The 144,179-nt window shown below is 38.6% G+C and overlaps 4 protein-coding genes and 1 long non-coding RNA gene across 5 annotated transcripts; 3 read left to right on the forward strand and 2 right to left on the reverse strand.

Moving 5' to 3' along the window:
• Window positions 1-6,593: 6,593 nt before the first annotated feature.
• LOC139443457 (uncharacterized) lies at window positions 6,594-20,272 on the forward strand. Its single transcript, XR_011651732.1, has 3 exons — window positions 6,594-6,643; window positions 16,676-16,795; window positions 20,226-20,272. It is a non-coding gene; the product is annotated as an uncharacterized lncRNA (long non-coding RNA).
• Window positions 20,273-24,962: 4,690 nt separating this feature from the next.
• Window positions 24,963-28,651, forward strand: LOC139442114 (glutamate receptor ionotropic, delta-1-like). The gene is made up of 4 exons (XM_071222914.1): window positions 24,963-25,230; window positions 26,474-26,691; window positions 27,061-27,326; window positions 28,420-28,651. The coding sequence occupies exons 1-4, from the start codon at window positions 24,963-24,965 to the stop codon at window positions 28,649-28,651; spliced, it is 984 nt and encodes a 327-aa protein (XP_071079015.1).
• A 12,127-nt stretch (window positions 28,652-40,778) lies between these two features.
• On the reverse strand, window positions 40,779-74,502 carry LOC139443969 (glutamate receptor ionotropic, delta-1-like). The gene is made up of 15 exons (XM_071224858.1): window positions 74,429-74,502; window positions 59,071-59,178; window positions 54,605-54,756; window positions 53,748-53,882; window positions 51,934-52,245; window positions 50,623-50,816; window positions 49,628-49,792; window positions 47,216-47,260; window positions 45,823-46,002; window positions 45,321-45,421; window positions 43,971-44,058; window positions 43,240-43,555; window positions 42,618-42,835; window positions 41,715-41,980; window positions 40,779-40,998 (listed from the first exon to the last, which is right to left on the reverse strand). The coding sequence occupies exons 3-15, from the start codon at window positions 54,711-54,713 to the stop codon at window positions 40,779-40,781; spliced, it is 2,349 nt and encodes a 782-aa protein (XP_071080959.1). The 5' UTR covers window positions 54,714-54,756; window positions 59,071-59,178; window positions 74,429-74,502.
• On the forward strand, window positions 70,293-90,244 carry LOC139443970 (glutamate receptor ionotropic, delta-1-like). Its single transcript, XM_071224859.1, has 12 exons — window positions 70,293-70,348; window positions 74,407-74,585; window positions 77,868-78,029; window positions 78,869-78,937; window positions 80,612-80,791; window positions 81,265-81,365; window positions 83,933-84,020; window positions 85,014-85,332; window positions 86,761-86,978; window positions 88,018-88,157; window positions 88,833-88,958; window positions 89,977-90,244. The coding sequence occupies exons 2-12, from the start codon at window positions 74,457-74,459 to the stop codon at window positions 90,242-90,244; spliced, it is 1,800 nt and encodes a 599-aa protein (XP_071080960.1). The 5' UTR covers window positions 70,293-70,348; window positions 74,407-74,456.
• Window positions 90,245-92,962: 2,718 nt separating this feature from the next.
• On the reverse strand, window positions 92,963-113,963 carry LOC139444406 (glutamate receptor ionotropic, kainate glr-3-like). The gene is made up of 12 exons (XM_071225378.1): window positions 113,870-113,963; window positions 108,924-109,061; window positions 108,206-108,460; window positions 104,613-104,806; window positions 104,007-104,177; window positions 102,616-102,807; window positions 101,613-101,713; window positions 99,551-99,638; window positions 98,322-98,625; window positions 94,836-95,053; window positions 93,714-93,979; window positions 92,963-93,188 (listed from the first exon to the last, which is right to left on the reverse strand). The coding sequence occupies exons 1-12, from the start codon at window positions 113,961-113,963 to the stop codon at window positions 92,963-92,965; spliced, it is 2,247 nt and encodes a 748-aa protein (XP_071081479.1).
• Window positions 113,964-144,179: the final 30,216 nt, after the last annotated feature.

The following is a 144,179-nucleotide window of genomic DNA, read 5'->3' on the forward strand; positions in this document are numbered from 1 at the left end:
ATGATGTCAGAAGAGTATCTGAATGTATATAAAAATATATATTTACCTTTCTTTAATTCTATAACATTTTAAACCAGGCATGTATGTTGTAATAAAGTTCAAGTTGTTGACAACCACCAGACCAAATATGACCATGGAAATTACTGTAACGCCCAGATAAATAATAGTACACACACAAGCACATATAATTCTCAACAATCATAAAGAAAGAAAACGCACCCATTACCGAAGCACAAGCAGCAATTTTGCAATAAAAACTGACACTGATCTGACAATGTTCTGTCACAAGATAAATTATACCACCCAGTTGTAACAAATCTGCCCAAGGTTATTGCTGGGATATTGCTAAAAGCGACGTAACATCAAACTTGAAGTTGAAGGACAGGAAGGTCAGTACTACTATTATTAAAAATCTTGAGGTAACCGGTATAATGGACGACAAAGAACAGGTACATACTATAAACTTCGTATTCATAACGACGCAACGAATTACATATCCTTGAAAGCTGACCGAAAAATATAGTTGACACACCCTCAAGTATTTTTAAACAGATACCTTCTATTCTCTATGGCAATGAATACCAGAAGTGGTCTGGCTACGAGAAAGCCAGGTGGAGTCATGTTGTTTTTTCTTCATTTTTAGGGCAGAATTTTTTTCTTCTTAAAAAGAGAGCTGTGATGTTTATACGGCACATTTCAATTTCAAACTGTGGGAAGAATGTTAAAATTATCTTACTATTTACTGAAACAAAATAACTGTACAGATGTAGGTGATTTTAAAACTGAACAATGAAAGGTATAATGAAGCATTTTATTAAAAAAAACATGTGTTGCAAAACCTAGTGTAAAGTTTTCTTCAAAATGACAGAAAAATGGTCAACTAGACATGTACTCACAACTACTGGAGGAATGTACTTTTCAATTAAACAGATTGTGGATAATGGACATAAATAACATACCTTTTGATGTAAACTCACGAACAAAAGAAACCAAACTGAAAGTTGAGTCCAAACCACGAACAGTGTTACAAATTGGCAGAGAATCAATTGCCCAAACACAACCAAAACAGTTTGCTGAGATGTGCGCATACTACAGTACCATCATCAGATGGTACTTGAGTTTGAAGTGAAACGTTTGGTGTACTTGCAGCATGCCAACCTACGAAGAGATGGGTATAAAGGAATAATGTACTGTTCATTCACACCCAAACCGTTGGACAGTGACAAATAACACACCAAGAATAACGGCAAAACTGAGAGAACAAGCCGATGGCATGATACACCAAGCAACCAATGACAAGGCCACCATCCAGATACAAAACACAAGTTGGCCTTTATTACACCCGATGATGTTTTTATATGGAATCGCTTCCCTTTTGGCCTAAAACATGCTCCTATGGCATTTAAGCAAACCTTTTCAGGCGCATTATAAGAAATGAATTGGCGTTACATGTATTCAGATGACATCATTATACTTTCTGATAACGTTTGAACATTTGAATCACCTCAAGGCAGTATTCCCAAAGATCAAAGAAGCATGACACTCTAAAACCAAGCAAATGTAAATTTGCGACAAAACAAGTCACCCACCATGTCGATCCTTCAAACATAGATCCCATGGTCCCCAGTATGGTGGTCTGCCTTCAGTTACTGTCGATCTAAAGCCCGTTTTTATATTGTGTCGTCTGTTATACTCTGATTATTTTATTGTTCTAAAACTAGTTTTACAATTAGAATCTGTGATATTTTGCTAGTTGTTATACTGTCCTTCGACGAAAGGTCTTAAGATATTATACAAATGCATAACTTGCTCAAGTCACGATATGGCTGAAACAATGCCGATGTGACTTTAAATATTAACTCACTCACTCAAACATAGATGCAGTCAGACAGATCCCATCCGTTAAAAAATGTCTATGACGTGAGTCATTTCTTAAGTTTGGCCTCATAATATCGCAAATTTGTATCAAACGTTTCTTGCATCGAGTCCCCACTATACAACCTTCGGAAAAAAGACGCATCTTTCAAATGGTCCAACAATTGTCAACGCGCATTCGAAAAGCTAAAGCAAACCCTTACAAAAGCCCCCATCCTTGGATATCCCGACCAAACCAACCCTTCACCCTCACAACTGATGCATCAAACTACAACAGGATACATTTTACGCCAACTTGATTCTCATGGCATATTTTGTCATAAATGCTTGTCGTTTGACAATACAAGTACCTTCCTTGACATTGGTCCTGTTTTGGGGAACAAACAATGCTGGTTGGTAACGTTTCTTTTGCTCGCCAGTTTAAGTTATTGCAATAAACTAATCTTATTTGTATATTTGTTTATATTGTCATTTTTGTTCAAATTAGGGTTAATGATGCTTAATGTCGTTTCACATCACAGTCAACAACTGTTTCAGTCATATCACAGCGTGGCAAGTGGAGTCAATAACAAAATAAGGGTTACAGGCATACTGTCTCTCATGGTCATGTCTCCCTGTCAAAAGAGTATGGCTTTGCTCACTCTGTGTTGATGAGGATGGCCACATTGCGGTCGAGACTTGATATGGAGGTTAAATTATGTTTTTTCAAGCAGATGGGGGCTGATTTAAAAAAAATATATGCTGTGTTTTTTCCGTGCCCCCCCGACAAATATGATGAAATTAATGTTACTTACTATTAATTCAATGCTGTTATTATTACGTGCCATATATTAATGTTAAACCAACAGTACTTCATTCGTCCCCTTTTTGTGAATTCCCATAGAGGTCTTAAAAAGGAATGATGATACCTACTAGGTATAGACGAAGAAAATGTAAGATACTCTTGACTGATGCCACGGCAATATATAAATTTAGCGGTTTCATTTTCAGTATCATGTATTTAAACCATATTTTGATTTGTGTAGCATACCAGCAATGTTAACACCAGCAGGCGTCGGTTTTTATAACCATACTGTGTGTTTGAAACAACCTGGTCAATAACGATGCACTACATGCCACTATCAGGCAGGCGAACTGGAGTGAAAACTAGATTTCTAGTAGCCCATTGAAGCGTGTATATTTGTCCGACATTTGCTGATTCAGTCTGAAAGAAAAGACTCTTGTGTTGTACTGAAACGTGTCATTATTGAATATCAGACATGAAAGTTTGAACAGTCATCCCCTTATAAATCACCTGACATTTGGCTATGGTCGGCCTGGTTAAGTCTTTCAAGAATTGTTTGGTAGAGTTTTCACACATCATTCACTGACACTCGTCTAAGGCGTCTCAATTCGATGGCAGAGTGGCGTCCCTTGGGCTGGCCAGAAATCTATGTACGTTCGAATCCCTGTTTTCCCTGATTATGTTTCTAGGTTTGCCAGCACCAAACTCGTTCTCGCGGTGAACGTCTAAGACCTGCATCACTCCGGGCTTTCCTTCCTCATCAAGCGTTGAGCTGTATGTTTGTGTATGGAACAGTAATCTCTGAATGTTCTGTGCGGGGCAACTATTCATGCCATTAATGCTATGTACTTGTTGCTTTATATAGGGTAAGATAATCCTGCCTCTTAGAGTTAAACATTTGATCTTTGTCTTGCACTGTCGCGAACGATCACCATTGGAGTTGATCAATAATCTATAAATATTCCACGTTGTGGGTAAACTGTTATCAGATTTCTCTGAAACAAAGTACCACATCATTCTACAAAGCTATTCATTTAATGTCTGTTTATAATGCGCCAAATCCACATCCTAAAGCATGCTCAAACCGTTGCAATACCACTCTGTCAATGGATAAGTATGCACAAAATGTTAGTATACAAACCAAGCTGCATGTCGTCGCTAGTAGGTTAACAGTCAGTTACCATATCAACCTACCGGGTACCCATTCACTGCTGGATGAACAGAGGCATATTTCGAACAAAGTCACTTGCCTAAGGAGACACCACATGTGCTACTTGTTCTTTAATGTGGGCCATGACCGAAGCCCTAAACGTTCTCAGGAGTCAAGCTGCCGTTATTGAGTAATATCTACTTTAGGTAAACTGTAATTTGATAATTTGTTAATTGATTATACGTTCTTAATTCATGTGGTTCTTCAACTTTTTCTGATCGACATATTGTCATAGAACATAGACAATACATTACAGTTTAACTCACTCACACACATTGAAAACATGTCTACCCTTTCTCTTTCACAATGTCACATACACACAAAGTAATAAGATGTGAATGTTAAGTTGGCCTCCCTTTTGCAAAGACACCTGGTGCTGTGCACAACAGATGTGAACCAAGACAATGGCGGTAACGTGTAGGAACATATGGTACATGACAAAGCAGGGAATTGCATCGGACATCATTTTTGTCACTGATGCGTCAAATGTGGAAATGTTCTCTTCCGACAATGCTACGTGTCCTTATTACGATGTTTTCTGCAATTCATGAGTGTTTATTTGGATTTACCCTCGTCAATTTTAGCAAGGTCCCTACTGTGGATAATGAAGCAATTAGAGTAGTAATAGACTAGTGTGTCAATAACAATGGACAACTGTATATGATGATCGTCATTAGTATGAGCCGTTTTGAACAGTATTTCAGTTTAATCACTGCATTTGAAACAAAGCCTTCATTCGAACTAGTAAGATGATACAATTTGACGTTTCTGTATCTGCATGGCAAAGCTGACGGTCGCCAAAATATTGCACGAAAAAAATGACACAAGTCTATATTATCAAATATAAATTTTTTAATTTGAACATATTATCCAGGGACTGCTCATCTGTTACAGGGAACGGAGATGGGTCATGACAAAACGTAACATAGAATTCGGGTGCGTTGTCAAATTTTGATAGAGTCCAAGGCCAATCTCACCACCCCTACCCCCACCCCTCCCATACTAATACAAGTCCTTTTGTCCTCTATTGTGACAAGTAAGTAGCACCCAGTTCATGCCACGGGAACAATAAATATATATTACATATAGGTCTACCAGTGTGTTTGAGCACATGTTCAGGTGTTTGCAAGAGTTGCCTACCTTTACCTGAATACAACACATCACATTACCTGCCATGTGCCACGCGAACGGATATTGATCGCGCAACGTTATCGTCAAGCAAAAAAACATCAATATCGTATTTTGCCCGACACCATACAGCGAAATCAGCTGTCATGTGAAGGGATCGCCGTTCTGATATTAGCGGTCGCATTTACTCATGAACATATAAATCACTGTTCTAGAAACCTTTCCAATCAAACAAAACGATTCGCAAGTATCTAGAGTATCCACAGGCCATTATATAATGAAAAGGTTTCATATAGTTTATGTGTTAACACTATTATACTTGACAGGCTGTTGTCACGTATGATGTCGGCCCAATTGTCCTACTTCAGAAGTCTTAATGAGATGGTCATGCAGAGTAGGAGGCAACTCGTTCAATTTTCAAATCATCAAATTGGAATTGTTGCAAAATTTTCATTTCATACCTTTCGGTATTAGAAAATCCTACCTGCTCATCTTGGTCATGTAACATGTTGTTACATATTGTTGATTTGTATGAAAGGGATTCATTTCATGGAATCAGATGCTCGCATAATGTTCATAGAGTCAAAGGGGAAGTACACTTGATCATCATGCATGAAAGTTGCTACCAGTAGGACAGGACAGTCATGCTCTCCCGTTTCCAGTAAGTATGTCGATAAGTGTTACTGTAGGCCTTTATTTAGGAATTCGCCACTCGTTTAGAGTATGTGTCAGTGATATAACTGGAGTACTGTTAAAATCGGCGTTAAACCAGCTCACTCACACGAGTATGTGTCAACGATGGGAATATGACACCCTATTGATATGACCTATGAAGTGGTTTCGTTTGCATCGATTTTTGACTATTGATACATAGTTAAGCAAGTGCTCATTATATTCTGTGTCCGAGTGAAACATGTACCACAGCGGTTAAAGCTTGCAAAGTATGCCTTTATATTTTGGTCGAAATCTTTATCAAAATGTGTCCATTTAGAATATAGATGTGTCCAGTAATCACTGGATATCCAAGAGTATCCCTTTAGGTCGCCGTTGACAAAGTTTCACCCATAAGACCATCATGATGTATGAAATATTAAGGAGAGTTATGACGTCCCAAACACATACTGATCTGCTATGACAGTAATGTTTATACATTGTATTCTATCAATATTCAGAGGTCTTAAACGCTTATTAAATCTTCGTTCTCAGTGCTGCATATGTGTCCTATTACGCAACCCTGTTCATGGAAGATCTAAGTAGGAATCTTACATATGGATCAGAGACAGCACTGTCAACATCCCCACATTCATAATTGCCCCTAATATTTGTTGTGTCAACTTCGACATGTGTTGCCAATATATCACTTCTCACGAAATTTTTGAGGTCGACATGACTAAACATTCAATTAGTTTTCTGTTTTCAGATCTGATAGGAAACCAAACATAGGAAGTTAATGGTTTGCAATCTATATATTGATTGTTAGCATCCGGAACTTCCAGGACAACATTGGCGTCTTAAGCAATAGAGAAGAAACCTTGCAGGGATAAATTTGATCAAGATGGTTGTAATGCTGTATTCTATCATGTTCGCAACGCTCAACTCGTTTTTTGGAGACGCGCTACCTTCAGAAAACTACACATTGAAGATTGGTGAGTTCAATTTGCTATACTTCCATATACACAAGTATTAATTAAGAGAGGCACGTTTATTACTTAAAGAACGGATGATGGAAAAAAATCCATGTATAACTTTGCATGGTTCGTGCAGAGTTTTGTTACTGGCACGTAGAACTTTCGATCATGAAAATGAATAAAAAAATTAAAAACGAATAAGTATTGAAACGTGACAAACACTAATTTGGTTAATTGCATTTGTAAAACCCAGGCTGTATTGATTGATATAGAGTCGTAGAGTTCAATGTTTTTGTTTGTAATTGAATTTTTTAAAATAGAGACCATATTGATGAATATAGAGACGTAGAGTGCAGATGTAAGTAGTATCATCCACGCATTTGATGCTCAATTAGTGGACACACTTTTATCCCCGTAAAATGCGAATGAAATATGTATATTTGTGTCACTTGCATTGAATGTTGAAATCTTGACCACTGTCGCTTTGACTTTAGCCTGATCACTGTACAGCAACATGAGCTTTTAACCGTTGGAATTCTCGATTAGGCTAGGTCCCTTGTCACCTTTAGACAGACAGACATACAGAATAGTTTATTTGCTTCATACTCTCAAATGATATAACATACAAAACAGGATAAAACAGGTTCTGCTTAAGTGAGTGAGTTTGGTTTTACGCCACTTTTAGCAATATTCCAGCAATATCACGGCGGGGGACACCAGGTTCTGCTTAAGACTAGCCACCAAGCGGCGTAAGACAGACGATATAATAAGTTCCAATATATGTGCACGTGGAATATATAATTAACGTATTAACATGTATATACATGTAGAAGACTGCGCCTGTATTCTAAAATATTAAGGCGGGTCCTGGCAACATAAAAGGGTAAATCAGTCGATGTAGATATGAAATACCATTGTTCAACTTCAGATAAATAATGTTTTCATTTGCTGTTAAACACATTAATACAACCCTCCCTTATACTTGTACAATTAAAACAAAATCGTAGATGCGCTGCAAATCTACCTGTTTCAATACGAAGATCGTCGCGAACAGCCGTAAAATTGCTGATGCGGCGTAAAGTAATATTCATTAAATTTATTCAATTCAAAGAGGAGTCTCACCTCATCTAAAGTTTGCTAATGCACTAATTGTTAAGTTGACATATAAGTCAGTACATTAATTTGTTTGGTGTTAGATGTTTGACTAAATGTATTCCTACGTGTAATCGTACCGAAGCAGTGTGGGACATTGCTTTATAATACCATCAGTCAGACTGGTTCAGAATGGCTGAATTATTTACATACCGCCGTTAAATAACTCGCCTATTGCGGCGTAATCACAAAAACAAAGATATCTCAATTTAACGTAACTCACTGGCTGCCCAGTTATTTTTCTGGCGCACGGGTTTGTAATTATAAGTTCTCACAAGTGAAAATTGTGAGAGAATTGCGTTTAAGGGAGGCCTTGGGCCCATTTACCCCTGAGTACACTAGGATGGAGAATATTACACTTCCTTTGTTCGGGTAGAACATTACTTGCAAATGTGTTACGAATTTGTAATGCTTAAACACTCTGCAAATGTCGACACGTTCAGTCGTACTCCGATCAAAGTACGATCCACGAACATTGTAGTTTGACAGTTGTCGTAAACTATGGGTGAACAAAATACTGCCCATTATGTGGGCGACAGAATGATATATATTGATGCAATGGATGTGTATGCTCATGTACAACGTAACACATTCGACACGAAAACTAACTTGTTGTAAATGGCGAAAATCGTTTTTCTTCTTTAACGTCAAAAGACAGATAGCTGTCTTGGTGAGAAAGTGATGTGTATGACGACAATATATTTTCGTATTGTTTTGTTCATTAAGAAGCAATACTTTTCAATACATACATCGATATTGCAACCATGTGTTTTGAGTCAACACAAAGTCATAAGACATTGTGATACCGTAATATATAGCAAATAAAATAACAGCGAAAATGTATCCAACATGAACATTTGTGCATAGATTCCCAAATTCACCTGATTGTGTGAGCGTAAATGATGTCCCCTTATTAATGGAGTATTACTCTTTCAATCAACTGTAATGAGTTACAGAAAATTGGGCATGTCCTGTTTTTGTTTTGACCATATTACTATAATGATAAATATATACCTCCCTGATTTCCCTTCATAATATAAAAAAACCAAATCGATAGTAAAATCAGTATTTATTTTTCAAGCCTGTTCGACACAACATACAGATCCTTTGATCCAAACATGAGATTGTTACTTTATTTGGACATGATGCGTACCTGTATCAATTTCATATGAATGATCTCTTGTATGGTGATCTTCCTTTGGTTGCTGAAGATCTTTAGTCAGTTTCTGTTGTGTAATGTCTCATAATTGTTTTGAACTTACAATGCTCTGATACTAGTTATATATAAACTGTGTGATATTCTAGCTATTGTACTCTCCATTGTCGACAGGTTCTTTTTATATGTTACAACTTTATAAGTGTTCTTGTCACGATATGGTTGACATACTACAGATGTGACTATAAATTTTAACTCATTCATATGCATGAGATGCAAAACAAACACATTTCTTAAAAAAGGAAACAACTATATATTATAATATATAAATAAATATATTCATCAGAAAGTAAAACCAAAAACAACAGTTTGGTGGAAATAAATGGGCGCAGTTTATTTCAAATTTGACTGTAGCTGGGAGCCTAGGGACCCAAAACCTATAGTGGGTGCCTACCCGAAGGTACCTGGGCAGCCCAAGCAAAGCAAAGGAAGCACACACCTACGAGGATATCAACATTCACATCGATAGGGCCTCCTTAAGCACAGCATCAAAAACCTAGAACACAAGCAGTGTACGCACATACAAATCAAAGTATTACCAGTAGGAGTGTCACACTGACTGGCGATACTGAGAGTAGTTAACAGGTAGGGTATCACATAGCCTGCTATTACTTCAGCGAAGCAAACTCAATGCAATTAACAAGCAGCAAAAAGCATTTGGCCCCCAGAGTCCCCGCCGACACTTCTCGTCTATACAAGAATGTCCCACCAAATGCACCATTGCTAGCAAACCACCAGATTTTTGGTATTAATAAGCTAGAAAGCCAACATATGAATGGTATTAAAAACATTTTCAAGGCTGTCATGCAAAATTGTTAAAAAAATGTCATTAGCCAAATCAGAGGTGGGTGCTATCATACACTGGGTCTCGGTACATGCCAGATATTTGACTTGTTATGTCATGTTTTACTAAAGTACCCCCTCGGCTACAAACAGCCACAGCAGCAAACCGATTGACCCTTTTGCGCTTATGCTCAATAGCAGCATTATTCTTGGCCCCACGCCAGTGTAGTCTAGGTAGCATCTCTGACCACATTAAGTTGTTTGGGGCAAAAGCTTAGCGATAGCTTCAATATCCGCCTCTATAACAAACCATAACTGTTTACCACTTCTATCGACAAGGTCATTGGACCCCAACTGTATAACAAGTATTTTCAGGGGTGGTGACCTCTGGATCTTTCGTTTGAGATATGGGATTAGTTGGTGCCACTTCATCCCCCTTTTCCCCAAGCCAAGTTATCTCTCCTCCAAGTTTCTCCAAAGACAGATGTAAACCTATCGGTCGTCCAACTGCACTTCTGAGTCCAGTACACCATCGATGAGCCGACTATCCAAATTTCTGTAAGCATTTAAAGCATTTAATGACAATATACTATATATAAGTCAAGTTGATTCTAATATATGATTTAGAGGCATTTGACTTCCAGTGGCCCCACTCCTTGATTGTTTGCTCTGGGATGCCTTGAATCGCAGCTGTTGTGGCTGCACCAATATGAAATGAGTGTGATTTTTATCATGGTGTACTGCAGCCAATAAATCTAAGAGCCTTAGCAAGTACAGCCCTGAATTGAAACTGAGTCACTGGACTAGTACTGTAGTGAAGAAACAGCTGAGGACCTCAAATTGTAAACAGCACACAATGAAGTGCTATGTTTGGCTATTTGCAGAGTTGAGCCATGACCAGTCTGATCAGTTTTAGAAAATCTTATTTTTAGAGAAATATCGTAATGTAGGACTGTGACATCACCAAACAGTAATCCGCCCTCATGTTTTGATCCAGCTGGTGTGACCTTGCTTATCCGAAGAAATCCAAAACATGTACGCGAGAACATGGCCTTGAACAAGCATGCTTCATAGCGTGATGAGCAGGCATGCTGCAAGCCATGCATCAGTTTATCAAGCAAACAAAGGGTAATTGGGGCCTTGCTATCATCCTTGGAAGACATGTTCCTCATACCTTTCAGCATTTTTCTCAATAGGAAGTCATCAGCTGGGTCAGGAAAGCCAAGTAATTTATATTGTCTGCCCAATCCTGACAAGTGTTGTGCAGCTGTAGCTAGATATGCCTGTTTTAGTGACAAGTAACCCAAGTATCTAACTAAATGCTGTAAGGGGGCTGGCCATGTGACTGGAAGACCTACTTGTGATCTGAACATCTCAAATTGATTTACTGCAGATTTATATGCTCTTCCTAGTATTTTCTGCGATCGAATGCTCTCGTAGCCTTTCAGCTTCAGTATCCAGTGATTCCAGATTGACGTTGGTATCTGTGTTGACTCTGAGTCCGCACCTGGTGTCAAAAGACGAAACCTCTGAAATTCAGATCGAGACAACGAGTCTGCTATTGTTTTGAGCTTACTTGGAATGTATTTGCCTCTTACCATTAGAAAAACTTCCAAACAGCTGAGAACTAATGTCCTTACGAGTACCATAACCCGCGGTGACTTTGCAGATAATTTGTTCAATATGGTCACAACCGCTTGATTGCCAGGGTTGAAAACAACTTTCTGGTGTCGGAGGTAATGACCCCACAGGATTACTGCAATGATTATTGGAAATAATTCTAAAAATGTGATGTCAGAAAGGAAACCAGCCTCTATCCATTCGTTTGGCCACTTTTCTGAGACCCATCTTTCGTTGAAATATATCCCAAATCCCTTGTCTTCTGCACCTGCACTATCTGTGTACAATTGAATCTGATCATTATCCATCCATAACCTATTATGAAATACAGATATGCCATTGTGGTTTCTAAAAAAAAGAAAAACCATGTTAATAAATCCAATTTTATCTCTTTAGTAATGCAAATCCTGTGATGTGGTTTGTGAACAGACTTCGTCAATCATTCTTCTAGAGAAAGGACGTCCCATAGGGATAGCTCTGCATAGAAAATTCAAGGTTCCAATGAGAGACTGCATCCTTTTCAAAGTGACTTTGCGTTTTCCCATTAATTCAGTAGATCCAGATACTTGGCAATTTTATCTGCAGGAATCACGACTAACATCTCTGTGTCAATTTCTAGGCCCAAAAAGGTGATCTCTGTACAAGGTTGTACTGTTTTTTCATGTGCTACATGGACCCCCAACTCTCCACAAAGATTCATAAAAGTACAGTAAACTACGGTTATAACGAACTCAAAGGGACTACTAATTTTAGTTCGTTATAACCGTAATTCGTTATAAGTATATATACAGCATAACTACAGCATATAGTCGGGACTAAAAAGTTTGTTCGTTATATCCGTTAGTTCGCTATAAGCGTGTTCGTTATAACCGTAGTTTACTGTATCTAGTGCTATGCTGCATTCATTTGTATTCATCTCACCTCCAAAAAGAAAGTCATCCAGGTAATGTAAAACATCTCCAGCTTGTATTGATTGTTGGACAGCCCATTGAGGAAAAGATGCAAACTTTTCAAAGAGAGCACAACTTGCCTTGCATCCCATGGGTAGACACATATCCACATAATACTGTTGCTTGAATTTTATTCCTAACAGATTAAAGTCTGAATGATTAATAGGACAAAGTCTAAAAGCGCTCTTTATGTAAGACTTTGCTAACTTGGCAGCCTTTACCTTAAGTTTGAACTATTTCAACTGCACTGTCAAAACTAGTATATTTCACTGATGCTGACTTATCCTCAATGTGATCATTAACTGATGAGCCTATCGGATAGGATAAATGGTGTATCATTCGAAACTGACCTGGTTCTTTTTTAGGTACAATACCTATCGGTGATATCCTGAGATTAGGTATTGGTCGATACTGGTATGGACCTAACATTCTCCCTGCTTTTATTTCTTTATTAAGTTTATCATGAGTGACCTCAGTGTTTTCTTCTGCAGATTTTAGGTTAGGAGATTCTTTTTCCTTACGAGGACCACCGTAGTTCAAAACAAAACCCTGTGTAAAACCTTCTATTAATTCTGCTGCCGCTACCTGATCCGGATACCTTTCGAGCAAACTTCTCAATACATAAGTCTTAACGGATGAGAAACCTTTACTGGGAAGCTGAAACTTTTGGCTTATTTTGGTTTGTTCGAAATCTGCAGGATTCCATGGGGTGAAGTTTGGTACACTGAATACAAGAATGGGAATACTTGCAATTTTATCTGTTACAGCTCCGGTAGTTGTAATTATAAAATGGCGATTGGCGACGGCCCTGTATGTTGGACTGGGGTGATCTAGTCTGGACACTCTGTTTGGAGTGGGTGTTCATGAACATCAGCCAATAATCTGGATAGATTCTTGCCCATGAATTGCTGGGATCACGTGCCTGTCTAATTCTAAAATGTTGATCATATGATCTCCAACCCATCCCATCATATTTTTGAGCTGCCCACCTAATGGTATGCACATACTTAATCAACTGTTGGTGCTTTTCTTGGAATCTTTCCAGATAAACGCTCATGTAAATAAGGAAGCATGTAGACCATTCCTCAATAGTGCCAATGCTGGCTGAAGGTTTTTTCATAACCTCAATACCACCCCTACTATTCATTGTCACCATCCCAATATGCTGTGATTCAACAAATCCTGATTGGGTTGTCTTCAGAATATTACTGTAATCAATGTAATCTGAATTCCAGGTTTTTTCTTTCAGTGATTATGTCAATGGGTCGCTTATCCCTTATTTCAAAACACCAAACAATGGGGGTATCGTTCATATCTTCAGCAATTTCTGAACTAGTCTGGCTACTCGACTGACCACCCTGTTCATGGTTAAAGTTGATTGATGGAAAAGTTGAAACAGAAACCGCCTCACCTGATTTTGGCGCCTTTTTGGTCTTGTCAGCCGCCATTTTCAATCGTTTGTAGCCGCCTGTGGTCCCTGTCCCCTCAGTGTTCTGCGTCGTCCGTGTTGCGTCGTCTGTCCCCTCTGTCTCATCTCGTTGACGTTTTCGGCCGTCTTCCTTCGCTTTCCTTTTCGGTAACTTCTTGCCTCGTGGCATACTTGTTGATTGGCGAGCCGTTGGTTAAATTTAACTGCACTTAACTGCAACATTGGCAAGAAGAGACAAAAACGCGACTTGAATCTGTATATATAGTCAATGTTACCAAGTGGGGGTAACTCTCACGGCCCATCAATATTCCAGGCCGCTAATAAATGAATTTATCCTGGAATTTCCTGAGCGGATAAATTTAAATATATATTTATAAATTGTATACAAGTAACAAGCAGCTGAGACTGGAAAAAGAACAAATGTTTATCCAATTGATGAAACCCAAATTGAACTCGAGAAGGTATTAATAGATTTGTCATTTCAATCGTAAATGTTACACTGTTACTTTACAAATACTGAATATTTTAATTCAAATGTCTCCCTACAATAATTGTTAAATTACTTGGTGTCGTCGCTGGAGTGTGTAAATACATTATAACGTCACAGTTGTAATTTATGACGTCATCATAAGTATGACGTCATATTATATGTCATTGTCAGTTACACTGAAGAGCGCTGTCATGAGACAGCGAAAGTACTATGTCTGAAACTGACATAAAGTACATGATGGACTAACGTGGACTTTATTATTTTATTATATATATATATTATTCACATATATACTATATATTTGTTTTACAACTATTATTACAGAAACGTAAACCGCTTAGTAACACCTGAATTCAAAATTAAACAAAATTGACAAACAAATGACTAAATCATGCAAAAAGTAAAAAGTAGAGCAATTTATAATTTAATAATTTTTGTTTTAACGCACATCGGTGCATGGTTAGGTATCAGTGATCTGTCAATCAAATGAACAAAAACAATTATAAAAATAAACAATTATTATTTTCTGAAATTATGTTTATATATTTAATAAAACTAATCATATATACAGTTTGAGTGCAAAGGTAAAACAACATTAAATATTGACCTTTCTTTAACCTACTGATATGAAATTATCACAATGAATAAAAGCTCACACTGCAAAGACAAAACGTAAACATCGATATTTCAAGCATTAATGTTGCATTCATGTTAAAGTAAGAAAACAGTACACCACACCTTATTTGTCAATTTTGAATATACACAATGTTCAAACAAAGTTAATAAACGGTAATAAACGGTTGATTATCAAATATGTATATGTCAACTTGGCAATCAGAATCTACCCTACAATCAACGTAGTGTTATGTAGTTTTATGCATTTCATTCTAACCTAGAGAATATGATGGAATCTTAGATAAATACTGTGATACTTGCGATGTCAGGCGGAACTAAAAACTGTTGAATTTACCAACTCATTGTAAAGTATCTGTTTTGAATTCCGTCATTCTAGCTACATATATCTTGCATGCACATTATAAATATATTACGCGAATACATCCAGCTGATACAGTGGAGTTCTCAGTACAGAGTGAGTGAGTATGGTTTTACGCCGCTATTAGCAATATTGCAGCAATATCACGGCGGAGGACACCAGAAATGGGCTTCACACATTGTACCCATGTCGGGAATCAAACCCGGGTCTTCGGCGTGACGAGCGAACGCTTTAACCACTAGGCTACCCGACCGCCCCTCTCAGTATAGAAGAAAATCTGAATTTTGATTTCTTTATGAGTATGAGCTGACGTTTTCACACTTGATTTAATTCGCTTGATTTCGTCTGGACCATTTGTATTGATGACAAAGAAATTATAAGATTTGCCGATAAAATATATGATTAATTCAGTTATGGATATATATATATATCTTAGTGCGAAATATATGTTGTGCAATAGGCGTCTGAACATCGGCGTGCGCGAAACGTAATTTTGCAACACTTTCAAATGTAGCGGAAAGCTTACGTCGGCGTTCGTGTTTACGTTTCTTCTACAACATACTAAATTGGCGTGGTAAAAATGAGTGACCAGGCCGATAGTGACATTGCAGATAATGCTCACGATATATAGGGGATCTTATATGAGTTTTACATGTCATACTTTGTTACGCCACGAGTGTCGTCACTTTTAGTGATCTGGTCGTGCAATCGTGTATTTTCATTCATGAACAAACACCTTCGGAAGCAAAGTCACGAAATACGCTTCGAATGGCGACACTGATGGCACAACCGGAGTATCAAACGTAAGTCTATATATCTGTCCAGATAGTTTAAACTGACTTCATTTCACCACGCTTAACCTTTTATGTTAAATCAAATTGAAAGTCGCGAAAGTGACGCTCATTGGGACCCTCGATCCATCGGTAGACATTGCATATGGATATGGCTCGATTATATGATGCCTGCAGCAGCTCTAAGCATAACTAATATAGAATGCAAAGCAAATTTAAGGCATGTGACTATCTTGTTTGGTTTTGTGGTAATGTCTCTCGCTTTCGTGAGATTCCTTGTAGTTGTAACAGCGAAAGACGTTTCACAATTTTTCATGAATGAAAAAGTAGTCCCGCTGTGACAGAGGTCACGGTTATCCAATCAAAACGAAAAGAACGAGGTCAACCTTGTACGGCACACGTATGACGTACGGATTTATTAACTATCTTACCACCTGTATCTTCCCCACGTGGGTAATAAATGATCTTTATGAACCCCGATACGTCTGCACTCGTAGGTAATAAATGAACGTATGGTGCGGATTGCCTGCAGACTCAAGTATTGACTAACCGTTGTCAAAAAGGGGAATATTAATGACTGTGGAGTAAAATAACGTTCACTAAATCATAAACTTTGTTCTTTCAGTGTTTTTAAGTCACTATGTCAGCGATGTGGATATGGTAACTATTAATTCTACAAACACCAGCTTGGAGATCACAGAGAAGGCGGTTTCATATGAAACCCCTTTCATGTTCGCCCGTTCATGTAAGTATAACTGATGTGTTTGATGGTTGAATGGGTCATAGTTTATTCTGGTTCCGTATTACATGAATGATTCATGTGTTAATGTGTTTCACAACAAACAAGCTTGACATCCATTGCGCCAATGACAGGCTGTATAATTATACAGACGCAACGTTTCAGGGATACGTCATGCATTTTATCAGACGACTCCTAAATATCTTTGAAGACTCATCCTTGGTGTCCTGTTTATAAGTTCGACTATCACAAGGTCATCACGAATTCTATTTTTTATGCAGCACTTTCACGTATTTCCTTTAAGTAATACGTTTCTTTATTTTAGGCCATTATTTACTTTTTCCAAGCTTTATTTTTTGTACACATCCATCATCTGGTACAATCACCATAGCAACTTCATTGGTAACATCACAGTAATCAACACCAACACCTTGTTTCAATACAGTATAAAGCATGAGCTTAAGCATACTATTTTCCATTAAGGCGTGTTGTATTCTGCAGTTATATTTCTGGCACTTATTTAGATGTAATTAGTAAAACGTAAACATTTCATCCAGGACCGTTTACAAATGACACTGTTAAAGCCAGATGTGGTGGTATGTGCATAGAAAGTTATTCAAAGCTGGCGGCGGCGATTAGGCGGATAGATGACATTTGACCGTTTTTGACCTCTCTAGTAACAATCCGGTTCCACAAAACAGACTATAAGCATCCTAAGGGGTCTCCTTAGAATTTGCCTCTGTTCAACCAGCTGCAGCAAATGGGTTCCTGGCAGGTTGAGATGGCAATTAACAGAGACTGTACCTCCCAGGTAGCTGAGAATACAATTTGAATGCACAATGATGCGTTGACTGGTGGAATACATTATGTAGTTTGTCCACACGCTGTATAGATTATCATTTCAAGAACAGTTTGGCATTATCCACGAGCAACTGTTAACAGGCCGTCGTTATGGCGCTGGAATATTGCTAACTACGAGGTAAAAAATATTCACTTTTAAACAGACAGTATATTAAATCGTTGAACGGAATAATACAGAAGGTCCATAAAGAATGTTTTTGAGAAATGAATATAAGTGTACATTTGTTGCAACGAATTACACAATTTGTTGTCTCAAGTGTTGTTACTGTGACGACTGCCTTCGTGGTCTAGTAGTAGTGGAGGTAGAGCGTACGCCCGGAGAGCGGAAGGGCCGGAGTTCGATCCCCGGCCGCGTCATACCAAAAGACGTTTAAAGATGGTACTTGTTGTTACCCTGTATGACGCTCGGCATTAAGGTGCTAAAACAAGGACTGGTCGGCTCGGAGTCAGTACACTGTGTCTGAGTGGGGTATTCATGTTAAACTGCGGCATGATATCTCAGTGGGCTAGGACTATAAATCAGCATCGGTCTGGACTAGTACAAGCAGCAACACACACACGTGCATGCACGTCGCTATATAAGTGCAATAATCTTCGACGCGTCGTTAAACCCCATTTCACCTCACCTCACGTGTTACTTGTCACAAATTCTTGCTGATGAAGCAGTTATTAAACTAAGATTTTGTGTAAAGCTTCGTTACCTTGACGAATAGAATTGACGATGACGAATTCGTAACTGAACGCGCAACAGAGGACTGTAACCGCATTTTAAGCTATCACCACTCTAACGCGCTCTGAATATCGTTTTTAAAAAAGTTTTTTTTCTTGGCCCGAATAAACTGACGGCCAAAAGAAACGTTATCAACGATATTTCTAGGATAAAATATGACCAACACAATTTGAAGCAGCAGTATTGTAGAAATTCATCATTCAGAACAGTAAAATGCGAATTTACTAATTCAACAACAAAGTCCTTGACCTCCAACAGGGACATTTCTTGACACGGGGTCATTCCTCCAGTATTCGATCAACAACATTGGTTACAACTTTAAGGTGACGACGGCCCAGACCGTTCAATACGGGATATGACCTCCATGAGCGGCAATGCATCTTCGAATGCGGCGTCGAACTGAGTAGACAAGCGTCCTCACATCGACTGCAGACATCGAAGACGACGCACCAGCTGGCCCCAGAGATGTTCTATGGGTGACAGATCTGGTGATCGAGCTGGCCACGACAGGACAGTCACGTTGTTGGCGTTGAGGAAGTCTCTAGAAATATGGGCTTTATGGGGTGTCGCGTTATCTTGTTGGAACACCGTCCGTTGTTGACGCTGGATGACAGGAAGAACCACTGGCCGTAAGATATTGTCAAAGTAGCGTTGTGCTGTCAGATTGCCTTCGATGCTGACAAGTTCCGTCTTCTCGTCCCCGCAAATGCCGCCCCAGACCATCACACTTACGCCCCCGTAAGGTTCCACCTCCTGGACACAACAAGAAGCCAGGACTCTAAGTGGACACAAGTACGTTCACCACGTCGTCGATAAGCTCGCGTCCGCCCATCAGGTTTAAAGAGTTGGAACCTACTCTCGTCACTAAACAGTACCATTCCCTTTGTTGCCATCGCTGAGTTTGCCTGCACCACGTCAGTCTGGCACGTCGATATTGACGGGTCAAGGTCATGCCCTTGAATGGGCGATAAGCCCGGAGACCATAATGTCGTAGTCGTCTGGCCATTGTTTGCCTGGTGACCGGATGTCCTAAGCTGTTGGCAGCTGATGACGTCAGAGTAAGAAATCTGTTCCTCAGATGAAGTGCCCGTAAAAAGCGGTCATCCTGCGGGGTCATGACCTTTGGTCTGCCACTCCGTGGTCTGTCTGCGGTTCTGCCAGTCTGTCGGAGACGTGCGACCAGTCTTGTAATGGTCATCTTGCAGCAGTTCATGTTAATGGCAACCTCTCTCTGTGTCGCTCCCATCTGCAGCATACCTATGGCTCTCTCCCTCTGGACAGCGGTCAGTCTTGGCATGTTCGTTTGTGTTAATCATCCCAACCAATGATAGGGAACAGATCCGTGTGTAATATATCCCCGGAATGTGCACGATAATTTAGGAAAGAATTTTTTTTTAAATTGCTGACAACATCTCCCAAAATCCGCAAAGCACGTGCAAAGAACGACAGAACATGAAGGCTGTATTCGTGAGATGTTTTCGCTACTGTTTTTGAACAGGTTGGCATCTTTTTTTCAAAGTGGCAAATCAGTTAATGTTGGTAACGTTTCTTTTGGCCCTCAGTTTATATTGTCATCCGCATGATAGGAACCACAACCCTTCATTTTGTTACCAATAATTGTTAATATCACTTTATGAACTGTATATCAGCCATTATTGAAAAAAAGGTCCGTTCCTTAGAATAATACCCTCTGTGGAGATCGGTCGTCAAATCATCTGATTCATTCCGAGCTCGTCATAGCGATTTGAAACCTCTAATTGACTAATCGGAATCGATCATTTTACCATAACCATGTCACATGAGAACATATTCTCTGTATTTTAAGACGTTTTAAACTTGATTCAGTGCGAACACTGCTTCTACCCGCCGCCGACGAAGTCATCATAATGAACAGAGAGTTGTGTGACAGTATGATCACTGACATGATACCGGAATTGGTTGACATGGCCTTAACCTGCCATGGTGCCTACACTCCAGCACTTCCAATGTCAGTGTGTAATGATAATACGGACTTGGGGCAAGAACCTGATGGCGCAATTGATATATTTGGACACAACAATGTCAACCCAGTCATTAAGATGCTTCCCAAACTGATCAGCAGGCTGGAATGGAACATAGTGTCTATATTTCACGACTATGGAATGGGTGAGTACAAGAAAGGTATTCCGTTGCTCTGAGGAGACTAAAAGAAGGCACCTTCTGGAAACAAAAGTATATAACTGGGAATTCACGATGAGGCAGTCCAAATAATTACTCTTGTCGTACAGATTGGTAAGAAAGGCTGTTATCACAAGGAGGAGCAGATGTAGAGAAGACACTGAATAAGATTTCTAAGTTGTTTCTTTGATTTCAAACCCTAATGGACAGATGAGGTGTTGAAGCAAAATGAGGCCATCTAGGTATGATAACGATGATCAATACTAAACAAAGCCAATGTACCTTATTTAATTATTCTGCTCAGAACTACAAAATATAAACAATGTTCGCAGCACATGCAGTTACAACTCTCTCTGACACGCTGTCTTCGAAAGGGATACAGGCTGTCACGTACATTATCGATGGTGACGTGACATCGGATGCCTCATACAGACAGCTGTTGTCACTCTATAACAACACCACGGCTACGAACAGGAACCTCCTCATTATGTGCCAAGTGGACTGTTTCAACAAACTGCTCAAACAGGTATCCGAAACTAAACTATTTACAATGCACTTCTTGTGTGGATTCCGTGTTAAGAGGTCCCATGATGTTCGTGGACCACCCGATCCCGTTAGTCGCCTCTTACGACAAGTATAGTCGCCTTTTACGGCAAGCATGGATTACTAAAGAGCTATTCTTTCCCGGCTCTTCACGGGTGGGTCAGGCTAGGTGACTTGGTTGATTGGGCGTAATCGTACCTCAACAGCGTGGATCGTCCTTCTCAATATCAATCACTGTATGGTCTGGTCCTAGCTTATTTACAGGCTATGAAACAGACAAACCTTAACTCGACATCGACTGGCTCTATTTAAAATCTATTTATCGTTAAGGGCCGACCATTTGAATATTCTGGGGTTTGGTTGGGCCGAAAAGGCTGGGAATTTTAATTGAGACAAGATATATTTTTTAGCCACAGCTTCAAAACCAGATATTTGTAATTAAATGGTTATTATATAAAAAACCCATTCATCTTGAAACAATCTTTTTGTTTTTTGTGGCAGACATTTTCTTTTTTTTCAACACTCTGAAGCATAATCATTTTTTAAAGATTTTTCTGATTATTTTTTTAAATTGAACTGCGGATAACTGGATAAACATATTTGAGATTTGATGACTTCGCGTTAACGATCTTCCGCTATATCCTGTACAAGATAATAAGACAATACGAAAACTATTATAAGCTTTGTTAAGTGTATTAAATTAACAAAACAAGATGCATGGCTATATGCATACGATTTCCTTTATCGATTGGTGAAATAATAGCGCATATTGTTTTCAGGCGAACGTGTTTGACAAAAGGAATCAGAACAGGACAGCGATCTGGAAGTTTTCAAAATGGCTCATCTATCAAGAAAATGTCTCAGAAGTGTGTCTTACCCATGACCTTGGAATAGACAATCTTGCTTTGGTCACGGTGCCGCTGCCGAAGTCAAGTGGATCCTTTAGTGTAATATGCATGTACTCTCTCGACACATATGTGACAAAAGTGTGCACAATGAACCCGGCCTATATTACAGAAAATAAGAAAATACAAAGAATACTACTAAAAAGAAGATTCTTTCATAATACTACTAAAAAGAAAATTCTTTCATATTACAATAGTTAATCTCTCATGCCATGACAGATTAACATTACCAATATGAAAGAATCGGGTGATCCTTAACTTCTTTTGAGTAGTATATTAAATAGCAAGTTTCCCACAAATACATTTTTTTTAAATGACTTCATTGAACATTTGAACCGACTACATGTAATCATGACGCAAATATCACATACCCCAACTAATTGCTTAAATGCACTTTATTGACGTGTCGTGCTGAATATAACAAACTGTATAACGTGTCTCCAATTAAGCATGCAACATTTTGTAAACTGATGGAAATGGAAATATGTATTGTCAATTACGAACGTGGCGAGTTCATGTTTGTTTTGGGGGCACGGATGTGCATACTTGCGTTCCTTGAGAACCCCACACATCTCACGATTGTGGGTTCGAATCCCGGTTCGTCCGATTCCATTTCCAGGTCTGTCAGCACCATTACCCGTGCTCGTTGATTACACTAAAGTTGTAAAGATGTAGATCTGAGACCTGCATCACATAAAACATTAAACTGATTCGCCCTATAATAATTGGAATACTGTACAAAACGGCTTTAAACTCAACACACTCACTCACGGTTATTTTGATATGTAGATATCACTTATGCTTCGACTACTTTCAGCTTGATCTCCATCAACATTTACACAATGTCTACAGCCAATGTGTCGATAATACCACGAGTCGAGGCTATGTCACAACCAGACACGACATGGTCCAGGTAATGTCAGTAACAGGTTGAATTTTGTGGATGAAGACATACTAAAGTATGCCGCTTAACGTCAGTTGAACGTCACTTTAAAATTCATACATATCTAAAATAGTTTGTAATGATTATTTTATTAAGATGTTTTATTGCACTAATTACAAACATTGCGATAATTGCGACATTGGCCTTAAGGAGATAAAACAAATACTGGTCGGCTCTGTATACACCAACGTTATTTCGCTCGTCCACAATATTTATTCAAGCTATGTACTACACATTCAGATGCTGGAGAAAAACACGGAGAGTTGGCAAGGACGGATAGATACCTTATTATACAGACAGGAAGGTCGAGAGTTTAGCCCGGTTGGATTCTTCGATCTGGAAGGACATCTAACTCTGAACGTAGAGGTCTTTCCCAACACCGACTTTGGGTTTAATAGGCGCACACTACATGTTGGAACAAATATAGTTAGTTGCTTTGTTACATGAATAGCTAATGCGATGTTAAATCATTACATAAGCTTAAAATTTGAGAGTCGCGTGATTATCTTATGCTCACTTCACTATACTATCATATCGAGTGCTTGCATTTCATAATTAACAGTGCGCGAATTGCAATACGGTAGCAGATAGCTTATTCTGACAGTGATTTGAATGTGCGTTGAACAAGCTTTTATTGGCTGAAACATTTTGTTACCTGTGTCAAAGGTTCTTGAAATTTATGTTCCCTCTTTTATGCTTAACACAATCCATAAGTAAGATTAAACTGTTGTAATGTTGTAATTAATAGTTCATTCTTTATAGTGGGATCCATTTGTGAAACTATCGGACACAACGAGTTCTGGCTTTGATGGGCTATGCTTCGACCTTCTTGAAGAAATCTCAACTTTGCTTAACTTCACGTACGTATAACAATCGAAACTGATAAGTCTATGACACTATACAAACACTGACACGGCTGTGTCCATAATTACGACTACAGACTACAACACTGACGGGGTGGTCGGGTAGCCTAGTGGTTAAAGCGTTCGCTCGTCACACCGAAGACCCAGGTTCGATTCCCGACATGGGTACAATGTGTGAAGCCCATTTCTGGTGTCCCCCGCCGTGATATTGCTGGAATATTGCTAAAAGCGGCGTAACATCACACTCACAACAACACTGACAATAGACTCAAATATGAATTTCTGTACGATGTATTGAAACTTTCTGTAAAGTTTGTTTAATGTGAATGTTGTTTTATGTCGCACAGGACGAAGACATATAATAATCGAATCTGTCCCAGACAAACATACGGAATACGTCAGCATCACAAATACCTACTCCTCCTTTTATGGTTCTTTTATTACTTGATGTAAAATTTCAAAAGTGGCATTTCTCGGGAGGTGACTTGTGACCATCTAAATTTCAAACGTATTTGTCCATGTGATTAAATTCATACAGAGACCGTGTGCCAAACGTATAGTTGACTGACTATGTTCGGGAAGCATGGAACACTCGCGATCAAGTTTATTAGGAAATGCAAGCTATGGTAGTACATTACTCTTGTTAGGGTGTATGTTGTCCTTACTTGTATCCTCTCGTGATCGAACAGTTGCACGATTGTAACAAATATTATTCGTTATTATCCCATATAATTGCAGTTACACTGCCACTATTCCGGCGGACAAAGAATTCGGACGGGTTCTAAATGGGTCATGGACAGGGCTCATTCTCGGACTTGAGAAGAGAGTAATGCTATATCATATCATATAGATGTGTGATTATTTCATATAATTATTTCGAGAGGAAAGAGTGCCCAATGGATAAATCTCACACCATGGAGATCTCTCATTTTCATAATCTGTAACATACATCTCATTATACACTTTGCTTGTCATTTCACAAACATGTTATAGATAGTGTCACACACATGAAATGAATAAACCGAATCCGAACAATTTTACAAATTAACGCCATTCTTGTCAACAGTACAACGGTCATGTTGGCAATGCAATGCTGACACCTACCTATATCTTTCAGGAACTTGATCTGGCGGTAGGACCATTGACTGTTACTGTGGAACGAGAAACAGTGATGGACTTCACATTCCCTTTTTACTATGACCATGCTGTGGGCATCTACAAGCTGCCAGACCCGAATGGAACAAAGTGGTTGAAGTTGATAAGACCGTTTAAAGGCACGGTTCTCGTGTGCTTAGCAATTTCCTTGGTTGCTGTTGCAGCCTTGTTGTGTGTTATGGAAATGGTTGGGTCTTCCTTGAAAAGTAATAGCACCACATCAACAGGAAACAAATACTTCCAGGAGAGCCTCTGGTACTTGTATGGCGCTATGCTATCACATGGTAAGGCCATACATATCGCCTCGGATAACAATTTCCATGTAATGGGTAATCATGTTCGTACACAGCATGTACGACTCCTACTTCCACAAATGAGGAAAACGTGTTCATATTCCTGGCTTTTTTACAATGTTTACTTTTTCACATCCGACTTTCAAATCACGTTTCATGAATACTGAAAGAAATTACTCTTTCAAGGGTTTACGCAACTTAACATCATTCCCATTGACGAATGGTGTGAAATGTGTCCATGGTTACCAGTGGTCATATAAAAAGCGTTAAACCTCCTTCCATTATCTTAAAAAATCCCATCTGGACGATTCCGTCGCTTACAGACATCTGAAACAAATCAACTGCAATATCAACAAAAGAATAATCAGTTAAGAAGCGGCTATGCCGTTTGATCCAGAACCACATCTTCAGGATTACCAGATGATAGTTTCATTTTAACAGCTCTAAATATATTCCTAAACAGTATAAATAATAACCTTGCAAAATGTCCTGGTTCTCGCTCGTGTCTTCAGGCTATTAAAAATACTAGTTGCAATCATCCAATTTTACTTATAATTAGTTTATGTGCTTGCTGCTGGCCAATGCATCGGTTTTTGGGGTTTTTTACTTTCATTTTGGGGGAGGGGGGTGGGGTTAGTTGGGGGTGGGGTTAGGTGATGTTGGGGGACCCAGCCATATTGGAATCACTGGTACCATGATTGTTGATGCTGCAGTTAACCAGCACCAATTCTGATCCCATACAGTGATTATAAACCTGTGATTAGATGATACATCAGAGATCTTATGCTAAAAAAGTGGGACACCAAAGTAGGTAGAAATATATTACATCCTATAAAACCAGCTATCGGTTGAAAACTACTTTGGTTTAACGTAGTATATTTGTCATTTTATATTTTTGGCTAGACTTGCAAACTTTCGCCAGTGTCTAAAGGGAGGACCATGCAGCTTGAAGAGTATGGTGATCTACCTTTGGTTGCTGGCGATATATAACCTGTTTCTACATGTACATTATGTGGTTATGTATTGTCATATCCTTTTTCGTTTACATACTCGTTTTCAATAATCTGGTTGTTTTTTGTCCTTTTTTCGACACATATACTATGTTCTAAATTTACATATCATGTTTATTACTATTGTATCGCCAATGCGATGTGAAACATTAACTCACTCACTCACACAACCAGTGCATACATCATTGGGTTCCATCTCATGTAAATGCATACAAATGTTTCAGGTGGCAGCGAGCAACCCAAATCTGAGTCTGGGCGTATTCTGGTTGGGTTTTGGTGGTTGTTCTGCATTGTAATCGCTGCTTCTTACAGTGGAACTCTCATTGCCTCCCTCACTGTGAACAAAGAGATACTGCCATTCGACAACATAGCAGATATAGCATCGCAGACTGAATACAGCTGGGGCACCGTGGGAGGCAGTTCCTATGTTACATACTTTGAAGTAAGTGTTTAAACACTTGGCCGCATTATGCATAAGTTTGTCTATTTCTGAAAAATTAGTTTCTTTTCAGTAAAAACTGTAGGAACTAGATTTAGGTTTGTAAATTTAATGTTTTGTGTAAATAAGACACAACATACTTGGCACGTTCTCTGTCATATATTAGTTATTAGTTTATATATATAAAGTGTATTTTGTTTGACCATGTATGTATGTATGTATGTATGTATGTATGTATGTGTGTGTGTATGTGTGTGTATGTTCGTGTGTGTGTGTGTGTGTGTGTGTGTGTGTGTGTGTGTGTGTGTGTGTGTGTGTGTGTGTGTGTGTGTGTGTGTGTGATTTGTTTGACCATGTGTTATATTAACTTAGAATGACCCGAGTGAATCGAACAGAAAGATCTGGCAAGGGATACAAGGATTCCAGGGTTATGATAATGATGTTCTGTCTCAATCTGCGGATGTCCACATGAAGAAGGTACTGGAAGGATCCTATGTTTTCTTCAACGACAATGAAGCTTTGACTCCATGGAAGTCACAGCATTGCGACTTGGCATTCACCAAGGAAACATTTCTTCCCTTCACGTATGCTCTTGGACTTCCCAAAGAATCACCTTATGCGGATATTTTTTCTAACGTGTATGTTGCTATCTGTAGTTGTAACTTTTATGAATTTGTGAGCGAGATTGGTTTAAAGCTGCTCTGAACAGTATTTCGGTTATATCAAGAGCGAAAGCTTGATGTTCGACTTGAGATCGTTGACGTTTACTGTTTCCTGAAACCAATGAGAACGGTTATGTGACTGACAAACTAACAATTATTATCAGGTCAAATCTTCGATTCCAGCATATCTAAGGGGCGCAACATTGTACAGCGATACTACTGGGCCATAAATGCCCCCTTTCTAACATACATGTAAATATATCAGTACCTTTTATGTATCATAACAGACGGTTTCGTGAATATTTGAAATTTCCATAAAAAGGACCAAAACAATTTATAATAAAAATAGATAAAGATCCAACGGTCTTCAAAAATAACTCCTGCTTAATTGACCCTCGGCTTGAGGGATAAAATCATTTTCGCAGACATCACATGGTTGTGTGGGGAGATATTTTGTGAAGCTCACGAGGAAGGATAACATTGTTTAACATCTTCATTCCAAGAAGGGGTTCATCAAATGCAGAAAGAATGATCGACAGAATGTCATCTCTCAATAATAATGTGAACATTCCGATTCCCGTTCCACAAAGCGATCTCATCGGTGCGATTGTATATGTTAAAGTATAGGAATTACGTTCGTATTTTGTGAAACGGCGAGCTGTTGTATCAAGTCTGGAACACTGCACATACACGTGCGGGCTAGGGTATTTTTTATAATCTTGTCATCACTCTTGTTTGTGTGTTCATTTATATGTGAATATTGACATAACAACGATAAAACCATTTGCAGAGTAATAAAAAAAATATCAAAGAGGCCACTGCAATATTCCGACTATGTAATACTCATGTGCTGCTACCATTTGTTCGTAACGGTGTTCTGCCCCACCGATGACATACGTCATAACCACATGCCAAGTCAAGTCAAGTGTTTACCTGAACAAGATCCGGAATATATTATTATATACAAATTCAAGAACACCTTTTTCTTGGCACAATGAACCCGAAATGTGATGACGTTCGAGATTCGAAAAAGTACTGACACCATTTAAGCTTTGTTTTTTTTATTCAGGATGTTGAAAATTGACCAGAGCGGACTGTTCATTAACTGGAGAAGAAAATGGTGGCCACAAGAGAATTTATGTCTTGAAGAGGGCAAAGCCAGTGCTCGAGCTATAGCACTTATGGACATACAGAGTGCATTTTATCTGATTGCAATCGGTATTTTCCTGGCTGTCTTAGCCTTAGGAATCGAGAAACTCGCAAAATATTATGTCCCCAAAAACGCCAAGTTAAATGTGTAGCTGGAAATGCTGGAAATGTATTTTCTGGGGCTCCAGATGACATCCTGCTATAAAACATTTCAATCCTTACACTCTATTTTAACGTTTGTTTAGATTGTTCATGTTTGGAACGCCTGCGTGCAATTAAAGGGAATTGAATGATTTGGAAAGTTGTTAATCCGGGCTTTTTCACTGTTTACGGACCCGTGCAGATAAACCGGAGTTAACTGAATTTACTTTCTCTTATATATGAATCGTTAAGCCCACAATGTGGTGGGCAATAACTTATTTGCTTTCACTGAATGGCCATGGGCAACACATTTCAATAGATGTAGTTAAAATACATGATTTACATACTTTATGAGTGATCTGTTCTGTCTAACATTGCATGATTGACACACATACATGTAGATCACTTGCGTAGAAAAAGAATTTGTCTTAAGACGTTAATGTAATGTATTTACATATTTTGACATGAAGTATAGCTCGATACATTTACGACGGGTAGTATCGTATTTGGACCAAATGAGAAGGGAACTATATTCGTCTTCTATTATCTGAACTTTCATCACATATACCATAACGCTTGCAGCATTTGGTCTTACCCCAAGAAATCATTGACATGCTTATAAATGAACCAATTCAACAGCACTATTCCGAAAAATGTTCCATGGAATATATCCTTGATAGGAGTCAGGTTCTCCATCCTACCAAAAGGAACTAAGCAGATGACGACGCTTTGGTTACATGGGCAGCGCAATTTAAACGATTTTTGAAATACCTCCTGCAGGTATATATCAGTATGTGACCACCTCAATTTGGTATCCTTGGTACATCCATTTCTCCTTCCCTGATAATTTGTTTACATACTGAATAAGATTTAATGCAAAGTTATGTTTCTTTACCAAATCTGAAACTATTTCGGTTTGCAACAGATTAATGACTCCTGTATGTGTTCAAATGGTTTAATTGACATACTGACTTCAGAAAATGCGTGATTTCATAAAAAAAAACCAACATGAACATGCTAAACATGAACAACATGGCTGATGATCTCTTCGCGGTAGCGCTGTCCATTGAGATTTCCCTCTACCACTATCAAACGGGTCCTCTGTCTTGCTGTAATCCCACTCCATACCATAACGCTGCCGCCCCCAAACCGATCTTCTTCCATGACACAATGATTGACGTAACGTTCACCTCGACGTCGGTACACTCGAATCGCTGTGGCTGAGGTGAAAACGAGACTCGTCAGTGAAAAGAACTTGTCCCCACTGCATGGCCGTCCAGCGTAGACGCTGTCTGCACCACTGTAGACGTGCTTGACGGTGGTTTCCTGTCAAAATGGTACGTCTGGCGGGTCTTCTGGCGACAATCCCTGCACATCTGAGGCAACGACGTACGGTTTGTGAAGATATTCGTCGAAGGCCAGGGATACTTCTTGCAGTCACTGTTGCTGGCTGGAATCGATTTCGTAGGTGTGTTGTTCGATTCCAGTTGTCGTGTCGATTATTGGTTACACGTGGCCTGCCACTCCGAGGATGGTCTCTGACTGCCAAATGGTGTTTCTGTGGACGTTAAATTGTCTTGCAACATCACGTTGACTCGATCCTGCCTCAAGCATACCAATGGCTCGCAGACGCTCATTTTCGGACAGGCATGGCATTTGGTAATGTTGAATAATTGCGTAATTGTGTTGTTTTTCTGAGTGGTTGTTGTCAGCACGATGCTAAACAATGCATATGGAATCCCGTTGAGGCACATGTGTTTATACCCATTACTGGGCAGTGAAATGCATAGGGCTTGCATAAAAGTCAACTTTTGCATGGAATGCATGCTTTTCTGTAGCAGTTGCGTTTTTGTAACTTGATTCCATACATGTACTACAATACTGAAACCGAACTTTACTTGTTTGAAAAATACACTAAAATATTGGTGTCATAGGAACTTTTGTTGTGGGGTATATTTTATTTAAACATCTTTCGAATGAGTAGTGTTCACAGTATATTATCTGGTTCGTCGTGTTATTGTACTTGACACCATAAAGACATCCTCAGAAAAACCAAGATTAAATAACTGGATGCTGTTTACACAATTCTGTATCTGCATAGCTAATCCATTAATGAAGCAATGTAGTAACCTCAAATACATCCTTGTACACCAGATTTACAGGAAAACGTGTCGGACATAATGTCATAGTTTCGAATGCATGTTTTTACAAAGTAACAATGTCACTTGACATTTCACCCATTTACAACTCGAATCATTTGACATTAATAATGACAATATTGTGTTCCTATCAACAGCTTTAGAAAAGTTGCATAGAATTTATCACCTTTGTTTCCTATAAACCTATATATATGATAGTTATTCCTATGACTATATGATAAAACATGTTCCATACTGTAGACAGATCCTATTGAGACTCCAAAATATTTTCGAAATACCGACCTTTGTTGATAATAGAAATGTATATTTTACTAAATATACGCAAGAGAAAGATGTTCTGATGTTGTTTGTTGCACCTTGTTTGTGTAGTGGAATAATAATCCACACTGATCTGTTTTCGTGCAGATATATAGTTCTAGCTACATGTAACGTACTAATATGTCGTGTGTACCTTTAAAGAATTCTGATATTACACAATCCAAACCTGGGGATTTATTGCGATTTAGCACTTGTATACCATCAATATTGCACTGCCATGTTATTGGGGAATCCAGGATAGAATCGTGTCCTCTCCATCTTCTGTGTGAGTGAGGCGTTAAACAACCAACCAACCATCTTCTGTGTCTACCACAAAGTGTTCTTCTACTTCATGCATATTGTTAGCTGGAAACGATTACGCTGAGATAGTTGAACCACGCCTGTTATTTAGTAATGTGGTAGCAAGACAACAAACATTTTATTGAAGGTTGATGAGAACAATGTGTATTGTGAAATAGTTGCAATTGAATGAGTACCGCTTTCATGAATAAACAGTTGTATAAGTTCACTGTAAACTTATCTATTTACTTATATACAACTTAATCTTATATAACTTAATCATTTTGTACATATTGGATCATAAGGACAAAACAGCGACACAACCCTTTCCTTATCCAATAGAAATCTCTGCATAAAGCAGAGTCGATTGTACGATTCCGACTATATCATGGGCATGTGCTTATGAATCTCTATCAAATATTAACGCTACCAGGTGTTCGCGAAAGGTGAGCGTATCATGCCCCACCATTGACACCCGTCGCAAACACACGAAGACAAGTCAAAATGAAGGGAAGGGAAAGTTGACTATTGAAAAGTAGAAGTCATCCCTTTTATCATACTGTCTTGAGGAGAGTGTTGTGTCACTCTGAATCTTTAGAATCTAAGAAATCTGTACGAAAAGCATGCGTGTATGAATCACTATGATGATACTAGGTGTTCGCGAAATGGTGAATGCGCCTTGTCTCACCGGTTGCACCCGTTTCAAGCACATGCACACAAAGGAACATAAAATTAAAAAAGGGAAATGCATCAGACATTAGGTTGGTCACTGATACCCCACATGTATAAAACTTCTCCACATGTCTACAATGAGATTAGTTCATTAGCTCTTAAAGTAAAATATGATAATTGTTCTTAATAAAGTACGATATACATGGCGGTAACTGCTGACGGAAAGGACGTCGATAATAAATGAGTAGCCTTGTTCAAGCTCACACATAAATGTCTGTATAAATAATGTCCACTGTCAAGTGTTGGTTTTACCCTCTGTGCGGTTATAAGGATAACAATCTCAAAGTGTCAGCCACAAAGGATCAATTACTGTTGTTTTAAAGGAAATTGAATTTTTGATGCATTTTGTTTGATATGTTTTGTAAACAAATTAATAAATAACGTTTTACAATTGGTAGAACAAATTAGTAACTGATATTGTTAGTGGGTGTAAATGTGTTAAAAACATTGTTCCCCTGAGAGGGTATTGTAAGTATTTAAATGCATGTCGTCGTATATATTTCTCATTTTGATTTTGTGGCTAAAACTATCGCCAGCGACTAAAGGGAAGATGTAAATCCTGCTTGGGGATCATGCGGGTAGCAGAGTTACCGTAAGTCTCTTTGCTCCCTAGTATGGTGATCTTCCTTTGGTCCCCGGCCGCGTCATACCAAAATTCGTTAAAATATGGTAGTTATTGGTACCCTGTCTGGCGCTCGGCATTAAGGTGCTAAAACATGGACTGGTCGGCTCGAAGTCAGTATACGGTGTCTGAGTGGGGTATTCATGTTAAACTGCGGCATGGTATCTCAGTGGGCAAGGACTATAAATCGGCATCAGTCCGGACTAGTACAAGCACACACACACACACACACACACACACACACACACACACACACACACACACACACACACACACATCGCTATTTTAGTGCAATAATCTTGGACGCGACATTAAGCCCCATCTCACCTCACCTCACCACTTCTTTGGTTGAACAAGGGATGTAGTTCTATTGAAATGCAACTTCTTTATTACAATGACTGCGACATTTCGGAAAAGATACAGCGTTATCTGACAAGAATTGAACATAAATGTGAAATAGGGAGGTTATATACATATGGATAATTGATGTTTATACAAGATAACGTTTTCATAACAGAAAAGGTTAAAGTAAAAAGCCAGAATGATGTACATAAATAGGATGGGTAACACAATACCGTGACTGATATGGACAAGTTGATTGGAAGCCAGTATAAGAGAGGGATATATATAAGCATAATGAACACGGAAATGAGATTAAGATTGTTTAGTGATGAGCTCATTGTAGGCCTTTGGAAGTAATAACCCTGATCTTTATTGATGGCTGATTGGAGTCTTTTGATGTGGAAGGATTCTATGTTTCCTCATCTTGTAGTTTGCATCATTTCTGGTGAGTACGTTGATGTTGTTCCAATGGATGCTGGGGTCTTGATGGGCTTGGATATGGTCAGAGATGGCGGATTTCATTTAAACAAGAGACAAATAGACTTACAAACAATCAACATGACGGTCGAGAAAAACATATATGGTTAATTAATATCAGTAGCAACAAACTAGTTTCACGTTATAAATACTATATATAAAAAACCAGTGAAATGTGGACATACCCTGGAGGAGCTCCTCTACGTAATCCAAAACAGGAAAAAGGGCACAGCCCCAGGATTAGACCTAACCTCTTACCAAATAATTAAAAAACTCCCCCTAAAACTGCTCCAGGCACTACTCAAACTATACAATCTCATCTACCTAAACGGACAGGTTCCTACTCCCTGGAAACAGGCCCTAGTCATACCAATCCCTAAACCTAATAAACCAGCTAATCAAGCTAACTCATATAGACCAATATCCCTAACTTCAAACTTATGTAAAGTAATGGAATCAATGGCTAAAAATAGATTACAACATTACTTAACCCAAAATAACACCATAAACCCAGATCAAAGCGGTTTCACTCCTGGCCGCTCAACCCTAGATAACCTCGCCCGACTAGAACAAGATATTAAGACAGGACAACTAAATAAACAATATACCACAGGCATCTTCTTAGACTTCTCTAAAGCTTTCGACATGGTATGGCACGATGGGCTAATACAAAAACTTAAAAAAATAGGACTCAAAGGTCAGATAATAAACTACATCCAGGACTTCCTAAACAATCGTAAAATAACCGTGTGTATAGACCAAGCTCTATCGGACCAATGTCCCCTAGAAAATGGCACTCCACAGGGCAGTATCCTCAGCCCCACCCTCTTCAATATAATGATAAACGATCTATTCGAGGGTCTATCCCCTAAAGTAAACACATCAAAATTCGCGGATGATGGAGCCATCTGGATCCGCACTAAAAGCATGAAAATGGCCAAAAATCTACTCCAAAAATCTCTTAATAAAATACAACAATGGGCTGTCAAATGGGGCTTCTCCCTTAACTCAGAAAAAACAACAGGAATAGTATTCAAACATAAAAACATGAAACCCGCCTCCCCAATCCTCCAGCTAAACAATCAAACAATCAAATTTCAAAAACAAACCAAATTCTTAGGACTTATTTTCGATGAACATCTCACCTGGGATGCTCACATCCAAAACCTAACAACTAAATGCAGTAAAGACCTAAACACCCTAAGATGCCTAACTGGCTCTAACTGGGGAGCCTCCAAAGATACTCTCCTCTCTCTCTACATATCCCTAATTAGATCAAAACTAGACTACGGCTGCGCCATATACAACACCCTAAACAACTCTCTATCTAAAAAACTTGACTCAATACAATATCAGGCTCTCAAACTCATTACACGCACCCAACATGGCACCTCCTACACCTCACTTCAGGCCTTAACAGGAGAAATGCCACTAAGTCTACGCAGGGAACAGCTAAGCTTAAATTTCTGGGCCGCGTCCCAATCAAACCCTCTCATCCAAAACTTAATAAACCAAAACATCAGCCCTAAAAACCAAGCTCTAGCTCGTAAACACCCCTTACTTACCCCAATATCCCAAAGAATAACAAACTACCTAAATGAACACCAAATTAAAAATCTTAAACAAAACTGCAAACAATCAAATATCTTCACCCCTAAACTTAAAATACCCAAAATAGACACAACACTAGCTAGCCAAATAAATAAACAAACCGACCCAAACATAGCTAAAACTACCACACTAGCATACATACACAAAAATTGGCCAAATTGGTGTCACATTTACACGGACGGATCCTCAGATCCGACCTCCAAACACACGGGTTTCGGAGTCCATACCACACAACCAACTAAAACCACACAATCCTTCCGACTCCCAAATAACCAATCAATATTCACGGCCGAACTAATGGGCATGGCCTCAGCCCTCCACAATCAAGAATCCAAAAACAACCAAAAAATCCTAATACTTACTGACTCCCTAAGTGGACTACAAGCCCTCCAAAACAAAAATACCAAAAACCGACATAAATTAATAAATCAAATACTTAAAAGCTCCAACGACCTAACAAAAGCAGGCAAACAAATAACCTTCTTGTGGATACCCGCCCACGTAGGAATATACGGTAATGAAAACGCCGATAAAGCAGCTAAACTATCCCTCAAAATCCCAGAAATAAGCTTAAACTTACCCATCTCAAAATCAGAAATTAAAAGTGTAAACAAACAAAAAATCACAAAAAAATGGCATAACCTATATCTAAACTCAAATAGCCAAATCAAAAGAGTGCTCAGCAAACCACTAACCAAACCAAAAATTCTCCATCCATCCAAAAAAATCGACAGAGTAATCACTAAACTCCAAACAGGACACACCAACCTAAATAACCACCTAAAAAAATTTAAAAAACACACTACAGGTAACTGCCCACACTGCAAACAACCAGAAACCCCAGAACACGCACTCATCCACTGCACACACTACCTAACACATCGAACCGCATTACAAACCACCCTCAATCTAAACAAGGCTCTCACTCTAGAAGCAATACTAAACCCACAAAATAAACTAGAAAACTTCAAGGCCTTAGGCGTATTCTTAATAAAAACGGAACTAATAAAACGCATCTAAAACCATAATAACCTACCAAATCAAAATCACAAAAACAAACAATCATCCACCATACCCAGCTCCCTTAGTTCTCCTCCCCAACCCCATCGGCATCTATTCCAAATCTCAAAATTCCCAAATTCTATATAAGCAACCCCTAAAGCCCCCTCTTGGGTTGCACAGACCACCCTCGCCCCTTTCGGAAACACATTAAATGGCCTGGCCGGGCCCGTGTGCGAAATACGCATCAGTCGGAAAGCGCACGTTAAATCTCCAAAGTAAGTAAGTAAGTATGGACATACCCCAACCCCATCGGCATCTATTCCAAATCTCAAAATTCCCAAATTCTATATAAGCAACCCCTAAAGCCCCCTCTTGGGTTGCACAGACCACCTTCGCCCCTTTCGGAAACACATTAAATGGCCTGGCCGGGCCCGTGTGCGAAATACGCATCAGTCGGAAAGCGCACGTTAAATCTCCAAAGTAAGTAAGTAAGAAAGTGGACATACTGTTAGTCAGTAAAAGCGGAACGATGGTGTTATCCTCATATCACCTATAACTATATACCAAGTCCAGGCAAATCACATTTTTTCCTATTTGGATATTTGAGTGAGTTGGGTTCAACACAGCTTTGAACAGTTTTCCAGTTATATCACGGCGTGTCAGCTTTAAGTGGGAGAAAAGCTCGAAGTGAATGAAGTCTTAGACGTTTACGGGGCGGTCGAGTAGCCTGGTGGTTAAAGCGTTCGCTCGTCAGAACCGAAGACCTGGGTTCCATTCCGGACATGGGTACAATGTGATAAGCCCATTTCTGGTGATATTGCTGGAATATTGCTAAAAGCGGCATAAAGCTATACTCACTCATTCAGTTAGACGTTTACCACTTTGTTGAAACCCACGAAAACGAGTATGACGCAGACAAATCTCGAAATATTATCGGGTTTACCTCGGATTTGAACCCACAATTATAGACTTCTAGCGTGCCAAAGGGACTCTCTTCTTCGGCGCGCGTGACGTTTGGGCCATCCGTGCCCCTTTAGAATTTGCAAAGACGTCTGATATTATATGGACGTTTCATACAGACGCTTTTGCTGAATCTTATACCATATTCACAGATTCACAGTTCTAACACAAGACAGGCGTGAGTGAATGTTTGAGTTTCAAAGACTGCCTATTATAAATCAACCCTGTTCCCGGTACTCAAACAATACCGAAACATATTGAACGAGCGATAAGGGATCAACAACATTGCCCGTGTTCCAAATTACATAAATAATTCACACATTGACTACTGACCCCCACACAGACTCGGTTATTGACAATCGAATCTGAATCAAAGGAAGACATTTTCCTCGGCAATAGCGGCATATATTGTTCAATTGATTATATGAATATGTACATACTGTGTTCTCCCTTCTAAGGCTATGGGATATTAATATCTATGAATGTCGTTAGTGGTTCTCCGATACACACATCTGGCAATGTTCCAATCTATCAAGCAGTTAGCAAACAATTTAGACTGATATGATATCAGTTGGTCTTGTAGATATCAGTAATATGTTGGTAGATAAAAAGAGACATTGTTGACAGTATTATTATAATGTTGAATAGATCCGTAAAAGACATATGATTAAATATAGGTCGTAATTTGATCAATCAGTTTTTTTACCTTTGAATGTGATACAAGTAGTTGACTGAGATATTAGTGATGTTCAACATCACTTTAATTGTGTTTGTTAATATACAGTATCACTAAAGACTTTTCTCGCCGCGAATAGTTGCATGCTGATGTGGCGCTTTTCTAATACATATGTGGGGATAAGGGTGGTCCAGTCGTCTAAGGCGCCGCAACTCAACGTTCAGAGTTGTGTCTCTTGGGCATGCCAGAAACTTTGATCGAGGGTTCGAATTCCGGCTCGCGCCCATTATGGTTCTAGGTCTGTCAACAACATACCCGTGCTGGTGGGATTCACCAAAGTTGTAGGCGTCTGAGCACTGCATCACTTCGTGCTTTCCTCCCACAGTAATATTACTGGATATAACAGGAATACTGATCAAAAGCGGCGTTGAGCCCAACTCATTCACTCACATATATAAGGAGTGACTGATATATTCTATGGCCAAGCTAGTCGGTTGGTTGGTTTGTTGTTTTACGCCGCACTCAGCAATATTCCAGCAATATGACGGCGGTCTGTAAATAATCGAGTCTGGACCAGACAATCCAGTGATTAATATCATGAGCATCGATCCAAGGAATTGGGATCGATGACATGCATCAACCAAGTCAGCGAGCCTGACCACCCGATCCCGTTAGTCGCCTTTTACGACAAGCATAGTCGCCTTTTACGGCAAGCATGGGTTGCTGAAGACCTATTCTACCCCGGATCTTCACGGGTCCTATGCCCAAGATAGAAAGACATGACCTAAAGACATTAAAATGATTAATACTTTTAGCATTCAACTAATTATGTACGGTAAAACAAAAGTGTTGTCATGAGCACCTGGTTACTTAACAATTATTATGGTGCTGTTCACATTAAAAAAGCTCGCTAACATCCAAATTGTGTGCTGTGCATTAACATCCACGTGCAAATTGTGTATCATGACCTTAAAGTTGAGGAGGTGTCTTCATGAATATGTTTTATGAAAGGTGCTTATTTAATTTCAGAATACATCTATATTTGTGACCAACCATGAGATGAGGCACCTTATGGGTGATAAAATCACATTTTGGCTTTTCTTTATAACTACAGCATCTTCCTAACACAAAAATACAATTCACAAGCTTCAATATATATATTGGTTGTAGTAAGTTGACGTCAAACATCTTCACGACGTCATAGCACAATTATTGTGTCCTTGCACCAAAATGGTCCAATTTCTCCTGGTGGGTCACAAGTATTGAATTTTATAGGATGCGCATATTCAATTAGCATAATGTACAGTGAAACTTATTTAACTCGAACACTTGACACTTAAATTTGACATATCGTAAAAGACGAGGTTTTAAGCTTATGATCTCGAATAGGCACTTTGGGTGTTCCGAACTTAGGATAACTCGACATGCTCCTGAGCTGAGGAGATTTCATGTTATACTAATGATGTAGAAACAATACTATGACTAATCAATGTTACATAGGTATGTCACACCGTTTTTCAGGAGAATAATTGTATGAAAGGATTTGATTAGAAACTGTAGGAGTTCCATTCACACATCTCTTACTTTACCGTTTGCTATGCCATCTTCTATATTATATTGTCTTGCAAACATTACGTAAATTACAATATGCTTTCTGTCATATCTTTCTATTATCACAAAAACTCACAGCCCAGCCGATGTAAAGTTATTCTCTATTATGATTTATTTTATTAGGAAATCAGTTTTGTCTTCTTATTGACCAATATGTGTGCTGGGAATATGGAGATTATTGATCAGACAGGTGGGCAAATCTCATGAAGGTCACCTTGTTGGTTTTCAAGCACAGGTAAACATATGATTTCTCCGAATTGTTTATACAACAGAAGGTGCAGTCTGGTATCCTCATTACCGCCAATCTGATCAATGGTGAAATCATTTTTAGTAAACAGTTCAATAGTTCGTTAACAATCACCAATTCATTGATCGTATGTCAACTGTCGAAAGTATCTATGAAAATGGAATAAAAAAGAATGAAGTATTTTGCCTCCAATTTGTCTTATGTATGGTAAAAGCAGCTTTACACATGGTGGTCATTAACTTACGTCTCCTGGTGTGTATGTATATTCTTCATTGGATTGTCATTGCCACGTTCAACCCTGGATTAGCCATATATCAGTACACGAATCAACCTTACACGTGCAATATACACTTTCACCTTGTTGTTTGTAACGTGAAGTGTGTATTCATTTATCAACTATTTCAGTAGTGACGGGTGATCCAGTGGTTTAACCAATATGCCTCGCATGTCCAATGTTCATCCAAGGGTCCGATGATCGTTGGTTCCACAATAATCACTGATACTGATCCACACATTGTTCGTAGACATTTACAACATTCGTTACTTTCATGGAAGCTGACACTGATATAATGTTCAGCTGGCATCAAACCAGTCACTCACTCACTCACACATAGACTCCATTTCAACGGGGAGAGTAACTAATGACTTAGGCAAGACATAAAAGCATATATAACAAAACATGGAACAGAACACATGGAAATCCAGTAGATCAGGACCTGATTCATTAATCCTGTTATTTGTTACTAGATCATGATTGAGCACACATAGCAAAATAAAACATGGCAACCTGTACAACATGTCGTAGTCGTGACATAAGATAAAAATGTGACACAGTATATCAGTTCTTATCCAATATTTTATCTTTCACAAACGCCATTATGTGTAGCAGAAGCTCAAATAACACGAGGCAAACGATTTTAACAATCTCACAAATTGACCATGGGTGTCTCTATCATGGAACACCAGTATTCACCAACACTAAGTACCAAGATGATATACCCCCATATACAAGTAAACACAACATTAATTGTTAACAAGCAATCATTAATAAGTATTCCAGCCCTAATTACTGGATTTCGCACCAAAATCACTAAGGCACTAGTTACATACTTCGCTTTGTGCAGCAATGTCGTATACGCTCTCCCATCAACACCAGAAGAGCTGTACCAAGGCCAACTCCCAAAAAGTAGAATGCGCTCTGTAAGTCAATAAGTTCTATTACTTTGGCCTGTACTTGCGTCTGGCCAGCACATCCGCTCCCCTTTGGCCACCACCTACTTCTCCATATCTGGAGTAACCCGCTTTGTTCAATTTTCAACATCCTGAAAGATGAAATATTTTTATGTCATTTTTGTTGTCATTGGCATTTTACTTCCGATATGTCAGAAGTGAATGTTTAGTGTAATGTTTGTATTGACAAGAACTTTAATACAAATTAGGACAGTCTGGTCATATAAATGTTCAAACTGAATAACGGAACAGAACCTCACTTAGCGGATTGTTCTACATATAGAATTCTAATGTACATGGTAGAATGTTACTACAATGAGCATAAGTAAGGATAAGATTTATGAACTAAAAACTTCTTTATTACAATTATCAGGGACGAATCGTTGTAGGTTCTAACACCGTTATCAAGCCTGATGTACAGGTAGGAGGCAGTGTTAATACAGTAGAGTAGATATCAGATGTAGTTACACTGGAGTGGAGTGGAGAAGCCTGTAATGTACACAAAGAGGGTTGTAAACATATTGACCGGCGAAGTCAGTAATATAAATAAAAGAGTGAAGCCAGTAATATTAACAAAAGGATTATGACTGATTGGGGTCTTTGATGAGTTGAATCAACCATCCTCTGTAAATCACTTGCTTGATAACGGTGTTAGAACCTACACCGAAACGTCGCTCCTAATTGTAATAAAGAAGTTGTTTATCCATAAATCATATCCTTACTTAGTACTCCAACTTCTAAATGACTCTCAAAGAAGTTACAATGTGCATGTTGATTTTTTGAACGGAGTGACGGAACTGAAACTCACTTTTCCGATATCATTCTTCCATAGGGAGAATTCTGAGGCAACCCTACGGCATACGTTATCTGGTAGAATGTTTCTTCAAGTAATATCAAATCACAGTTGTCAAGGGACCATATGTCTATCACGTCCCGGTCGAACATGAAGATATAGGATCCAGCCTCAACGTGGCTCCTATGAAGACCTTGATCCAGACTGAGAACGTCAGAATTACTTCTGTTTTGGTTCACTATTCCTTTCCATATTTTCTTGTAATCACTTCTGTTGGATGTCTGAAAAAAATGAATGTCATTTCAACCCATTTTGCGTTTGCGCTGTATGGTGGATTTGTCATTGGCACTGCCGATTTGAAATAGAGGCGGTTTTCAGGTGAGCCTTCAATTTGTGTTTACGATTACCGCGTAAACAATTGATGGAAGATAAGACCATTGCCTTTAACCGTATAATGATCGGTACACCAATGAAACAAACATATATTTCAACGGTATTGTCCTGACAGTGGCATTCTTGTGTCCATTCTTGATCAACGAACATAATGATGACAAGCGTTTTAGAATGTTGGGTGTCTTGTATCTTTGTTTAATGTAGGCTAGAATAATTTACAGCCACCGGTGACCAAAGTGATGGCATAAATCCTCCTGGGCAATGATACAGGTACTGTAAGTCCCGAGTAAGGTGGTCTAACTTTGGTTATTGGTAGTCTATAGCCTGGTATTCATTGATAAGACTTAATCGGACTGTTTAACTGTCTTTTGTTGACACAAATGTTTAAATGAATGCCTTGTTTTCATAGCTTTATGGCTGAATATTGCAGAAGCGATGTAAAATGATGACTCACTCACTATATATATACCAATAATAATCCGGTTATTCAAATAATAGTGTGTAGATGACTGATATTTCGTATACCTGAAAGAGAGTAGTCCACATGCTCCCGCCATCAGTTCCCCAGGTGTAGTCAGTCTGTTCAGTAACTTCCGCCAGTGTTTTAAAGGGAGGATAGTTTTTGGACACGGTAAGGAAAGCGATGAGGTTCCCACTGTACGCAGCCACCACGATGATGCAGAATAACCATACAAAACTGATGAGGATGCGCCCTGGTTGGGATTTAGGAAGGCTATCGCTACCTAAACAGTAAATGCAACATGCTGTTTGAAACAATCATTAGATGTGTTTAGTATTAAATAAGTCTTAAATGTAATGGCTTGGCGATTTGTTTTAACCTCTCAATCTTAAGTTACTTTGAAATCAACAAGACGTTCCAAGCGGTGTTTGAATGAAAACCACTTAAACCTTTTTATTCCCGACTATGCTGTTACGATTACATAATATGCAAGACAATGTTCGGCTGAGGAAAGTCCACAGTAACCAATGCCTGTTTTAATAGCATGAGGCATGGGTGGCCAAACTAACATTATCATTACGTTCGGGTCAGCGTGACGAAATACCGAAATGTCACTGTATTTTATATACATTCACCACTATATTCATATATGATTTCATGTGTATCCTAAAAGAGATAAATACGTACCGTGTTTGAAAAAGGTGCCGGATATATGCCACATACTACTGCTCAAAACTTCCGCCATGCTGATAGACAGTTTCTTTTTACGAATGTTTAAGAATTCCATTCCACTAAGAAAGAAAGTCATACTGACGAAGACAATTCCTAAACACAGAAACACTTCCCACTTAAATGGTTTGATCAGCGTTAGCCATTTCGTGGACATTTCATCAGGTAGTTTATAGAGAGCGCCCCCAGCGTCATAGTAGTAGGGGTAGACGAAGTCCATGACCTTCTCACGTTCTTGCGTCACTGTTAGTGGGGCCACAGCCATGTCGACCTCCTGATCATGATAAATATATATCAAAATGTATATCTTCAAATGTATATCTTAGAACTGAAATAAATATATAATCAGGGCAACATAAATTAACTAAGATTTAAAAACTGAAGGCGTTAGGAAATGAAGGAAAATGGATATTTATTATGGGTGATTTTGGTTAAGTGCTGTTTTCAACGTCAGTTAAATTGATTGTGAAGCGACACATGAATAAATACCTATAGCCCAGAGCACAGAGATGGTGCTGAACGACACATCAGGGATTGTAAATTGGGCCAAACAGTATTAGTGAAAGAACAAGCTACCAAATACGTTCCTGTATAGATAGTGTATTGTAGTAGATATGTTCCTATAGCACACTTACATCTTATTTTTTAAATGACGTTGACAAGAAATTATTTAAATTGTTTTGTCTCACCTGTCTTTCCAACATTCCGACTACACCCGTCCAGGAACCATTAAGTATTCTTCCATACTCGCCGTCGGGTGGTTCTAGTACTTCATATCTGTGTGATAGAAAACTAACATAAGTGTTGCTTCCACACTCGCATTCAACAATATAGGTTAATGTTCTATCGTGTGATTGTCTGGTTTGTTGATGTGCCGCCGTTGCATGGTAGGAGTACTGCTGTGCGGCGTCAGGCAACAAACACATATTTTTTCACGAAATTGCATTTCCGGTAGGGCAGGACATACTTTCCCTTTTCGCGAACCCTTGGTGTCATCAGTCAATTTCAGTAATCCACCCATATACTTTTCACCGCTATTTTGCCGGAATCTGTTTCTTTGTATAATCGTGACGGGTCATTCCCTGACGTTGACGTTTTACATTTAATGGTTTGATTGCTTTGTAGTTACCTATTACCCTTGCATATGTATGTATTGTATTACTGGACCAGTGGAGACAGAAGATAGAGATAGAATAGGTCTTCAGCAACCCATGCTTGCCTCAAAATGCGACTATGCTTGTCGAAAGAGGCGACTAACGGGATCTGGTGGTCAGTTTCGCTGACTTGGTTGATATATGTCATCGTATCCCAATTGCGTGGATCGATGCTCATGATGTCAATCACTGGATTGTCTGATCCAGACTCGTTTATTTACAGACCGCCGCTATATAGCTGGAATATTGCTGAATGTGGCGTGAACCAAGAATTAAATTAAATTAAATTTTTGGATTACTGAATATGAACTAAACATAAGATAGTAAGTTAAGTATGACGATATATAAAAGTGAAGTTCATCATCGGCTGTGAAATAGCATGTTCAGCATCCTATATTTAAACTTGTTCATGTACTCAAAAAGTGAATAAGGGATACGTTATCGCTGCAATGACCAATCTAGCAATCCCACAGTGGCCTGTAAATAACCGAAAAAGGTCTTCATAAAGTAGTGGTTAAGAACGACCCATGGCGTCGGGTCACGATGATACACAATCATTGTGGCGACTATGCTTGTCGTAAGAGGTGACTAACGGGATCGGGTGGTCAGGCTCGCTGACTTGGTTGATGCATGTCATCGATCCCAATTGCGTGGATCGATGCTCATGATGTCAATCACTGGATTGTCCAGTCCAGACTCGATTATTTACAGACCGCCGTCATATAGCTGAAATATTGCTGAGAGCGGCGCTAAAAACAACAAATAAAACAAACATCATTGTGGCATATGGTAACCACGGAATCCTCAACGGTCGGCTTTTAAGAGGAACTTTGGACCTGTTCTACATATGTGTGGTGACAACCTATGATCAGTCATCCTACTTACGTGAAATTAAATGTTGACGCCAACTCCTGAAGAAGATCCAGACAAATTCCTGTGTAAATGTCCTTCCCAAGTGTGCTGTTCTTCATAGCAAATGGATACAGCTGAAACCATACACTGACATGTACATTCCAAACCCAACTATGAACACTCTAAAGGCGTTACTCGTTGCAGGTTTTGCGGCAAAGCTACAAACATGTTACATAAAATGAATCGTAGGTTTGTGCTTTATACGGCTAAGATATTGACTTGATGTGTGGGAAGTTTACATGCGCGGATATTAAATGATATGTTTGCATTCAATGAAGTTATTTTTAAGCTGGGTTTTGGAAGCTGAAGTATTATTGAACACATAGTGACCTTTTGGTTTCGATGTCGTTTTTTCAATGTAACGCTTTCGAACATGTGTGATTACATTTTCAAACAAGTTGGATAGCACACTTTCTAAATCAACCTTGTCTTTACTAATAAATTTGTTATATCAAATGATTGTTGGGCTACCTACAAGAATAGTTACTACTTGAAGTTTCCTCTTGTTGAAACCAAAATGCTTGTTTGGAAATATGACATCAGGCACTATCATTTCTCCTGATTTGCTCACATAACCTGCAGGGCTCCACTGCCGAAATGTTGGTTTATGCAGCAATGTTATCAGGTGACCGTCCAAACAGCTATTTGTTGCTTGCTGGAACAAATGAATACATTAATAACGTCACGCTGTTTAAGTGCCTCAATCAATAAATTAATATACATGCCCTTTTGTCATTCTGAATATAGTCGAAAAAACTGTATTGATAAATATTACATTTTTATTAAAAAAACATGATCCATTTTTAGATCGATAGTATTCCAACACAAAGTGGTACGCGATTATTTACGTAGGTATAACTTTATGTTTTGAAAAACAGAAATACATCTAATTCGTTGCTTTTTTAAATACGTACTTCTGCAGTACATTACACAATATGTTGTTAAATTGTATAATAATACAGGCATCATTAAACTAAACTTCATCCACCACTTCATCCACTACCGCTTACTTTCCGCGACAATCCAAAACGCTATACTGCAACTTCAGTACTATTCATTTTATTTTCATCGTTTAGTTTTCATATACATTGCGAAATGTTTGTGACTTATATAGGTTCAATCCGCGTGACGATCCGGGGTAGAATTGGTCTTCAGCAGCCCATGTTGTAAGAGGCGACCAATCGGATCGGGTGGTCAGACTCGCTGACTTGGTTGTTACATGTCATTGTATCCCAATTGCGTAGATCTATCATCTTGATGTCAATCCCTCGATTGCCTGGCCCAGACTCGATTATTTACAGACTGCCGTCATATAGCTGTGCTATTACTGCATGCTGTGTTAAGCAACGACAACAACAACAACCACAACAACAACAACAACAACAAACTAGCAACAAACATATATATGTTCGAATACAATAAGCGTCCCGATTACAACCTATGACTAATCAAAGAGGAAGATATCGCCGACCTGTGTCACTTTGGACTTCATCCCACTTCAAGCTGACACGCCGTAATACAACTGAGATACTAAGAGTCTGACAACCCTCCTCACTCCCTCGATCCGTGAAGATCCATGCTTGCAGTAAGAGGCGATTATGTTTTTTCTGAAGAGGCGACTAAAGGGATCGGGTTGTCAGACTCGCTGACTTGGTTGTTGCATGCCATCGTATCCCAATTGCTGCTCATGATGTCAATCACTGGATTGTCTGGTCCAGACTCGATTATTTACAGAGCGCCGTGATTTAGCTGTTATATTGCTGACTGCGACTATAAACAACAACATAAACACTCATGATCACTCACTTACTAACTGATACAATGACTTGTGCAACAGTAAGAACTAACACACGCATGCAGTAGGTTACCCTCCAATCTGCTGCAAGTTCAATACATGTCCGGTTGACACTCGGCTGGTGAAATAAAAATTCAGTAGAGCATGGATATAAAGAACTACAAGGGGTCGAAGAATCAGTTTGTTATATACGTTGTATGTTATTTCAGTCAAACTGTATGTTAAGCGAATTCTTTAATGGAGTTGCAAAAGGACCTGGAAGTTGATAAACATATACTGAACAACAAACGTTCCTGTGACATTGTATAAGATTTAATGCAAAGTTATGTTTTTTACCAAATCTGAAACAATTTCGGTTTGCAACAGATGAAAGACTCCTGTAAGTGTTCAAATGGTTTGATTTGCCATACTGACTTCAGAACATGCATGATTTCATAAAAGCACATGAAAATGGCAAAATGTCAATTTATAAATCAATAGCGTGTGTGTCCACCTCTGGTTGTGATGCAAGCAACACATCTTCGTCTCATGGAATGAGGGATATCTGTCCATATCTGCTGGAGCATGTTTCGAAGTTCCTGGAGTGTTTGTGGAACACGTGGTTGACGTCGAAGCGTCGAACCATCTCATCCCACATGTGCTCGATTGTTGAGAGATCAGGGGAGCGAGACGGCCAGGGAATGACATTCACGTTGTTTTGTTGAAGATAATCCTGAACAAGTCGAGCAATATGAAGCCGGGCGTTGTTATTGTTGAACGGTAATCTTGGCCATGACGACGCTAAAACGGTAGAACAACAGGGCTTATGATCTCGTCGCGGTAGCGCTGTCCATTGAGATTTTCCTCTACCGCTATCAAACGGGTCCTCTGTCTTGCTGTAATCCCACCCCATACCATAACGCTGACGCCCACGAACCGATCTTCTTCCATGACACAATGATTTACGTAACGTTCACCTCGACGTCGGTACACTCGAATCCGTCCATCGCTGTGGCTGAGGTGAAAACGAGACTCGTCAGTGAATAGAACTTGTCCCCACTGCATGGCCGTCCAGCGTAGATACTGTCTGCACCACTGTAGACGTGCTTGGCGGTGGTTTCCTGTCTAAAATGGGACGTCTGGCGGGTCTTCTGGCGACAATCCCTGCACATCTGAGGTGGCGACGTACGGTTTGTGAAGATATTCGTCGAAGGATAGGGATGCTTCTTGCAGTCACTGTTGCTGGGTGGAATCCAGGTGTGTTGTTCGAATCCAGTTGTCTTGTCGATTATTGGTTACGCGTGGCCTGCCTCTCCGAGGATGGTCTCTGACTGCATTCGTTTGTTGCCAACGCTGCCATAAACACCGTTAATGCACATGTTCTTTTACCCGTTCTTGGGTAGTGAAATGCATGGGGCTTGCATAAAAGACTTGTGAATTGATTCCATACATGTACTACAATATAGAAAACCAAACTCTACTTGTTTGCAAAATACACTAAACTATTGGTGTCACAGGAACTTATGTTGTTGAGTTGTTATGATTCCTATTGTATGTAATTTTCTAGTATAATGATTTGAGGGATCTCGAACTATCTAAATTTATAAAATTATATTATTAGGAAATATGACAAAAATACTGAAATATGCTGCTGGAATATTTCGTTTAAAAAGAAAACGAAATAATGTGGATAAAACCAGTATTCATAGACACCCGTTTCACTGTATCGAATTAAACTTATAACCCAGGTTGAAATATTTACGTTTTCTCTTTTGCACGTCAGTAGTAGTATTAGTAGTATTAGTAGTAGTAGTAGTAGTAGTAGTAGTAGTAGATGATGCTGATGCTGATGCTGATGCTGATGCAGATGTGTTACTTGCCATTAATACTTGTTAATACGAAATTTGTAATGTCCGGTCGAGGAACGACAGAGAGAAACATAAATGGTGATGCCACAGATCTGACACCGGTTCGGAAACGCCTTGTATATTAAAGATGCACATCCTTCATTATGTATCGTAACACACGAGGCTGTTTTTGAGACTGGACACTCGATTTTTGATTGGAAACTGGAGCAGAATGAGCCAGAAAATACTAATGAAGAAAGCTTTGTACACCATCCACGGACTGTTTCAACAAAGCAGAGTCTAGCGAGCAAACAATTGTCTACGTTTGCATTAGCAGAGGAATGGAGATCTTGTAATAGATTCACATGTTCAGAATAGGATCGACTGCTTCCGTGGTCTAGCGGACAGCGTATCATACCAAAAGACGTTAAAAGATAGTACTTGTTGTTACCCTGCCTAGCTCTCGGCATTGGGGGGATAACACAAGGACTCGTCGAAAGTGTAGTGTGTCTGAGTGGGGTATTCACGTGAAACTGCTTCATGGTATCTCGGTGGGCTGGCACTAAGAAGCGGCAGTAGTCCGGACTTCTACAAGCAGACACTTACACAGAGGACACATCTCATAATAGGATCACATTATCATACATGCAAATACTTACCTTTACCGTCCCGTATGGAAGAATGAGCGATGGTAGCAGAAGTGCAGCTACGTTGTCTAGTTCATATTGAACATCCTCTATGACATCGTAATCCTCCATTGACACCAACAACAACCACGCTGACATCATTTTTATTGCTGTCTCGCGGTCGTCCATTTTGTCAGCCTGCCAAGCACATATTTTCGGAATTTTACACATATGCTTGCTAAGATTGATTGTTGATGAACGTTTAGTAACAGGGCATTTGAACTTCAGTAAATGTGTTACTTGTTAGACTATGGTGCCAATTTCATATACTTTCAGTAAGATATAAACTGCCGAGCAAAAGAAAATACCTGCTTCACCCTGTTGTACCTCATGTTCCTTGAAACGTCATGTGCACGTCACCTGTTGTGAAATGCTCATTGATATGATGCATTAAACATCGCCTATGATACATTACTATCAAATACATCACCATCGAATAACCATGTCTTGTCTGTTTCATGTTTAACCACCATCAAACATGTGTATATACTTTCTTTTGCCCGACAGTTTACGTTTTGAATAATAAGCATAGTAGAAGATATATATGTGTCGTTTCCAGATTAGGATTAGCGTTCCCAAGCAACTTAAGCTTGTTGCAAGACGCTGGATGGGGTGGTCAAGCTCGGTGACTATAGGTTTTTTACGATATAACTGGACATCATTTTCCATGACGATAGTATGACGACCACGCAAACTGTGTAGAGGGAGTGGGTGGGGTTGGTGCAGGGCGGGGTTGGGTTGCTTTATCGAAGTATACTGAACATTTGGTGAGTATCCTAAGTGCAAATATATTAGAACACCACATAACAGGCTCCTTTTGGGATACGTTGTAACAAATGTGATACTACAAAATTCCTTCGTGGATTACAAAATGCATCCCACCCAAAAGCGGTACCCGAGCTTGATCATTATTTCTATCACAACGTTAGGTTATGGTTAATATGGAATACAGGCAGAAAACCGAATACCTGATCTAAAACTCTCCTTCCGCAAGTGCCATCACACAAAATAAAAAAGTTCCTCTCAGATACCGGGAGAAGTGAAATTGCTCGCTTGATAAGATCATTAATCTCTTCATCTGTGTAATTGCCATTCACCTTGTACATCAAGCACTGAACATTGAGTTGCGACAGTTGTGCCGAAACTGATTTGACGATTGCATCTGAAGGAAAACAGTGTGATAAATCGTACATTAAACATTGTGTCAGTGAAATATTTAAAGGAACAAAATGAAGATTTTGCCATTTGCAGCTTAACAATTAGTTAAAGGTGATATACCACAGGTTAAGCTATCTTTAACAAGTGAGTAGAATGGGATCTATGAAATTGTTCTGTCTGAAATAGAATTGACTGTTGTCTTGGTATCGATCGTCACTTGAATATGTCAAATATTGTTGTTCAAACAGGGCCCTCAAGAATCTTTAGGAGTTCAATAATGCATTCAGCAGACAACTAACCTAAGACAGTGGTGGTTTCACATCTCCAATGGTGTCCCATAAACGACACAGAAGGTAATATTTACGCTCACACCGCCGGAAATAACGGACATTGATTTCCTATTACAATCTGATGATAAAATGAACGTTAAACCTTTCGTTCCTTAAAATGCTAGGTATTGAGTATCCAGTATTGTTTTTTCATTCAGTCTAATAACTTATAAATATATCAAATCTCTATATTTCACACAGATTAACTCAAGCAAACCATCCACTAAATATAAATGTTGTCGACGTTTCAGACATTTTGGAAGCAATATGGGTCTCTGGTGAATATACATGTATCAGGTATGTGAATGTTGTCGGCCCTTATGTTTGTTTCATGTCCAGAATTTACGTTTAGGTGTTAGGTTTATTATTTTTCATTCACGTAAAAAACCATTAGGATGTGTGTTTAGATGATTAATGTGACGGATCGATACAGGTGAAACATCACACTCAATGTTGTATCCGTTTAGAAAGATAGAATTTTGTATGTGCATAAACAGGTAGATACCCGTATGTACGTTAATGTAATTATCTTCAGGGATATGGGACCAGATTGAAGCAATAAAGTGTCATACAGAAGTAGTTTAAATCTAACCTAGATTTAACTCATTGAGTGTGATTGGGAAATTATGTTTCAATTAACTTAGCAAACAAATCTACATGAATGAGTCATGGCCCTCGTTGTATTCAGATCTTGAAATGGAATAGTGCACTTTTGATTAATTCATATCTATTTCCACAAATCATTTTATTCCATGAAATAACCAACAGTTAATATCTAATAAAAAGTAGTACCCATTCTGTCCTCATAGAATATGGTAATGAAGGACCACTTAAGGCTGGACACCAGAGAGCCTAGAAGCATGTCTGTCTCAGGCTGCAATTTCAAAGACTCAAGACATTGTGTCGTTGATGAGGTGTCAGGTCCCGAGTTTTGAAGGCATTTCTTTGTAAACATGTCGATAAGAAAGCTCGTCTTGTCCACAGAGCCATCGTGATAACATATGTGAGGAAGATTGAGACCATCCAGCCAGGACGCCGCTGCTAGGGAACCACATGCCTGGGATGACATTAACAATAGGTCGGGGCTGACCAATTGCGTGGTAACTGCAATAACAATACATTTATATCTAATTTCAAGCTGTTCAGCATTTTTCATTTTCCGAAGATCGACCCTGTATTAAGATCAACGCGATGGAAACACTATTGATTTAACTCGGCCTTGCTGGGTGTATTGTTGTAGAAATGAGAAAATGACGTGCAGCACAGACATAATTATATATTTAAATAAACGTGCGTGGAATAATTTTCCACTTTACATCATTTCTAATGATAAAACATGTGAGTAATGAATGCAATTATTATAAATACATTCCCTGTCGGAGTTGAAACATATTGTCACGATTAAAATTTTATGTTCTAATTTATAGCAGTTCTGAAGAAATGTTCGCCATTTCGCTTTGGAATTAGAAAGATCAATGCAATGGTTACAAAATTGATTTCTTATATTTCTGAAATATATACGACGAACATAAACATTCATCCTTGACAGTCTATCATCACGTTTTGCACCGATGCAGAAGTTTCAAAGCTACGGTATACATTTTGTCATAATTACAATCAGTCTGCATTCAGTTGTCATACTTTTCTCGTGACGATAAGGTCATTTCTATCTAACCAGTATATGCCCTCCACGTAGACATCACAATTAACAACATGCTGCTAATAAAATAATGACGTTTTGAACTTGAAAGAGTTCACTTGTGTTTTTTCTGGATTATATACAGTTGGCCTCGACATGCGGAAGTACCATTGTATTTCCAAATAATATCGGCCAAGAGTTACCGAAGATAAATGACATAAATAAACGCGAGGGAGCGTATTACCTTCTGTGCTGCCCCAAGCTTATTTGAACAATTAATATAAGTTATTACCTGGGCATTAGTGAGAACGGGCGTTTGAGATGTCAGAATTCAGTATCGATTTTTAGACACCGATTTGTCTGAACACTTTATAAGTAGACATAGTGCAGTTTCGATCAACTGCTTGGAAGCGCATAATGTGCCATCGACTTGATGCATTTTTGGGGAAATGGCAATGTCTACACTTTTAGAACTATCAAATGGTATATATCGATAGTAGTCTTAATAACACGTCCCGCTGTGACAGGAAACATCTTAGAAACGTTATTCAAAATTGAAAATACTTTTACGGCTATGGTTTTCTATCCAAAGCAAACCAATATACTAACTACTGATTTAAATGCAAATGTACATATACAAACAAATATTGTTTAAGGGCAGTACGTACGGTTACAAATCTTCCCAAAAGGTTATTGATTGTTAGAAACTTGTGTTAACACAGTTCCTGAAAATATTGCACTCATTTACATAAGTAAACGAATTGATTTTGCTAGCTTTTACGATGTGAATTGTATTACGTAGTATTTTTAGATTTGTTGGGACAACCTCCCCTACGAAACAGTTTAGTACATGATGTTTAAGTTAGATACCTTCCCAAAATATCAGTGATATTGAAAAATAATTTGTCTAATAAGGTGTCAATACACCAGCTAATTTCGATCCTATTGATTTAAAAAAATGACTTACGTTTAGATACCGATGCAAATGGTTGGGACAAGTCCAACAACATGGGGGAAGTGTTGAGGAAGATTCCACGAAGCAGCAAGGTTTCACGCAACGAATGAAACGCTGAGAATTCTGTGTTATTCTTCACTAAATATACTGAAATGAAATAAGAGTGTGTTTTCTTCACTAAATATACTAAAATGAAATTAGAGTGTTTTCTTCACTAAATATACTGAAATGAAATTAGAGTGTGTTTTCTTCACTAAATATACTGAAATGAAGTAAAAGTGTGTTTTTCTTCACTAAATATACTGAAATGAAATAATAGTGTGTTTTCTTCACTAAATATACTGAAATGAAGTAATAGTGTGTTTTCTTCACTAAATATACTGACATGAACTGATAGCGGTGCGTCCAAAACAGTTATTTTAAAGGTACAGTTTATGTGGTAACTTCACATAATGTGATAACATACTTCGAGTGCTATCTTTTTATGAGCAAACCAAACGAATTAGAATTGCTCATCGGTATATTGCAAGTTTGCAGCCAAACTAAAGGGCAACATTTACCATGTACGATGTCACACGAAAACAAATAATATATTCGACTTTTCGAAGCTGCCTTAAAGGTCAGTTGTACTGTAAAACGAATGACACTAATTCGACTTTTCATTATAAAGCTTGACAAAAACAATAATCAGGTAAATAAGCCTTCAGCATCTTACATGAATTAAAGCGACTCGATTGACAACAGTAATCCATGATGGAAGCAAATACATTGGTGTCCGTCGGTGATGAATTTGGATTCTCTATGTGAATAGTTTCATATTGATATTCACTACTAAAAGAATATATATCCAAAACATAAGCAGTACTTACATATATCCAAAGGAATATTTTGAGCACATCCGGTTTCAAGGATCAGTAGAAAAAAGCAATATCTGGAGAGTTCCGTCATCGTGAGCGAGGTTCCAGCACGTGAATACATTCAGCTCAGCCGCCAATCCTGACACGTTAGCTGAATATAGGAGCTGAGAGAGAACGAATAATCCTATTATGGATCAAAATCAACACTAAAGATGAGCATAATGCATTGCCCTGGAACAAATGTCACGCTCGGAAACGTGTTCAGATAAAATGTATACTTCAAAATTGCACTTTGTGACTACGACAAGAAATAGCTGTCGATGGGAATAGCCAAGTCGTTCTGGTAATCAATAATGAGACAGCCAAGTATAGTGGCAGTTATATACTATATATTCCCCAATTAGGGCAACATATAGCATATGAAACAATGGACACAATGGTCTCAGAATGTTGAACCATGGTGATTAAGGGTACGTGACTCGTACTGACCTGTAACTACCTAATGGTAGAATGGTCCACGTCCCATATGCCATATAAACATCAGGGGTGATTACCACTAATGAAATGATTTCTAAAGAGTAGGTTCTGGACACTTAGGAATCGACCAATTTATCAGTCATTTCTTTCCCATTCGATCGTATTTGATAAACATCTTTCATTCTTTAATCCCAAAATTCGCCCTTGTGGATACGATGCCTGCGTCAACATTGATGTCTGTAGCATTTGAAAACGGCAGGAAGCATACTGAATGAATGGCACCTTTGGAAAAAGGGTTTGTTTGAAATGTGCCTCTGTTTGCTTAGCAGTGCGTTAGTCCCCGGTAGGATAAAATGGCAACGAGCGCCTCACGAGCAGTTTGGGTTGTGTACTACCCAGGGAGCTGAGAATGAAAACCGAGTGCATTCTGTTCCACTGACCGGGATAATACATGTAACGCTTTGAACATGCTTTTGGGTGTGGAATTGGTGCATTATTAGTATGTACAAATTAAATACAAAATGCAGCAAAGAGAGTATGGATGATCCTGCCTGGCTGGTTAGGCTCATCATCAGCTCAGGGCCCTTGTCCACTATACACGCAGCCCAGACAGCGAATGGAAGACTTCTCCCAGGACGCGCTGCCTAGTGAAACCCACCCAGAACTTTTCGGAGAATCTGAAGACTCCCCAACACTGCAGCCTTCTGCATTACCCAGATTGTCAGAAGGACTGTATTCCTGGTAGCAAACCCGGGTACTCTCCCAATGTCTGTCAACAGATTGGGAGGTACCAAACCTAAGGCACCGAGAACAATGGGGAGTCGGACAACTTTGCACATGGGATGCAAGCGTGACATTTCGAATGCGAGGTCCGCATATTTGCCATGTTTTCCCTCAATCTTGTCAATCACATTGGTGTCAAAAGGGACAGAAAATTCAAAGTTTTTATTGGATTTATCAAAAAGGACAAGATCAGGTCTGTTGGCCTGGATACGTCTGAGGCTGTTAATGGGCCTATTCCAAAGAATTTTGTATTTATCATTTTCCATGACGCTCTCTACATATTCCGGATCGTACCATTGGTGGATATTATTATTATTATTATTATTATTATTATTATTATTATTAAACACAAAGACATGTTCTTTGAAATTATCTTACATATTGATGTATTGCGGACTACTGCATTTTGTTACGTGGGTGTTTGATAACAGAAAGCAATGAGGGGGCTTGTGAAAACACGGACGTTATATGCTTATCAAATATGAGACTCAATGTTCGTTTTACTAAAAGTCACGTGTTCATGATCAAGTGCTATTGCACTATATTTGTGTCTCCCTGTAAATGTTGCCAAACTAGAGGACGTCTTCGCCAATATGAGAAGTGGTATTTCAAGGGCGAAATAATTGATGTAGTCAATGTCTATAGATATTTGGGTGTTTTGTTTACTCCTACACTTTCTTGGACTAAGAAGTGAGTGAGTGAGTGAGTTGGGTTTAACGCCGCTTTTAACAGTATTCCAGTTATATCACGGCGTGTCAGCTTAATGTGGGAGGAAAGCCCGAAGTGATGCATGTCTTAGACGTTTACCACTTCGGTGAAACACACGAGCATGTGTATGGTGCTGACAAACCTAGAAACATAATCGGGGCGAACCCACAATCATAGGTTTCTGGCGTGCCCAAGGGACGCAACTCTGCGCAGCGAATCGCAGCGCCTTAGACGACTGGGCCATCCGTGCCCCCTCTTGGACTAAAGTTCAATGTTGTTTTACTGCTCAAATTACTGTATTGAGGTGAGAACACCAACAAAGTGATAGGATTTCACGAATGTATTGGAGAGTCATTGCATTATATGTGTCAAATACTTGTTTAGCTTCCTCCGCTTAGATACTTGTAGATTACCCTTACCACAGGTGACTGTTCTATACATGATCAAATCTCAGATATACTGATTTCTTTCACTATATATTCGGCGTGGTATGACAGGAGTATTTAGGATGCAAAAGTCTTTTAAACAAAGTTATATAATTGTCTTTGGCTCCACTGGGATCATGCTGTGAACTTTTCTCACAAATCAAAATTATATGGGAAATTTAAATCAGTAATGAATATTGAGAGATATTTCGTCAGTCCTCTCGTTATATAATATACATGTATCGTCTCGGTTTAAATGTAATATTTGTAGATTGGCTGTGTTAGGAATTCATGATCTTGTCAACATGTCCAATGTTCAGAATGAAATCACTAAATTATAGCGGTATGAAGCTGTACAGCAAGGATGTATCTGTCTTATGTAACAAAAGGTTTTACATTAGAAACGTTCTTTCATCTCATGTCCTGGGCCCACTTGCACAAAGCGATCTTAGTGCCAAGATGATCGTAACTCCCATACTTTAACATAGGCTTACAATAGTTGTAGCACTTGGATCTCTTTGTGCAAGTTGGCACTGTTTTTATGTTGATATTGTGTTGCGTTTTGGACGTTTTCTTTGTTAGGTACAAACGATGAGAAATTTCACGTTATCTCTTTAAATGACGACAGCTTGTAATTAATGGAGACTGGGCCAGATAATCCAGTGGTTGATACTATGAGCAACGATCCAAGTCACCCAAGGTCTCGGTCCGTTTAGTCGCTGGGGTTGCTGGGGATCTATTCTATCTATACGTTTTTACTAGCCAAAAGATTTGAGAATCCATGAAAAATCTGGTAACAGAGAGAAAACAAATGTTACAGTGATTCATGAAATCAGAAATCAGACATTTATAATCTACTGACACCTTTAGCGGGAAATCCAGTTTCGAAATATCATATTTGAGAGCTTAATAACAATTTTATGCATCATGAGATGGCCAATTAAGCTCGCTATTTGGGGTTCCTAGGTTTTATTTTCAGTAGCTTGCAAGAAAAGACAGGTACCTTTTATGGACACTGATGTTAATTCATGATTAAATTCTTTCTGAGACAATAAACAAACTATTAATAGCAATAGAGGGATAGCACAGATGATAACAAACCTAGGAAATGAAATATAAAAACCGTGTGTTTTAAATTACATTCAAGAGAAAGAATCAGAATCTCAGTGAGTAAGTATGGTTTTACGCCGCTTTTAACAATATTCCAACAATACCTGGGCTTTAACCATTGGGCTTGGCCACCGCTCCAATCAGAATGAAACCAAATGTCCAATTCCATATCCACGTAAGATACATGGCACTATAGTCCGTCCCCGAGACGGTAATTAGTACTGGAGAGCGTGTGCTAGCTTAGATATAGTGACAATCTATGCTATAGAAACATTAATGTCGGTTCATCATACGCCTGAACAAAGATAGCAATTGAGTTTGCTTCTGGACTACAGGCAGTTAATCTAACTGAGGTGTATTAATTGCCTCTTTCTGAAATGAATAGGTCTGTCAATGCACGGGAAATTAGTGTTTCTATATCATGGCGAATATTGGTTTCATCAATTCATTATTTTGACGTTAGGGGATTTAACCCTCTGGATGCCGAGTTAATTTTACAAAGCACATTTCAATAAGATAAGATAAGAAAAACATCACAAATATGCGGACCTCGCTGTCGAAATGTCACCCTTGCATCCCAAGTACCAAGTTGTCCGACTCCCCATTGCTTTCGATGCCTTAGGTTTGGTACCTCCCAAATCCGCTAACTGACATTGGGAGAGTACCCGGGTTTGCTACCAGGTATACATTCCTTCTGACAATCTAGGTAATGCAAGAGGCTGCAGTGTTTGGGTGTTTTGCGCATAACCCTGATTTTCAGTGATCCATACATATAATTTTGACTGTGATTTTTCCTTTTACGCCCAATGGAATCTGTCGTCGGATAATCGGGCCTTATTATTTTCTGGCGTTTAAGTCTTATATTTTTAACAGCCTCACGGAAACTGTGAAGCTCGCAAAATATTGCCCAAGATTTGAGCAACAAAAATATATTTCAAATTGATTTGTAAGCTTATAATATAAAATACGGCTTACCATAAATGACGACCATCGACTTCCTCTATGACGTCTAAAGAAGCCAGAGATGTGTACACTCGCACACACGCTTGTCCATTCTAACTCGGCTCATTTGGTGACAATTTGCTGTGGAGTACGACAATATATTTCCGTATTATTATCATCACCATTAACCAATCTATTGAAACACAAATATCGACACTAAACTTTATACGTTAAGGTACGTCATCCTAAATCATAACCAATGGTGATATTGCACTACATCATAAGGAAGTAATTATCACGAAATGGATGGCGCTGTCTAACTTTGACGTTACTCCCAAGATCACGCATTCACCACAAAGTGCAATTTGGCTCGTATTGCACCATGATAAATGGAGTGGTAGCCTTATCATCAATAATTCTATTTCATTACTGCTTTAACCATGTAAATAATGTCTTTCTAATGATAGAAAATGACACAAACATTTAAGACATCAATATTACATAAATTAAATACTCAAAACGAAAAAAATATTTTCTAAATATCGGACGTGTACATGTGTACGTGTTTCATTAGAATGTGATTGTTCTCTTAAATTTGTCTCAGTATTATACTTCTATTTTCAGGATATAATCGAATAAGATACGTCAAACAGTTTGGGTATATGTCACGTTTGGTTTATGTTAGGTTTTTTATGAACATAAAGTAAACAGATAAATATCCGTTGAATTTAATATTTAAGAAATTGCGGAACGTGATCAAATTACACACGGGGTAACTCCTTCGTGATTAAACACGCACCTGTCATCAATGTTTTGTCAATCGAACGACCAAGAACATTTAAAAAATATGTGTTCCTTCTGATGATGTATGCATATAATAAATGTGAATATGATATTTTTTTGTTAAAATTATAAACTGAGGGGCAAAAGAAACTATACCTCTCATTTGATTTTATCATATGTTTGAGTTTCAATTGAGAATATCTTAAGGTAGCGAAATTATAACCAAAAATTAATTTTACTGGCGCTTTATCAGCACTTCAGCAAACCATGTCTTTGTCGGTGTGGTCAAGGAAATGAAGAGAGCGCTGGTACTCTGAGGTTTACCTGACGACTCCTTTAATGTGTCACAAGATGATACTGGAGCCGAGTACTTCCGTATGTCTTCCGATGAGTCTGATAAAACCCATCCTGGCGTTGACAGGCGTGACAAGGAAACACAGCCACAGATGTATCAGATAAATTGTGACAATTGTCACTGAATTGAATTTAGACGGATCGCCATTAAACACAAGGTTAGTTTCTAATTTGGCGTATTTGGCATGTGTAGTGTATTAGAGTATGTTTTACCCTTAAATAATAAACATCCTAGCAGTTCAGGGCAAAACTATAATTTATTACACATGGGGGTTGAGCATATTATATTTCACAAATATTGAAGTAAGGACAGCCTTGCTGAAAAGTGAATTTTAAGAGTTAAGTATTATCCTAAATTGTCCCCGTTTCAAACACGTCATTGCATACCAAGACGTGGATTGGTAGTGGGCAAAATATTATGGAGTCCGATTTAATGTTCCATTGAATAGTGGTAATGTATCATGGATGAGACGTTTAGTTTCCATAGATTCTGTAAAATATGTTCCATTGAAACATCAACGGTCTTGACATACTTGAATTTGTATCTTCTCTGATAAAGCAAAACATCAAGAAAATATTTTTTAAAGAATCCGCATGGCATTAATTCCACTTCCAAAAAAGTAATGGACATGTCTGAAGTCAAATATGATAATACTGAAGCGTGCAACTTATTTTAGCAGATTTCAGGCTCATTTGCCCTATGAATGGCATAATACGCAAATTATACCAAGTCCATTGATCAAACAAATAATGTTGTGATGCCTACATATACTGTTATTTGAGGCTTTGTCAAATGTTTCAGGTAGGATAGCCAGATTTTGGATGACATTTTGACCGGGACAGAATGGGCTTATTCCATTAGGTTTACTTCTTTTTCAGTTTGTGTATTCTACCACTGACCCACGCTGAAAACTGTTATTTGGATCTGGATGTAATATACTATCAACACTTCGACACACATTCCCCATCAGGTAGGAATCAGATTTGTGTATAGTCCGTATAAAATGAAACTTCATTTGCATGATCTTGAGGATTGCAATGATATGATTTACACACCGGTGTCTACATATGAGTGCATTCTGTACCCGGAAAAAGCAGCTCAACTGTCACTCTATCCAAAGGGTTAGGTTTAGGATTAGGGTTACGTCTTTCCTTACAAATAATTGAAGACGTGTTGTATTGAGCCTTTGAGCTCTCTCTCCCTCACTCTCTGTGTGTAATAGTTCGACTATATCATTATCATGTGTTTATGATTCAATCGCATGTCAAGCCCATATTCAGGATTCGATTTGTTTCATCCCTCTCCAGGTGTCCCGAGTGTGATGCATTAACAAAAGCGGAGTAAAACTATATTCACTCTCAAATCATGGCTGCTATGATATGATAGTGTATGATCAACGAATTCTCTAATGAACATCAAGTATGTTTTCTGGCCTATATTATTTGAGAGTGGAGAGAGACTGTGACAATATATCATTGTTTGTGTTGCTAAAAGAGCAATGCCAGAAAACAGTCAGCCGTTCTAAGCCATGGTAACACATCCTTCTATCACACATCATCCACGATAATCATGAGAAAATCAATTGTGCTCCTAGCGTGAATGATATGAGCAAACAATGCTGTTCACAAGGCGCCTGCAAATACCTCAAACCGCTGTAATGTTTAATTTACGATAAAGCGTCTCTACAGTGGGGATATTACATCGATTCTTGAAATCAACTCATCACCTGCTTGGCTATAGTTGGTACATGTAATTCAAGATTTCAAAAAATAGTGTTTTTATAACCGTTAAGCACCAGTCATTTAGTAAAATACATTTACGTTCTTGTTGGCCATGGGATGAGAAGGGACCGATGAGAACAACGTCACACGTATTTGCCATGTCGATAATCGATTCAGACACCGATGTCGTGCGCAAACCTTTAAGAAACCCAATGTGGTCTACGTTTTGCGGCGTGTATCATCACACGCGGGAGGACACCTCCAATGATTACACAGGGTGGTTTTGAAATACATGATAATGATGGTGAACCTGGTGCTACTAGCGCTAGTGGCAAGTATACAAGCCTTTCCTCCAACACTGGGTGAGTTGCTACTTACACTTCGTTCAACACCTTACATGATATTGTAGGCGTACGATATTAACATTTACTTACGATATCGTAGGCGTACGATACTTACTGAAGATTTCGTAGAAGTACTATTGCTTACATAAGATATTGTAGGCGTACGATACATACGACATTGTTGGAGTACGATGCTAACTTTCAGATATTGTAAAAGTACGATGCTCACTTAAGATATTGTAGAAGTACGCTGCTTACCTACGATATTGTAGGCATAAGATACATGCGATGTTGTACGACACTTACTTATCAAGTTGTGGGCGTAGACTACTTACGATATCGTAGACGTACGATACTTTCTTACGACTTTATTGGCATACAACGTGGCGTTATTCGATACATCAAATCTAGATGATAAATGCTTATGAATGAAGCACTGGACAAAATATCATCCATTCCAAAAAATCCAAAACTTGGAAATACCACCATTCCAATTGGAAATATGACCATTCCAATATTTGGAAAGGTCATATTTCCAAGCTTGGATTTGTTTGGATTTGTTTGGATTAATTTTGTTTGGATTTGTTTGGAAATGTTTGGAAATGTTTGGATATGTTTGGATATGTTTGGATACAACATGTCATAATCATATCTGTTAAAAGTTGTACAACTTTTGACCTTATGTGAGATTAGTAATGACATGAAAGTAAATAATTAAGAGTATTTTGGCACTATGTACCACGAAAAGACCAAATCATGAGCAAATTTAACTAAAAGAAATTCTGTCATTTAAAGTGGCTACTCTTTATATTTAATTTCTTATCTTCCTTGTCTATAATCATATGACATTGACTTTGAACTTTGAACAATTAAACAAATATTTTGTTTTCCCATACCGACTTACGGTTGTCGTAGAACAAAGACCGTTTCCAGAATATAGAGGGCCTCATTATTATAAGTTGAACTAATATACATATGTTCATAATAGTACTAGGTATAAATGAATTTTGATAAGTGTTCGTACAAGAATATGAACTTCGAATTATCTCGGAATTATGCGCAACACATAGGGCTGAAAATTTTATAATTGTTCTGGAACTATCTGACGGTAATTCAAAACAGGGAACAAGATTTCGTCAAATGAATCATTGAGCCAGGAATGCAACGATTTAAATGCTGACAAAATGAATAAACATATCTGGAACAGAGTAGACTGTTCATGTGGACAATTATATGCTACGTCTATTGCCAATGAAGTTTATCACCCCATGTTATAGCATTTGTTTCATATAAAAGATAGAAACCAAATAAATGGTACAATTAGTTGTTATGAATTAGCTTTACCTCTGTGACATATCACACAACTAAATGTGAATATGTTTATCAAATAATCAATTACAGTAATTAACCTAGTGTCCTTATTTATACACAATTTAATTACGTATTGGGGTACAATATATAATACACATATACACGGAATGATTTCTTATTTTGTCAATTTAATCATAACCCAAATCATACAAATCAAAGTGTGAAAGTAGTGACTAACTTTATGATCAAGGGTATAAATACTCAGTTGTATCTATTAATCCTAATAGTATAACAATAAACCCTGTATATATACTGAGCATATTTAAATACATCCGGATCTACGACCGCAGCCAGATAATCAACAAGGAAAGTATATTAGATTGAATTACAAATGTGTTATCACTTAAACAAAATTTTCCCTTATCCACGTAAGCCTAAACCTGGGAGAAATAAAGTTCTGTTCTGTTCTGAAGACGCCGTCATGATTAGTTGGCGCCAGTCTAGACTGTCCAATCAACGTGAATATACACACCGTGATGTTACTTGACCAGTTGATGACACCTGTCAAACTCAAAGTGCCCCTGGTCCTCCACCCACCATGTGCGATACTTTAGCGTACTTGATTGTTTAATTTGCAGTTATATCACTGTTAGGCTGAGTGATGAGAGAATACATTTTGTTATTTTTGTTAACGATCGTTTCCATTTTCAACGTGGTAACCTTATAAGTGACTAACTTTTCTATCATGATGAAATGAAACATATTAAAATAATCAGAGGGACTGACGATCGCATTTTTCGCATAAATGTCAAGCTCGCATTAATTTCATGATTTACTGAAGATAGATTTGAACATTTCTGAGCAACGATCATGTTTGGGTAAGGGAAGTAATCTTGTCTCCGTTTGCAGTTGGATTCAGTTCCGAGATCGCAGCTTGACTGTTCGGTACGGCCGAAAGGCGGCATCCATGTTGTTCACGCTCCGCTGATCACTGTATTCTGCTTATGAACCGGGAATGCGCATGAAACACGGGTGTCAAAACGAATATATTTACCAATTATACGGACGGTCAATTAGCCAGTCCAAGAGACAATACCCTGGTTCTACCACCTTTAGGTGTAATTACATCGCGTGCCCCTGATTCACGGTTCGTCTGATCTCCCGTCATTAAACCACGATGTTTATTTACCTTGAGCCTCCGACAACGCCGACTTCCTGTGTACATGTACGTACATGGCAATAAATGGTTTGACAGTTGTTTGACGGATTCAATCAATAATTATTGAAAAGGTGATGTAATTAAAATTTGTCACTATTCACAACTCCTATATTTATTTTTCTATTGTTGAGCTGTATTTTCGACCAGTGTTATATGTATAAAAAAATCTTCTCTTGTATTTATAAACCAAACCTAAAAACGTTATATAAGAACAATTGTGTTTTTAAACCGTAAGTTTTCTATTTAAACAACCATGCAAGTAAGATTTCAGCCGTAATATTACTTTAGTCACTCCACAGATTACACATCTTATATGCCGCAAACGCAGCGAGTGTAATGCTACTACGTCACAGCTGCCTCGGTAATTAAGGGCTGGAATGTTTTTGTGAAGGCACTTAGAGCAGACGAATTCCCCCCCCCCCCCCCCCCCCCCCCCCCCCCCACACACACACACCCCTCGGTGTACAATGACGGTCGCTAACCATGTATGTGTATTTTTACTGTTTTGGGCTTGATTGATTGTCCTTTGGTGAAAACAAATGTTCAATTGTGAAAGCAAACCCTTTTCCCCTGAACGTTAAAAGACAGCTGACTTTGTTTTTGTCTGAAATATCAACGTTTGGAGTCGTTTATATATTCGGAAATCCATATTATGGTTAATATTTATAATATAATATGGACAATGGTAAAATTCATTATCACAGTTTAAGTGCTATTCACAAATGTATGTAAATCTACTTCGTGATGAATGAAGCATGGCAATAAATGTATGCATCTGATTCTTCATTTGTTCTGTATTCTTTGACGAGAATGAGTTTCGTTAATGATGATCACTCTCAAAGATGTTTTGATAAGAGGATAGGACTTTAACTGGAGAATAGTTATGAAAAATATATATATAAGTATAGGCGGTCTGTGCACATGTGGTGAAACTGATACCTCATTGATTTGCTAATCGGGACTTGGAAATCATAGTCTGTCATTAAATTGATTTTAAAATATATGGTTTTGACTGTAGTACGTCCTGACATCATAATATTATGTTGTAAACAACTTATCTTATCTTATGTTAAGTAAAACAATTATTGATAACTTCCTGAATTCCATTTGTTCAATGAACAGAATTATTCACAGCTCTGGTGTGAGACAACAATAAATTAGATGTTACCAAAGATTGTCCATTTTATGATCTTAGGCACATGTCGGCGCACTTACATGTGAGCCGTCTAGACGACTGTCTGTTTTGTAATTAAATGGCAGCTGTCATCCAGCCGAATACTTAATCTTGAGACCTATTAGTTGTCTCTCCAGAAAACCACTAGCCAAACCTAAAATCCTACACCCCTCAAAAAAAATTGACAGATCAATTACAAAACTCCGAACAGGACACACTAACCTAAATAATCACCTAAAAAAACTTTAAAGGCTCACCACAGGCAACTGCCCCCACTGCAAACAACCCGAAACCACAGAACACGCACTCATCCACTGCACCCACTACAAAACACACTGAACCACACTACAAACCACCCTCAATCTAAATAAGGTTCCTACTCTAGATGAAATACTAAACCCTCAAAATAAACTAGAAAACTTCAAGGCCCTAGGCGTATTCCTAATCAAAACAGACCTAATTAAGCGCATCTAAAAACTAATTAATCTACCAATCAAAAATCCAATAAACATACAAACACCCACCTCACCCGGCTCCCTTAGTTCCCTCCTCCACCCACCTCGGCATTTATTCCAAATTTAAAAATTCTAAAAATTCAATATAATTAAGCAACCCCTAAAATCCCCCTCTTGGGTTGCACACACCACTTTCACCCTTTTCGGAATACACTAAATGGTCTGGCCAGGCCCGTGTGCGAAATACGCTACAGTCGGAAAGCGCAAGTTAAATCTTCTATATCAGTCAGTTGTCTCATAATTAACCAAAACATTAGCCCAAGATACCAAACTCTAGCTCGCAAACACCCCTTACTCACCCCAATATCCCAAAGAATAACTAACTACCTCAATGAACACCAAACTCAAAATCTTAAACAAAACTGCAAAAAATCAAATATCTTCACCCTTAAACTCAAAATACCCAAAATAGATACAACGCTAGCTAACCAAATAAATAAACAAACCGACCCAAACATAGCTAAAACCACCACACTTGCATACATACACGAAAATTGGCCAAATGGATGTCACATATACACTGACGGATCTTCAGACCCGATCTCCAACCACACAGGCTTCGGAGTCCATACCACACAACCAGTTATATCCACACAATCTTACCGACTCCCTAACCACCAATCTATATTCACGGCCGAACTTATGGGCATGGCCTCAGCCCTGCATAACCAACAATCTAAAAACAACAATAACATCCTAATTCTCACCGACTCCCTTAGTGGACTACAAGCCCTCCACAACTAAAATACCCCAAAACGACCTAAATTAATAAACCAAATACTTAAAAGCTCCAACGACCTAGCAAAAGCAGGCAAACAAATAACCTTCTTGTGGACCCCGCCCACGTAGGAATTTACGGCAACGAAAGCGCCGATACAGCAGCTAAATTATCTCTTAAAATACCAGAAATAAGCCTAAACCTACCCATCTCAAAATCAGAAATTAAAAGTGTAAACAAACAAAAAATAACCCCAAAATGGCGTAATCAATATCAAAACTCAAATAGCCAAATCAACAAAGTGCTCAGAAAACCATTAGCCAAACCTAAAATCCTACACCCCTCTAAAAAAAATACTAAAAACCACACCAAACTAATAAATCAAATACTCAATAGCTCAAACAACTTAACTAGGGCAGTTCATTTGGACCCCCGCCCACGTAGGTATCTTTGGAAAGGAAAAGGCAGATAAAACAGCAAAATTATCCCTTTAACTCCCAGAAATAAGCTTAAACTTACCCAGCTCAAAATCAGAAATCAAAAGTCTCACTTAACAAAAAATCAATAAAAAATGGCAAAATATATACCAAAACTTAAATAGCCAAAATCAGGAAAGTACTAAAAAAAACCCCTAAATAAACCAAAAATACTACACCCATCCAAAAAAATCGACAGAATAATTACTAAACTACAAACAGGCCACACCAAACTAAATAATCACCGTAAAATAGCTAATCTACACACAACAGGAAACTGCCCACATTGCAAACAACAAGAAACACCAGAACACGTACTCATTCACTGCACACGCTACCAAACACACCGAACAACACTACCGACCACCCTAAATTTTAAAACCGGAATTACACTAGAATCAATACTAAATCCACAAAATAAATTAGAAAAATTCAAAGCCTTAGGTTTATACCTAATTAAAACAGGACTAATTAGTCGCATTTAAACCCCAAATAAAATCATAAAACCAAAACTACCTTATCTAACAACCACCCAACACACACAGCTCCCTTAGTTCGTCCCCCACCCACTCTTGGCATTCTTTCCAAATCTCAAAATTACTATATAAGCAACCCTAAAGCCCCTAATTCATTGTCTTTTTATTGTTCAAATTACTGATAAAACATATTTTAACTTGTTCCTTCTAACCATATTTCCAAACAATTCCAAACAATTCCAAACCATTCCAAACCATTCCAAGTCATTCCAAACATTTCCAATGTTGGAAATATGTTTGGAAATGTTGCCATTCCAATTTTGGATTTTTTGGAAAGATCGATCTTTCCAAGCTTTGGAAAGTTTGGAATGATCGATCTTTCCAAAGCATTCCAACGTTCATTCCAAATTGGAATGGACGCTATTTGGTCTTGTGAAGTTTCTACTTTCTTGCCATTGTGGATTAATAAATAGTACTGTGATTCTTTTTAAAAATGAGGTAGGTTTTGGAACGATGTATGTGTTGGTCCTATCAAACCAGAAATTAAAGAAATCTTTTATATTATTGGTTCTGATTACAGTCAACAAATAGTACAGGTGCACGTTACCTGTATTCGAAAAAATAGAATGAAACCAACAAATACGACAGGACACATCCTGGTATACATGTCAACTGAATGTCGTATCAGCCCGGAAGACAATTTAAATTGACTATAAGCTACAATTTACACTGTCAGTTAAACCGGATTTATGACAACCAAAACCGTTTGTGTTATATACATCCAATTCATACGACGAAGAGGAAAACGTGTCATATTATTACAATGGTTATGATATCTCTAGAATTAGGAAACCAGTTCCACGTTACCTGATCGAGATGGTCATTGTTGATCCAGGTCATTATAAACTGTTATCGAATTATTAAGAGAATGTGTTTACACATATGAATCAGTCTAAGATATTGAAGTACTCCTTTGATTGTTGGCTTGATAGGGAATTGTCGTGTCATTGTCATGTTGGAATCAATTTTCAGTGACGTCAGTGACGTTTAGGGAGGTCATAGTGGAGATACAAATAAATATTAGACTGTACATATTAGACATGTGGTAACGTAAATATTGGAAATATGTGCAAAATATACACGAATACCTGCATTCGCACACCGTTCCGTGAAAGGAAAGATGCCTATGTCTATGTGTATCAACGTTTGTTGACATTTCATTGGAAGGTGACATGTTATTGACCTAGGAATGCCCCTAATAGGAAATGTCCCACCATAGAATAATCCCTAATAACCTGTTAGTCACTGAATAAATAGTGTGATATGTACCATCTTATCACACTGGAATAAACAAATAAATTTTCATTGTTTTCTTTTTCGGGGCGGTGGAGTAGCCTAGTAGTTAAAGATCAATGGGTACATTGTATGAAGCCCATTTCTTTAGTTCCCCGCCGTGATATTGCTCGAATATTGCTAAAAGTGGCGTAAAACAATACTCACTCACGCTGTTGTTTTTCTATATTCAGTTATTATGGACAAACAGAATCAAAGCATCGTGTCCAGAACCCCGGCAAGACAGTTTTATATGTTGGCAGATAGCAGCAATTCATTTAAATCGATCACAGGTTGGTTGGCATTTAGCCTTTGATAATATGATAATTTGATAATAAGTCCATGTGTAGCCTAATGAGGGAATGCGTCTTAATATTACCATTTGTTGTACACACTAAATTGCATTACCTGAATGCAAGCACATTTCAAAGGGCATTTCATTAAACCATCAAGGGGCATATATACAAAATTCAATCTTTAATATTTTGATTATAATTCAGAAAAATCGGTAAAAGGGTTATACAACAGTTACAATTTGTGACACAGTTCTGACTTATTTATAATGTTCACAGCCATCCGCAACATAACAGACGTAAAAAGCGTTGTGTTAATTTCATCGTCTCTGTGTGGTAGTTTCGTGCACAGCATCCTGTCATCCATATGGAAAAATAGGACAGTTTCATGCGTCGGGAAATTCTATTACCAGCCTAAAGAGCACGGGTTGCTGAATAAAACTAAGTGTTGTGCTAAACCAAAACAACAACCACAAGGAAGAGTCTCCGAAATAATTAGTTCATCGACCAGGATACCAATAGGAAGTGTATTGAACGACATTCTACACAGAAGCAAGTGGAAATCAGCCATCGTTTTTCACGACAGTCTGAAAGGTAAATTATAGCACCACACATTTCCTACCAAAGTATTATCTATTATTATTACACGTTTGATGGTTGATTACATATAATTCCATCTTGTGAGGTTTATCATTCGTGCACATTCATAGCTTGATTTGACATTAAAACTTCTACTTGAAGTAGTTTCCTGTTTCAAATATTCATATACCTACACGTGTCCTTATTCTAAGATGTACGTCCTATGATAATATGTGTAGAGAAGACAATATGGACAAATGAAAAACGTTTCGGGTTAACTGTGTCCATATGGAAACGAGTTCAACATTCTGGAAACAGATGCTACGCGTCGCAGCAGTGCCCTTAAAAGCTTTCTGTTTGTGACCTGACAAAGGTTTATCAGTATGACACATATGTTCTCAAAGTAGACCGTATGCTACCATGTGTAGCTAGCGTCATATTACGGCCTGATATATTACTGACTAATGAACAAAAGAACAAGCAATTTAGGCTGCTATGAATAGGCTGAATATGACAGATACAGTGCAACAGTGTGTGTGTGTGTCTGTGTCTGTGTCTGCTTTTACTAGTCCGGACCAATGCCGATTTTGTAGCGCTAGCCTACTGAGATACCATGCCGCAGTTTTAATATGAATGCCCCACTCAGACACAGTATACTGACTCCGAGCCGACCAGTCCTTGTTTAAGCCCCTTAATGCCGAGCGCCAGGCAGGGTAACAACAAGTACCATCTTTTAACGACTTTTAGTATGAGGCGGCGGAGATTGAACCCGGGACCTTCCGCTCTCCGGGTGGAAGCTCTACCACTAGACTGCGGAGGCGCTCGTTTATTGATAGGCATTGAAGTAGGTTCATTGAAGGGCGTCGAGAAGTAGGTGCAAATGCACTGCAACTTGATATTTACCAGCAAGTTCGGTGATAAGTATTTAGAAGTAGGTTCGTGGATGGCTATTTACAACCAGGTGCGGTGATGAGTATTTAGAAGTAGGTTTTTCGATCAGTATTTAGAAGTTCATTAATTGACAATCACATGTAGGACGTTTATACGTATTGTAGAATAAGGTTCAATGATGGGCAATGAAAAGTAAGTTGATAGACAGTTAGAATTTTATAATAAATTCGAAGATTTAAGAATAGCATGATTGATTGACAATCTGGACAAGAATATAGGAATGATATAGATAGGCATGGTAGAAGTGGTTCATTCAAGGGTCTATACTAGGTTGGATTTAGATTCGTTGATTTAGACATTAGAATTACACGTACGAATGATGACAATCTGATATTTGAATAGTTATGGACATTGTCGGAGTGTGTTCATTGATGGACATTAAAATTATACTCACTGCCAGGTAGTTCTGTATTCAGCACAAGGCTCGTTGATAGAAGTTAGAACAAGTTATTTTGAATGACTGAGTGGGAACCTTGTTCGATATTGTAGCTGACCTGGGTTAATTGCTGAATATTTAGAAACGGTAAATGGATACACGATAATAATTTATTGAAATATCATTTTACCTAGGATTGGATTTCCGGGGATAGAATAGGTCCGCTAATACAATAATTGAAGCCTTGGATTCACTTGCAACTGGTGCTGATTAATTAAAACTTTCGGATATTTTATATATTTTCAACCTTATTTGCGGAGGCACTTGTGATTATATTTTATCTAATAACAATGAAATATGTAAATTAAAGTAGTATAGTATAATGTATGAAGGTTTAGTATAGTAGAATAGTATGCAGTTCAGGGATTCAGAGATATTTGCTCATGTGACTTTCATACATCTATTATAGTACCGTACCTGTCATATATTACCATTAACAATGACAGGGTGTATTTTAAGATAGAATGGGTGGTACATAACACATTACGCCAACGTTCCCTGTATGTCGAGCAATATTCCAACAACTCCAGCTTCAGCTTGTACAATCGACCGTTTCCAAGAGTGAGTGAGTGAGAGAGGTGGGTTTAACACAGGGTTGAACAGTATTCCAGTTATATCACGGTGTGTCAGCTTTATATGGAAGGAAATCACGGTTACCACTTTGGTGAAAACAACGAGCACAAACGAGCTGACGTAGAAACCTAATCGGGGCGAACCCGCAGTCATAGGTTTCCGGCGTGCTCCTGAGACGACTGGGCCAACGTACCCCCGCTCTTTCTACTAAGATTTAAAAGGCTACCATTACATCCTTGCTCAAAAGTTGTTTGATCAGGGCCACAGCATTCAAAACCTTAGCGAAGCGTACATATTAGGGTAGCCATTAACACGTGGAGGACATTTCCAAACTGACGCATGCGTGACCAAAACGATGTCCGATGCAATTCCTTACCTTGACCTTTACCGTTGTGTTTCCGTGTTTGTTCGTGATCAGGTGAAAACCTGACATGCCATTTCATATGTTTGTGACGGGTGCTACCGATGGGATACGAGCACAATTCCCCCATTAGATACATACTGAATACATCCGACGCACACTGCTATTGTTTCCTCTGCGATCAATGGAGCGGAGTAGACAGAATTCAGGGTAGAGAGACGTGGAATGGTTTTAACAAAATCCTAACAATGGCTATAATGTCATGTGTGCCTTAACGAAAGTCTGGGTATGAAAACAAATAAAAACTGAGGGAAATAAGGCATTTCGACATATGTATTAAATGTATGGGTACCATTTTTAGCTTTCGCCATCAGTGATGTTTTGGCTTCTATGAATATACTCAAATAGTTAATATAATAATGGTCATTAATACCATTACTTATACTAAATCAGTATCATTTTATCTCGATCTGAGGGTACCCAGGCGTCTATAAGATGAAGAGTCGTGTTCCCTTGTCGTTCCAGGATTCGTGAGCAATAGATTCGAATCACAGATAGGCCCTGATTGTGATAATCCCATTTTAACACCATGTTACATGTATCACTCACTCACTCACTCACTCACTCACTCACTCACTCACTCTCCATAAAATCGGATCGGTTGATGAAGGTTACATATGAAATCGGACACGAATCTGTCGGAAACAGTCCATGTGGCATTTATCACATGATTGATGTACAGGACATAGTTTGTGGATATCAAGAATATAATCCTTTATTTTTATATCCTTATGAACAAGGTGATCAAATATCAATTTACATGTAATTTACAACGAATGCGTGATTACAATTGGGAACGGATGTTATCCATTCTCAGACTGATTATAGCAATCAATTGGACACACATTTGTCATGACAATCCTTCATGCGTGGGGCCAAGACACACGGGCACAATAATAAGGACATACACGTTATATCTATATGTGTAACCATTGAGTGTGTCACTTAACACTACATCTACTGTAAACGTTTGTAAATGTTAGTGACTTGTCATGATTCTCCGGATAGTGGACCCGTGAAGATTTCGGGGTAGAAGGTCTTCAGCAAACCATGCTTGCCGTAAAAGGTGACTATGCTTGTCCAGACTCGATTATTAAAAGACCGCCGTCATATAGCTGGAATATTGCTGAGTGCGGCGTTAAACAACAAACCAACCAACCAACCGGATAATGAGTGAGTGAACCAATCAGGGCCAAACCGGTGTACTTCAAAGTACGTACACTTGAGAAACGGCGTGCTTCAAAGTACGTACACTTCAGAAACGGCGTGCTTCAAAGGACGTACACTTGAGAAACGGCGTGCTTCAAAGGACGTACACTTGAGAAACGGTGTACTTCAAAGTACGTACACTTGAGAAACGGTGTACTTCAAAGTACGTACACTTGAGAAACGGCGTGCTTCAAAGTACGTACACTTGAGAAACGGCGTGCTTCAAAGTACGTACACTTGAGAAACGGCGTACTTCAAAGTACGTACACTTGAGAAACGGCGTACTTCAAAGTACGTACACTTGAGAAACGGCGTACTTCAAAGGACGTACACTTGGGAGACGAACTGCGGCACCTCAAACGAGTGGGCATACCGAGTACCATCCGGATAGCTGTTAATAATTGATTCGTTGTTTCAGATTTCAGACGACTAGGCTACCTTGATTATAGTGATTATCACTTGGCATTGCTAATTGTTTTTCAGATGATGTTGTAACTGAACTTACCTCTGGACCACTTCAGACCAAACTTGCGATGTACCTGGTTGGAAGCAGGGACAACATCAACGACATATTGGCGGAGGCATACACCACTGAGGAAGAAGACAAGAAGAACTTCCTTATAATAGGCAGCATCCGCATCATAAGGCGCGTTCTCACAAGTGTAAGGATTGTACTTAATTAGTGTCAGAATCACAGATAGATAAGCAAATGATTTCCCTTGGAATATTGTTGTATCAAATATATTATTAATGATCCCGTGACTTGGTCCCCAAACATCTGCAACAAGCAGGCAGGAGATGAATTGTAAGTGGTACATATGGTTGTCAAGTGTAGAAATGGGACATTTGGGATGCTAAGTGTCTCTAATTGGACAAAGTTTGATGCTTCATCATCGGAAGTACCTGTTCCCATGGTGTAGATGTTTATAAAATACGATTTTTTGTCAGCGGTGGGAAATACATTGGACAAAGTGTCTGGTTCGCTTACTGATTAATGTAAAAGTCAATTTAGCCTAGTGGGCAGATTGCAAAAAACACAGATGAGCCATGATATTAATCAGCGCAATTTGTCAAAGACAGTTGGACAGAGCTTTTTATTAGTCGATAAAGAGATGACTTCAAACGTATTTTTAGTGGCTCCAGCGTAGGTATACTGACATAAATGTAGATATATTGTGTTCAATGACAATAACTGCATAACTAATGGTCTTGTGATATGATTAATCTAGCGATAGCACATTGCAGTTCCTTAAGCATAATGAGGGAAACTGAGGGATATTTTGAAAACTTCCCTTATCGTATAACCTAAAGCTCCATGTGGATTCAGGGTTAGAACTGGTCCCCAGCCTATGCTGGTCGTGAGAGTTGACTTCATGTATCATAGTTGATTTATGTCATCGTTACCGTGGCTCATTGCTCACAATATCGATTGCTGGACTGTCTTGTCTAGACTATTTGCAGGCTGCTGCATGTACCTGGGTGCTGAGTGCAGCTTTGAACAACAAACAAACACAAACGTATAGCGGAACAAGGAGTATCATATTAAGCGTTGGCGATACATTACAAACGCGTTATTGAATTGGACACGTTAATGTTAAGCCTTGTTTCTGTGTATTTTGCATCAGAACTTAACGTTGCAAGCTTTACTCGGATAAGATCCGACTAAAAATCGGTATCGGGTTTTTGTTGTGATCAGTTTGTCACCGGACAAGGTACTGATCATTGCTGACTTACGCAATTAGACAGATAATTTTCTGTGATATCAGAGATGAAGCTTAATGAAGTAGTTAGATATTGTCACAGTACATTTTGCTTGTTGTACTAGCCGACTAAAATGGCGATTGCGTGTTATCGTATGTAGGCGTGGAGCGATGATTTGTCACGGGATTGTCGCAAATATTTACAGGGCGTCTTGGTAAAGATTCTTTAAAACCATTACTTCTCTAAGTCAGAACGAAGCTGGTTGTCAGCATAGAGATAAATCTTTTGATGACTTCTCCCTGGAAAGACATTTAACTCAAGTATCTTTTGTTCAAGTCGCGTTACCCATGTTCAAGCAGTGAGAAGGATATTTACTCAAGCAAGTCGAAAATACCAGAAGAAAGGTCACAGAAATAAAGCAAATTAGAAAACCTAAGCATATATAATTTGAAATTTTTTGACAAAAAGTAGATTTATCAACTGTGTGCGGAAGCACGTGAACACTACTGAAGGTAACCAGTTTAACAGCCATCAAACACAGAATATCGAAAATATACCTTGGAGTCATCTATTGTGTACACATATATGTATAACCACATGTAGATGATAGAGAGCATATCCAGAGAATATTAATTAACCATGCATGTACCTGAGAATGTTAAGTATCCATTCATGTAGATAGGGAGCAATACTAATACCTTCATAAGACTCCAGGAAGACAGTAGTATCCAGTAGATGTTTAGCCCAACTGATGGGATTATATATACCCCGAGCCTATTAAAACTACAAATACAGCCAACCGCTAGAACGGCTCATCGTGCTGATTGTCTGACTTGTACATGTAATATAAATTGGAGAGTGGCGGGTGACAGCCGGCTGATGGTTTTAAGTGTGATCGGATGCCGATCAATGCCTTGTGTTTGTTAGCACGATGCAAACTGAGTGGTGGGTTTTTGTGGTAGGAACGTATCAAATACATTTTTCATAAATATATTATCTGGTAGACTTATGAATTTACCATTAAAAAGGGAATTTCAAAACAGTCGTAAAGTTGAGTTTTTGAGTGCATGTGGTAGCAATTAAGAAGTTTAAATATTAATCTGATTATCCTTTATTGCAAGACAGTAACATTGGACCTGTGTTGAGGCGAGAAGTCAGTAGTACTTCAACGTGTACTGCGGCGCGCAGTAACCCATAAATCTAATATGGAACAGACAAAAGACCAGCGGTGTACGATGGCCTCCATGTACATTGAGCTACGTCATATTTACATACCCAAGTTCCATTAAAGTTTTTTAATTAGGTTTTTGGTGATTTCGTAGCTCCCAAATTCCAATACGGTGCATTTATAAAATGATGGAATATAATGATATAGTCGGAATCGTACACGATTCTACTTTTACCAGATATTCTTTGTAATTATGGAAATAGTTTTGTCTCTTTTGTCTTGTAAAGGTTCCACTGTCACTTTAACTAGAGTTATGTAACAGGATCGGATCATGTAGCCATGGGGGGACTGGTAACTTACATGTAGGTCATAGGGAATAATGAATTTGGAATGACGTTTTGTATGTACCCCGACCATTGTGGACAATGTAGTGATCACACCTGATACCAACAAAACACTCAGTGACTCAGATACATTACAGTGTGTCGATGTAGGAGGATATGTTTTAGATGTCTACTGCAGTGACCCATAAGGGACATGGAGTCTGTTTTTCAATATTTTGATCTTTCACTTACTTTTATCGTAACCCTTTGCAAATAAACACAATTCGTCATACAACTATGTGATAAATCATATATAAAAACAACCGAAACCATGGAAAATGTACTTCAAGTAGCTATTGAATCGCTGAGATGTGAAGCGAAAATGCCAAAAACTAAGATGGGAATGTCAAAAACAAAAACGAAAATGTCAAAAACAAAAGCGAAAATGTCAAAAACTAAAATGAAAATACTGAAAAGTATTTCCAACGCGGTGGAAATACTTATTTATGGGCCACCGTAGTCTACCACCTTTGTAAACGATGTATTTTGATCCAATTAAGCAGTTTTACTTAAACATTCATAACCATGAATCTTCAATATTTCTATGTGTTTCCCATTTTCCAACAGTGAATATGATATGTTCCGTTAACTATATACGCCATGCAGAGGCCGAAGACCATGACCATGCGTCTATCCCTATTCGTGGTTAGATAGTGATATATAGTTCCCAATTAGTTCACGCTATTTTCCAGGCTTCCACAATGGACGACAGATCGACAGGGATAATATCTCTGACATCGTGGATTGTGGTGTTACCAGCTGCACATCGTCATGTCGTGGAAGACATATCTCCACTCCTCGATAACGTAGTCGTTGTCAGCTATCCGGAAATATTTGACACGTCATCGTGGAAGGTAGCTATAGTATAACGTTTTATGACATTCTTGTGATTCAGCATTAAGCATCATGTCAACAATATCACGTCGGCTGAAATTGTTTGAGTCAGGACATCACCACCAATGTTCGCCCGGAAGGAAACCGGAATAACGAGGTTTCACTACAGTTGAAACATGTGTTGAAAATGGCTCATGGGACAACAATTTCCTCTGCCCTATGCTGTTTATGTAAAGATGACCGATGGGATCAGTGTAGAATGAGGCTAATGGTTTTCTGATCAGGTTATGCTTCGTGGTTGATGTGACTCATTAATTGATCATGGTTTTCTTCACTTGTATGCCTCTCCAGATTCAATTATGTACATGCATCCTTGGTACAGCAAGTATATTTCAGACGCTCACTCGCTCACTTATATGTAGATCTAATATTGAACAAAGATGTAACTTTCATATTCAGTTTTTTTATGTGTCCCTCTCTTTGGCTCTATAAGCTCTGGATAAGTATAAAAAGATGCAATTAGCACTGTGATGACAGTTGATGAATAATTATTAAATAACGGGTAATCGGGGGAGTCAGTGGTCGAAGCCTAAAAAATTGCAATGCAGTGTTGTATCCATTGGTCGAACCAGAATCGTTGGTTGTGATTTGCCCTTGATTATAATATTTGGTTTAAAAACACAATGCCAGGAAGTGGATCAAAGTCGGAAATACTCTACGACTTGTGTCAATTCTAGTGTTCTTCTCTTTGTAAGCTGTTTCAACGTGACATACTTAAATTCCGTTCAAAGTGTCGCCAAACCCATCTCACTGAATATTATGTGACTCCATCGACTGAAAATACAAACGTTTTTTGCAGGTCGTGTCATCCCTCTGTGACACATTGGAACCAGCGAGACAGAACGACACAGCAATGACATCACACCAGGTAGAAAGGACTGTAATGGGTTTTCAAATGATTATACAAATGAAACTGGAATCTAAAAATGTAAAACCGGTAATGTACTATTGATTTACACGAATAGTTTATTTATATTGGGAGACTTATATGCATGTGGAGAATAAATACAAACAACATATATGTTTGTAAGCGATGCATATTAGATTGTCTTGAAATGAGCTTCTGACATATACTGTAGGGTTACAGCGGCTCGGCATAAAAACGAGGTGAATCAGTAATTATGGACAGAAAAAAGGAAGTAAAACAATTATCTGCGTAGCGACAACAGAACAACATATTCCCAGTACCCAATGATAGTTTTTGGGATAATAGAACATCAGATCTACCTTACCCAATAATAGCTGTAGAGCCAACAGGTAAACAGATCCCCAGTGTCAAAAGATAGTTGTAGAGTCATTGTCACAACAAATCTCCGGTTCCCAATGATAGTTGTAGGGTCATTGTCAAAACAAATCCCCGGTTCCCAATGATAGTTGTAGGGTCATTGTCACAACAGGTCCCCGGTTCCCAATGATAGTTGTAGGGTCATTGTCACAACATGTCCCCGGTTCCCAATGATAGTTGTAGGGTCATTGTCACAACATGTTCCCGGTTCCCAATGATAGTTGTAGGGTCATTGTCACAACATGTCCCCGGTTCCCAATGATAGTTGTAGGGTCATTGTCACAACAGGTCCCCGGTTCCCAATGATAGTTGTAGGGTCATTGTCACAACATGTCCCCGGTTCCCAATGATAGTTGTAGGGTCATTGTCACAACATGTCCCCGGTTCCCAATGATAGTTGTAGGGTCATTGTCACAACATGTCCCCGGTTCCCAATGATAGTTGTAGGGTCATTGTCACAACAGGTCCCCGGTTCCCAATGATAGTTGTAGGGTCATTGTCACAACATGTCCCCGGTTCCCAATGATAGTTGTAGGGACACAAGGACCACAGGTCTCCATTGCCTAAGGGTAGTTTTATGGATATTAGGACACCAATTAACCAGTGCCAATCATAGCTGTAAGGACGATGGAACAACATATCCACAGTGCCCAATGATAGTTGTAGGGACAATAGGAAAAAAGATACCGAGTACCCAATGATAGTTTTAGATACAATGGGACGTCAAATACCCGGTGCCATGTGATAGCTGAAGGAAAATAAAACAACAGATACACAATATCCAATGACAGTTGTAGCTGCAATTGGACAACAAATGATGCTTGTATGAGCAATATAAATATCCAGGACCCAAACAGATCCCAGTACCCGATGGCAGTTGTTTGGACAATAGGACAACAGATCTCTGGTGCCCAGTTATGTACACTCAGAATGAACGATACCTTGGACTGCCAGTCCAGTTCCACCTGCCTTTTACCAAAATGATGCCCGATGCAATACTTTCTTTTCACTCTATGTTCTAGTGTTGAATATTTGACAACCTTTGCATGTGTTTTTATGACGAGTGCCACCGGTGGGATAGGATACGCTCGCTTTTTAGGGAACATCTGGGGTCATCACTGTTTGATAGTGGTTCATAAATACATGCTCGGGGTGTTGTCGGAATCCTTCGACTGACTCTGCTTTAGTAGACATGTGTTATGATTATGGAAAAAGTATTGTTGCTGTATAGTTACATGTCGCCGTTCTTTATTCCAGAACACAACATCAAGTCTCTGGAATGGGACGATACACACACTGCTTTACAAGGACCACGGTCGGATGTTGAGCCTGGTTGGTCAGTTCGATCTAACGGGGGACACCCATTTAAATAGGGAGTTGTTTCCTAACCTAAAGACGGGATTTAATGGACGCCAACTCACAGTCTCAACTAAGGAGGTTGGTAGTGTTTAATTAACGTTAGTCCACTTAGTCCATCTTGATAAATGGAAATAATCAAACAATGGACAGCGTAACATAATTTGACAGCCATGCATGGCATCAATAATGAATACAAACATGTTTAATAAAAAATACGTCACCCACAAGTTGATTACTTGTACAACTATCATGTCTGGTAGATGGACATGGTTAAATTAAGGACAGGTTTTCCCCGATTATGGTTCCACATTTAGGTTTGTCAGCTGACACTCCGTGATATAACAGGAATACTGTAAAAAACGGCCATAAACCCAACACACTCACTCACACACATTTGTTCTATAAAATATTATTAAAATTAGAAATGTTAAACTGTTTTAGTACCACCAATCGAGCAGTACATTTTTGTGTATTCTGAAAATATCTTTCACAACCACAGAGATTTATTCAATACTCTTGTGAAAATGGTACAGATACAATTTGTGTTTCAGTACGCCCCCTTCGTGCGAATACTACGAAATGGTTCCAATGTTGAATTCGTCGGACTGTGCGTAGATCTCCTTTCGAATGTTGCTGAAGCACTAAATTTCACGTGAGTTATAAAAATAAGTCACAAGAATATAATGATAATGCTTTATTTAACCAAGATAATATATTTCGAAAACGTGAGCGTCACTTTCCGCGAAGCTATTTTGATGCCATTGTTACCTCTCCTCGTTCGTGTAATCGTGAAGGGACGGTGTTGTTGTTGTTCAAGTGGTTGTCGCTATGTTAGCACTCCTGGGTCCGTTTTCTCACATGGTTACCGGAGGACATTTGTGACGTCACCCGCCGTGGTATTGCTGGAATATTGCTTTAGCGGTATCAAACAATACGCACTAATTCACAAACTAATTATTGAACTAATCAACTGCAACATGGGAGATGTAACATGAAGTCGATAACGTTCCAACAAAGGAAAGACTTCAAGTACACAGATTATACAATGCATTCTTGACGTGGGTATTATTGTTGCAATACAATTTCCCATCGCAACGAGAGTGATATCCATTCAAGGTATTAATTATATATTGCTGTTGCGATACAATTTCCCATCTCAATAAGAGTTATATCCATCCAAGGTATTAATTACTTATCCTCTACAGCAGTTGATGTCGATGATTATGAATAACATGTTTATCGTTTTGTTTTGCCATCTCTCCTGAAATTGGATTGGTATAATTGACTCCAAAACCGGAAACGAGACACAAAATGAAATTCAGAATAAGTGACTACGATCAGGAGCGGATAGGATCAAGCGCATGTAATATTTATAAACAAATGTATGAAATATAATTTCCTTAACATTCAAACATTAGATAATCACATCCTCTGAAACTTGTTGATGCATGATGGCAAAGAGTAGACATATGCCTTTAGCAAATTAAAATATTATCCACACAGTTCATGATACTGTTTGAAAGGATTGGATTTGTGCAAAAAAAGATGACAGCTCATTTCAGTAAATGCAAAGTGAAGCATAATCGCACCTTTTAATCGCTTTCTTGTTTGATCAGTTGTAATCAATAATCGAGTCCGGTCAAATGAAGAGATGATGTTATGCCTTCCTACTGAGTCATCGTTGGGTCACCCTGGTTCAAACACAATACCCATTAACATATGTCTCTGATATTGTGTCCTACATTCGCTCACAAGTGTAGCCAGTTCGGAAACAAAGGAAATCTCTGAAATCGAGAGAGATCGCCATATTTAACTTTCATTCGCGTATTTGTCGTGCTAAAAGCATAATTTCGTTCGTGTAAAGGATAATGGAGATTTGACAAGCACGAATATCTATATTCTTTTACACCTGATGAAATCACTTGTTTATATTATATATTACACGCACGGGTAGATGTTTAGTATGTTTATTGTACCTAATAAAGTCGATATATTTAATTCAATATCATTGATACAGATATGAAATTTTGGAGGTCGATCGTCACATGTTGTCGTTGTACGAAGGCATTGAAAACTGTTCGTTGTCATGTCACATAAGGCCACAAGGCTGCGATGAACTGTGTGTATCGGTCCCAAAGGCGGCAAGTGGTGTTGTGGTGGACGTTGAAGTGGCGTGCAACAGGCAACGGCGATTCCCCTCTTTGGATATGTCCTTTGGCGATGTTCCGATCTTCAGCGCTGAGTCTAGGCATTATCGAACTTGAAAAATGTTGACAATTGAATGACAAATTATTGGCTTATGTTTGCCTTTTTAAAGCCACTACTACGAGTTACGAATGACAAAACTTGCACGTACAGTTTGCTTTATTGGTTTCCTCCATAACATTTTTTAACAAGTTTGAAATCAATGCCGTTTGAGACGTTTCAAAGCGACAATAGCTGCGTTTTGACGCACCCTTTGTCCAATATTAGGCCACGAACATTTTCGAATAACATATATCCAATTTAAATACCGGATTTTATATAATTAATTATATATCAAATATATATATATACATATATATAGTATTGTTATCAGACGGCCTCCGTGGTCTAGTGGTAGAGCGTCCGCCCGAAGAGATGAAGGTCTGGCCGGCCGCGTCATACCATAAGACATTAAAAGATAGTACAGTAACTTGTTTTTACCCTGTCTGGCGCTCGGCATTACTGGACTAAAAAATGGACTGGTCGGCTCGGAGTCAGTGTACTGTGTCTGAGTGGGGGTATTCATGTTAAACTGCGGCATGGTATCTCAGTGGACTAGCACTATAAATCGGCATCAGTCCGGTCTAGTACAAACAGCCACACACACACACGTGCATGCACGTCGCTTTATTAGTGCAATGATCTTGGACGCGACCTTAAATCCAATTTCACCTCACCTGTTGTTATTGGTGATGGTATTATCATTATTATTATTATTATTATTGTTAGTAGTAGTAGTAGTAGTAGTAGTAGTAGTAGTAGTAGTAGTAGTAGTAGTAGTAGTTCAACGCTACATAAACATATGTCAAATTGAGTGTATGAAAGACAAATCTTTCTCAGAAACAAAACACACACCACAACATCACCAGTGCACTCACTTATAAATCTGAATCTTTCCTTTAACCAGTTAACTCATGTAAAGGTTTGAGGGGTTCGGTAAGCAGAGCTAATGGTACCTGACTGATGGTTTAATAGGTACAGACTCACAGAGCCCCCGGACGGTGAGTGGGGGACCTTTCAGAACGATTCCTGGAATGGGCTGATCAGACAAGTACAATTCAAGGTAACACAGTTAAGGAGCTGGTAGTGATCTGATATTAAAGATACCATTATCTTTAATTGTTGTAATTACTGCCGTTATTCATTGTGCTGCAATTAGATTGAGTTCTTGGTGGATAACATGATACATGTATGAGGCCCTAAACCATCGTTCAAAATGTTACACATCGCCTAGGAAACAACACCAACAATGCAATGGTTTCCCCAGAGATATATTATCTGTTTGTCAACATTAAGCATGCACAACGGTGCAGTGGTACTGTTTTTAAATGAAACAAAATGAATGCATATGCACTGCTGTGCTTTACAAGGAATAAAAAAAACGAGTTGTGTTAGAATTTGCATTAGCAACCACGCGACTATTGATTAAATCAGGCACTGGATGCTTTCATTAGTTCGAGACATGACGCTGTCATTAACAACTCGTATACGGGAAGTGATACACAGGTTAGCGAGTGGATGTTGGTTTAAAAACCTTTGTGGTGCGTGCTCGGTGTTTCGGGGTAACTATAGATTAACGGAATAGAAGATCAGCAAATTATACCCAGTGTTTAGTTCAAACCAGAGTGAGTTTAACACTCCTCTGAATATTATGATTTCATTTACACCACTTCGAGTCATCACGTTTATTAGTGAAGCCGACTGGAAAGTACATGCAAATGTTGTTTAAAAGCCCGGATCATAATCAAGGATAAATGGATGTACAAAGCTCAGACCAGTGGCTCCTATCACAACGAAGGGGTCCAAGCCGCTGAGCAAATGATCCTAAACATGCTTGAAAGCTAAGAAACACAGCAAAAAAACTATCTTAATTGTGTGAGAAAAATAAGAAGGGGTTGGTTTGTTTGTTCACAGTTTTACCCATCTATATTTATCACCCGCTTCCAAATTTGACATATGCAATACAATATCAGACAACCTCACGAATGTGTATTTTATACAAATTGTAGAACTGATCGCGACGAATGCATGAATACATCATGGTCAATGTCCACAGGAGGTGGACATGGTTTTGGCCCCACTGACCGTTCGAGAAGATCGAGAAACTGTGATGGATTTCACGTACCCATACTTCCACGATGCTGCAGGCGCCATCTTTAAAAGACCCGGATTGAGACGCTGGGCGACGCTACTGAAACCCTTCAAGTGGGAAGTTTTGGTGTGTCTCGGGACAGTTGTTCCTGGTTTGACACTGCTGTTATATGTAATGGAGAACGAAAGAAGGAAACACATAGCTAAACGTCAACAGAGAAAAGAAGACGATCGGGTTGCAGAAGACTCATTTTGGTATATATGGGGAATATTTCTGAAGAACGGTATGTATGCAGGGCGAAACACATCTGTTGGTAGCGTAAGTTTGTCCGTGCATTATGCCAATTCAATCATTTACGCGATAATTCAACCAAACTTACAAGGAAGTGTTTTCACTATTCGTGTGTTCGTGCAATACGCAGAGAAGACCTTCAGATCCCCTTGCATGTTGTCAAATCCACCTAAAATGGTGTTCGAGTGGTCAGACTCTTTGACCAGGCTGGTTGTATGTTATCGTTCCTTGATGACGTGGGTCGTACTCATGTTTCAACAAGCTTCTTCCCAGTCTTCGTTACCCCCGTCATGCCAAACGAATGCAACAGTGTATTTACCTGTTCAGTGAAGGTGTTTCATTTCGTCCCAGTCAATAACCAACACCGCCTCCTTGGCATATAATGTCTGCTAATGGATATATGGACATTATTAACAGGACGCCGCGATGCTGCTGTCTATATTGTCCACTCACTCAATCGTTTATGTAACATTTAGGTGTATTGTCTGATTATTCAACACAGTGTAACGTGCAAGTACGAAAAGGGTACGTTAATTTGATCTTCAACATATAACCTTTACCGGGTGCAGTTAAGCGTTTTCAAAACTGAACATTGAACGCTAGCATGTACCTCTGGACATATGTCCTTGTATATCATGAATACATACATTATTCATGCTAATTCAAAAACTCCAACATACATTCAGCGCTTATCATGCTGAATTCCACACATGGGTACAATGTGTGAAGCCCATTTCTGGTGTCCCCCGACGTAATATTGCTGCAATATTGCTTTTTGTTTGTTTATTTGTTGTTTAATGCCGCACTCAGCAATATTCCAGCTATATGACGGCGGTCTGTAAATAATCGAGTCTGGATCAGGCAATCCAGTAATTGATATCATGAGCATCGATCCGCGCAATTAGGAAACGATGGCATGCATCAACCACGTCAGCGAGCCTGACCACCCAATCCCGTTATTCGCCTCTTCAAGCGTAGTCCCCTATTATGGCAAGCATGGGTTGCTGAAGACCTCTTCTACCCCAGGTCATAACGCATAAAACCATACTAACTCCCTGTAATACTTTGTCCATAATGTATGGCGAAATGTCTACTTTCATTCCCAATTAGAGATATACCTTTCCAAACGGTGATAAACTCGAGTTTAAACCGGCATTACGCTTTCCAAGCGTCCGATTAAGTGGTCTGTTGTGTAATCAACGTGATCATCCATATAGCCTATCGTAACCGTTATTCATATCATACAGTTATCAATAAATTATGTGATCACGGTTACTTTAAGCTCATATGTAATAATGTACTTCTCAACACTGCATAGGGATACTGATATGTTTCGACAGATACTTCTATGTATTAGCATTTGTAAGTAGAAATATCCCTATCAAAGGCATGCTCATCGTTACATATTTAATGCTTTCAGGAAGCCACGACCAGCCGATGACAATCAGTGGCAGAGTCCTGGTGTCATTTCTCTCTTTGTTCTGCATCGTGGTATCAGCTGCCTACAGCGGGAACCTCATAGCGTTTCTGACCATATCTCGGGAGACCGTACCTTTCAAGACTTCCCGGGAGATGGCTGAACAGAGCCAGTATAGATGGGGGACAATTAACGGTAGTTTATGGCAGCTGCAGATAGCGGTAATTACTCATAATATTCTCATTACAGCTGAATAAAGGCGATAAAACCCTTTCGTTAGCCACAAGATATATCTGGTAAATTCAGAGTCGATTTACGATTCTGACTGTATTGTTGGTTGTATCCTATGAGTGTGTGCCTATATTTCAGTAAATAATATTACATTAGAATTGGTGTTTAGATTAGTTTATTGTTATGTTTTGGCTTTGTGCATTATCGATAATGTTAAAATACGTTACTGACATGAAATTCGTCAACATTTTCTCTTATCTTATATATCCCCACAATGTCAGTGTCTAACGTGTCTAAATAGTTATTTTCGTTGTCAAAGAGAATATGTAGAGCGAAACAATACAGTAGAGGAAAGTAATGTTGTCGGTGTTCGTGGCGTGTGCCATTTGCGGGGCAGAATACGCACTACATTTACTCGACCTCCTGGTATCATCATATTTCTAAGGAATATGGAAAAAGTTCCGTCGCTTATATTTGAAAAGTTTATTCAGACAAAAAGACTTTTAGGGATAGTGAGAAATTATTTGACTCAATTTTAAGAGAAATATAATAAATAAGCCTGTGATTATTATTGTTACACCATTGTCATCAATTTGAAACCGCAGAGCAGATTTCATGTGAGTGAGCATCTCTGACAGACAGAAAAATCGACGTGGGCTACGGTTTCAGTAATACGATAGTGTGTCGTAATTTAAGGATATAAACAAGCTATCGATTAATACGTGTGATATAGTCGATATCCCAGTTCTGTGAATCATGAATACTCGTATAATTGTAAAACGATACTACTAAAATTGTTTAAACAAGAACTACTACATCGCTTAGTACAATCTACAACAGTTCACCTGCTACTGCTACTACTACTACCACTACTACTACTACTACTAGTACTACTGATGTAATTCCCCGCTCTAGTTTAATTTTAATGTCATGCGTGTTATGCACACTTTATTATTATCATACATATGCCTTTAAATGGGTTTGGCTTGGCTTGTGACATGACAACAACCATAAAATATTTGGTTTCAGAATTCGAACCAGAGCGACTTTCAGAAGCTGTGGCAGGGGATCAGAACCTTCAGCGAGTCTGACCCGGATGTTCTCGCACCATTCTCCAAGATCCACAAGAAGAAGGTGGAAGGTGGCAACTATGTGTTCTTCTCTGATAGGTGAGATTATCATGGCTGTTTGCGACCAGCTTTGTACCCGCGTAGGAACAGTGTTACATTGCAGCCGCTTTGTAGCTGTCTTCGGCAGATGTATTTAAATTGTGTTGATGTATAGGTAACTTATAATAACTTTACTTATGACTGGGAGCGAGTTTGGGTTAACGCTTCTTTGAAGGTCTTTCCGGTGTAACACAACATGTCAGCTTGGTGTTGACGATAAGCCCGATATTTGCTTGAAATGTTATGATGAATATCGATCAAGCGGTTTATTTACCTGAGGTACTGTTCAGGGTCGGCGGGGGAACCCTCGTGACTGAAGCGTTCGTTCGACACACCAATTCGCCGGTGCCACCCCTACAAAGCTAGAATAAATGTGAAAGACATGATAAACGCTGGTACATTATTATGTAAACATTTGGTGTATATATTTATGTAAACGTCGTGTATATGGGCCAGTAGCCCTCATACGAAAGAAAGACTTGACTTGGCTCTAATATGTGTGAAGCCCATTTCTGGTGTCCCCCCCCCCCCCCCCCCCATCGTGATTTGGCCCTCGTACGAAATACAGGCTTGAGTTGGCTACAATAAGTGTGGAGCCCATCTGTGGTGTCCCCCGCCGAAATCTGATAGAAGCAGCATAGACCCAAACTTACTCAATACTTCCCAATCCGGCAGGTCTGTGATGGAAATATGGGTTCAGGAGAACTGTCAACTTACACTACTGGAGGAGACATTCAGACAGATTACCTACGGCATGGGTCTCCCCAACCACTCCCCCTACCGCGACGTGTTTTCCAATGTGTGAGTATCCATTTATCAAAAAGAATTGCCTCCCAGACGATGTCGCTTTACTGAGATCAAGCGATCACTGCTGTGAGATATCGCTGCAATAAAATTGCATCACAATGCTTTGCAGACCACTGTGACATTTGTGATCCACTGTGATAGGCTTCATGACTAATAGCTCTGCTAATGTTGCTGGTCAGCAGTATTTTCTACACTAAAACGTTGCTTATTACTGTCTACAAACAGAACATGTTGGAAGAATAATGTTGGATGATAAATAAAATTTCATCCTTGTGTCTTTGATATGAAATATATCAACACTCGTCGATAAAAGCTGAAAACTTCTCATCAAGCCTCGGAGCTTTACACTTGTATCGACGCGTGTAGAAATATTTGATATCAAAAGACAATCGAGTGAGATTCACTACTTCTGAAAAGGTCATGGAGACTCGTTGTGCACCAATGCAGCGGACATAACATGTTTGAGGCCTGTGTTTGAATTCGAACGAAGGACCCTCTGATCCAAGGTGGGAGGTCTTGTCCATCGGAGCAAAGACATTAACCTCACCAGCAAAATGACATGGTGATGATGTTATCAGTCGGATGACTCCACGCCAGCTGCACAAATCATATTCACCATAACAATAATGAACCTGTCAATGCTGTGGGCGTATCTTTCCGCGTGCATATCTTCTCACGTGTCCTTATTACATTTGTCAAATAGCATGGTTGAAATTGTTGTTTTAAGTCCAATTCACATCCTATGTGTAATATGTTACATGAAGTGATTGTGAATATCTGCGCTATCACACTTATATGGTATTCCTTATTGACTTGCCATTGCATGTGTTTGTGACGGGTGCCACCGATGGGGCAGGGTGAACTTTGAATTTCTACTATTTGATAGTGATTCATAAACGCTTGCTTATGATGTAGTCGGAGTCGTACAATCGACTCTGCTTTATTTATTTTGGATATGGAATGGGTTTTGTCGCTTTATTTACACATATCACTTTTTCTTTTTTCTGCAAAGTCTGATGAAGTTCGAAAAGGCGGGTCTCCTTAGTTTGTTGAGAAGAAAGTGGTGGCCAGGTGATGAGCACTGTGAAGACAACGTGAAAGTGAACACCCGTGTGGTCGAGTTAGAAGACTTACAGAGTGCATTTTATGTGCTCCTCATTGGACTCTTCCTGGCATTCCTTATTTTGGTTCTGGAAAATGTTCGGGTCATTATTGTGGAAATGAATAAAAGGTTATCGTTGAAAATGAACATCAAACAGACGACCCGTTTTAAATCATGAAAACGGCAATATGGATGTATTAGTGTAATCAGCATTGTTAAATAGGCCCAATGAACCAGCCAACAATAGGCGTGTGGCCTGAATTGAACCTATTCAGCTGTGTTTTTGACGTGTGCCCGACAAAGAACCTATTCAACAGTGCTGAAGACAACGAGAAGAAGAAATGTAGTTATTTAAGCAGCTCTAAAACTGTGTTCTCTGTGAACACTACTTCTGAATGATTTCTTAAACATAATATTACTCGTAATCATAACGCAAAGAGCTGTAACTGTTGCGGCCTGTGTGTGTTCCTCGTGTTTCGCTATGATGCAATGTGTAAATATACTTAGGGACTGATATCTGACGAATATTCAAACATATGTCAACTTACTTTTTTACTCTAAACATCCAGGATGATGGTCCAACACATTTTGATATACATGTAATTGACCTTTTTTATCAATCGCGTCCGTTTTGTAATGGTAATTTCCTCTGGTATACGGTAATAATGCAAATGGATTAGTAATAGTGGTGATGTAATTTTAGAGAGTGTTTACTTTCATGTAACAAATGTTATATTTGGGATAACACTTTCTGAGTAAAGTACAGATTCTCGTACATTTTGGGGTTGAGTCCTGTCCGGGATTCGAACCCACACTGCCAAAATGAGGCACCTTATCGCCAGCACACAAAGTCAGCGATATAACCCACTCAACCAACTCGTTCATGGTTCACGTGTATGCTGCTTTGAAGCACCATAAAATACCACATACATGCATATATGAATGAGTGACTTTGGTCAGTATTGTTTTATTATATATGTCAGCTTAGGGTGGGAAGGAGGCCCACAGTGTCAAAGATAATTGACATTAGATCTTCGGTTAATATTACTTTTCGAAACATTTGAACAGGTATGTAAATAAAATACAAGAGGTGTACAACATAAGATGAAACAACTCCATATTGAAATCATTGTACATATGTGTAACTCCCAAATATAATTCGAATGTATTAATAACTTTATTTTGTGTCAATTTGCTGTTTATAATTAAGACATCTACTTAATCGTCAACTGGATTTATCGATCATCTCTCCTGATAATTTGGACGATCCGGACAAAAGCCATTCAATAACATTTTTAGCAACTATTGAAGATACCAGCTGTATCACACATTGTGCAACACGTTGTGTAAAAACCTATCTTTCTGTCAGGACTACTTGTGGTCGCAGGAACGCAGTACTTTCTGATGGGTATGTTCGCAGTTGTAGGACAAAATCACTCTCTTACAGAATTGTTTGTAGTTGAAGGAATTTGGTACTTTCTTACATGACTGTGGTTGAAGGAAAGTAGCACTGTCTAAAAGGACTTTGTGGTTGAAGGAAGGTATTACTTTCTTACAGTATTCTTTGTGATTTAAGGAACTTCAGGTATTACTTTCTTACAGTATTCTTTGTGATTTAAGGAAGGTAGTACTTTCTTACAGGACTCTTTGTGGATAACGGAACGTGGCACTTTCTAAAAGAGCTAATTCTTCAAAGACGATTTGTTTGTGGTTGAAGGAAGGTAGTACTTACTTACTCGACTTGTTGTGGTTCACGGTACTTTCTTAGTAGGCTTTTTGTTGTTGAAGGGAGATAGCACTTTCTTACAGGACTATTTGTAGTTGAAAGACTATAGTACTTTCTAAAGGGACGTAGTACGTTTTCACAGGACTATTTGTGGTTGAAGGAAGGTAGTACTCTCTTGCTGTACTATTTGTAGCTGACGAAAGGAAGCACTTTCTTACAGGATTATTTGTGATCGACGGGGAAGGTTGTATCATATTAAAGGACACTGTGTAGTCAGAGAATGTTAACACCTAACGCTTCCTTCTGGATTTTACTTGGTTGGTTGGTTAATAGCTGACCGTGTTCGGCAAGCTCGACTTCAGAGAGTTTCTAGGACTTCTGCCTTGCTGCAGACAGAAACACACGAAGCACATGTGGTGTCCCCTTTGTTCGGAATATGCCTCCAGGCACCTCATAAGGCAGCTTGGGTTGCATACTCCCTAGAATGAGCTGAGAATGGAATTCGAGTGTTCAATAAAGTCAGGACCTAAAAGACCCGTGGGGACCCCGGGGTAGAACCACAATTTGTTTGTCGTGAATGGCGACATAATTAAGGTAAGGATGGTGTCTTAGCTGCTGCGCGTCATCGTGATCCGTTGCTCATCTATCAGTCACTGGTTTACCTGGTCCAGACTTGATTAGACTTTGTACAGGTCACCGTGAAATGGCAGAAATTCTGCTGACTACAACGTTAGACAACATTCCTTCATTCCCAAGAATATCAATAGAAAACGGCAGAGCTGTTCCAGCAACACCATTCGTTTTCTTGGCATCCACGACTTTAAATGAATTTTATAACGATTTGAACAATATTTCAGTAACTGTAATATCACGGCGTGTCAGCTTGACGTGCAGACCAACGTGATGCAGGTCTAAGGAACCGTTACGAACCTATGATAAAGGGTCCCTGGAAGCCATAGGAACGCAATTGTTAACTCCCCCTAGACGACTTTTTACCCGTGCATAAGTTGCTTTAAAAGCTTGATGCTCCAGATATGGACGGAAGAAACTACAAACGATGGTAATTGGCACCTCGCCATTTTAATAGACAAGACATGTTCAAATACAATAATCAATCTATACAAATATAAGTCGATATGTAACTATAGGAATTCGATAACGAGGAAGGCATTACTTTGAGTCTTCTCTTTGCAGTCGGATAATGCGGACCATGCATTCAAGGCACATAGTAGTAAAGGCAAGTGATATCCCAACTAACAACACATAGAAGGCACTCTGCAGTTGAGATATCTCTATTGGCTTGTGGACGACTTGAGTGAAAGAGCAGTTACTGCCCTTAGGCCACCATTTTTGCTTCCATGCACCCATCAAGCCGCTTTCATGGAACTTGAGAACTCTAGAAATAGACATACATTTACAACATATTTCGGGGGAAATTCTGGAACACGACAGATGATACACTATTCATTAACGGTTAATACTTTATCACACATGGATTCTTTAATAGGTTCAGACACGACATATGAATGAAATTAACTGTATTTATCACTGATTCGATTCAGTTTGCAATTGGTCAACAATCAAAATGTCGTTGTTATATACATTGTATACAATCTGTATTTCTTTGAGAAATCGACAAGATAAATAAATTACCGGATAAAAGAATAAATGGTTCGGAGTGATTTGTATTTGAGTAGAGCTTCTTCTACTCTAACTTACAGTAATGGTCGGTAAGGCAAGGTGCCCTTGTTTGGGGTCCGAAATCTCGATAAACAGGGCCCGGGTTATCGTGTGTCAAATTATTCAGAGTGAAAATGTGAAACATGCATGCAGACACCGTGTCTGGTGTGACAGTTTTGATTACGGTATAATAACCAGTACATATGTTGAAATGTCATCCGCTAAGCCGAGTTAAACTTACATATCAGACACCAATTCTCCATAAGGCGAATTCTGGGGTAGTCCAATGGCGTATTGGATCCTGTAGAAATAGTCTTTGAGCAACCTGACGTCGCAGTTTTGTGTGGCCCATATACTTCCAATGTCCGACTCTGTGAAGAAGACGTAGCCGCCTGCTTCCATCCGCGCCTTGTGGTAGTCCGCTGAGATATGCAGAACACCGGGATCTGATAGGTTGGATTTCAGAATACTATCCCAAATTTTCATAAATGAGGGATTCGTTGAGCTCTGTAAATATAGGGGTTTGGTACAACAGTTTTGTTCATTATTTCAGAAAAAAATGTTCTATTCATGCAAACCAATTAAACAATTTCAACTTCCTTTCAAACTTAATCAGCTTCTCGAAGAAACTTTGATAATAAGATGTATGTCCCTATGCATTCATAAACAAATTTGAAATGAAAATATGTTATTATGTTTACACTTATTAAATATTCATTTATCATATTCATGGGGAGGGGGGCGCTTGGCACGGTCGGCCCAGTGGTCTAAGGCGCCGCGATTCGCTGTGCAGAATTGCGTCCCTTGGGCACACCAGAAACCTATGATTGTGGGTTCGAATCCCGGTTCGCCCCGATTATGTTTCTAGGTTTGTCAGCACCATACCCGTGCTCGTGGGTTTCACCGAAGAGGTAAACGTCACTTCGGGCTTTCCTCCCACATTAAGCTGACACGTCGCGATATGACTGTAATGCAGTAAAAGCGGCGTTAAACCCACCTCACTCACTCAGCCATATATATGTGCCTGATGTTGCGCGACCTCAAACCTTTATGTACGGGTATTGTAATGATGATAATAAGTTTCAAACGTTTCCTGGAGGAGATCTTATCTACATAAAACAGAGGTAATCATTCAGACCCTATGACATATTTGAACCTCTGATTGGACAGCTAGTGATCACACAGAACAATGTTTTGTACTATATGTCAACTTTTACGAGATAATGGCATGCGTTATCCACAGTTTGTTCTTTTTCCGATGTGCATAGGTCGCCAAGCCCTAATTGTTTGGGAATATTGCCTGAACGGTCTAATGACACCCCAAGGGCTTCTCCCAGTGATGAACGTGTCTGTGATAGCGCACCTGGAACACGTTCACCCACAGCGTCCCTCCGTGTATCCCCCACGTGTAATCCGTCTGGTCGGCTACTTCCGGGATGGTGTTGAACGGCTTTGTCTCCTTAGCGACTGTGAGGAAGGCGATGAGATTACCAGAGTAGACAGCGGAGATGATGGTCGCGAACAGACAAAGTAAGCCCACAAATATGGCAGTCGAAGAGGATCGTAGTTTGATATTTAAACCTGCAAATGATAATACATTTACATTATATTTGATATCTGTAATGTTTCTTTGATACCATATTCTATTTGTAATCAAATTAGACGAGAACGCTTTACCGTTAGCGAGGATAATATGTGAACAGCTCCTCCATAAGACAACATTAACGGGACATTTACGAAATTGGACGATAGGGCGATTTCGACCATATCATGGGCATCACCATCAAACAGTGATGACACCAGGTGTTCGCGAAAAGATGAACCTATCCTTCCCCGCCGGTGGCACTCGTCACAAACTTAAGCGAAGGCTAGTCAATTGTTCACCTGAAAATGAAGCGAGTCTTGCAAGGTTTAGTTCTACACCGCACTTCACTGTTATGAAGTAACAAATGATATGACGTCACAGTCATACATAGCAAGGTGATTAATTTCATGCTCACACAAGTGTATCTTTTTCCTGCCGGAACTCTTATTATTACACTTACTTTGAATATTGTAGTAACCACAACGCTGCAGTTTTAGCCTATAATTGTACGTATAATTATTTCAAAATGCCTCATTGATTGAGAAAGAAGGACGTATTCTTTAACAGAAATATTAGCCTCCGCGATAATATCAAATCATCTGTTTCACTCAGAGGTGCATATTGTGATTTGACCCATCAGAATATAGTAGTTTGTAAAGGTGAGGAAGACTTACCGAAAATAGCCTTTAAAAAAACGTATATCACTGCATGTGTAGACACGCATTGCGTTTTTAACTCTCATATATATGACCGGTACTTCGCAGGCAAACGTTATGTGGACACCCCTCAAGAAAGTGAAACTACAGACTGATGAAACCACCATGATGTCGCGTATATGACGTCGAATTGGGTGATTTCACTTGTTCCTAAAAATTGCAATTCAATGTCAGTTCTGCCAAAATGAATTGCAACACATTCTTAGAATATTGTTGAAACTCCAGCACTTCAGTTTTATAACATACATTTGTTTATATTATTATAAATTTTGAAAGTTCCCACCACCTATGACTGAGAAAAAAGTGACTTTACTACTAGGAATGTATACCTCGAAAATATGCGACCATCAAATCATCAGAGGTTGTTAATATCATTTGGAACTCAATAAGACTCGATGAGTTGTCAATTCCATGTAAGTACATTGTAGGTTCTTATGATTGGTTAACATTATAACGCAATGGAATTTCAAGCAATCTTTGGATACTTTATTTTTTTATATTAGGTTTAGCTCATTATTTTGGCGTTGTGCTTCATGACAAACGAATAAAGCTTTCTTCTTTTGAGACTTATTCTATCCAATTTCAAACACAAATCTCGACTGAAAAGCAACTCTTTTTTAAATAAATTTAAATAATTTATTTAAGTTTCGGTTTACGGTGACTTGCCTTTGCATGTGTTTATGCGGGTGGGGCAGGACACAATCACCTGTTCGCGAACACTTATTTAATAGCGATTCATAAATACACATTCATGATACAGTCGGAATCGTGCACTCGACTCTGTTTTAGCAGTGATTTCTTATGACCATGGGAAGGAAATACTGCATATTGCATCTGAGTGTCGTGACGTAGACAGGTCCCAGAAAAATAGTACACAGATATTTAGACTACATTTTCCTGTAGATGTCAAGCCTTTTCCTACACGACTGTGGGCTCAGGGTACATTGGAGCTAAATATGCTGTCCTACCATGGAATGGGTATAGCCGAAGCAATATTCGATCTATATAACGACGGCCTTTAAATAAACAAGTCTTGATCAGGAATACTTGTGGGTGTCTTTTCGGTTTGCCTAGTTTTCATTGTGAGTTTCTGCTTAAATAAATATATTCTTCATGGCTCAGTGACCGCTGATACTACCTATCACCCCCGTACATCTGACCCGTGAAGGTTCCGGGGAAGAATAGGTCTTCAGCAACCCCTACTTGCCGTAAAAGGCGATTAACGGGATTGGTTGATACATGTCATCGTTCCCAATTGCGTTGATCGATGCTCATGATTTCAATCACTAGATTGTCTGGTCCAGACTCGATTCTTAACAGACCGCCGTCATATAGCTGAGTGCGGCGTTAAACAACAAACTATGTACATCTGAAGAAGTCTTACACTTTATAGATTTTCGGTGTCTGAGTAGTCAAAATGGGAAATGGCAAAACAGTAATATGCAGGCATTTATTCATTTCATTAGCTGATCTTACGTTCAGTTATCTTGTATGCAAACATGCATTTCACATGTTTATCTTATGGTGGCATTAAATTGCATCCTTTCACGTGTATGGTATATTTCCATAATCATTTCATTCACTTTTCATCCAATCTTACACATATATACATATATATTTCAGATACATACATTTTTTATTCACAAAGCAGGCACAGTCATATGTGTTAAGCAGTATTTCATTTAGCTCTGCGATTTAATATGAAAACATTATACTGCATATGAATTTAAAACTGAATAATAAATATACATGGTGGTCAGTTTTCAGGATTTCTGTTTTTATGTGAACTGATTTAGTTCGTAGAAGAGTTTAAGAAGGAGGTGTGCCCTACTCAGGAACTGAATGGTCGTCCTACGACCAATGTCATGATGATGTTTGTTTGTTTGTTGTTTAACGCTGCACTCGGCCATATTCTGTAAGTAATCGAGTCCGGACCAGACAATCCAGTGATTTACATAATTCATGAGATTTTATCCATGCAATTGGGATACGATGACATGCATCAACCAAATCAGTGAGCCTGTCCACCGGATCCCGTTCGTCGCCTCTTACGTCATGCACGGGTTGCTGAAGACCTATTTCACCCCGGATCATCACGGGTCTGATGAACGTGTATCCGTTTCGTGGTTCGACTTCAAGGGTAATCTATGCATACTTCCTCTTGTATGTTGCTTATATAAAAGCCTATCTAACTTTTGAACTAACTATAAAGTCATTAATAGAACATATGACTTTATTAGTGAATGAAGCTGAGTGGCCTGGGTCATTACCAAATTAAGGGCTGAACATTTTTTTGCGTATTTTTGAGTACATAAAACGGGAATAGTCAAAATGGGACATAGTCGCTAGCTGGGCGGGGCGGTGGAGAGCCTGGTGTAACTATTAACGCAGTCGGAAAGGATGACACGCAATCAGTGTACTCAAATATTGTGACAACCTAGTCATCCTTTAAGTAGATAACCATTTTGACTTAACATCTGCCCAGACTGCATCACAGATTATTTCCAAAGTATCAAAACAATCGGTGTCATAAAATATTAAAACTTACCTTGTCGGAGAAATATACCGAACACACGAAGAGCATCTGCTGAAAAGTCTATTGATCCTTCTACTTCATCCTTCTGGCACCTGTGTAAGAAATGCACCAGCCCCACGGAGAATACGAAAGCACATGCTATAAATACATGGACCACCCAACTGAAGGGAAGCGACAGAATCAACCATTCTTTAACGCTTGAGTCAGGGATGCGATAGACGCCAGTGCCAACGTCGTTATAGAAAGGGTATGTGGAATCCATGACCTTTTCCCTGTCGTGTGACATTGAAATGGGGGCCACCACCATGTCGACATCCTGCAGCGAAACAACACAAGTTTATTGCTATTGTAACTGATCATTCATTGTTTGCTTGTTGTTAACGCCGCAGTCAGCATTATTTTTTTCCAACTATTTCACGTCGGCGTGTACATAATGGAACCTGCCCCAGGCAAACCAGTAGTTGATACTACGAGCAATCTCCTACAGTGACACGCAAGTTTATTCTTTTATTATATTTATAAAAGTACGGTCAATGCCAATAGAGAGAAATCGCGTCAAGGGAAACACGCTCTCAATCCACCAGCCATGCTGGACGAATGTGTGAGTGAGGAGATGTTGTTTTAAATGTTCTTTTACGCTTCAGGCAGCAATATTCAAGTTTCAAAACAGACTGTTAATAATCGCTTCAGACAAAGCAGTAAGTGAACATATGAACAATGACCAGTATTGAGACCGGGTATTTTTTTCTGCTTGAAAACACGCATTTATTTTCTGTGAGAAGATGAACCAAGCCAATTTATTTCACAAAACAGTATTTTAAGGACATCCATCTAGTTCTCCCGCTTCCAACTCCCTCCACAATATTAAATGGTCGTTATTCAAAGCTATCGCGATGCCAACCCTTTTAGTTGAAGTGATCTGCATGTTATATCAAAAGTTCTGATCAGGCCTTGAGGATACAAACCAATAAAAATGTCAGGATCGGTCAAAACGTCTGCGGTAGTGCTATGGCATCATCACTCAACGAGGCCACAGAAGCAACGAAGAAATGCTTTTCCTCTAGATCTATTACTATCCATCATATTCCTATTATTATTCATACCCAAATGTCATTTGATCATTCCTTCTCCGGTGTAATATGTATGGTTCCAACAAATCACACTAGTGCCCCGGAACCCTTAAAGGGCATACAGGAAAACTACCCTTGAACCTAAGCTTAAAGTACAAACATAATATTCACCTTTCTCTGCAGCTGACCAATTAATCCACTGTATTGGCCATTGGTATTGGTGCCCCATTCTCCATCAGGTGGTTCTATCAGTTTATACCTGAAGTTAATTGGACCATATATTGTCACATTTATTAGCATGTATTACAACAAGCTTAAATTTGGTAATATGCGTTTCACAATATCGGGAATGTTTGTGTAGTTGCCATTACTGTGGGTGTTGTATGGTGTCTGTGGGTAAATATTGTCCAGCGTAGCATCAGCAAGTTTACAGCTATTCACGGTAGGAAATGTGTCAATTATATATAATACCAATACATATTACCATCGAGAACATCACATGAAAACATTACCGAAAACTACACTAACATATCACAGGACGATTTGCAAACTAAAATTAGTTTCCAATTTAATCAAAAGTACCAAGTAAAGATACACTCTTCAAAAATGGAAACCTTTCAAATGCTGACTAAGACTCAAGGAACTTTCTTGCAATGGGGTGCTTTCCACTTGGGAAGAGTGATATTTTAGTGTAGTTTTGTGTTATGTTCTCATGTGATATTCTCGATGGTAATATGTACTAGTATTATAGTTCAAGACAGTTAGGAGCAATGCTCTTGGACCAGACAATACAGTGATGAATAGCATGAGCATCGATCAACACAATTGGGATTGAAGACATGCATCATCCATGTCAGCGAGCCTGACCACCCGATTCCGTTAGTCGCCTCATACGACAAGCATTATAGTCGCTTGTTACGGCAAGCATGGGTTGCTGAAGACCTATTCTACCCCGGATCTTCACGGGCCTCGATCCATGCAATTGGGATCGGGTGGTCGGGCTCACTGACTTGGTTGATACATGTCATCGATCCATGTAATTGGGATACGATGACATGCATCAACCAAGTCAGTGAGCCCGACCACCCGATCCCGTTAGTCGCCTGTCACAGACATCATGGAAATTGTGACCTATGTTTATGTTAAGAGTAACCCGAAGTATGGTTGTTTCAAGATCCATGTACAAGTATACTCTTTAAAACAAGTAGGAGATATTCAGAAATAACTCAAACTTTCCCAAATTGTAAGAGATATTAGTTTCTAATAATAGTTGTAATAATAATTAAGAATATGCTGCAACCGGTAGTGAAGTATGACAGTAGATCTTATGACCGCCAGCGATCTTGAGTGAGTGAGTGGGTTGGGTTTAACGTCGCTTTTAACAATATTCCAGTTACATTGTGGCGTGTCAGCTTAATGTGGAGGAAAGCCCCACGAGCACGGGTATGGTGATGACAAACCTAGAAACATAATCGGGGCAAACCGGGGTTCGAACCCAAAATCATAGGTTTCTGGCGTGCCCAAGGGACGCAACTCTGCACAGGGAATCGCGGTGCCTTAGACGACTGGGCCACCCGTGCCCCCTAGCGATCTTGAAGGGAGATAGGATTGGCTGGAAGGTGATTTCGACGCCGCCCGACATGGCCACTCCTATCAAGGAAGTACAAATTGAAACGCTTTACATCTGAGAACATGTCAAGCATGGAGATGAGCTGCATGAAGGCGATTACTAATCGTCTGACTAGTAACTCGTACTCCAGTAGCCTGATGAAAGTTTGCAGCAGTTCGTTTCGCCTTTTGAGCCATGGACGGCCCCAACAGGGTCAATCGTCAAAACATTTGGGTTTGTTTTTACCTGTTCAAAAGTCTGCTAATCACAGTCTGTGACACTTTGAACGTATTAGCTATAGGATGTGTTTTGGTGTTTTGTTTGACAGACATAAACGTTTTTGCATATGATGTTTGTCGTCAACACTTTCCTTTGTTTTAATACCTGGTATCAACATGAATTTTCAGGCTCCCCTACTTTTTTTAAAGAGTATATTTACGACTGCCATCTTTTGCAGCGAAATCCGGAAAGTCCGGACACCGAAACCTGTATACATATACAATGTATTCTGACACCGACAATACGTTCCTTTCATGTCACTGTCGAATTCCATTTTTAAGACATCAGACTATACCTGTACAAAAATGGAATAAATAATAATATACAATTGTGAGATCTGCTTACGTGAAATTGAGTGCTCCAGCCATTTCGAAAAGAAGATCGATGCAAAAGCCCTCATATGTAGATGTCTGATTATTCCCTTGCTTCATCACGAACGGATACCACTAGTTGTTAAATAAGAACATTGATTTATAGCTGCAGGTTACCATTTGAATGAAAATCTATTGTGAGAATAAACCACAAAAAATAATTGGTTCCAATTAAAATCGCCATTGCCTAAGGGATATTCGTATTCTCTGACAAGAAAAATACCTTGAGTTTGTTTGCACTTTGAATGAAATAATTTTTTGCTATGAAATTTTGATGGGCTACTTTTTTAACAAACGAATGCATCTAGGTCAAATAATAAACGCAAATATGTATACGTTAGACCAAAAAATAAATTACCAAATGTGAAACGGTTGGGGACCAATTATTCCGAATCGTCAACATGATATTATTTTGAAAATATACATATATAAAATAGATACTTCAATCAATAGATATTCACAATTCTAAGATATCAGTCTATCATAGATATGTCGTGTCCGTAAGTGCGACCCAGAGTTTTTCGGGTTTAGTAACTTAAAGTGTTTTGCCCTCATCTCATTATTTGTACAAATACTTGATTTTTTGTTGCCTTATTAAATGCCTTCTTTTCAACAGACTTTATATTTTTAAATTATTATTACTCCATCTTTCTTAGAAAAATTACTCGTTTTTGAAAGCTTTTTCGGCGAAGGAAGAACTCCTTTGTGAAATGTTATTGATATATAACAATAATTCCTCTTTAATATTAATTAAAATATACAGCCTGTAACAAAATCAAAACCGAAAACAACACTGAGCAGAAAGAAGAAGAACAACGATAGTTCTCTCTACAATTCCAGCGAAAACATTTATCATTTGCTTTGGTTTTCATAAAGTTCTTTGATGCTTGAAAAATACATTGACATGTGTGACGGCTCGTTGCAATTCCTTTTCGAGTAAAATTCTTGTTAAAATGAAGTAAACACGTAACATTTACCACATTTGTAGCCACAATGAATGGCCTCCCGTTAAATCCTTGATTGTAATTAGGAAATATCTGTGATTTCGAGGAGCATAGTTTGATGTCACCTCTGTTGTACTGACAGACAACGTCTAGGTTCCTCACTGATCCCCGGTACATCAACGAGTGGATTTCCCCAGACCAACACTCAGACGAGCCTTTATATGCCTAAACGAACAATGCAAGCAAGGTTATGATGGCATTTTTCACATAACTCAACCATTTCTGTATTGTCTGAATCACCCTTGTCACCAATAAACATGTATACACAGGTTGTTATGTTTCCAACACTTAAAGAAAACGTCTCAATTGTGAAATCATTAAAGGTGCAAGATCAGATCTGCATTTCTTTTTCTTTTTCTTCTTCTTTTCTTTGTGTGTGTGTGTGTGTGCGTGTGTGTGTGTGTGTGTGTGTGTGTGTGTGAGAGAGAGAGAGAGAGAGTAATGTTTTGATTAAGGCTTCCTACCCCATCCAATACCTGCGCGTCTGATGATGGCTCTATTTCTTTGTTTATTATCCTTCATTCTGCGTACACAGACTTCTCTTTACATGGTAAGTGTGTATCATACCGCAACAACGGAGACCTTCTGCCATACTGGTTCATGTAAGTTTGTGCACTGTGTCGCGTTAATGACGTGTTCAGAAACACATCCTTCTATTTTCTATTTTGATTCATTTGAATTTTTCAAGCTGACAGCCATGTTTGCTATTGGTCCTTGTTCAACGCTCGGTATCTTCGCTAATATAAGCCTTATTTAGGGATTGTAAAACGGGACGAGGTTAAAGAAAATATATGCAATTATGAAATCTCATCTTGCACCGATAATGTCAAAACACGCTGTTGATTGACAATTAGATACAAATAAACTTTGCTAAAAGGGTAACGCTATTTTTCGGGGCATTATCATTTGCAGAAGCCTATTGAACGTAACGTCATCTTTCTCTATCCTATGACGTCACCTAACAACGGGCGTAATAATGGCCCGTCGTCAAGCAATATGAGGGCATCATCAAGTTACAGTGGCCCGCTCATTGATAACATGCGGGCGGTTTAATGATAATTCTATCCATTAGCTATAATGAGTAATAAAACATTCAATGTGTCGATATGAAGTATTTATATAATATGATAAGATTATATGAATTACAACCTGCAAAGTCTTATGGGTATCAAATTTGTATCTCAGTTACGATATCTTAGAAATAAGAAACAATATCAAGAATAATTCAAAATCAATTTCATCATGTTTTAACATGTCATAATACACCCTCTAAACCCACACCTCTCTCATAATATAGCTCATAAGGTCACAATCACAAAAGCAGATGATTGGCAATCATATCGATTCATTCCTCCAGATGGTACCTCAAACAGGCAGCCTGCGATGGGAGTTGGCGCGGATATTACGGCAATGTTGTCAACCCAGCCTCCCACTGCTTCAACCATGAACATATCTTCCTTCGGCAGCAACATGAGCCAGTATGATGATGACCGGAAATCAGTTGTCTTCTGCATCCAGTTGTCAAATCTATTGACCTGTAAAAAATAAGGTTAATAACGCTGCATTTACAACCGCATTCCCCATATCACTACGTAAGTTGAGCGACATGTTTCATAGGTATTATTGTTTAATGGATATCTGCGCATAATAACTCATAATGACAGCTAGTGATCTAGATTGTCGGAATTTCAATTTTAGTTATTCATCTTTCATGCATTTAACGTTTTAATCATTGATTTATTAAATTCTTAACAATGAAGAAACCCTGCATAAGCGTTGCCACCAACATGTTACAGGGTGTTCATAGAGACAGGCTGAGAGGACATTTTGAGAGAAAAAGATAGTTAGTAATATCGTAACATCACCAGAGAAATGAAACGTGCTAAATATCAATGAAACTGTCGACAATCGGATGTGTAAACGATATAAAATTTGAGCTATATGGAAATAGTAGAGAACCAGAAATTAACCTGCTTAAGAATTCGTTGAAGACATAACGTATTACACAAGATAAGAAAGTTCCAGGCAGCGGTGGGATCAATGCTTGTTGATTTTAACATCAGGTGCAGAAGCTGTTCGTCAGTGGCGTTGCTTGGGATGATGAACACCAATGTCTTCACACCGACGGCCCATGACTCATCCAATATTATTTTCGATGCCATCTCTGCAGTGAAACATGATGTTTGTCCAATGACATTAGTAAACAACTGCGTGATCAAATATTCAATAAGAGGAGGTGTTATTTATAGTGTCTAGTTCAATTAAATTAGAGGTAACGCACTCGTGATATATATAATTTCAAATTAAATACATATAGTCTAAATAGAAAACGGGGGGAAATGAGAAGAATTCACAATAGTTTCCTAAGCTGCAGTTTACTGCAATCTTGACAAACTTTATATTCCGCAGTTAATATTTAGTATTGGCAGTGGGTTAGCATAGTAGTGAACGCGGTGGCTCGTCACATCGATAACCTACATGGGTACATACTGTGAAGTCTATACATGGTGTCTCCTCCTTCATCTGGCCATCTTCCAGGAGCAATGAGGTTAATTAACTGACTATACAAGTCAAGTTTCCACCATTGCCGAACTCGACTGGAATTTCGAAGTCGACAAACGTATCTTTGCATTGTGAAACGAAATCGACACGCGGTTCGTAAACAACACGACGAATGTCGTGCAGATTTCGGGCGATTGCAGGATTTGCAAAACTGGGCGTCAACTGATATTTTCCAATTTTGTTCGTGTTCTTAACCAAGGTGATTTGGGTGCACTTTGCGGGGTAAGACCCTTTTTATTACAATATAGAACTTGATTATCGCTCGGGTCGTCTTTTTTGGGCGCCGCCATTTTATTTGAAGCAAATGCAATTGATATGAGTGATGGAATCTGATAGATATGTAGGAGGGGAATAGAAAGGACGTAACTCGTTATACCCACTGACGGTGCTAAGATCGAGCCACGAAATTCCAGCTGATTTGGCAGAGCGGCGTGTATACTCACTCACTTACTATAATTCAATAGCAACATACGAGGGGTAGCTGAAATGTTCTGAGCCTAACTATGATGGATCCCTTTGATGGATTGAGTTTTTTGTTGTTTATAATCCTCTCCGAGGTCTGCACACTTCTTCTTACGAAACTTGAGCGCCTGGATCCAATTGGGAAGAAGGTTATACTCATGGTTGAGTAAAACGTTCCCCACAACTGAAAGGACGTCTTCATCATAAATTTGCATATTGCTTGCCAGACACTCGTCTTCTTTGGAAAGAGGTGGAAATCTGACGGTGCGAAATCTGGTGAATACAGAGGATGTTCAATGAGGTCAAAGCCACAGTCTTGCATTGCAGCCACAGCGACAACGGGCATACGGGCAAGTGCATTGGCCTGCTTGAACGCCCGTTCAGTGAGTTTTTCACGACTTTCAGTTTTCATTGTCTATGATATCGCGAGGTAGTCTACTAAAAGGATTCGTTTGTAATCCCAGAAATGTGAAGCCATCACCTTGTCAGCTGAACAGACTTTGCCTTCCTCGGAAGACGAGGCGCAATATGTTTCAACTGCTTGGACAGATGTTTAGTCTCTGGCTCATAGTGATATTGTCAATGGTCAACAAAATCATTTTGGCCTGCTTCAAAACGACGAAAGAGAGGCCTACTGTATTGGCTCTGTGACGTGTGGTGAGTCGTCCACCATCCATAATCATATCATGTATTTTATCAACATTTCCATCATGGTGACAGTTGGAGTGTTTCTGATCTTGGATCATCTTCGAGTCAATTCTGTCAACTCTCGAATTCTGCTTCCCACTTCTAAACAGTGGCAAAGAAAAGAGTACCATTCCTTATATACTGAGTCAAATTAAAAACTTTTTTTAAAAGTAATCCCATACATGATATACAACGCCTCCGAATGGACCTTGTGATGCTTGTGAACACATGATTAGGAAGACGGCGCCATTGTTGCTGCAAAATGGTGCCAAGATCTTGCAAATTCTGTGGTTGGTTCTGGAGAGTGCGCAGACTTCTGCCAAGAGCATCCCAGACGTGTTCGAAGGAAATTCCTTGTCAAAATTGCTGTGTGGGGTCTGGCAGTGTCGTATTGGAAGATCAAACCGGGGCCATGTGCTGCCATAAAAGGCAAAAGTTCTGGTGCCAGTACCTGGTCGCGGTAAGCAGCAGCGTTTAGGTTGCCACGAATGACAAGAAGCCTGGAACGTGCATTGCCACAGAAAGCACCCCACACCATGACACTTCCGCCTCGAAATCTGTCAACTTTCTGTACACAACACTGGGCGTAACGTTCATGACGGCGCCTCCACACCCTCGCCCTACCATCAGCAAATGGAAGATTAAATCGGGATTCATCAATGAAGTCGACTTGATTCCAATTTCTCTGAGTCCCTCGTAAGTTTCGCTGTGCCCACAATTGACGTTTTTGTGTTTTTCTTATTTTGTTAATGACTGCTAACAGGTATGGCTGAAAACACGTACGGTATCATGGCCACGTGACCAGTTGCACGTGAAAATCACTTTTGCCACTATAGTGCTGTGCACAAGATTTTGATTGATTCACCTGCACAAAAACGGGTGTTATCTGAAGACAATACGTGGCCATTACTGTTTAAATACACAATAAGGGCCCACAATGATAACTGGTCAAAATGTAAAACTTTTAGGATTGTGAAGTTTTTAATTTGGTTCAATATAGTTAACACACTGTCCGCAGTGGAGCACTTTGAGAGACTTGATGATAGCACGGTTGTGATGTCCATTTTCATCAACAGAAAATACCAAGTCACTTTGATATCTGCAGAAATATACTGCCAGGTTATGTACATTGCATTTGTTTCAAATACTGTCTGTAATCATTGAACGTATTGTACTAAATATATGCACATGCAACATGTTAAGAGCGTAATTTACATCCTTCGTAGTTAAGCTCAGAAATGCATGGTTCAGGTAAGCCACGTCTGGTGTATTGCAACATTTATTAAGTATGATTTAACGTAACTTTAGCTAATTCACGACGGGATAGGTTTCACACACTGTACCATGTTAAGAATCGATTCCGGATCTTCGGCGTGGCGATCCAACGCTTTGTTACCTGGGCTGCACGCCATTTAATAGAAATAATGTTTGTTTATTTAATGCCGAATTCAGAAATATTACAGCAGTTTGATGGCGGCGTGTAATTGATGTTATGACAATTGATCGATACCTTATGGATGCGACGACATCCTATCAACCACGTCATCGAATATGACAATCCGAGCAAATTATGTCGCCTCTTAGAATCGGCATAATGGTACCAAGGATATTGCGGCTAAGAACAGGACCCACTTGCACAAAGTGATCGTTGCGCAAAGACTAGTGTAAGCCTATGTTAAAGTATGGGAGCTACGATCATGTTAGAGATAAGATTGCTTTGTGCAAGTGGGTCCTGTTCTTACCTGAAATATCCACGGCAATATTTAGCCTTCCAATATGTAATGAAATTCCGCACACTAGAAACTGAGTATAATATGGAGCTATGTGTTCACCATAGGCTATGTGTCCTTACCGTGTTCTTCATCACTGAGGATGATAAGCGAATCCCAGTTGAGCTTGATGAGAAGTGGCTTCAGGACGGTGTAGATGTATGTTTCTGGAAGATGGAAGGTAATATCACAAGCTTCTCCTGTTGTCCCATTAGTGTCTACGTCAAAGCACACAACGTCTGTGGTCAGTGAGAAATGCCGCATCTGATAATGCAGGAAGCTGCACATGAATGATGGCGTGAGGATGGCATAGGCCCTCTCCATCATTGATGACACCTCTGAAAGTAGTTGTGATCAAATAATTGATGTAGCCCACCTTTATACCATATTACACAAGTTCCCCCAAAATATGTTTCATGCTTATCAGCTTAATCTTTACTTTTTTTGTGTCATGAGCAACTCTTTCGTCCAATCTTTCGCAACAAAAGTAATTTTGGTCTTGGCAGTTAGAAGTTGCTTGTTTTTAAATCATTTTTTATATTAAATAATATTTAAATGAATAGCATGTGGTTGCACTAAAATTGCATACGAATTCATCTCAAATGTACTTTGACATATCAAAGGAAACATACTGGTTCGATTCGACGACATATGAGACACTAAAAACCCACATCTGCACACTTTATGTATTTGCTTCTAGCGTTGACGTGTATATATATATGGCAGTATATAAGATATTACATACCCTAAGCATTGCGTTAATCTAACATTCTCTTTTTATGTATGAACTTGAAAACATACGCGTGGAAACCAACGAAAACGGATGTCTGACGTCGATTTCGGTAGATACAATCTTCCATGCCTGGCATGTCCATGTGAAAAGTGCGGATTCCAGGCATTGGACATTGGTGCCAGGCTCGTTCTGACTCTCAAGTAGAACTGAAACAGGACACAGGTTGTACATTATCTGATTCCTCTGCTGAAATTTAAGAATTGACTATATATACACGCACTGTTATTAACGTATAAAAGGACACCAACAATAAGTTCATAGACTGCATTTGGTATCATTAACACAAAGAATAGTAGACACCAATAAAAAAATCTTCGGCGCAATAATGCAAAACCAGCCCCGCCGACTTTATTGTCAGCCATCCACGAAGAAGTAGTCAGCTGGTAGGCGTGACTTACAAAATCGCTTTATTGAAACATAAGCGGATAGTAAATTGCTTGGTTAGCCAATACAATGCCACGGAATATGTATGTATGTATGCAATATGAACTGCTTAATATGTCCCAGTGTAAGAGGTAAGTGGCAGGATTTATAGGACGTACTGAGCTAACCTTTAGCATTACCTGTCTGTAAATAACAGTCCAGGACAAGAAAGACATGTGCATATCGTCGAGGCACGATGAAAGACAGTGTCTGTTGAATGAGTCAGGAAAAACATTGTAACAAAATAATCTAGTCAAATACGAATGTACAAATAACACTTTTCAAGATTTGTAAGGTGCAACGTCCCAACTATATTTAACTTTATGGCTGAGATGTGAACGTGGAAATGGTATTTCACTCGAAACATTCAAAAACCAAATACAAATTATCCAATAGGTGCTCTCACAATATGAAAGCACTTGTTCAACCTCGGTTAGAAATGCACGCTTCGCAAAGGTCTTTATTGAAATCCGCAGAACTCCCGCAGGGCTACTCAATGAGTTAAGGTGACATGTGTAAGCACTTTTCTCTCGTAGGACACTTATCATTAAAAGAAAAACTATTGCATTTAAACCTTTAATATATCTTTTGACCTTTCTGAGTCGCCGCGACCGAATGTAGCTGATGACCTGGCTACCACATGAGTATTTGATACTTGATACTTGCGAAGATACGTGTTAACATTTGTTTGAACGTGTACAATAATCAATTCAATCAATACAATGGCTCTTATACCCCTCGTTTATTGTAGAAGTCTTTTAAACTTCCTGTTTACCTGATAATGTTATAACAATGTCAACATGACTCGATGCTTGTCACAAACCAAGCTTGCAAGGTGACACGCTTCTCACTCATACAATGAAACGCAGGTTGACTTGTTTCTGTACAGTATAAGTGCTTGTACAGTGTGCAGTAAACTCCGATTTACAACCGTTGAGAGCTCATCAGTGAATGTTTTGAAAAGGGTTACATGCACTGTTCAGGAAGGAAACTGAAAACAGGTTTCATGGCATTAAACGATCATTTGTTTATAATATCGATCCTACTGATGTGCATGTCAGTTTGGTCACGTGATACTGCGTTGGCATGGAGTTGATTATGCATGTTCTTATGATCTGAAGTTGCATAACTCAGTCACGACAAAGACATAAACCTGTTTTGTATTTCAACAAGAAATATATGTCTATATTCGTAAAGAAAATAATTAAATGAACAATACTCATTATGAGCATACACTGTTTTAAAAGTTAACATGAAATAAATAGGTAGTTAAGAATATAACCAAGACTGTTTTCAGGAAACACATAAATAGATAAGAATATAACCAAGACTATTCAGGAAACTCATAAGTAGATGAGAATATAACCAAGACTGTATTCAGGAAACACATAACTAGATGAGAATATAACCAAGACTGTATTCAGGAAACACATAACTAGATGAGAAAATAGCAAAAACTGTATTCAGGAAACACAAAAGCAGATGAGAATATAACCAAGACTGTATTCAGGAAACACATAACTAGATGGGAATATAACCAAGACGATTCAGGAAACAAATAACTAGATGAGAATATAGCAAAACCTGTATTCAGGAAACACATAAGCAGATGCGAATATAACTAAGACTGCATTCAGGAAACACATAACTAGATGGAAATATAACCAAGACTGTATTCAGGAAACACATAAATAGATGAGAACATAACCAAGACTTTATTCAGGAAACACATAAATAGATGTGAATATAACCAAGACTATATTCAGGAAACACATAACTAGATGAGAATATAACCCAGACTTTATTCAGGAAACACAGATGTTGATGAGAATATAACAAAGACTATAATTATTCAGGAAACACATAGATAGATGAGAACATAACCATGACGATATTCATGTTTACTATACTATTTAATATTATCACTTTGGTGAAACCAACGATCTCGGTGATAGTGGTGACAATTCACAAAATCAGGGCGAATCTTCCTGGACGCAAGTCTGTCCAGCTTAGTGCAACGCCTCAAACGACTGTGACACCATTGGTCCCGGGTCGTGAATAGGTTGCATTCGTTGGAGGAATATAATTGTCGTACTTTCATAGATGAAAGGATGAAAAGTCTCCTACCCCTAGCATCAATAAAAAAAAAAACCATAACACGTACGCATCATGTCGTGTCGTCTTCGTTTTACGAATCTAGAAGTCCGAGTAAAATGGACACATCATCCATCTTCCATGTTAGTAATTACATTTTTCAGTATCATCATTACACAAATAATACCTTTTAAAATGAAAAGCGTAATCGTTTAAAATGAGTGACTTTTTGTGCAAAGTATGGTATCATTAAACAGTGATAGATGTGTGTGTCTTCGTCTATTACAAGTGACTTTGTTATGTAATGCTTCTCATGCCAGTGCGACATCGAATATGCGTTTCCCATGAAACATATTTACTTTAAACACAAGAATAATATACCCTTAGTGCACGGCAGGTGGTGAAGTGCATGTTTAAGGCAGAGAGAGCGCGAGTGGATCCGTACAATCGGGATCGATTTAGATTTAGACAATTTAACGTTTTGTGTTCAGTAAACTAGCACTGTTGCTATAGTGGGACTCGTTCCAGTACACACTTACCTCTATGGTTACACGGATTGGTTACGCAGAAAGGATTTCCAGCATTCATTCTGAATTAAGTGTAACTGAGTAATTAACGTGAACAAACAAGTAACAGGAAGTGCTTATAAAAATATTAGGAAAACAATACGCAACGATCTGTTTAGTTCTAATTTTGATGGTTTCGTAGGTTCCCCATTGTCATTCCACATGTCTTAGTACATGAGAGTGAGTGAGTGTAATACCAGAGACATAATGTGAAAATACCCGTAGTTTGGACAAGTGTTGATATTGAATAGCCAGTTTGGTGACATGAGGGCATGTCAGCTTTGTGTGGGTGGATCGTCCAAAATAATTCGCGTTGAAGACTATCCACTTGGTGAAACCCATCAACAGGGGTGTGCCACTGACAAATTATTTATAAGGAGCATGATGAGTTTGAACCCGGATTCCAGCCAACAATCATCAGATAAGGGACGCGATACAGACACATGCGTCGGTTAGCAAGATAAACACACTACGGTAGTTAGAATAGAGATGAATAAATTCTACTTTTATGGGATTGTTTTATTCCGTGTCATAAAAGTTACATTGTAGTACAACGCCTGTTCGTGTAGTGTCAGCTCTTTAGTTTCTGAGAAGAATATTCCTAAAGCTATCATTTGTTTATTTTGTTCTAATTCTAAAACAAATCTCACTGGATATATATTTTAACGCCAAGAACAGATCTTGAAATGGTAAGAATCCAAGGCACGAACGTTTTTTTGCATCACTTAAAAAATTGACGAGCCCTGAGAGCGCGATGAGTCGCCAAGACATGACGCGCGTGAAACAAATTCAGCTTGCTTTTTGACAAGTAATATAGTAAAATGCATGACCTTGGGCAAGTGTGATATTAACATTTGACTTACTTGCTCTCATTTATCAATCACGTAAATAAAACTTGTCCATTCTGATGGGCCTTTATGAGCAAACAATGGTCTGATCAAGAGAAAAATAGTGTTTGTCCATCTATTCGTTCTTTCAGCGAAAACCTTTCAAATTAAACATGCGTTCAATGTATAGAGTGCCACACTGATAACATATGCAAGTACCTCCCTTTATAGACGGATTTCCTATTAGTCTTGACGTTAATAGATATTATATGTCGCCGTGGTAAAAGACATTCGTTAGTTTTGACTGTGCGGATTCTAATCCCGCTCACAAGAGACGTTTCTCGCATAACAAAAATAGACCCGTGAAGATCCGGGTTAGAAATAGTCTTCAGCAAACCTATGCTTGCCGTAAGAGGCAACTAACGGGAAGTGCGGTCAGGCTCGCTGACTTGGATGATGCATGTCATCACAATGAATGAACAAAAGGTACTATTCTATGAATATTAGCTTCCGCGGTGATGCAGCCGTCAAACCAGCTGTTTCAATCAGAGGGGGTTTATTGTGATTTAATAGCTTCTGATTTACCAATCAGAATCGTGTAATTTCCAATTTCTTAGTAGAATCAAAGTTAATTTATATTTATTTACTGTCACATCCTGAACACCATTATATTGTGTAATTTTATGTTGCAATGCAAGCATAATTAATTACACGTTAATGTTGTAGTGCAGCCTTTGAGTCTCATAGAATATCAAACAACATTTCACCTACATTAGCTGTATTAAAGTACAGAAGGCAAATTCTGTAATTCACGTAAAACATTGCACTGATGCGTGCGATGGTGTACTTGTTTCTGAATTACTGAGTTTGTTAATAGTATTTTGATCATTTCATTTGAGAATAATGACCTTTAAATCACGTCTTTTACAGTCGACTTTTTAATAAATGTAAAACAGATGGTACATTGACTAAAATCAGCATTGATCTATTGTTCAGTTCCTGTAATACATGTTGTTTATCTCCCAAGATAAAAAAAGTACTTACCTACATTAAGCAACTCGGTTGTTTCCGATCTGTTTCCTTGCAGTATGATGGTTAGTGCAAGGTACACCAGACACTTGGCCGACATCACACACATGTCCTGCTATCAATTTGCATCATCCTGGACAAACAGCTTGATCTTTCTCACGCTCTACGGGACGTCTAATTATTTGAGTAGAATAAAATTGATCTTGTTTTTTCTTGACTGTAGATTGGCACGTTATAACATACACTGTAGCCTTAATCGATTTGTCGTTGTCGAACTTACATGGGTTCAGCGTATGATGAAAACGGCTCTCGGGACATACTCAGTGTCCAATTGTGGGACTATATTCTGGACATTCACGCCTTGCTTCTGTATAAGCCGTAGCGAGACAAACAGACGCATTCACCACCGTTGATTTACCAGGGAAATGAGAAGACAGACTTTTTTGAAAATGAGGTTCTTATGACAAAATAATGATGTTCCTATTGGTGTTGAGCTGATCAATGACAGGTATCAGCCCCCAAACAGGTACTTAATTATACCTTGTGAATGTCAATAGCAAATGCGCAGCATGTACATGTGGATTATGCATGTACCTTGAAATGATCAAACTGGAATACGTCAATCCTGTCTTGTATTAGGCATTTAGACTTTGTTGCTAGGATCCATTCACACATATTATGCAAACTACACTGTAGAATGCAGTCACTGTTGGAACTGTTTGTTCTCCCGTGTAGCTGAAACAGTCAGAAGATTACATTGTCAGTCCGTGTTGATGCACCCATCTATCGTGCGTCAGGGCTTGTGTCAGAGTCAATGCAATTAATTCAGCATGAACGTGTTTCGCTAAATATAGCGATGACGAAGACTGAATGAGGCCTTTTGGCCTATGAATAAAATACAGGTTTAGCTACCCAACCTTTTAAAATAACAGACCTGATAGTATGCACTTGACAAAAATGAAGCATCACCCTTTCTAATGTTTATATAATGTCTATGTATCTCTCGAAAATTTCTTCATACTATAATAATGTGTATATTTATCATGCGCCAAATCCACACACTAAAACTAGCTCAAAGCGCTGAGTTATTACCCGGATGAATGCATCAGTGTCCTCTTGACCGTGATTCTCAGCTCCCTTGGGAGTACATGACATTGGTCTCATTTTGATAAATGTCACAGCTACGTGGGCAGTTGGTACAGGAATACTGTTCAAGAACTCCATATGGTTGCCAGTCAAAGGACGTATCATATGGATGGATTAATTCCCAATTTGTAATTCGTTAATGCAATATATGTAAACGATAATTTGATTCTCTCTTTAATAAGAAGGTGGTGTGAAATGGAGTTTGTGTTTGAGGATTATTGCACTTACATAGCGACGTGTATGCACGTGTGTGTGCGTGTGTGTGGCTGCTTGTACTCGTCCGGACTAATGCCGATTTATAGTGCTAGCCTACTGAGATTCCATGCCGCAGTTGAACATGAATACCCAACTCAGACACAGTATATTGACCAGTCCTGGCTTAAGCTGCTTTATGCCGAGCGCCAGACTGGGTAACAACAAGTACCATTGTTTAACGTCTTTTGATATGACGCGGTCGAGATCGAACCCCGGATCTTCCACTCTCCGAGCGGACGCTCAACCACGAGGCCACGGAGGCGGTCCCGACATGATGTGTACACGAAGGGCTCCACATTAGATCGATGAATTGCAGAATAACTCAAAATCGGGAATAGTCTATTACATGTCAATAGGGCACATAGCAATGAGTACCCTGTACCCAACAATATTTGATGTTTGTTATTATTCCCATCACTGGAAAATATTGTTATATGCACAAGTTGACGGAGGGGGAACAACGTTAGGAGGAACAGCGCAAACACGTACTGCACGTGCTGCATAGTATGCGTCGTTGTGGTTGACAAGATGCGCTGATGTGAAACAGATGATTTTTTTTAATGTATGATTTATCTCAATGTGAAGCCAATACGAGGAAAACATATCATGACATTAATACATACTTGAAAGGAGTTTCAAAAGATCTTATTAGTATATCTCCTAACAAGTAGAAGATGTTGTGCGTCCACGAGAGGCGACGTTGGACGATTGAACACAACGTTTAAATGGCGTGATGTTGAAAGGCGGGTAACAGTGGAGACATGGCAGCGTTGCGTTACTAAAGTCGTCAACGAGATAGAGTCAAGATACTTGTCACCTGATGGAGTTCAGCAAGCATCAGCCCCACCTATAGTTGTGACATTCAGTGACACAATCAATTCCGATTTTGAGCTGTTTTGCAAATCATCGTTTTACGGGTAACAGCGGAGACATGGCAGAGTTGCGTAACTAAAGTCGTCAACGAGATAGCGTCAAGATACTGGTCACGTGATGGACTTCAGCAAGCATCAGCCCCACCTATAGTTGTGACACAATCAATTCCGATTTTGAGTTATTTTGCAACTCATCTTTCTCATTAGGCTTCAAACGGACGGTAGTAAACAGTTAGGCAGCGATTCGTGTCCGATTACACATGTTAACTGTTATCATTTGTCACAACACCCGTTCCTATTTTAATTAAGATAATTATATTCGGTGTGGAGTGAGTGAGTGGTGCGTCAGCGAGTCAGAGAGTAAATGATTAAAAAGGACCAAAGAGGATCTTCCTCCGAGTCATAGAGGAACAGTGTCAACCTAATTCAGAGGCAAAACTTGAATACACGTGTCTTTTGAAGTCATTTAGCGACTGTGGGTGGTTGAACGTTATTTCTTAACTATTCGAGTATTCAGGGCACTTTTATGTTGATTTCGGAAACTATGGACTCCCAACTCATTTCGAAACAACCGTGAATTCGAAATCTGATCATAAATGATGTTAAATAAAAATGAATTTGCTAGGGACCGGAAGGTGAATTAGAGACATACAAGTTTGACACAATGAGGTTCAACTACATTGCAGTGCTCAAGAACATATACAATAGAAGTGCATTTCTGATGTAACACACACGCAAGCACGCACACATACACACAATACGCACGCACGCACGCACGCACACACCCTTGAACGCAACGTTAAACCCCATTTCACCTCACCAGACAAAATGGGTAACGTTGGTTGAACGCGCCCGCGCAGTATTCAAACGCCTCACCTTTCGTCAGCATTCGACTAATTGACAACACACGCCAGACAGTCCATGCATTGATTAGGCACCAGGCACCACACAAGCGGGTCACATTCCCAGTCTGATTAACATGAACATGTGGTTAATGACATACGCCAACTAATTGTACAAACGAGCTGCATGATGAAGGCACTAGCTTTGCTCATCTCGTAATTAAAGCCCCACACACGACACCGAATATCCGAGTAACTACTCACTGTTACAATAAAGGTCAAATCACATGTCTCATTTTCGGATTCATTTTACATGAATTATCAAACACAGTACCAATAACAACCTTCCCCACCACCACCTCCCCTATCCCCCACACAATAAGAAGAAATTTCAGAGCCATGATTTCACTGTGAAAAGCTATTAAATATTGACTGGTACTAACAAATCTGAGACTAGGAAACGTTGATGTCAAATTCATTAATTGTGATCACAACCATCAGTTAACCGCAAAACTTTATGGGAAAGATGCTTTTAAACAATTAATGATGAGTGACCTTGGGAGCTGGGATTCTTTGTGGCCCCGAGGCTATAGCTACTGACATTAAAATATAGGATAGATTACCACTTGGGAACTCGGTAATATTGATATTTACAAAAAGGCTGTTTTGGCCGTCGGTGTTCCCAGAGATGTAGAATGTTGAAAAGTTTACGCTGAGATAAGGTCATCTCGTACGCTGACATGAACCATTGTGCCATAATAGCTTAAAATTATAGGAAGCGCTGGTACTGCATTTTTGAAAGGTACATGCACATGTTTAATATAATCTTCGATGTCTTCATGTACTTGCTCCACACATTTCTCTTGGGAAGCACCACGTAAAACTCGCCATAACAAACCTAAGTATTGGATAAAACACGCCTCTGAGGTTTTGGTTGAAAATGTAAACACTAGAGCGAGGGATTTCCCGACTCCTGAGGGTTTACATTTGCAACCAAAACCGAGGGGTAGTGTTTTCGCTGGCTTATAAACCATCAAAAGAGTTTATTTAGAAAAAAATACAATTTACATTAAGGCGCGTTATAACGAGACAATTGTAAAGCATGTTCATGTATACAAATGTTGGCGAAACCGCGAACTAAAACCGACGAGTGTTTTATCCAACCTATGAACCGTCTTTATGCAAGAAATAACAGAAAATTACTGAACCAATACAGTATGCCGAGGTATATTTGTATATGTGTCTTCGATTGGTCCGCCCGTGTCATACCAAAAGACGTTAAAAGATGGTACTTGGTACCCTGTCGGCATCAGTCCGGACCAGTACAAGCAGACCCCCCTCCCAACACACACATACGTGCATGCACATCGCTATATAAGTGCAGTAACCTTGGACGCGACGTTAAACCCAATTTCGCCTTACCTCACCTAGAACTTTGAACGTTTGAAACACCAAGTACAAATTGTCGTACTAGGAAAATGTAAAACCTCCCATTAGGTTATTACGAGATAGGGAAATCAAAACCATCGTTATTCATGTGTCTAGTGTTTTGTTGGGAGTTTCATGTAGATTCTAGAGTCGAATTAACAACCAGTAATCTATAATAGATGTTCATTCTGTGAGTGTAACAATCATTTGGAAGCATTACAAAATTGTAGAACACAACTTTAATGAAATAATCCATTTGTACAATAAACACTTGACCCTGGAAAGAATATTGTGGACGTTTTGTCTTTCACTTTTCATGGCCAGTTCTTGCCATGTTTCATTCTTAACACCACATGTTGTTCAATATAAAAATTCAACAATTGATAGTGTTGTACAAATATTGATTATACAATCAAGAGTAAAGACTCTACAGCTTTATAATCTGTATTTTCTTACACATTTACAAGACGTTGTGAACGAATATTTCATCAATGGTGTATGTAAGTTTGTTTTAGGCCGCAGTCAGCAGACAGCAGTTGAAGTGATCAAACTCCGCACACAGTTCAAGGACCAAGCACCAGTTGCCCCCGCCAAGCCAGCACAGATCCTCGCAAACGGCATCCACACAACACCTGAAGATTCCGTGCAGAGCTCGGGAGACCATATATCGGTGTATAGCCTCTGGCAGCACTCAGCGTTGTATCTGTCGACATAACAGACGACAGTGACTCTTTCTGATCTATGGCAGCGACACTGACTCATCAGACCGAGTGCTACTGGGAATGCTCTGCGCCATTTGGCTTTATCTAGTACTTGGTCAACGTGTTTTAAGTTTAATTTCCTTAAGACATAAGGGGTGTTTAACCTCTCCTTTTAGTCGTCAGGTAAACTACGACATACAAATTGGATATCGTGTTCTGCAATAAATTTGTGAATAATCCGCGGATACGTTGCGAATAACTCGCGAATAATCCGCGGATTTCTGCGAAAACTACTTTATACCTATAGCTTCATGGCTCTAATTGGACATTTTATCACCCCGTCAATGCTTTGCGGGCCATGGCAATACTCTCTATATATGATGCTACACTGTGAATTAACTGCAGATTATATTTGATAAATAAACACCGGTTTGTAAAATATTCCTGCCAAAATAATGGTGTCCTTAAATATTCTTTTTGACGTGATTATTTTTATTTATGATCAACTGGAATTGTGTCTCTTTTTTTGTCTACTACGAATCTATATGTCCATGTACTTTCATACAGTAGTTTGATAAATATACCACTGTGATTGACTGTGGCAGTGACAGTGAGAATTGATGTATGTAATTGGGTGTAAAATAGATTTGAGAGACATCCTAATTAGTGAGGCCATGCAGTTAACGTTGATAACAATATGAAGTGCATGGCATAATATTCGTTTTGGGTTAGACACATATACTTCAATTGCCAAGTGAATGACACTAATCAATAACATCACAAATACCCGGCATAGATAATAGCAGATAAAACGGTCGATATTTACCTGTAGATACCTACATAACGTACCTCAGAACGCAGAACTAATAACAACCAGACATTTTGTAGACAAGGAATTGTTACATAACAACTCAGATAATCGATGTTAAAATCACCATGTTATAGTTACCATATTCAGATCAATTGCATCTCTAAAAGATTCTTTAATCGTATCAAAAAAGCGTCACTTATGTCAGATATATAATTATACGTTTCCAATCAGATAAGAACTGTATTTACATTTAACTTGTACCCATATTGCCTGAAGCCCACTTGAATGTAGCTGGTCCAAAACCTCAAATGAAGATAATCTTTCACATATATAGCAACGCCACAACCTCTACTTTTTCTGAAAGGTAAACCTTGGAGACTAATGTGACAATCGAAGATTCCGGTATGTAACAGGTTTCTGTTATACATATAATATCATACGAACTTAGTTCTGTGTAAATCAAATCTACCTTATCCTTAATGCTGCGCACATTTAAGTGTATTATTTTCAAATCGGCAGGATATGTTGATCCTGGGTAAGGATGTGTGTTTGTTGTTTAACGCCGCACTCAGCAATATTCCAGCTATATGACGGCGGTTGTAAATAATCGAGTCTGGACATGCAATCCAGTGATTGACATCATGAGCATCGATCCACGCAACTGGGATACGATGACATGCATCAACCAAGTCAGTGAGCCTGAGCAACCGATCCCGTTAGTCGTCTCTTATGACAAGCATAGCTGCTGGATAAGAATGAACATTCCACAACAAAGGAGATAAGCTAACAAATAAGATAGAGAACTGGGAAGAATATTTACATACCGTTCCAAAGAAGCGACTTATGGATATCATACTTCGCATGCGTTAAGCAAGTGCACCCAAAGCCAGCCTGTACTGAATAATATCAACCAACATCGTAAATGTAAAATGTAAAGAGAATTGTTACATTAAGGCTGGTAATGGGACTTTGACACGTACATGTACGATGATCTAACTGAATAACTCACACAAACTGTTGTTGGATGTCAATGACCACAAAGTAAGACGGAACATGAACCTTCTGTATTCCACTTGTTAAATTACTAATACTACAGTGAGTGAATGAGTGAGTGTGATTTAGTAATATTCCAGCAATATCACGGCGGGAGACACCAGAAATTGGCTTCACACATTGTACCCATGTCGGGAATCGAACCCCGGTTTTCGTCGTGACGAGCGAACGCTTAACCACAAAGCTACCCGACCGCCCCTTACTAATGCTACAGAATGTAAAACAGTTATGTAAGTTTGGAAAGATTCTGTAGGATGCAAGTAAGTTCAGATGTGAGTAAAGTAAATTATTATGTTTGAAAATTGAAACGTGTTACATATGTTTCTATATATCACGAAATACCCGACACAACTTGGCTGTATGAGGGAGAAAACTGTAGTTTTCAACAGTTTATTTACATACTGATAAGCTGTGAAGCTTAAGGTAAATAAAGAATTGCAGTGAGAAATGGTGCTTGACGATACATTGTACCAAAGATAACAGTTTATTATCAGAAGAATATATAATACTAAACTATCCACGGCATAATCCAATTCAGTTTAACACAATAATACTTCAAAAGTTGAAACGTATGAATTTTATACCATACAACGGCCCACCTTTAGAATTCAGGCGTCCGTTCCACAAATTTATCGTAGCGTTAAGGTTATCGCAGCTCACATACTTTAACTTAGACCAAAGACTGTCGTTGCGCTACAGTACGATCGCCTTGTGGAACGGGGCCTTGCACCTCAAAGTTTACATTCACGTCACAATACCCGATGACGTAATTTTTTGGAATTTTGTAGCAAGATCCTTCGGCGAAACTATGCCATGTGACGTCAGCCTAGCTACAAGGTTGCTGGGGTCAACGAGTGTGCATAAGCTCCTCTCAGTGATCTATCATCTCCACACGCAATGTCGTTGAATAAGCCAAGGGATGTTGAGAGCTTTCAATATTTGTTCTAGAAACTTGTTCCGAGAGTACATAAGCACGCGTTTTGGTATTACACAATGGATAATACAGCTGTATGTTTATTATCTCTTCACGGGCAAGTAATAAAATTGGTGGTGAATACTTATTAACCATTCCTATATCGAAAGAGCACATATTCGGCGTCAAATCTAAATCTGCAAGATGACAGACAAAATCCATCTTTGTACAATGCACACAATACAAATAGTGGCTGATAAAAGTCTTATCTTAGGACAGTCTTAAAGCATACATTTTCAGTCTGCCAAAATAACATCTCAAAACATCAAAATGGTCCAGTACACAGCTAATCTCTTGCCACATCTGCTAATTTAAAATGTAGTTTTCTCTTAACCATCTTTCGTTTTCGCGAAATAATAGATACTGTTATAAGGTTAAAAATGCATCTCAAAAACATTAGAAAATGGTAACCGTTATAGCTGCAATGAGGAGTTGCATTAGATATAGTTTGTGAACGAACCTTTAGATTGAAAGGAATCAATAGATAAAAGACATTTCACATTTATCACAAGTGTATTCTGGACATTTCATAATTATCATTGGATTGGTTCCTGGCTATCGTCCATTAATTAATGAAGCAAATAGAGAGTTTCAAGGTATATTTCATTTGGAGCTTCCAGATGCGTGTCACAAAATCAATAGAGAGATGAGCAATATGGCACGTAGGCTTCTGTATCTTTCCGATTACGACACAAATGAGTTCATGGTCAGATCTAACTTTTAACGAATCAAAATGAGGTATTGTGTCATGTGACAAGGACAGGCCAGGCTCGAACACTATAAATGGATACGTTCAACATTAGGAGAGGAGAGCGCGGTTTGCAATCGATCGAGTCGAATCCCGATCGTTCTAATTTTCCCCAGTTAGTGACGAGTCTGGTCGGTCTGATCCTGTCCTGTATTGATAGATACGGCTGAGAGTAAGTAAAACTATGTGAGTATAAAACTGGTGTTGTGTTTCTTTATTATGCGTGTGTGAATGCTGATAGAGACAACGTGGAGTAAGTGTCGTTAGACCAATCACTCCTTGACGGAGCCGAGCCGCGGCGGACAAGGCGAGTGGCAAAGTCATGGCGTAATTGACCATGATGACCAGGAACGGCAATACAATTAGTAACTGTAGTAGGGTCGCTATGGACGACCGAAAGCAGTTACGACAATACTCATAAACCCATTACTTCTACAATACCTCCCAAATGCTTCTCAAAGATATAAACGTGTTTGGTCACAAGTCCCTATTAATATATTTCAGTTACCTCCGCTTCTCTTCTGATTCCTTCTCTGTTCATATGTAGAAGTTCACTGATGCAAATTACCCTTTCGGAAAGTATTTCACTTTTGTTGTTGTTTGTGTAACCACCTCACATCACAAAGCAATGAATAAAGACTGATTTTTCATTAATTACCAAATATTGATATTTATTACCAAAATGAATTTGAAACTGGAATGGCAAACAAGCCATAGGCTTATATTAATGCCTCTCCGGAAACCCTAAAAAGATTATCAATAATGACATGGGGATTTGGGCATGTAGAACAGTTATGAACTGATAGGACAACTCGTAGATTTTCATTTCCAGCCTTGCTAGAATTTCCATACAAAATAGAAAGGGTGTAAGTAATACCCCTTGCCAAACTAATGCTTTGTGCTCCTTATGTTACCATAAGGGGGACATATAAAGAGATAGTACGTGGTATCCTCATTAGGAGACCCAACAACAACTTCTGAAATAAATCTATTCTTCTAATGTGAATTTAACTTCAACTTAAAAGACGAGAGTGCATAATTTGACAAAACCATTTCCAAATCTTGTAACTAATCCTAACGTATTTACTAATTGTGAGTTTTTTTTCAAAACTATTCAAGTTCGAAGATAGTATAATTTCTTGAGGTAGTGCATTCCACAAATTAACAGTATCTGGTAAGAATGATTATAACATCATGTTCTACATTTTAAGGAAATTATTCATTTGAATTTTGTAAATTATAAAATATACCGGGAAAGATATTTTCATGAACAAGGTTGCATAAATATTCAGGCGTTTTTCAATTAATTATGTTGATATTTGGGCAGTTTGCAAGCACCTCTCACCACAAAAGGAAACAGAAATTGAATATGATATCAGCATCACGTTCAGTGAGGACAAACATGACAAATGAATTAAAGTTGCGTTGCAGTTACGGTTTTAACCACAATGTTTACGTGAAAACACAATATATTTCCCCACATGGACTTGTCAAATAAATAATTCGCATTAATAGTTTCATCATCACCTAAAATGTCACCAGCTGGAACTTGTCACAGATAAAAACGTGAAATGATTTCGTGACTTCCCACACAGAAAAAAAGCGACAAAACCCTTTCCATATCCAATAGAAAAATCTGCATAAATCAGAGTCGATTTTACGATTCCGACTATATCATGAGCATGTTTTTTATGAATCACTATAAAATAGTAATGACACCAGGTGTTTGCGAAAAGGTGAGCGTATCCTGCCCCGCCGGTGGCACCCGCCACAAACACATGCAAAGAAAGCATTATAATCCTAAAGACATCTACATGGTGTTAGACTATGTTTACTACTAATTTCCTCTGATAATGAACTGTTACCTTTTGTATCCCAAGGCACAAATATTCAATATGGTCACTGGACAATTGTTAAAATAACAAACCCTTATGAGATCCTGTATACATAATTTGTGGGGTAAGTTGGAAAAACACCTTTTTAAAAGATATCCCGAGTCCCGAAGTCTCCTCTGATTAATTATTTCAAAAACAAAACAAAAAGTGGGGTGTTCGGAAACTACAAAGTCATAACATTTTCGTCCTGTGATCCCCACCTGTCTAATTTTCCTTAGGGGTTGCTGAAAATACTGAAAATTTTTTTTATTGCCTCAGGTTTTATAAATATACACATATCACTTCTGTAGACACGACGGATGTCTCGAAAAATTGCTTTTTAAGAACCAAAATGTTGCTTTCAGACAAACACATGTTGGCTAACAAAATTCCCATGCCCCCAGGTCCAGAAGAGACGCAGCTACGGAAAACGTAATATAAAACGTCATTTTGCCATGGCCTCGGTCAACGTACTATTACTATGTTTCAATTGGTATGGCGGTACACAGTTGATCTTAGACATGGATATTGATTCACAGGGATTGATGAATGGAATCGGGATGCTTAGAAGCCTCTCTATGTGTCCCTACAATGTAGCAATGACGCCCGTAATAATCTCACACAATATTGCATGTAATCCCCCTGAAGTGAGTGTAGTCTGACGGCATTAGTGCATTAACATACCGCCTTGGTATTGATTCAATACATATAACAATAAACCAAAAGATGGCACATTGCAGTGACATAGATCTACACGTAGCAGGTATGGAATAGCAATATTTCGGGGGTATTTACTTTTACACAAATGAAGAAATAAATCTTAATTGTGAAAGGAACCATTTGTCTTCCTGACCAGTGCGCGGTCAAGGAAAAAGAAAGCCATCAAAGAAGGAAGGTAACCTTTTGGCTTGTGGTTCTAAACCAACATTTTTCTTTTATTTAATGTGTTCTTAAATTTACTTTTCAAATATTTATACGACAGTAAACGCTTTTAATAATACTTGTGATTTAATAAAATTGTGTTTTTTAATGTTTTTAGTTATAATTATTAATTAAATACAGCTGCATCTTTTTTTGTGAGTAAACGTTTTAGAATTCCAATATGGACTCATAACAGTGACATGATGTATTTCAGAATGTATGTGTAGCGAACTGATATAGTTCACCGCTCCCACGATAACGATTCTATCTTATCATCTATATCTTTAACCGACTTCCCAATGTCAACAGTGGCTGTTCATGATGTTCACAATCGCATGTTTCGATCCACAACATGGACAAGATATCTATAAAAGGAATTGAACATACGTACTCCCAAAATGGGTGTTTTTGTCACTATTTGATATGTTAGCCTCACCACAGGGATAACCTGATATTGTTAATCTGTCGGGACCAGTGCATAGGCCTTGGTCCACCTTGCAAACCACTCATTGATAATAAGCTGCGGTAAACGTATTTGTGCACAGAGCTACGGGCTGTTTCATAGCGTGCTCCCAATAGATTACTGAATCGGAGCACAGCGCACTTGCAATCCTGCCATAATTTAAATGAATCGTAATCCCACGAAAACTGCAATATAATTTGCTTCCTAAAATCCGTGCCTTCAAATATGTACTGTAGTTATATTTTCAATCATGCAACAAGTACATATCGGGTTGGGATGATCGCGACCATCCAGTCTTTCCATATCGATATATAAATATATTGCTGCACGATTTAAAATATAAGTACTCGTATTTGAAGTGTCTCAAGAAGTAAATTATGTTGCGTTTGTCGTCAGATCGCGACGCATGCACTTTGCTGAAGGGTATAAAGTGCGGTGAAGATTTGGACCTGGAACTTATTCAGAAAATACTATGGAACAGACCGTAGCTCTGACAATTCCGTATCAAAATCGTTTATAGCAGCACAGAGATACGGTTACAAACCAATGGTTGATAACTAGCTCGAATGGATTAACTCGGATTCCAATTCCTTGTATTGACACAAACCAATAAAATATATCATCGATCATGTCGATATTGACCAACACTATTGACTTACATAACATACAGTTATAAGAAGTAGAATTTAATGCAAATTTAACATGTTTTTTTCTTATATCGACAATCTGCAATTAGTGAGTGAGTGAGTGAGTGAGAGATTCTTAGTTAAATGGATTTTACATTCATAGTATGCTGATATTTCCTTAAATGCTGCTAGTCAACAAGTTGAAAGGAATAAAACTCACTTCAACCTGTCTTTTAAGTCTTGTGGTAGCTAGCCACGCATTCCCACAAACATTCTTAATGAGTGAGTGAGATTTTTAGTTAAATGGATTTAACATTCATAGTCTGCTGATATTTCCTTAGTTGTTGCTAGTCAACAAGTTGAAAGGAATAAAACTCAGTTCAACCTGTCTTTTAAGTCTCGTGGTAGCTAGTAACGCATTCCCACAAACATTCGTTTAATGCATGCATTTTGTGAACATGAACTACCTTCTTAATGTTACCATGGATATCCATTATCTCGAGAAGGTAAAAATTGTTATATCCAATATTGATTACTTGCATCATTGTGACTGCTGCAAGTATTACAACCTATAGCGTTATTTGATGGAAAATCCATGACATCAAATGTGGTTTGAATAACATATGTAGAATTAGCACGCACATATGACATTTTTACATATTTATTATGTCTGTATACGTGTACTGTCGGCGACCAATGCTAAGTAACATTTCTTGCAGCCAAATATCTGCGCTCCGTGCTAGTTAATGTTGGTGTCCTTTGTTATCACACAAATGTACTAGCTATATTCTTGGGACCTGGATCCGCATTATCTTTGCTATCAATATTTAGCTTTGCTATCCGTTATATTTCAACCTTTCATTTGGGATTCCCTCCATCAAAATGCTAAAACTAGAACTGTATAGGCGCAAATGTTAAGCATATCGCAACAGTGTACCAAATATTGGCCGTGGTTGAATCCACTTTCAAATATGGTATTTTCCCAGATATGTATTTCAAGCTGAGAATTAACTGACAACAACTCTTTGTAAATAGCAACACAATTCTCCAAAAAACAGAAATTTGTCCTCAAACCATAGTCCATTGTCCATTCAGACAATATCATAAGCATATGTTTGTGAATCAGTATCAATTAGTGATGCTACCAGGTTTTGATAAAGGTGAGCGTATCCATCCATCAATGGGTTTTTTTCAAGGTCAACTGACCCTTAATCTGTACAATGATATCCAACTGCCGCGCATAAGAAGGTATACACCCATGTTTGATGGTGGTCAAAATGAAAATAAATTATGGTTATTCGATGGTGATGTATTTGATAAGGATATTGTGTGCTTTTAGCCTCCTAACGTTTTGATAACGTTTGCAATTGTTGGCCAAATCTATTTTTTAAGTGTTTGCTTTCATTGCCAGTCAGGTTAGTACACCTTTACAGCACATATGCATTTACATCATATCACCACGGATATATTATATATTATATACATTTTTTCTAACATGAATAATCTTTCAGTGTTTTCAGCTACAAAATTATGACTATAAACAGGGTAAAGTTTTAATTATACAATTATGTCAGGAATTCGCTATTAATTCTTCATATAATTGAAAAGGAAAAAGAATATATTTTTCATCTTTAGTGACATTACACGATGGACAGTGGATATCTTTAATACCACACAGTCCATTTCTAACAGTTTGTATGCCCAGATATTACTGTTGTGTATACATTGCAAATATAACAATAAAATCCTAACCATTACCGATTTCGGAATATTCTGTACCAATTTTCATTAATTTTTACTTGATCGAACCAATATCCAAGTCCTATTGGATTAAGCCAGCAGAACACACGAATACATTTCCTAATGGATACGTGAGTTATGTCAGATGCTTATCCTGTTAAAGCTTAATTGTGAATCGAGCACAATGCAAGGCAGCTGATACATGATTTCAACACAATCAGGAGGATTTCAACATAATACTTAGTGTACTTACTTGCACCTAACGTGTATATAAAACGAGGTTCGGCTCTGTATCATTATGAATATATATACAGTCGAAACCCCTGTCTCGAATGTACCGATATCCCGAACATATTCTCGAGCCCCGACCGCCTCTCCTTATAAATGCATACAAATTTGCCCGTTTATCCCGAATGCGCGATACTCACAATATCCTAGCTGTGAATAAACATTCTTGAGGCCAGAGAGAGAGAAAGAGAGAGAGAGAGAGAGTGTGTGTGTGTGTGTGAGAGAGAGAGAGAGTGAGAGAGAGTGTGAGAGAGAGAGAGTGAGAGAGTGAGAGAGAGAGAAAGAGAGAGAGAGAGAGATGTCATGACACTTACCAGATGGTCCTCCAAGTGCAGACAACAGGAGGTCTCCATTGCGAAGGGCATATGTGACTCCTGAAATACCACAGGTGGTAAAAACAGTTCGACCGTACCATGACAACAGCTGGACAATCGACAGTACTTAATGTCTTAAAACGAACGAAGCATAACATGTCATTTGTATTTAATAAACGCGAAATGTTGTGATGTCGTGTAGATACACGCTATCAACCAAGTCATCTCGTAAGACCAGCATGGTTTGCTGGGAACTCTATGCAACTTGCAATACCCACGGGGTGCACTTGATTAGTTTTCAGTTAATGAGAGATGTTAAAGGCAAACATCACCCAAAGTCCTTTCTTCATCACTGATTTGAGATGACCTTTATAGATGCATTGTAACAGGTTATATGTTCACACTCAAGGTAAGGAGTGAGTGGGTGAGTGAGTATGGTTTTACGCTGCTTTTAGCAATATTCCAGCAATATCACGGCGGGGGACACCAGAAATGGGCTTCACACAATGTACCCATGTCGGGAATCGAACCCGGGTCTTCGGCGTGACAAGCGAACGCTTTAACCACTAGGCTACCCGACCGCCCCTCTCAAGGTAAGGAAAGGAAGTAAGCTATTGTATTCATTATTTCTTTCGCAAACCACCTACAATCTAACATATTCTACACATCTGATAAAAAATAATCACCGATAATTTCCACCTGGTCCGCAGTGGAGATTTGTATTTTACTGGCTCGCTGAAGTCAATATTGATATATCAAAGAGGCTTCATGGAGGAGTGAATAAACAACGCAACTCAATTCTCACTATACATCAATAACATGTATTGTGAATTATCTAATGCAAACGAGATATAACACGCAGTTTAACAAACATGTGCGACGTCAGTTGACTTATATTATACAATGGTTGGTGATGCGACTGACTTCGATTTTACTGATGGCATCATCTCTGTTAATAACTTAACGGTATGATGTTGTCATTCATGTGTAACATCATTGCGTCGCTATGAACACGATCACTTAATGATACAACAATAATGATGAAAAAAACAACTGAGTTGATGAAAACTGTTACCTAACGTTTCAGTCTGACTAACACAGTACACCTCACTGGTCATGGAGTTTGCCCGGAGAACGATAGTTTGGGGTTTCAAGGACGGGTCGCGTCAAATGAAACAAAACGTTAAAAGATGGTACTTGTTGTTACCCTGCCTGGCGCTCGGCATTATGGAAATAAAACAAGGACTGTGTCTGAGCGGAATGGTATCTCAGTGGGCTTACACAATAAAACCGGAGTTAGTCCGGATTAGTTCAAACACACACACACACACACACACACACACACACACACACACACACACACACACACACACACACACACACACACACACACACACACATGGGCATCGATATAAGCAATTGGTACACGATGACATGCATCAAGCATGAATTAATATAATAGTTTTATAATCAATAGAATAGAAGACAAACATAAGTTCAGATATACAATGATCACTTTATAATAACAAGATATTGTAATAACAGCATTAAGTCACATACTTCAGTACATATACGGTTTTTGGTATTTTCGGTGTTACGAGCTCATGGTAATGACTTTGCGTTAGGGAAAAAACATCAAATCCCCTCTACACAACTGCATTTGGTTTTTTGGGGGTTTTGTTTGAAAATTGCGCACTATACACAAGAAAATGTTATACTCAACAATTCCTGTTTCTGTTCTGTCAGAGGTTGGTACCAAATATATTGTTTTTGACATCCCGACCGACTAGATGTTTTCAGACAAACAAAGATTGAAAATGCTTATTTCTTCTTCTTCTTTTTTTCAACCTTCGACTTCAGGTTTTGAGAAGAAATATCCGTAAACCAACCAATATAAGGCCTATTATGACAGGAAACAACGGTGGTTAGATGGTTTTGGGGTTGCACTCAGCAATATTCAAGCTTTATGACGGCGGTCAGTAAATAATCGATTCTGGACCAGACAATCCAGTGATTGATATCATGAGCATCGATCCACGCAGTTTCCCACTCATCTTGGTAGTTCCTGGTCAAGTTCAGCCAACGTTGTCGGCAGCACACGCACATCACCCTATCATGTGTTTTCAATGGGTGAAAGATCTGATTGTGATTGTGAGCATGAGCATCGATCGACGCAATTGGGATACAATGACATACATCAACCAAGTCAGCGAGCCTGACCATCCGATCCCGTTATTCGCCCTGTTACGACAAGCACAGTCGCTTTTACGGCAAGCATGGGATGCTGAAGACAACTATGCTATTCTAACCCGGATCTTCACGTGTCCTCAATTTATTACTGTAACACAGTTGTGAACACGCAATGCAATTTATAAAGTGGTCCAATGTTATAAATGTTATATTGGGGATAACTCTTTCTCAGCAAAGTACAGATTCTCGTACTTTTTTTGGTTGAGTCCCATCCGGACTCATGAACTCGTTCGAATCCCGGATGGGACTCAACCAAACAAAAGTACGAGAATCTGTACTTGACTAAGAACGTGTTATCCCAAATATAACATTTGTTACATTTGACCACTTTCAAAATGGCATTGTGTGTTCATAGCGTTCAACAATGGGAGCCGTGCCAAATTACACTTGTCAGACGGGTGTCAAAGTACGTGACCTAGACTTCCAGTTGTCGGACTGTCATTTTGTGGAAGCCTCGGTGGCTTAGTAGGTTAAATCGCCGACTTTGTGTGCTGACGATTATGTACCTCACTCTGGCAGTGTTGGTTCAAATACCGGATGTGACTCCACCCCTGAGAATACAGTAAGAAAGTGTTATCCAAAATATATCATTTGTTACATGTAATACAGTTGGTTAGCAAAGCCGCTTGTGTATAGATAATCTGATTTATTTAGTCAGAGATAATTGTCAGTATAGATTGGGTTTTCGATCTTTTTGTTGTCATCTATTGGTACAATTAGGTGCTGGTAATAAATTGGATTTCATCCAACGAAAAGAGGTCATTCTTACTTTAGTCTTGTTTAATGACACCCCTGATCACAGCTCCCTGACAGTACCAGTCAAAAGGGTAAAACAATGCAATGGTATAAATGATTATTATTATTGGGCCCATCTGAAACATCGGGCTGAAGAAATCATATCAACCTACCGAACATTGGACACTGGTGTTGTTAAGGTGGTAGAGAGCCAATGTAATTGGTAGGGTAAATACGAGTCATGTTTTGAATACAATCGTCTGAAACTTGTGCCAAAGCTGGGCTTCCACTGACAATGTGTTGGACAGTTCCATTAAATTCATTGCATATTCTACATTTCATATTTATATTGTGATGCAAACTCACACATTGACAGTGTCGAGTGGGAAGTGACTGGTCCTGAGCAGCAAACAGAAATCCTTCAGTTTCACCTATCAGGCCATATCATAATTATTATTGGACACATTTGAAACATCGGGGCTGGGGAAATCATATCAAGCTACCGAACATTGGACACTGATGGTGTGCAGGTGGTAGAGGGTGTAACTAGTACGGTAAATACTTACGCGTCACGTATTGAATACCATCGGCTGAACATGAACCATAAATGTTGACTACAACTGCTTACATACGTTGTAATGAAGGAAGGAGAGCGTGATAAGCTGGTGAAAACGTTCACTCGTTACGCCGACGACCCTGATTCGATTCCCCACATCGATATAATCTAATGTAAACCACATGAAATCTTTGGTATACACCATTAGTAGTATATTTATGTTATTGTCATATGATGTTTTAAATCTGATTGTATGAGAACAATAATGAAATTTACATACCCCCACCAATGGTATGTTCTGTTGAGTAAAACACAAGTTACTGACCACAAAAGCCGCCCGGGACATGTACTAAAGAATCATTGACAGTGAATCCAAACCTGCTAGCTGACTGATACCTTTAGCCATCCAAGAAGGGTGGTATTGTTAGGGGGAGACCACTGGGAGCAGTGGTTATCATCGGATGCACTGGCGTTTTTTTCCTCTCTCTCTCTTTCCATAAATTAGATAAAAATATAGAACATAAAGTCGAGAAAAAACTAAATTTCCCCAAAATTCTAAATCGTAAATGGCAACAGGTACGACTGACATATAAGTGAAAAAGTGATAGAAAATATTTAACGTCTTTGAGTTATGCTCAGGAAACAAACGGATGGACGGAAGGATGGATGGACAGTACTCAATCCGAAATTATATCTATCCCCGTGCTACCTCGTGGCGGGAAACAATAAACGTCTAAATTTGCGAGGAGTCATGCCCATTTCCCATTCATTTTGTTTAAATATTGCTGAAGCCAGAGCAGGACAATGCCACCCACACACACAAGTATTTGTAATGACGGTTTGTTACAGAAACGTATGTGTTTCAAAGGGAAATAGCGACAGTATTTACCCTTCTTCAGATCCATCATCAATCATTGCAAAACCTGTTTAGACACTTGATTGCTTGGGAAGATCAGAATATGCTTACATTTGCTATCGTTAACAATCATTGTCTGACGTAGAGAAATATGTAAGACAAATAATTAAGCTTTCCTAGTGTCTGATAGAGATTTTCTTAATCGGTCGCAAAATAAAACGAAGGTAATAGAACAAGTATTGACAACAGCCAGGGCGCATCTGGTAACAACCTCGAAGGTGGAATCGACTGACCAATCCTCGCAGAGCCTCGTTCTAATCGTGACAGATTAATCACTCGTGTGTAGATTTTTCGGTAACAACCGAACACAGTGGTTAATCCCTTTTCTCCCATAACCATACGCCATAAAAAGTCGAGCTCGTAGTTGAAGATTTCCCGTTTTTAGAAACCACACTGGATTCCCTCCAGCCTCGTTTTCGAATATGCTCAGTAAGACAACTGCACCATAAACAGGTAAAAAGGATCTAGCGAAGACAACCCACACTAGTTTTCCCGTGACAGGCAAGCCACTTGTTAGCATTCATGTTATGTGTTTTGTTAACTATTAAAAGCTGATGGGAGTAACGTTTTGAGAATTAGTAATGTGAATTGATATTTGTTAATGGTTTTGGATTACACGGTCCATAACTTTTTTTGCATTCGTCTCGCTGTGACTATCATTCTCACTGCGCAACACTAAATAGGCCCACCTTTTTAGTGTATGTAAAAACGTTATTTGTTTATTTGTCCGCTAGAAACAAATGTTATAAACCCAATTAAATATTGTCTTAGATATTGTGAAATATTGTTTACGAAAAACAAGGGCCCAAGGAATTGTCAGCAGGATTGATCAGGCAAGATTCTATAAATACCAACTCAGGCAACTGATCAACTGATTACTGCTAGGTTAATCTTCTCAAATCCATCAACTGATTGCAATATTTTTGAACGAATTTTCCTCTTTAAAACTAATTTTACAGTGAATAATTTAATATTTAAAATGATGATTATTTAATGTCATCTTTTTCTTTCTTTTTTGTTCCTGAACATGGTGAGCACATGTGTTTTTATGACACAAAAAATGTTACTAAATGTGTTATCTAACTTCCACATATTTTTTAATGACAAGAAACAATGTGAATTTGACAAGCACAATACTTTATTGTGTGTGAAACATAAATACATAGGATATTTGTAAACAATAAATTATCATTTCAATAGTTCTACAAATATTTGCATTTTAATACCCTTGTAATGTTACATTGTTATTTTACCTCCAAACTTTAATCTTTTCTTATTTTATAAGATTAGACATTAAGACTTACTGATAACAGGTAATTTAACATTAACATTTTCTTCTTTTTATCTTCATGAAAACTAGACTCATAATACATTTGTATTTTAGTGACCTGTTCATTTACGTTTTTTGTAAAAAGTATTAAAATTAAAATTAGACATTACTAATGTAAAGAAAAGAGGTTTATGGTAAAATGTTTTAAGAGGACCTCTGTTGGTCATTTCTTCATCACCCATAAATTAGAGTTTTTCTTTACTTACCATGTTCTGAAAATTTACACATTACACATTAGAATAATTTAAGGTCTCTGATTACAACAGCGACACAGCTTTCCACTCTCAGGCAACCAATTAGATTATGTGAAAAAACCCCACTGTAAACCTTGTAATGGGAGAATAATAAATAAGAATACATTTCTTATTTTGTCATATGTCCAGTTTATCATCCCAAGAAATGCTAAATAATTATCATTAAATTTAAGCTAGCTATGCATATTGGGGATCTTTATCTGCTATGATAATATAACAATTGCATTATTAAAGAAGTGTTGTTGTATTTCCGTAAACATGGTAAATAATAAATCTTATGTCTTCTACATGTCTTTAATACTCTTGTTTTGTCTGTTAATTCTGAAAATAATTAACTGTGATATTGAGTTTCTACCTAAAACTAATTATATGAAATTAGTTTTAAGATTATTTTATCCTATGTAAAATACAAAATATATTTTAAGATGCATAAATGTAAATCATTGTTGAAAAAAAAAATGTTTTTGAAAAAAATACCTTATAAGGTTGATTGGTGCCCACCATGTTTATCTTCATCATTTTGTCTGCTCCCGATAAGAAATCAAAATAGTAAAGAAAAAATATAAATACATACATTACTTTTTTGAGTTTACATAGATTTAGGTGTGACTAAATACATTCAAGTTTAAACGTGTTAATGTTGTTTTTTATATAGAGTTTCTTAATTGTCCTGCGATAGTATGTTTAAATAATTGAAGTCTTCATGTTTAAAACCCCCCAAATAATTATAGGCCAAAATAAATTAATTACATTGATCTGGATAAACTCCACCCGTGCAAGGGGAATCAACTGCAATGGTTGCAAAACATCTTGGTCGTGAGATGTACAGTCCGTCCGGCAAAGATTGATCGTTTCCTGCATTAACATTGAGTATTGCTTTAGATCCAAATTATTTGAGTGTTTATTTTTTTAAAATATGAAATTTAAGTCTCGATTATTTTAATATAGCTATGAAATATGTTTCTGATCGATCGGCTCTAGATCAACACTTCGTTATAACGTGACATTTATTATGTGGTTGATAGTTATTTTTTTTTAAAATACCAAAAACAATATGGTTTGTTTCACTATTTCATCAGTAGTTTTACATGAATGAATTAACTGTTTCATCAGCTTTGTTATTAGCCTTGAAAACGCCCAGAAAGGAATGTACCGGAGTGGCTCACCTGGTCCCGTAATATCGATGCGGTATCTCGCTTCGGTTACCGTCTCCCCATTCTGCAACTGAATCTCATACATTGGGAAGCTGAAATTATCTGATATATCTCCACATATCACACCCCTTCTTCTCCCACAAATTTTCTCTCGGTCACCAACTTTCGGAGATTGAAACATCGTCACTACGGTAATGTTTGCCAGCTGGGTATTCCCTGTACCAGACGACCTCGGGTATCCCCGATCCGAAAATAGTGCCGTCAATTATTTTTAGCCAGCCTATCAAAATGCAATGACACAGCTCTCCACTCTCAGCCAGCCAATCAGATTGGGTGAATAAAAATAAACCACTGCGAAATTACCACTGCTGGCGATTGAAGATCTGTTATGGGAGAAATTAAGACGCACAATCTTCTGGAAAGCTGCAGAGAAGGCTCTTAAAACCTCATCATGAAGACTTCGAGATATCGGGACATGGCACCAACATGTTCTCTTCTATTAAAGAAAACAACGACGAGTGGGAGTTTTTTATCATACAATAAAACACTGCAGGGAGAATAAGGGTTTATTCTACCTGCAGTGGTTTATCGTACGATAAACAACGACCACGAATCGTTTATTTCTTATATGAGATATCAATATTATATACAGCCTCTTTAAGGACGTTAATACAATGTGTAAGCTTTAAAAAATGTTTACCTATATTTAAATAATGATGACTCCCTGAATAGAATCCAACCTCAGCAATGTCCATTTTATATACAGGGGGCTTAAGTTTTGCCTTTTCCGCATATTCTCATAAGTTGCACGTCGATAATCTGTACCTTTTCTCACAATACCGATTGTCGTATCTCTCCCACTTTTGGATGCGATCGTATCTGCGTACCCCAACTACATATATAGGGAACAACTCTCACAACAACTAGACACTTCCCTCTAAACATACCTTTGTCCAATTTACGACGTCATGAAGATGCGAACCCATGTTCGAATCTCCAGAAATGACGTCATGGTAGAACACTGTTTTATCGTGAAATAAACCACGCTTCGCTCTTCATTATTCTTTGTGAGTTATCGCGTAGCTATCGTATATATCAAATTTAAAGACTTCTGTTACAAACCTGTTAAAAAAGCCTTCGGAATGAGATGGCTGTGTATATAACCAGTAAGCCTTATAAAAATAGTGATGGTTCTTGTCGGCTTCAAACAGCGATCACTTTGTACAATTTACACATTTAAAGACACTGAAATACAAGTACAATGTCGCCTATCAAACATCAGTTAAGTCTCTGGAATGAGATGGCTGTATAAATAACCAGTAAGGCTTATAATCAACAATGATTGGTTCTTTTCGCCTTGAAACAGCGTTCGCCTACACGGTTCCTACACATTTAAAGACGCTGAGGTACATGTACTATATCGCCTTTCACAAACCTATTAAAAACTACTGGGATAAGATGGCTGTTCCACGTATCAGGTAAGCCTGATATTAGGCAGCGAAGGTTCTTGTCACTTGGAAATAGCGATCGGCTTATACATTTCTGATGCCAAAACAGTCTGAGTCTTCTACAGTCTTAAAGGGATGCAACTGATACAAAACTGATACAAGTACAAGGAAAGAGGAGACGAAGTTCATTTCATCTTTTCGAATTGTTTTGGAGTTTTTCATTTGAAAGAAAATCATAATAAAACAACTGGAGGCAATACTAAAATTAATACCCACGTACAATATGAATCTGTGTTTCTTGGACACTGGTAGCTGTAACATTCATCTTTATTCAATGATGATGGCGACACAACACAAAAGGCAATCCTTGACCTTCGGTTCAAGATAAGCAGTTGAGGACTGTAAATCTCATTTCATACTTGAGAAGGATTGGCACACGGGACACCTACAAGTATTTTACATATTGAATATCAGTACAATTGATAGAAATGTATGGAATTGAATGTAAAATGGAAACTATCTGTATTTGATATTAATATTATACCATAACAATATGATTTTATTTAGAAAACATATTGAAGTAGTAAGAAAGAAGTGGACATCAATATTTGTAGGGTTTTTTTGGTTTTGATTTTGTAAAAAAAAATGTAATTTTAATTTACACATTAAATTCAACTTAAACATTTGTTTGTTATTTTCAATTCTGCCTTGATTTTGGAACATATTTGATTCTGATTGAATCAGAGGTTTAAGTCACATTTATATTACTTTTTTTTACATGTCTTTCTCAATAATGTGTGCATTGTACTATGTGTTGTAATGCATGTCGAACAATTTAACCGTTCGACTTAATCCCAATAAAGTTACAGTTATTTCAGTGTCTCTTCCTTGAAAGCACAGGATGTTTACAGGTCATGGGAGAACGTGTTTAATAATGGATTGTAGTTTGTTAAAAGGAACTTCAGGATTGTCCTAAAACAAACACACGTAAAATATTATAGTATAGTTCCTATTGTGAAAAAGAAATGATAGCTGTCTTGGTCAACACGTGATTGATTGAATGTATGTTGAACCGAAGATAAATTTCACAATGAGTTGTAAGTGTATTTAAATAAATGCTGCAAAACCCTTTCCATAATCATAAGAAATGACTGATACAAGCAGAGGGACAGAGGTAAACTTCGTACTTGACAGATTATTCCCTGTTTTTCTGTAATTATAAACAACAGAATATAAGCACTTGTACACAGCAGAGGTAATTCAAAATTACCATATCGTCTTTAGTTACATCAATATAGTAAGTGCGCTATCGCGTCACCTTGATTTTCTTGTCCATCACTTGTTCTCAGGCCGCCGTCGCATTGTAGGATTGCGTGCAGCGACAGGCAACAAACACGTACTCTTTTATGCAAATTGTGTGAGTGGCGGATGCTACAAGTAGGGCAGGAAATGCGAACATCTTCGCGAACATCTAGTGTCATCACTGATTTTCATTGATCCTTTCATATAATTTTACTTCACTTTTGCCCTCTGTTTCCCCGGATCATAGACACTGGTTGCTGTCTTTGGCTGTTTGTTAAAATATTCCTTACTGTAAACTATTAATCTAAACACGTTTTCGATCGATGATCGAAGGGAGCCAAAGCTCTGTTACGGGGACAGGAGGGAAACGTTGTCCAGGTTTCCGTGTAGCGACGTGTGAGCATTTTCATACAGGGTTAATAATAATTGATGTGCCAGGCTACCGGAGTGAACATACAGTACCATCAGCATTATGGAGGTATCTCACTTAGCATACGCACTCACAATATGTTGGTTTAAATTGTGTACTATAACTGTGTTGGGCACGTGCAAACTAGAGGATTTGTTTTGGTGTTTTGTTTTACAGAAATAAACGTTATTGCATAGGATTTGTGTGGTCAACACTTATCTTTGTTCTAATACCTGGTATTGATATTCCATTTCATGATTCCTAACTTTTTGAAGAGTATCTTACCGTTTCATCTTAACCTGATTCACCCACCAGAGTCTTGTCCGTTTCGTGTACATTCGTCAACGCTATCACCCGAATGTCGCATTAGAATCATTACGAGGTGCGCTTTGACCTCGAAATGTGTTGATTATCATACTTAACTATTCTTTTATATCTAATCAATCTTTCAAATTGTCAAAAACGAATTCCGTTGGGGCCACAAACCAGCTTCTTGGCATGATGTGGATGATTATATCACCTGACCAGTCTCTCTCATGGGACTAGATATAATAACGATTATTATAATCAAGCCACTTGTAAAGCACTGAACTCCAAGCCTCGTGGACATGCTCTAAGCGCAAACAAACTAATGTTACAAAGCCATCAATATGTGATCAGACTATCACCGTTCCATTGCTAATAGGGGCGGTCGGGTAGCCTAGAGGTTAAAGCGTTCGCTCGTCACGCCGAAGACCCGGGTTCGATTCCCGACATGGGCACAATGTGTGAAGCACATTTCTGGTGTCCCCCTGCCGTGATATCGCTGGAATATGGCTAAAAGCGGCGTAAAACCATACTCCCTCACTCACTCCATTGCTAATATGCTTTGTTTGTTTGTTGTTAAACGCTACACTCAGTAATATGTCAGCTATATGACGAGGGTATGTAAATAATCGAATCTAGACCAGGCAATGCAGTGACTGATATCATGAGCATCGATCTTCCATTGCGATACGATGACATGCATCAATGAAGTCAGGCAACCTGCCTACCCGATCCCGTTAGTCGCCTCTTACGACAAACATGGATTGCTGAAGACCCATTCTAACCCGTATCTTGACAGATATGCTATTATATATTTAGCACACGCACATTAATTATTCACTAACATTTCTACCATCCTAAGAAAAACAATGGATTATGTTATTATTATTATTATTATTATTATTATTGACAACAGTATCACCAAGTGAAAACACATTCTTCCTTGTTAAAATCAGGCATGGTTTAATCACAATATCTAACCTTTCAAAATTAATCAAGAGGGGAATATATCATCAGCAAAGTGAAGCCAACTGCCACAACACATAATCTGAAGGCTACCAAGTTGTGTGAACCTACCTGAACAAGGAAACAATTTGCAAGGATAATGTTCCCCAAGAGGACAAGAAACAGTCATTTGATCTCGCCCTTTTGTGAACGATTCAGGAAACCAGACGGAAATCGAGTGCACACTGATCAAATGACCAAGGTACTAATGCAGTGCTTTGAGCATGCTTTAGGGTGTGGATTTGGTGCATTATAGATATGCACATTATTATCATTATTATTGCTATTATTATCATGTACAGATTAAAATATAAAATGCATCAGAGAGGGTTTGGGTGATCCGAGCACTGTCAGGCTGGTAAGGCTCGTCATCAGTATTTAATATTGATATTATACCCTAACAAATTGACTTTAATTATTAAGAAAACACTAATTCTGTCAAACAGTAGTAAGAAAGAAATGGACTTCGATATCCGGAGTCTCTTTGGGGGTTAGATTTTTTTAATTTTAATTAATTTTAATTTAAAAATTAAATTCAACTTAAACATTTGTTCGTTTACTTCATTTTTGCCTTGACTTTGGAACATTTTCGATTCTGATGGAATCAGAGGTTTAAGTCACATTTAAATGTCTTTTACATGTTTTTTTCAAGCCACATTTAGATTAGAGCAGCCGATTTGAAGGCCACGTCAGTGCCGGAACTTGTGTTTTTTCTCCCGTCATCGACCATGGTTAGTAGGTAATTAGACAATACCCAGTACATTTGTTTGTTTGTTGTTTAACGCCGCACTCAGCAGTATTCCAGCTATATGACGACGGTCTGTAAATGATCGAGTCTGGACCAGACAATACAGGGATTGACACCATGAACATCGATCCACGCAATTGGGATCGATGACATGCATCAGCGAGCCTGACCACCCGATCCCGTTGGTCGCCTCTTACGACAAGCATAGTCGCCTATTACGGCAAGCATGGGTTGCTGAAGACCTATTCTAGCCCGGATCTTCACAGGTCCACGGTAGGTGTGCATTGTACGTATGTGTTGTAATGTATGTCGAACAATTTAACCGTTCGATTTAATTCCGATAAAGTTACAAAAACCATTCCGCTACATTGTAAACGCAGGATGTTTACAGGTCACGTGGGAACGTGTTTAATAATGGATTGTAGCTTGTTGAAAGGAACTTCAGGATTGTCCTAAAACGAAACACACGTAAAATATTATAGTTCCTATGGCGAAACAGAAATGACTCCTGTGTTGGCCAACGCGTAATTGATTCAATGCTGATCGGTGGCTGGATGTATGTTGAACCGAAGATACATTTCATCATGATTGGTAAATGTATATAAACATAAGCTTCAAAATCCTTTCCATAATTAAAAGAAATCACTGATGCAATCAGAGGGACAGAGGTAAACTTCGTACCTGACAGATTGCTCCCTGTTTTTCTCCCTGTTTTTATGTACTCACAACCAACAGAATGTATGCACTTGAACACAACAGAGGTAATTTAAAATTACCATATCGTCTTCAGTTCCATCAATCTTGTAAGTTCGCCATCGTGTCCTTACAGGCCGCCGTCGCATGACAGGATTGCATGCAGCGACAGGCAACAAACACTTACTCTTTTATTATGTGAGTGGCAGATGCGACCAGTAGGGCAGGACATGCGTACGTTCTTCGCGAACACCTGGTGTCATCACTGATTCTCAGTGATGCGTTCATATCCTTTTTACCGCTAGTTGCTCTATACGCCAAATGGCATCTATTCCTCCGGATAATAGACACTGGTTGTTGTCTGGCGTTGACGTTTAGTTACACGACGCCATGCGCCGTGCTTTATTTGTTTTTTTGTTTGAGAAAGTTACATGTGGATGAGTAACAGTTGGAAAGGTGTAGCAAACTTTCTAAAGAAAACTCATCATTATCTCGCATATGTATAATTATTTGTGTATGTGTGAAATACATGTATTTTCTTAAACATTCCTCACAGTAAATTATTGCACGAAACATGTTTGTGTTACTCGGCCACAATGATCGCAGGGATCGAACTCGATGATATGAGTAAATGTTGGATAGATGTAAACAAAATCTTAAAAGAAACCATATATTTGTCTCACACATGAATAATGATATGCCTACGTAAAAATGCAGAAATCATTATGAACATATTTGTAAAAACATACCTAACTGTAAATAATTACACTAAACACGTAACGCTGTCCAAGCTTCCGTGTAGCGAGGTGTGATCACTTTCGTGCAGCGTGAATACTTGATGTGCCAGGCTTCAGGAGTAAACATACATTACCATAAACATGGAGGTTACACTCATGGGGAGGTTTGATTCATGGTTATATAAAACATACGTTCTCACAACGTTGAGGGTTTCAATTTTAACTATATCTTCATGTCTCCTCCCCCACCACACCCTACCCTAGCGATATTCATGTGTCCACTGAGTAACAAATGTAGTTCAGTTTAAAAGAATTCTTACAATGAAACTACTTTTAAAGATTAATTATGTAAAAATATCAATAATTTTACCACTGTAGATATGCAAAACATTTTTAATATTATTCGGTGTATCCATTGCGTCATTTCCATGATTATTCGTCTAGACAATGCAGCATGTATCTAAAGCCTTTATGCCATTCCATTAATATTTCAAACATTTATCATGCATACCTTGTGATACCCAAACACAATAACAAATGTTTCACAATTCATTATTGCGAAAAAAATACTATGGAAGAGAATTTGTGGATATCAAATTCTTTATTGTGAGGAAACACAACGTTTCGGAGTTATTCATTCATCCATAACCTCTCTTCCTGATGTGTATCACTTCTAAATGCCATTCAAACACTTAACATATTACTTGTTTGGTTTTCAAGATATGTGTGTTTTCTATTTTTCTATTTTTCACATGCGTCATGTTCTCATTCCTAATTCTGAAGGTACTGTTAGATTATGGGGCAGTCAGGAAACAGCAGTGTTTACTTTTATTCAGGTATCGATCGTACATGAAGTCAGCTACTGTCTGTCATGTCTATCGAGCAGATGGCTCACGTCCCTTGTAACAAAGACTACTAGAAGATCCCTGTGGTATAATATTACCAGTGTAAGGTCAATCGGTTCACACTCTTTTTATCCACTAACACAACAGAACTAAGATATATTAAATGAAAGCGATATTCTAGATCTTGTCAGAGAATAACGTTTTCTTCGGACGAAAACCTACACTGCTGATCTTACTGATCTACTGATACCTTCAAACATAAGATCAGCCTTTAACTTAAACTCTCACAAGAATGCACTTATCATGCTAATCAATCTAATGATTGTCATTGTTAGGGGGGATGTCTTGCTTAAGTTAAGCTTTAATGCCTGTTCACATAAAAGTTTTTGTTGGCCGTCTGACAACACGACCACTGCTGGTGGTAACAACGCTCTTCACGGTTGGTCTGACACTAGTCTGTTTTGGAGCAGCTGTTGGCATCGTTGGTGTGGGCATGCTGCCCTTGGGAGGTGTTGCAGGTGCTGGTTGCAGATGGATTCTATTGGGTCGGAACCATGTTCTGTCTTTGGTGACGACACAGCA

The sequence above is a fragment of the Haliotis cracherodii genome, unplaced genomic scaffold (assembly GCF_022045235.1).
Source record: "Haliotis cracherodii isolate W230 unplaced genomic scaffold, xgHalCrac1.p SCAF_5, whole genome shotgun sequence".
Classification (NCBI taxonomy): Eukaryota; Metazoa; Mollusca; class Gastropoda; order Lepetellida; family Haliotidae; genus Haliotis; species Haliotis cracherodii.

Bases quoted from the DNA above. Each gene is read 5' to 3' on its own strand.
- LOC139442114 (XM_071222914.1), top strand. From the start codon at position 24,963: ATGGACTTCACATTCCCTTTTTACTATGACCATGCTGTGGGCATCTAC. The intron at 25,231-26,473 runs GTAAGGCCATAC...CAAATGTTTCAG, and splicing joins TGGCGCTATGCTATCACATG to GTGGCAGCGAGCAACCCAAA. The intron at 27,327-28,419 runs GTATGTTGCTAT...TTTTTTATTCAG, and splicing joins GCGGATATTTTTTCTAACGT to GATGTTGAAAATTGACCAGA.
- LOC139443969 (XM_071224858.1), bottom strand. From the start codon at position 54,713: ATGTATTCACGTGCTGGAACCTCGCTCACGATGACGGAACTCTCCAGA. The intron at 50,817-51,933 runs GTACTACTTTTT...GTTTTCCTTCAG, and splicing joins ATTCTATGAGGACAGAATGG to ATGCAATCGTCAAATCAGTT. The intron at 41,981-42,617 runs GTATACGAAATA...CATTTTTTTCAG, and splicing joins TGTGGACTACTCTCTTTCAG to ACATCCAACAGAAGTGATTA.
- LOC139443970 (XM_071224859.1), top strand. From the start codon at position 74,457: ATGTACCTGGTTGGAAGCAGGGACAACATCAACGACATATTGGCGGAG. The intron at 78,938-80,611 runs GTAGAAAGGACT...TCTTTATTCCAG, and splicing joins CAGCAATGACATCACACCAG to AACACAACATCAAGTCTCTG. The intron at 86,979-88,017 runs GTAATTACTCAT...ATTTGGTTTCAG, and splicing joins TATGGCAGCTGCAGATAGCG to AATTCGAACCAGAGCGACTT.
- LOC139444406 (XM_071225378.1), bottom strand. From the start codon at position 113,963: ATGTGTGTGATGTCGGCCAAGTGTCTGGTGTACCTTGCACTAACCATC. The intron at 102,808-104,006 runs GTACCATCTGGA...TTGTTCGTTTAG, and splicing joins TCGCAGGCTGCCTGTTTGAG to GCATATAAAGGCTCGTCTGA. The intron at 98,626-99,550 runs GTGAATATTATG...GTTTCGCTGCAG, and splicing joins TTGGTCAGCTGCAGAGAAAG to GATGTCGACATGGTGGTGGC.